At 45.4% G+C, this 137,465-nt stretch overlaps 1 protein-coding gene and 1 pseudogene across 2 annotated transcripts in view; both read right to left on the bottom strand.

The window, feature by feature from the left end:
* Positions 1-34,947: 34,947 nt before the first annotated feature.
* On the bottom strand, positions 34,948-80,548 carry LOC146179256 (calcium-activated chloride channel regulator 3A-1-like). Its single transcript, XM_084578931.1, has 13 exons — positions 80,383-80,548; positions 65,274-65,443; positions 63,285-63,582; positions 58,492-58,598; positions 57,037-57,210; positions 52,073-52,200; positions 49,447-49,561; positions 46,519-46,746; positions 41,256-41,558; positions 40,310-40,528; positions 39,821-40,094; positions 39,155-39,331; positions 34,948-35,330 (listed from the first exon to the last, which is right to left on the bottom strand). The coding sequence occupies exons 2-13, from the start codon at positions 65,427-65,429 to the stop codon at positions 34,963-34,965; spliced, it is 2,547 nt and encodes an 848-aa protein (XP_084435057.1). The 5' UTR covers positions 65,430-65,443; positions 80,383-80,548; the 3' UTR covers positions 34,948-34,962.
* A 39,861-nt stretch (positions 80,549-120,409) lies between these two features.
* Positions 120,410-137,465, bottom strand: part of LOC146179254 (calcium-activated chloride channel regulator 3A-1-like) — a 108,784-nt pseudogene continuing 91,728 nt past the window's right edge. Inside the window, exons 10-17 of the transcript XR_014700715.1 lie at positions 135,093-135,207; positions 132,144-132,371; positions 130,302-130,604; positions 129,357-129,577; positions 128,874-129,144; positions 127,607-127,783; positions 123,474-123,761; positions 120,410-121,746 (exon numbers count right to left, since the gene is read on the bottom strand). The product of XR_014700715.1 is annotated as a calcium-activated chloride channel regulator 3A-1-like (transcript). The remainder of the gene's footprint in view (positions 121,747-123,473; positions 123,762-127,606; positions 127,784-128,873; positions 129,145-129,356; positions 129,578-130,301; positions 130,605-132,143; positions 132,372-135,092; positions 135,208-137,465) is intronic.

Here is a 137,465-nt window from a genome sequence, read left to right as displayed (position 1 = left end):
CTAGAGCCTTTGTTGTGTATGCGTGGATTTCAGAGTTTCATATGTAAATAGCGTATGTAAATAGCACTCGAGTGATTTTTGTTGATTTTGTTCTCGTGAAAAGCAATGTGTCAAGACCAGGCAATAAAGAAAAAAATGCATGGCGCAGTTGGTAAAGCCCTGGGCTGGGAATCCAACAGATGGAGGTTCAATTCCCGGTGGAGACAAGGTTTATTAATTTATTTTGAACTCTGGCTCTCGAAAGCGTGAAGCCTCTGCTGACAACCTTTTGTCGACAGCGATAAGGCATAATCTATATAGCTATATAGATTATGCCTTGCCTCTTGCGTTTTTCAAGATAGGAAATCACTATGATAAAAATTCCGTTAGGTCGCTATGTGTTTACTAATCACTTTAATAGTGTGTTCACAAGGCATGGTGAATACAAATCGCAGATTTTTTCTACTTTACATACGGATTTGGTTTGACACTTGGTCGCGAACGAGTTACTTAACCTTACCACTTAAATGACTCTAAGGCCCGTTGGTGTTCTGAATACATTTTTGAAGCGCTAAGATAAGCAGTTAAATAGCCCAATACTTGACTGACATGTATAACTTGTCCTTGAAGATAAGTAGTTTACCGTCTGATGGGCGTAAGGCTCGAGTTTACCCGATTGCCAAGAAAGGGGACTGTGAACTATAGACCAATAATCGCCCTCTTTATTTTACCGACAATTGCTGTAACTTGTTAACGCATACTATTTTTGTGACGTGGTAACGGTTCTAGAAGACCACAAGATTTTGTTGGATGACCGGGATGAGTGAGTAGGGAAGTGTCCACTGTTACCCGTCTTGTATCCGCTGGGGCGTCAGAATAGACAAAAGGGCTATTTTTTTACTTGAGTAATTCCTTAAGGTGCCTCACGGAAATTTATTTAAACTGTACACATTGTGCCTTCCTTCTCTTATAGTTAAGTGAATCAGCGCCTACATTTCAGATAAGCAGCAATTTGTATCGATCCGCTATTGCTGTTCAGACAGGTTACAGGTACTTCAGGATTTCCCCACGGCAGTGTCTTGGGGTCCCAATTGCTTCAAAGCTATGTGAACGACTTTCTTTAACGTTGAAAAGAATGTATCTGTGAAGCTTTTTCCGACGACTGTGTTGTGTTCAAAGAAATAATGATCTATTGGGATTACTTTTTACTACAAGTAGCAATCGGAGATAGGTGTGCGTGCTGAGTATGCATATCAACCAAGAAAGCACCGCATCGTTACGAATCACACGAAAAAAAGGCCTAAGTTAGATAGTTAAAAACTTGACATTATTTATATTTTAGAAGTAGCGAGCTATAAATACCTCGGTGTAACCCTCACTCACACACTTACTTGCACCTTGCGGTGGCGCAGTGGTTACAGCGCTCGACTAGTGTTCCCAAGGATGCAGGATGGAATCCCGGCCTCGGCGGCCGCTTTTCGATGCAGGTGAAAAGCAAGGAGCCCGTGTGCTGTGCGATGTCAGAGCATGTTAAAGAACCCCAGGTGGTCGTAATTTTTGGAGCCCTCCCCTACGGCGTCTCTCATAGCCTGAGTCGCTTTGGGACGGTAAACCCCACAAACCAAACCAAAGCAAAGCATATCTCGGACATGTCTGGAGTTCCGACATACCGCTGACTCGCTATGACAAATTTCACCCTCCACTTCTAGTTACGACTTCTGTCTCTGCCTCACCTTCTACTAATTCAGATCGGGCGGAGAATTCGCCCCGTTCACGTCTGCACATAGCGACTATGGTAGTCTCTTCAATTTCTTCTCTTCTGTCGACTGGTTCCTTTTAAGTGACATTAATGATGCGACGGACAAGTCAGTCGCTTTACTGAAATAGTTCTTGATGGCAGGCTTCAGTACCTCTGCATACTCCTACTCGTAGCAAGCTTTTGTTTCTGGTTTTCCGGAAAACTAAGAACGCCTCTTGCGTTCTCTTTGCAAACGCTTGCACTAGCTGGATCACGATTCTTATCTTGCGTCTTTAGAGAGGAGTGTCCCAAATCGTCCTAGTCAGTTCTGGCGGTACTTCGCAAGCGTTCCATTAAATTGGATTCGAGTATCAACTAGTTGACTCATAGGGTTGGAAATTCGGGATGTCTGAACAGTTTTGTCCAACATTTTCCTCCGTATACAAACCCCCACATTGCGATTCCGTATGCCTCCCACCTCGTCCACCACCTAATTCCGTTCTCTTTGACGAGAAGTTGATAACTGCGAGTCCTAAGCGTCTGAAACCATCTTTGTCTCCTGGACCTGATGGTATTCAAGCCGCCATAATAGAAGCCTTCAGTAGTATCTTTGTACCAGCATTGCTTCTATATTTAATAACTGTTTTAAAAAATTCTAATTTTCTCATATGTGGAAAATAGCACGCGGGTGTTCTGTCTTCAAGTCAGGAAACAAATGTGATGTTTTCAATTATCGTCCGATTTCTCTTCCACGTGCAACCTCTAAGGTTTTCGAATTAGCTTTGCACAATGTACTTTCCTTCCATCTCAAACATATAATGCCGAATCAACATGGCTTCATGTCGGGTCGCTCTACTTCTACCAACCTAGTCACGTTTATGACATATGCCTCTGCAGCAGTCCTTCAGAGAGGTCAGGTTGACACTGTGTACTGTGATTTGAGCAAAGCTTTCGACATTGTTACTCACTCATTACTTCTTGAAAAGCTTCTACTTTCTAGCCTCGAAGTATCAATCGTAACCCTTCTACGTAGCTATCTCCTTGATTGCTCCTTTTTGTCAGTGTCAATGACAATACCTGCTTCATTTACCGTGTAACTAGTGGAGTTCCTCAAGGTTCTGTATTAGGCACGTTTCTATTCTCCGCTTTTATTAATGACGTTTCCTCTGTGATAAAAAACTCCTCGTTTCTTCTTTATGCTGATGATGTCAAAATATTCAAGGTCTTACGTTTTTTTTTAAGATTGCTTGTCGTTTCAATCGGACATATCTGATTTCCCTAATTGGTGAGCGAATAAAGTACTTACCCTCAATTGCCAAACTAGGGTTGTCTCATTTACTAGTAAAACGCACAGCTTTCTCTACCATTATTCATTGCAATCTGTGCTGTTGGACAGGGTTGATTAAATTAATGACCTTGGTGTATTGTTTGGCCGCACCCTAAGCTTCTCATCTCATACTAAACGTATTGCTCTGCGGGCTATGAGGACACTCGGATTCGTCTGCAGACTTTCGAGAGAGTTCCGTACTCCACTTCCAGTCTTAAAGCTGTACCTTTCCATATGCTTGCCGCTTTTGGAGTATGCGTCGGTTGTTTGGAATGGCACTTGCAAATCGAACTGTGACAAGGTTGGCAGAGCACAGCCAAAACAATTACAGATATTTAAATATCGCTTTCCTTACTCAACTTCCACCTCTCGCTCCACCAGGAGTACCCCACTGAATCTTTCTTCTCTTACGTGCCGTCGTGTCAGAGTAGATATAATTTTTCTGTATTGTCTCAATTTGTCTCATGGCCACATTATGTGCCCTCAGCTGATAGAGTACATCCTACTGCACGGTCCACGAAAGGTTACGAGGGCATTAAAACCGTTTCGAGTTTTTCCGTTTTCGCATTCCCATTTCCCTATAGACAGAAGACAGATGTTGTTTAACTCTTTTTGTCTTCACCTTGACATTCCGAAACTTGTTCGCTTCATTTATATTGGATGTTCGTATCGTTGTATTCTAAACAGTACTTTACCACATATAACTTCCACTTTCTAGCCTAAAATATTATATTTACTTCACTTCTGCTTTTTCTCCTGTTCAATGCTGTCTGTATCTTGAACTACTTTTTATCCGTTTCTTATTTATTTTTAACTTTAAATTTGATATCTGAATCTTACTGCCCTGCGTTCAATTGCATTTCTTTATTGTATTTCCCTGTATTTATAGCCTGTGTTCTAGGTACCACTCACTTGTTGCACTTGGAACAGTAGTTTTTTTTTTCTGTGTATTTCTATATTGCTATAGTCAATGACTGTTCTTTGTTATTTTTCTCTGTCTATCGTTCATTTTTTGTGTGTGATGCGCTCTGCAATTCTTACACCGTGTCTACAAAACATCCCACTGACTGATTTCATTCTCTCCGTGCCTCTTTTTGTCTCAATGTCATTTCATGTGCTATTTCTTTCTTCTTGTGTCTTCTATCGGCGGGTGTAAAACTTGCGTGTGCATTTTTTTATTTGTGCTGCAGCACAAAAGCCACATGGTTGTTCCTGCGCGCATTAAATAAAGATTGTTTGATTGATTCATTATTTGGTTCATTGATTATTATTACTACTACTATTATTATTATTATTATTATTATTATTATTATTATTATTATTATTATTATTATTATTATTATTATTATTATTATTATTATTATTATTGTTATTATTATTATATTGATTGATTGATTGATTATTATTATTATTATTATTATTATTATTATTACACGACATATAGTGATTCAGATGGACAAGTCAGTCGCTTTAGAGAAATAGTTCTTGATGGTATGCGTCGGTACATACCTTTGCATACTCCTACGCGTAGGAAGTTCCCTTCCTGGTTTTCTAGGGAACTAATACCGACGTTAAAACTCAAGGAACGTGCCCATCGTAAAGCGAAACGCCCTGGGTTTCTCAATTGGGCAGATGAGTTTCGCCGTATGCGTTCTCTTTGCAAGCGCTTATACAAGCGGCACTGCGACTCCTCTCTTGAGTCTTTAGAGAGGAGTGCCTCAAATCGTCCTAGCAAGTTCTGGCGTTACGTTCGCAAGCGTTCCATTAAATCAGATTTAAGCATCAGCTTAGTTGACTCTCAGGGTTCGGAAATTCGGGATGTTGCCGACAGTTTTGCCCAACATTTTTCCTCCGTTTACAAACATCCACATTGTGATTCCGTTTGCCTCCCATCTGGAGCACTAATTCCATTCTCTTTGACAAGGAGTTGATAACTGAGAGTCTTAAGCGTCTGAGACCATCTTTGTCTCCTGGACCTGATGGCATTCCAGCCGCATAATAAAAGCCTTCAGTTATATCTTCGTACCAGTACTGACTGCCATATTTAAGAACTGTTTAAAAAATGCTGCCTTACCTCGCGTGTGCAAAATGGCACGCGTGTTTCCTGTCTTCAAGTCTGGAAACAAATCTGATGTTTCCAATTATCGTCCGATTTCTCTTCTATGTACAACCTCTAAGCTTTTCGAATTAGCTTTGCACAACGTACTTTCCTTCCATCTCAAACATATCATAGTACCGAATCAGCATGGCTTCATGTCGGGTCGGTCTACTTCTACCAACCTAGACACGTTTATGACGTATCCCTCTGCAGCAGTCCTTCAGAGGGGTCAGGTTGACACTGTGTACTGTGATATGAGCAAAGCTTTCAACTTCGTTACTCACTCACTACTTCTTGAAAAACTTCTACTCTCTGGCGTTGAAGTCTCGCTCGTAGCCCCCCTACGCAACTATCTCCTTGATCGCTTCTGCTTTGTCAGTGTCAATGGACAGACTTCTTTCGTTTACCCTGCAACGAGTGGAGTTCCTCAAGGTTCAGTACTAGGCCCGCTTCTCTTCTCCGCTTTTATTAATGATGTTTCCTCGGCGATAGACAACTCCTCGTTTCTTATTTATGCTGATGAGATAAAAATATTCAAGGTAATACATTCTTTTCAAGATTGCTTGTTGTTGCAATCGGACATATCTGCTTTTTCTGATCAGTGTGTCAAGAATCTACTTGCCCTCAATTCTTCCAAAACTAGGGTTGTGTCCTTTACTCGTAAAACACATAGCTTTCTCTACCATTATTCTGTGAATTCTGTGCTGTTGGACAGGGTTGATGAAATTAACGACCTTGGTGTACTTTTTGACCGCACCCTCAGCTTCTCCTCTCACACTAAACGCATTGGTCGGCGGGCATGCGCACACTCGGATTCGTTTGCAGACTTTCGAGAGAGTTCCATACTCCACTTCCGTTCCTAAAACTGTACCTGTCCATATGCTTACCGGTCTTGGAGTATGCGTCGGTTGTTTGGAATGGCACTTGCAAATCGAACTTGGACAAGGTTGACAGAGTACAAAAAAAAATTTTACGGATATTTCATTATCGCTTTCCTTGCGCAACTTCCCCCTCTCGCTCCACCAGGAGCGCCCAACTGAATCTTCCTTCTCTTCACTGCCGTTGTATCAGACTTGATATCATATTTTTGTGCAAACTCCTTCATGGCCACATTATGTGCCCTCAGCTCTTAGACTACGTCCTACTGCGCGTTCCGCGAAAGAGCATGAGGGAATTCAGACCATTTCAGGTTTCTCCTCTTCATTCCCACTCCCCTCTGGACAGGATGCAGTGGTTATTTAACTCTTTTTGTCCTCACCTTGGCATCTTCCAAAACTCGCTCTGTTGATTCACATTGGATGTTCGTAGCGTTGTATTCTAAATAGTACTTTATCACAAATAACTCCCATTTCTAGCATTAATATTGTATTTACTTCACTTTTTGCTTTTTCTCGTGTTCAATGCTGTCTGTATCTTGAACTACTTTTTTATCCGTTTCTTACTTATATTTCAACTTTAAACTTTATATTCGAATCTTACTGTCCCTTGTTTAATTTTACTTCTTTATTGTATTATTCTGTATTTCTAGCCTGTGTTTTAAGTTCCACGCACTTGTTGCGCCTGGAATAGTTGTTTATTTTATGTATATTTCTATATTACTATAATCATTGTCAGTTATTTGTTGTTTTTTTCTCTTCTATCTACCGTTCTTTTTTTTTTCTTTCCTGGTGTGCTCAAACATTCTCTCACTGTGTATATAAGTGATGCTATTCATTGATTGCTTACTTTCCGTGATACTTTCCGTCTCAGTTTCATTTCATGTAATATTTATTTCTTTTTTTGTGTTCTTTCTGTGTGTGTAAACATGTTTGTGCTTTTTCATTTTTTTATTATTTGTGCTGCAGCACAAAGACCACACGGTTGTTCCTGCGCACATTAAATAAATATTATTATTATTATTATTATTATTATTATTATTATTATTATTATTATTATTATTATTATTATTATTATTATTATTATTATTATTATTATTATTATTATTATTATTATTATTATTATTATTATTATTGTTATTATTATTAATATTACTATTATTATCGATTATCATCATCACTAATTATCATTATTATTTTTACACAGCCTACTAATGCTTTCGTAAATGTTTGACAGGAAGGAAAGTTGCGGTATGCGTCACACTTTGTGGACATCTGCACCGCGCCTAAGAAAAAAGTCATACTTCTACACGGAGCTCACCCTCGTTGCCTCACTTTCTGCGCCCACTTCTTGCGGCCGTATTTCAGCCTCGCCATCATAGCCTATTAAGATTTTCTCCTCAAAACATATTGTTCTAAGGAAAGAGATTCTACGGGTCACCTAAAAATAAGCACGACGTTAGCTCTGACCACGTACCAGGGTGGATAGACAGTATTTCTTCACCTCCCTTGCTGTCCCGAAACTTCTTACCTGTGCTTGAAAAGATGGCGATGGCGCATGTTTCAGACACTCGCAATACCTCACCGCCATCAAGCGATTGCGACTGCAACGACGGCACTGCACAGTCAGCCGACTTTGCTCTCGGTCACCCATGCCTGCTCCCTTCTGGCAGATACGACCCATTGATATTTCGCTTTGCAAAGACTACACTTGGTTTGAGCTTGCAGGATTTCTAGCGCATCGAATAATTTTTCGTCTTTCACTCTACTGGCATAACGGCATAACGTGCTCTATTTTAACGGCACGTACCTGGATTCATATCCACTCAAATAACCTAACCTAATGAAGGTATCTATATATATATATATATTTAGTACCCACTAAAGTAGCAGGTAAGACAGCGGCCGTTGTAGCTCAGTTCAGTTGAAAGAGCACCGGACGCGGTATTCGGAGGCCGTGGGTTCGGTTCCCACTATCGGCATGTAGTTTTTCCTTCTACTTTGTGTTTAATTATCTTTCCCCTAAACAGATTACATTACTAATTTATGTGATTACCGAAAAAAAAAAGAAAAAAAGCGCAATGTCCAATGCTTTCCTTGGCCTCTCCGACTGTTGGCTTCTCTATTTTCACACACACACACACACACACACACACACACGCACACACACACACACACACACACACACACAAACACACACACACATATATATATATATATATATATATATATATATATATATATATATATATATATATATATATATATATATATATATGATACACGTTAGACAAACAGTAACCTTTAATCCGACATTTCGGACGGGGTCCTGCCTTTGTCAAGGAATGTGACATTCCTTGACAAAGGCAGGACCCCGTCCGAAACGTCTGATTAAAGGTTACTGTTTTTCTACCGTGTGTTTATTCCCTCCTACACATTGTTACTTTTACTCCTATGCTAGATACTACCATTCCAAATTTTTCTAAGCATTATACCTGTCCCTCCTTCAACACCTGACGGTTTTCACAGATTAACTACTTGGTTTCGGAGCCAGCCTCTCACTCTCACCTTTCTTGGTCGTTACAAAGCTGTAGCCACGGGCGGGAGTCCCCGGATGGAGGCCTGCACGGTGCAAAACAGCAACAGAGCATAAAGACTCTCTCAGGTTCAAGATGATGAAAGAGAGTAGAATCCATTTATGCGCCACTGGCGCACGTTTGCTTGCAAACCCGAGCGTTTGCCAGCAAAATAAAGAAAACAGCCCACAAACCAAATTATGGCATCAATCAACCTTCAGCCAGTGCGCTAGTGAATGCAAGATATTGCTTGTAGTTTGTTTATTAAAGTGCTACGCTCATTAAAGGCTTTGTGAGTAGAAAAACGCTTGATAATAATGTTGTGCTTAAATAGATGAGGGTGTTTCGTTTCCTTAGACATGATGGGATCAGCTCGAGGGTTTAACTTCTGTGTGTGCTATATGCTCGATAAAAGTGTTTACTTGATTGATTTTGATTTACTTAAATCAAAATGCCTGTCATTGCTTAGGATAACCTACTTGGGTATAAAGGTTATTTCTGTTATTTTCATAGCCTCACCAGTAGGAGGCTAATCACCATGAGAAAAGAGTCGTGGTTATGTACTCTCTCCCACCTGACACCTACCAGGATTCACACACCGAAGAAACACCTATTATGGCTGACCAGCGACTAAATGGACAGCCGTAAATCTGATATTTCCTCTTCCACGGAAGAAGTGGGTGAGCAGACATGGATAAATCGTAACACTCGCTGAATAGTGAAAATGCAGCATCCTATCCCGAAGTGAGACACCTGCTGGATGTCTGATATGAAAGAAGCATGCTAAAAAGGAGTGTAAATCAACATGAAAGAACAGCAGTCAAAGAAAGTACAATTCGCTTTGGCAAATATAATTCATAATTATGATTTCGCACCCTGTTCGAACGGTTGCGCCTTTACACACACAGCAAAAGTTTATTGGTCGCGCATACTTTTTGACCAGAATCACAGTCATCACTTGCAATTTTTTTCCTGAATTTAAAAGTTTGCGTTTCACTTTTTAAACACTAGCTGGGGAAGGCTAAACTGCAAAGGCCCATTTCCATCAGACCGAACGTGACTAATTATTTTCCTAATCTCGTAATATTCATCTCGTGCTTTCCTGAAATACGTAGGATAGTGCCCCTAAATGAATAACAAATATCCTTAACAAGATAAATGGGACCTTGTTTGTAAGAATATCGACCAAACACACATTTTGTATTGGAATAAGGAGGAACTTGGGGCGCTAGCAACAGTAGCAGAGAGCCAAAATAGAACACGCCCGCTATATGCGCGTGGCATCTCTGCAGGTACACCGCTATCGAGGCATAGCCATATTTGTGCTACAGCTGTAATGAAGTGTTAGCAGCTCTGCTCTAACCTTAAGTACATATCTCCATGGAGGAAGAAATTAATTCGTCTGGCCAGATGACATTCATCCTCTGTCCTGGCCGAGCCTGCTCCTGTTTTGTGGCCCTGTGCGTATTTTGTCCAGACCTTGTCCCGTGACATCTGGTGGATGTGCCGGGTGATGTCCTCTGGCTGTGATTTAGACGGGGATCCAGAATGGCGTACGGGTGCTGAGTAAGTTATGCCTAGAACGGGGTCGAGTACTTCGGTTGAAGCGGTGTTAGTGCCTCCTGCATTTCTTCCTGAATTAAATATGAAAGTGATAAAACATATCCAGTGGTGCTGTCGAGGAGACCTTTTGAAGCTCATCGCGTACGATGGCCCGTATATTTTCCCGGAGCAAGGTATGGATACAAGCATGAACGACAGCGACAGCCATCGGAATGGCCGGGCGCTAGTACTGCTTGCATGAAATCTGGAGCGTCTTCACTGCGATTGTGGGCTTGAACACAAATTTCGCTATCATTTTGTAGTATTTGCACTAAGCCAATTAATATCTGTTCTTTAATACCGCTCTTTAGATTAGGGTATTGTTTCTCCTCGGACATGTTGGTATCAGCCCGACGGAATGGCGTTGTCATGTTAACGATGTAAACGAGGACGCTCTCGGTAGAGAGTTGATCGATTGCCGGTATGAGCGGTTCAGCTCATTCACTTGAGAGGGGTACGTGATGAAAGCTTGCAGGAACTGGTCTTTCAAGAAACAGCACATTGTTATGTGTTATCGTGATTTTGAAACTGGAGGTAAGCTGCACTTTCTAGCAAAAGAAAAACAAAATGCTGCAGCTCGTGGTCTTCGGCCCGGAAGTGTACTGGGCTACGCACTGCAATGTCTTCATCCAGTTCTCCTGGTCTTCTCCTTGGCAGCATTGAAAAGTCAGCAGCTACCGCGGCTAATACAACACGAATACTGGCGAAGAGACAGCAGCCTAGACGATTATGGGAGTTTTAGTGGTCACTGAAGATGGGGATGTGGCTGGAGTAGATGGCGATGTCTTTCCAGTACGATAAAAAATTCTACAAGCTCAAACACCGGCTGAAAACACTGAGGCTGTTGCCCCCCCCCCCCCCCCTATTTTCTTCAGCACCTGCCTTATTAGTCACGGACAAGTTCTGGACAAAACTCACAGAAGACTATAAAGTGGTGGCGACGGGCTTGATGAGGCCAACAGCTGAACATCTGCTTCCTAGACGCAGTGCTTCAATTTCTTCCATCGTGGAACTCAAGATCAGCGTAGAGAAAAGACAGGAAATGCAGCGTATATGCTTGACTGTAAACAGTCCTTCACCACGCCTCCTTTTCCCTTTTCCAGTCTAAAACGATCGAAGGCGCCTTGATCAGAGACTTCAGCTCCAGTGCCAACGAAATGTGAGAAGGTCCATGAACTGCATCTGCGAAACAGCCGATTATTATGCATGGAGGCCAAGAGCAGTCACCGAAGATTTCGCTTCCAAAGACAGTGAAGAGGAAGATCATAAGCACCAGGCAGCAAGGCGTCAGCAGAAATACCATTGGTATCGAGGTGCCCGCCCTGGAGGGTGAAAAGAGACCGCACGTCTAGAACGCCTTGTATCGACGACCTTAGCGCTATCACGTTTAGATGGCTTCGGTTAACATTGTCTGTTCCTGAAAATAATTGAATTTGTCGTAGTGGTGACCGCAGAAAACTCTCACCGTTTCTACCAGAATGTGTAAACATAACGTCTCACCGGCACAGAGCATGAATTAATTCGTACCGGAGGCCCTGAACACGTTACTGGTGTTTTGAGTTACTCTGAGCTCGAATGCATACAAGGACCGCGAGGCTGCTAACTCTGAAAGTACATTTCAGACGATTCGGCTAACAGCAACACTAGGAACGCTGACTTCGCAGCTGCGAACAAAGAAGCATTATCTTGGAGAAAATGTTTCTAGCGCATTAATCAACTCATCCCTTTAAACAAGCGTTCATTCATGCACTATACTTACCAGTGCCGTTTTTCTAAAAAGAAAAAAAAACGAAAAGTACGAAGTATGATCAGAAACACGCACATATTTTGATTCGCTAGACATGTTGACTTATCATTTCGGAGAAAGAAATAAAATTTCTAGTGATATTTAAGGCTGTACTTCCTCTCGACAGCTGCAACGCTACTGTGATTTGCTGAATGTTTTTATAGTAAATTAATGCGCGTATTTTCAAGGTTTTCCTGACGATGTGCACATGGTTACATCAGTATGATTAGCATTGCAGCATATCGAGCGCCTGTATTTCACAGTGCAAACCAGGTAACCCTAAAAATTTGTGTGGCACTTTGGACCACTAAAGTGAGATAAGGCGAAAGCCTTATCTATAGGCTGTGTGGTGCCGCGTTCGAGGAAGCTCCAAATGAAAGGTGCCACACGGACGCCTGAATCGGTATGACTAGATAGCGTAGTCTACCAGCCAACATATAAAGCCCCGCTTAACCAAGCCGTATGAGCGTGTCTGCGTGGCCTAGGGACAACGTGAATGCAATGGCCTTGGTAGGCTGATTTTGATATCATCCTCCCATGTGAAAGGAGAGGCCGCCTGCCAAACGATAATGCCCTGTGATAGGTCGAGACCTCTATGACGTCATCCCAACCTCGGCCAGTCAGAGCACCACAAAAGCGGGACACTTTTGCGGACGGCAACGATGAGCCATTAAAGGCTTTCGCCTTAAAATGACCGTCGAAAGCTCTCTCCTATCTTACTTTCGTTCTCTACCCTATCGTCAAGCCTTCGCGCCTGCCTTTACGCTGGTGGGGGTGGAGGGGGATGTAACAACTGAATCGTTCTGCACGATCTAAAAGTATTATGTATATTTTTACGGCTTACACAAGGGTGCAATCGAGGGAAGCAGTGTCGGAAACGTATATTTTTATTTGAGAAGCTTCCATAGAATGTTGATGTTAATACTTTCTCGTGCCTGCCAATCGCTTAAGAAATTTTCTGCATGTATCCTAACCACATTTAAGCAATAGTTATCCAGACAATGTCACAAACATGCCATCTACTGTATCTCTGAAATAAAAACAATAAATTAATAAATAAATTAATCAATCAAGCTTGAACGCAAGCAGCATCAGAGATCATTAACTAAAACCACGCCATCTGGGAAGTGCCACATAGCCACTAAACAGTGAAAATTGTTTCTGTTGCGAAGCATGCTATGAGCCTTGCATTGAAATGTAGGAGGCGCTTATATGGGTGGCCACATAACTGCTTTATTTTCATTATCGAAATGCCGGCCAACGATGCTGAATAAAATGTATTTTGCTACCTTAGAACAATAAGGTACTTAAAGGGCTGTGAAAACCAACTTTACCGAGTTCTTGGATTTATTCATTAAATACAGCTTAATTCATATTGTGCAACTGATTGAGAGATGTTTATGAAAATATTGGCACAGCACTTATATATTTAGCTAAATGGGACGATTTTGTGGAGAAACCTCTACATAAAACATTACAAAATTCATTGCCAAATTTTTTAACTAATATCTGACCACAAAACCTTGATAATATTCTGCCGTTAGGCTTACCTCTTGCATATAATCACCTTCTAGCATACCGTCCGCAACTCTTGCCGCTGGCTCTTACGCCATAGGTTGGCAAGTATGGTTTCATAAGCCGCTTCTAAAGCTGACACCAACAACATTACTACTTGCGGGAACAGTAGTAAAAAGTATTACCATTTTTACTTAGTTTGGTTTGGCAAAACTTTATTTCCCACAGTAGGGGTCCTGGAGGACACTCGCATCGCAGGCGATACGCGCGGTACTAATAAGCTGAAGTGTCGTTGCCTGCACCCTTCTCCCGTTTTCCCCTTTTACTTCTAAATCTACTCTGCTTTTTATTACCGTCCCCATAGGGGAAGCTCTAACAAAGCAAAGCTTCGAGGTCATACAATGCCAATCCTAACTTCAATACAAGATCGAAGATGGCGCCGCCTAACTGAGAATGCTAGTGTTGCTCTAGAATATTTAGGAACACTTTGGAATTCGACAGAATATGCTTGAGGCCAGTTGGGTCGACATTATGCTAACGGAAATGTTGGTATTATGTTGAGTAGCAGCCGTCCTTTCCTCGCCTTTTTTTGACCTGTTATTTTGCTTCGTTTCTGTGAAAAACTGTGGAACACCTTCCTTCTTATATGGCACGCCGTCCCGATCTGAGCCAGGCGGCGTTCTAAGCAGATATAATGGCAATGCTGGTTCTTGCGCCGTCAAGTGGACACGGTGGTATAGTGCAGCCCGGTACACTGTCTCTATGGTAACTACAACAGTTCGAGGACAGGTGCTTATAGTCGCACTTGTATGGTGCACGTTCCAGCTTTCTGTCATGTAAACAATATAGACAACTTAGCTGTGGCCAAATGGGACTCACAGAGACTGATGAAGACGACAATTCCCAACAGCATAAACACGATCAGAGCCCTGAATGCGATCGTCAGGGTGAGAAATGTCCCGGCGCTCTTGTCGCTGAAAGCACGGGCAAGAGGGTGCAATTTAAAGTGCATAATACAGGCGGAAGTGAGGTGCATGATAAATACAATCGTTAAGAATACAAAAATTATCGAAAAATCAATCAAATACCCTGTTTGAGGCGTTACTAATCCAGCCCGGTCAATGAGGCGCAGCATGTATCGATTCCCTGTTCAGACTGCAAGCACACGGGTTATTTTGGGCAGGCGCCAACGAAATGTGTTTGACCTTGAGTGGGGTGTCCCAACTCATGAACGTAATTACGCTGAGTAACGAGGTACTACGTTCGAGGCTGTTCCCTGAGGGATGAATAAGGCAAGTTCTAGCGCCATTTTTTTTTATTTTCGCCGGCTACCAATTCAGCCTCGTCGGCTTCACTTTTTTTTAATTAGCCGATATGCTCAGCCGGAATAACCTGAACCTGTTTCTAATATGAACAGCGCGCTTGCAGCCAAGAATTGAAACTGGCATTTAGCTATTAAAGGGTCCAATAAAATTGCCCTTCCGTGAAAAGTGAACCTACTGTTGCATGATAATACAAATAACTTTATTATTCCCCAAGATCTAAGCCATCATCAGCAAGACACAACGAGCAAAAAGGCTGAACTATTCATAAGATTACATTACGTCAAGCCGCCAGTACCTTGTTGTAACCGAATATATCTCAACGCCATCGTTTTATCAGAGATTAATTTTCTTTAATGCAAGCATTTTCACTTTGGTAATCACGTCACTTTGCCGCAACCGTATGCGTTTTTTGTCGCATATCTACATAGAACAGTAATGTTCAGATCAGATAATTTTCTCTTTCCAAAATATGTTAAGTGTGGAATTTAGATAAAATAATTTTGGAAGTTTTTAGAAAACGTTAGGAACGAAGTTTTCTCATTTTTTTCCTAGCTTGCCCGCTATTTAAGCTGGCTCTAGAAAAAATGGCCAGGAATCTAGATTTTTGAAAAGGAAAATGTGAACTCTCAGGTTCCGGCAATGAAACATCACTCTGCAAAGCAGCTGTCCATGTTGTCACAAAAATAGCTCATTCCACTGTTATGAAAGCAAGTAATTTCTGACTCAGTCACTTCCAAACCTAACGGAAGGAAACTGAACAACCGGTACTTTGGAACTATTGCAGGATGGAACAGTCATGTGATATTTGTTCTTGCGAAACGCAAACTCAGACATCGCTTGAGTGACAAAGAGTTTACTTTATTGCTTGTCCGAGATGACAGAAAAAACATAAATAAGGAAGCACGAATTCTGAGCATAACAAGCAACACACTGGGCTTAATATGTTGGTGCTGCCGTTGGCCTGTGACAGATGCCGTAGCAGAGGGTGTCTACAAACTGATTTCGGCCGTCTAAAGATATTTAACGTCATGCGGCAATAACGCGATGAAAATGCAAGAATTATTAATGTAGTCGAATAGGCATAAAAAGGAATTCAACCTACACGAAATCCAATATGGAGGGATATAAATTTCATCTTTATAACTCTTTTAAAAAGACCCCGCCGGGGTGGCGCAGTGGTTACGGCGCTCGACTACTGTTCCCAAGGACGCGGGATCGAATCCCGGCCTCAGCGGCAGCTTTTCGCTGGCGGCGAAAAGCAAGGCGCCCGTGCGATGTCAGTGCACGTTAAAGAACACCAGGTGGTCGAAATTTCATTCTTCATTTGTTTAGTTTATTCGTCATTTTTCGTTTTTATTTATCATTTGAACTTCATTTTTGTTATGCGATCCCTCCAAAACACTCCGACGTCATTACGATAGACGAGGATATTAGGGACAGGTTTGACTGAAGCCGGCGCATGGGGTAGTGAAAAGTAGTGTTTGACGGTTCTAAAGGAAATTTAATTTGACTAAGCCAGCCCTTGACAGGTTTATTATATCAATGTGCTGCGAGCGTGTTGTGCGTTCTGTTCTTGGTACAATGTGACTATTGTGCCTTGTATTGCTTTGCCAAATTCAGACAATAAAAAAGGGGCGGCGTAGAGTGGTGATAGCGCGTTGGGCTGAGAGGCGGATAAATGGGGGTTGGAGCGCGGACAAGAGTTTTCGTTTTATTGTTGAGTTTATAAATGCGCCCTGAGGTGACAACTGTTCAAAACCACTGGTGACAGGCCCTGTACACGCTACTCTAAAATATAATACAGGCACTGCAGCAGGCTGCAGTGCCTGTGCTGCAAGGTAGGCTGCAGCAGTATGTGGATCGGGAGCTTCCGGACGTGCAAGCTGGGTTTCGCAAGGGCAGAGGAACTAGAGACCAAATTGCCAACCTTCGCTGGATCATGGAAAAAGCAAGAGAGTTCCAGAAACCCATTTACTTCTGCTTTATTGATTCTGCGAAAGCTTTTGACTGCGTAGATCACAGCATATTGTGGCAAGCTCTCCAAGAGATGGGAGTTCCAATTCACCTCATCTGTCTCCTCAGGAACCTTTATGAAGGGCAAGAGGTCACAGTCAGAACTGGGCATGGTCTTACTGATTGGTTTCCGATTGAGAAAGGGGTGAGGCAAGGCTGCATACTGTCGCCCTGCCTATTTAACCTATATGCAGAGTGCATCATGAGGAAGGCTGGTCTGGACGAGTCTTCAGCTGGAGTGAAGATTGCTGGAAAACGTATCAACAACCTTAGATATGCGGATGATACCACTTTAATGGCAGAAAGTGAAGTGGAACTCAAGAGACTTCTGATGCGCGTACAAGAAGAGAGTGAGAAGTTTGGGCTTAAACTGAACATTAAAAAGACGAAGATCATGGCGTCTTGCCCTATCAAGTCCTGGAGCATCAATGGACAAGAAGTGGAAGCTGTGACAGATTTTCTGTTCTTGGGCGCCAAGATTACCTCGGAAGGAGACTGCAGCCATGAAATTAGGAGACGCCTGCTTCTGGGAAAGAGAGCAATGGTTAGCCTTGACCACCTAGTAAAGAGCAGAGACATTAGTCTGCCAACCAAGATCCGTATAACCCGTGCTATGGTCTTTCCAGTTGTGATGTATGGATGCGAGAGTTGGACTGTGAAAAAGGCTGACCGCCGAAGAATTGACGCGTTTGAATTGTGGTGCTGGCGAAGACTCTTAAGAGTTCCTTGGACTGCCAGAAGATCAAATCATTCGATATTGTCGACCATAAACCCTGACTGCTCATTGGAGGGTCAAATTCTAAAGTTAAAGCTCAGCTACTTTGGTCATCTGATGAGAAGAGAGGAGTCGCTGGAGAAAGATTTGATGTTGGGAAAGGTTGAGGGTCGCCGGAGAAGGGGCAGGCAGCGAACGCGATGGTTAGATAGCATTCTCGAGGCATTGCAGATGAAGCTATGTGATGTTAAGAAGATAGTGAGAGACCGGAAAGCGTGGCGTGACATGGTCCATAGGGTCACGAAGACTCGGACACGACTGAACGCCTGAACTGAACTGAACTGGCCAGTTCATGCACCGCTGAGTTTAGAGGCATCAACGCACTCAGTTTCTTTCATTAACTGAGATATATAAATACTCATAGCAAAACAAAGTTACAATTCGTGAAAGAATTATTAGGTGTGCAATTTGGTCAATACATTTGTGCGGATGAAAGTGGATAAATTGATCTGATATTCACTACCAAAAATATGCATCCATATTTTAGCACTTTAGCACGTGACCGCAACGTGCGCAATCGTAGCAGGAAACATATTAAGTCTCGTATTCACTTACTGGCTTGCAATTATCTCATAGTTTTAAAACTTATGTAGCGCTCTGGTTCTTAGCCAGTAGAGCTTCCTTCGTCGTTGGTTTGTATTCTGCATAGAATAATAGGCAATTTACGAATGAGAGAATTTTGACTGGTGATAACAGTAAAACGCAATAAAACAGCAATATAAACATTATTGAGAGGGGTTAATGGTATGTAATGTATTGACATTGATTTCATTACCATGACAACCATTGAGAGCAATTATACGTCGGCAGGAGGCTATACAACTTTCCTAGAAACTGCGCTGTTCAAAAAAAAAGAAAAAACCTTTCCTGCTCAGGGGATCAACCCAGCAATCCGCCTGTCTCAACAAGTCCTTATAAAAGCTGTGGTAGCTGAGACCTCTCGCAAGGAGGTGTTTGGGCGAGTGTGAATCGATCAACATTTAAAACAAAGGCACGATCACTCAGGGCAGCACAGAAAGGAAATGCACAACGAGCAGGAATTTGAAATACTTCATGTTCGCTTTGTGTACTCCGACAGAAAAACCTTTTCTCTCGACAAGGGGCACAGATGTGAACACCAAGAGTAAATATCCACCTTCTAATGGTTTCAATACCTTTTTTACTATAAATATATCAGTTATTTGAACGCATAAACAGCACTCCCACAGGGGAGGAGCTAGCCTTAGTGTCGTGCTGAAGAGCTCTCGTATATCGGTAAATAACAAAGGCATTAGAAGCGGCAATATATCAAGCATCATTCTGCGTTTGATTCTTTTGTGTTGCGACCCTACATCCGCATCTTCAGATGTCAACTGTATCTCAGACATCATCACCTTTACTATTTATGTCTCGCGAACGAAGAAAGAGGATGTGGTAGTATCCAGCAGCTTACGAGAACGACGCGAACGCCTTCACAACACGCAGCTGTACCATCAGCAACAATCACACCATACATCAAAACTGAATTTTCAATACTATTTTCCGTTGCATTCATTTTTTGTAAGCAATGCGAAATACTGAGATACACAAAATATATCCAAATACAGTATCAAAACTGCCCGTGCCTCCTGTGCAGACGTTTTTTTGTACACGTCTGTTATAGACTTCTGCTCCGCTACCGCTTCACTCCATCACTTACCAATGAGCCAGTGGTGCATCACCCTATATAAACACTAGTAAATCTACACCTATTTTGAATATCGTATGGCACCAATAGACAGGACGCGAATGATTCCCTCCAAAGATGTTGAGGAAGTTGCGGGCTTGGCTTAGAATGTTTCATGGCCGGCGCTGAAACATCTTGTGCATAAATATCAAGAGATTTTTATACCGTTGACGGATATGTCGATGCCGGAGATGCCTGCATAGAAAATAGGTATAAGAGATATGACCCTTGTTGCGTGACCGACATTCCGCAGGCGTGAAGAAAGGAAGAAATTTGTCACTTACCCATCGTGACGTGTGGGCTGCAAGAGACAGGTGCGTGGGAGCTCAGAAGCGCTCGAGATGAAAGGCACGAGTCAGAATTAAAGTACGCAGGTGCTTTTCAACCGCCCAGGAGCTAAAAATACACCGGCCTCCATTGAGGCTCTCTTCTTCTTTCCTCTTGACGCGCCTGCAAGAGCACAATGACACTTTTTTTTTGCGTTGTTTATTACCTCAAGGCATAAAAATGCTATGAAGGATGAACGGTGTGGTTAAATAAATGAATAAAGGTTGATTGATGCAATGAAGTCCAGGAGTGACCGATGATCAGTCCAAGCTGCAGATGACTGCAGATTATGAAGGGAGAGGCCAGCTGCCACCAGATGCCGGATCCGCGTTGGCTTGAGTGCTGGACATTCCCACAGAACGTGATGGATGACAGCTTCTGCATTTCTGGATTTTCAGATGGGGCACCCAGGGTCGGTATACCAGCGTTGTATTTGAGACCACTTTCTGATCACTGCCAAGGTTAGGGGCACCCCATCACTAATCCTCCGAAGCGCCACCTCCTCTGCACTGGTTATACCGCGGGGGAGGCTTACCGTACACGGATGTATCAAAGCACGTGTGCGGCGTTGGAGGTGTTCTTTTTTTTTTGTTAAAGATAGGGTAGCATTTATCCAATTTTATTAGGTTCGGCGATGTCGATGTTGAGGGTGAAGGGCAGGTCGTAGAATCTGCCTAGCTTTGAGTGGCTAAAAAGGCCACGCGGAGTCCATTCAATACAAGTTGGCGGTGGTATGCATCCGCTAGACTGTGTATGTTTTGGAAGATTTCTGTGCTACCACTAACACGTCTAAGTAGCTTTGTAACCTGCAGGGCATCAGTGCGTATGACAATATCGGGCCGTGGAAGGCATGGAAATGGCGGTCACAGAGCGAATCGCCTCTTGCACTGCAAGCAGTTCCACACACAAAAAAAGATGGAGGTTCCGGTAATTGAAATTTTTATGTCCTGTTCAGGGCAGTGAACTTCAGTTGTCACTTGACAGGCTTGGATGCTCGCGTCGACGTAAATTATAATGGATCCTTGTGGCAAGCGGGCATCTTGTTCCATAATTCGCTTGCAAACTGACGACGGCGTTTCCTGTGTTCTAAGCCGTCGTAAATCAGTTGGCTTGTTATCGCTCAACTGTACAAAACTCCAAGGAGGAAGCACTGGGGTGGCGGTGATAGAAGTGAATGGGACGAAGAAAAAGCCCTCAGAGCGCACGTTGCGTGAGAGAGGATGCCCTTAAGCCTGCGTGCATCACGACGTTGCCGCACCAGTTCATCTATTGTGTTTAGCTGCGAGTTTTCTTGGAGTACCACGATTAGTGGGATGCGAGGGAGGCAGGTGATGACCCGCATTGCCTCTCAGTTTATAGCTTCAAGATGATCCCATTGTGCCCTTGTCAAATGCTGGAATTCGGCTTGATAAAACTGCCCGCACCAACTGTCTTGCAACATCTGAGCGAGCGCCACCCGAGGTGCTCGCGAACCTCGTACGTAATGTAGTTAAGACCAGGCGCTGTCTTTCGATTGGCTTCATCTATAGCGGCAATGAATTCGGGCGTGGAGATTTGGCTCGCGATTCCCTCAGCGTTGGCAGCGGATGGCAGCTTATCGACATGGACTGGCGTGCCCCACAAATTAGTTCTTGTAACTGGTGCAAGCACCACGTCGTACTTGGGGAAAAACTTGAGCGCTGCTTGTCTTGCGAATTCATCCAGAGACAAGTTTGCTGAAAAAACATGCTGTCCCTTACGGAAATCCCATATCTGCTCCAGATATGGAACATATGCTGCCAGATACAAATATATAAGGCAGCAAATAAGACCTTATCTGGGCCAGATAAGGTCATATATGCGCAATATGTTGCCCTTATATGGCTCAGATTTGGCCATATCATGAAACATATAATCCATATCTGAACGGGTAACGGGACCTTATATGGCTTGATCAGGGGCATATAAGGTATCCTCGCGACCTTATGTGGCCTGATAAAGGGCATATATGGCATCGTCATGACCTTATATAGACAGATCAGGGCCATATGCCTGGCATCAACAGGACTTTATATAACCTCATCGGGGCCTTAATTATATGCAGGCGCCATAGTGATTGTATATTAGCAATATATGGCTTTCGTCTACCTTCTGCAAATATTCAATATTGGCATCATGTGGTCGAGCTTCAATTTTTCTACACTCAACATGGCCTGCATGCTTAGTGTTAATTGTATCCAATTTAGAAAATAGCTACGACTCCTAATATTTCAAATATGCAGATTTCGCTGCACTGTAATTATTACACCATGTGTTCCTTAATGCAGGAGGGCGCTGGGTTATGGCTACATGCTCCTCTTTCCGTCTACTAACTCGCATTTTCATTTAAAATGCGGCGGCACTCCGGTGCACAAACGCACAGTCGGTTAAGTTGAGCGATTCAAAATATCAAGAAAATGATGGCAGTTCAGTATACGGCCCCCTCCGAGCTGTCTAGACGGTGACTCACCCTCAGAGACAGCTGCCGGTGGCTGCGTGGAGGGCCGCACTGGCTAGACAGTGACTCCTCCTCTCCCGCGCTCCCCTCTTCCCTCTTAAACAGTGGCGGCCGCTGCGTCGCTGGCTCGCATTTCATCTCTCCTCTTCGCTGCCACGCTCTATACCGCGTAGGCCGCGAGCTCTCTGTTTTGTGTGTGCTTGCTTCTTTCCCCTCCCCCTTTCAACTCCGTGCGCCTAAGCACTTGTCTCGTTCCTTTCGCGGTGGCAGACATCGGAGTTCGGTGCGGCTGGCGGGCGTGCTGCATGTTGTGTATGCTGGTGTGTGTGTGCCAGCGCCTGTTCGCTATTAGCTGTGTGCATGTAACAAAAATGCGACAGCAAACCTACAAGAGCTTCAGTCTGACTGTCGGCACAGAGGAAATTACTGTGTCCCACTGCGGGTGGAAGCTGCCTCCCCAGCCTTGGCAGCGAACCTGATGGTCGATTGAGCTTTTCGAGGCTTCTGCCCTGGGTGGCCCGGCCAAATCTTCACCACTGCGTCGGATCGCACCCTCATCGTGCCGCCTCATCTTCATGCCCGATCACCAAAACCGTGAGCGTGAGACTTCTTGTCGGGAACTAGCACTTGTCAGCCACAGGATATTGTTTGCTTTATTATTTTGATGGAAAAATTTTCAATCAGTAAATAGGATGGTAATTGCCAGTATGCGATATTTTTCCGTACATTTCGTTGCTAATTTGTCTTTCGCTCCAGCAATTTTAACAAATTTCAGTGGGTGGATAGGGTCCTTCGTTGTTTATTAATATTATTATTTGCACTACCTAAGTAGTTTCATGCTTGATTTGGTTTAGCGGCAGAGCTGTCGCTGTCATGACAAATGCCATCGGACATGCTTTTTTCTTTTTTTTTCTCTCTTAATTTTAAAAGCAACCCCGATTTAGGCGCGTTCGCTCATTTTGCACTGCAGTCTCTGCTTAAGGTAACACCGGTACTTCCTGACAGCCTATATATACTTTGCTAAGGTTTAGGTATTATCAGCAGTCCCAGCAGTGTGTGTTTTATCGCCCTGCGGTTTAGCGGTACCTTTTCCGGGTATCGACAAACCTTTAAATTCCCTTTCAATAGTCTAGTTCGATTATTAGCCGTTTATTTTATTTAGCTTCGCAAGTAAACCAGCTCAAACTAAAAGCATTTACTGGTTAAAGCTCTGTGTGTAAAAGAGTAGAATAAAAATGTAATATCTAATTTAATAGGTTAATGTCTTTCACTTTAGCTTCTCGTGTAGACATTATTCTGTTCAGATATCCCAGATGTTTGTTATAGTATCGCGCCTAAATGAGTAGAATCTCAATATTTACTAACGGACGAGCATGTCTTTGACCCTCGGTATACACACGTAATTCAGGCCCGTCTTTGAGCGATTCCATATAGGCAGGGAAAAAAGAAAACCTGTGGTTTCAAAGCTATTTTCCTGTAAGGTTTGAAATAAAATGGGAAATTCAGGTTTCCCTTGGCAAACTTGGTTGAGCGTGCGTTTAGGTGGAATACTGAAATTGTCTTGTGTGTGTTGTAATAAAGTGTTATGTTGATATGCAGATATGTAGATCTATAGTTCAAAACCTACATGTCATGCGGGCTAGACCATTAAATCAGGAATTGGGTAGATAAGGCATATCTGACCAGATATGCCTTATCTGGTACTCGAAATCAGGAATTGGGCAGATCAGGCATATACAACCAGATATGCCTTATCTGGTACTCGAAATCAGGAATTGGGCAGATATGCCTTATCTGGCCTAGATCTGTCTTAATATGCCATATCTGCCCAATTCCTGATATACCTGATCTGGATTTTTTTTTATAAGTCCAGATATGGCATTTCCGTAAGGGGTGTCCGCTGCGTCAAGACGACGACCACCATGCTCCATGGCACAGAAAGTTCGTCAGAGGTAAGCATTCGATGAATGTGTAACACTTGGCTTTTGCCGGGGTTTGCACATGTGTAATGCAAAATGTGCTGCAACATCCGGTTTGACTTCATCGCTCGTGTCAGCGACATATAAACGCATATTTTCCTCATAAATGCCCCAGAACACAATATAAGTTCAAAAACATATCTTGAAGGCAATGGTTACATTAAAATGCATGAGTTCAGCCGCTGCTCGGCATAGGGTCCTCTGAGCTGCCTCACATCACATGACAGCAATTATTGCAAATATTTCAAATATTGTCAAAACGAATAAAAGCGCATTTAATTGCCGCCGTTCCCGTCGCTTTTGAGGCTCATTGGATCAACACTACTTATCTCAGTATTCAAAACATGTGTTCGAACCCTCTGAGTGAAATTTTATTTGTTTTGTTTGATCTTCACAACACTAAAATAAATTGCATCATTCCTGGCGTCTGTTCCCCTTTAGGTTGCGTTATATGATGTTTTGGATTCCTAATAGCTGCTAAACCAGCTGTGAAAATTGCCAGGAGGTAACGGCACGAAACGGTTACACTATACAACTACCTTCACCCTCCTTTCCTGCCATCAGCGAGTGTATGTTACCTTTAGGTTGCGGTCAGAGACAAGGCTCAGCAACAATCACCGTTTATCTCGCTGGGAGACTACCAGTGAGGAGGAGAAAGAATTTGCGGGACCCTACTAAACTTTCCTTTGCTACACAATTCTTGGCCGATCCCCCTCTGTGGGTATGTGCCACAACTACGCAGCGAAGAATCTCAAGCCAGAGCATAAAGCTCAGCTTCTCGCACAGTGCAACATATTTTTAAAGAATCTGGAATGTAGGCAGGAGCTGCGTGCAGCGAAAGTTTCGTACGTGTGAAAGTTGAATATGGTATTGCACTTGCTTTCTGAAAGTACCTTGGCCTCGCTATAGAGGAAAGCACCGGAGCAAATGCGCTGGGGCAGGCGTGAACGTTTCGGAATGGTTCAAAATGGCAGCACCACTACCCTTCGGCGGAAAATGGGTTCTTTTGCTTGGTCAATCTCGTCGTAGACGGCTTCGATTTCTCATCATGCGCTGTCAAAGCAAGTAAGAATCATTGTCAAACTTACTAAGCAACGAAAAGGCCAACGACGCGCAAACATTGTGCGCGGTTGCAGAGCAAACGGGCCTCCAGTTCATTCACGAGAATATTTGAAATGGTTCAAATAAACGCGCAGAGCACTGCATATACACTATAGGCGTAGTTTTTTTTTACTAATGGGACCGGGAAATTTAGCAAGGATCTCCCGCTACTATCCCAATCATCTTTGTTTCAACTGAAAGGTTTATTTCATTCTTATATATATATATATATATATATATATATATATAAGAATGAAATAAACCTTTCAGATATATATATATATATTGTAACGTCTCGGTAGACCACGAATTAGAACCTAGCGATAGATGGTTTGAATGGTCGACCAGAACAAGTCTTCCGTTCAAGCTTCTTTCACTTCCAGGCTCGCGCTTGTCGTCCCAGATGTCATCTTTTGCGTCGACTTCTGTATGCGTCATTTGTCCCCCTCCTTAGGAAGCATCGTCTCGATGAGGTCAGTCCGAGTTGTACGGCTTAATACGCACAACGTGGACGACGTCTGCTTGTTGCTGGCGTCGCTTTGATGTCGACACCTTGTCTGGCACCACCTCATAAGTGACGTCAGTTAAACGTCGCTGAACAAAATAGGGCCCGAAGTATCGCCGCAATAGTTTTTCGGGGAGTCCACGGCGGCGAATAGGAGTCCAGACCCACACTTTTTCGCCAGGTTAGTACATGACATGTCGGTGTCTCTGATTTTAGCGTCGTGCATCATGCTCTTGCTGAGTTTTGATCCGCACGCGCGCTAGTTATCGAGCTTCCTCTGCATGTTGAGCGAATTGCTCGGAGTCCTGATCGAGATCATCGGTGTCAGCATTCGGGAGCAACATTGCATCCAGCATAGTTGTTACTGGTCGCCCGTGAAGGAGGCTGAATGGTGTCATACGAGTGGTGTCTTGGCGTGCCGTATTGTAGGCAAACGTGACGTAATGAAGAATTTCGTCCCAATTCTTGTGGTTCACGTCGACGTACATACAAAGCATGTCTGCGATGGTTTTATTGAGACGTTCCGTCAACCCATTGGTTTGGGGTGATAGGCTGTAGTTTTACGATGACTGGTGCCACTGAGGCGGAGAACGGTCTCCAAAAGTTCGGCCGTAAATGCAGTTCCTCGGTCTGTTATAATGAGTGCTGGAGCGCATGCCTCAGGACAATGTTCCCAACGAAGAACCGAGCTGCTTCAGCGGCGGTACCCCTTGGCAGAGCCTTGGTCTCCGCGTAGCGGGTTAGATAATCGGTGGCGACAATTATCCATTTATTCCCGGCTGTGGGCGTCGAAAATGGTCCCAGGAGGTCCATTCCGATTTGTTTAAAAGGTTTCGTTGGCACTTGAAGAGGGTGGAGTAGGCCAGCTGGTTTTACAGGGGGTGATTTACGGCGCTGGCAGTCTATGCACGTACGTACATAGTGTTTCACTGTCGCCGGCAGTTTTGGCCAGTAGTATCCATGCTGTACTCTAGCCAAAGTGCGGGTGTAGCCTAGGTGACCGGCTGTTGGCTCGTCGTGACACGCTTGCAAAACTTCACTGCGGAGAGCTGATGGGACGACGAGTAAATGACTGTTTCCCCCTGGGCGGAAGTTCTTGTAAAGGACGTTGTTGCGAATAAAGAACGAAGGCATTACTCGGCCGAAAATCTTAGGCACAACCGTAGTTCGTTTTTCCAAGAAATCAATAAGAGGGAGCAATTGCTGGTCCTCTCGCTGCTGTTGGGAAAGCGTTGCGTCATCTATGACACCTAAAATTGCAGTGCCTTCATCGTTCATAGTGGAAGGTTCGACCGGCGCTCGGGAAAGGCAATCAGCATCCGTGTGCTTCCTTCCAGATTTGTAAATAATGGCCATGTCAAATTCTTGTAATCGAAGGCTCCAACGCGCGAGTCTTCCTGAAGGGTCCTTTAGGTTCGTCAGCCAACAGAGAGAGTGATGGTCGCTAACGACTTCAAAGGGGCGAGCGTACAAATAAGAGCGGAACTTCATAACCGCCCATACCACTGCAAGGCATTCTTTTTCGGTTGTAGAGCAGTTCGCTTCCGCTTTAGATAGGGTCCTACGGACGTAAGCAATTACTTTTTCCACACCAGCCTGGCGCTGCACCAGCACAGCACCTAAGCCCACGTTGCTGGCATCCGTATGAAGCAGTGTAGGGGCGTCGTCATCAAAGTGTGCCAGAACAGGTGGCGTCTGTAAACGCCTCCGCAGCTCATTAAAAGCTTGTTGCTGTTCTTCACCCCAGCTAAAGACAGCGTTGTCACGCGTCAAAGAAGTTAATGGCCAGGCATTTCGTGAGAAGCCAGCAATAAACCGACGGTAATAGGCGCAAAGGCCCAGGAAGCGCCGCAATGTCTTTTTGTCCGTAGGTGTTGGGAACTTGGCGACTGCGGAGAGCTTTTCAGGATCAGGCCGCACACCTTCTTGGCTAACGACGTGGCCTAAGAACTGCAGCTCCTCGTAACCGAAGTGGCACTTCTCGGGTTTTAGGGTGAGGCCTGCAGATCGTATGGCCTGAAATACAGCTAGCAAACGGCGTAGATGCTCTTCAAATGTGGCCGAAAACACAATCACGTCGTCAAGATACACCAGGCATGTTTGCCACCTAAGTCCCGAGAGCACAGTGTCCATCAGCCTCTGAAATGTTGCTGGTGCGGAGCACAAACCGAACGGAAGCACCTTGAACTCATACAATCCGTTGGGAGTGACGAATGCTGTCTTCTCCCGATCCCTCTCATCTACTTCTATCTGCCAATATCCCCTTTTCAAGTCCATTGATGAGAAGTAACGTGCATTTCGTAGGCGATCAAGGGAATCGTCGATGCGAGGAAGAGGGTACACGTCTTTTTTAGTCACTTGGTTTAGCTTGCGGTAGTCTATGCAAAATCGTAAGCTGCCGTCCTTCTTTTTAACAAGCACCACGGGGGAAGCCCAGGGGCTCTGTGACGGCTGGATAACGTCGTCTCTAAGCATTTCGGCCACCTGGCGCTGTATGGCTTCACGTTCTTTCGGAGCCACACGGTAAGGATTTTGTCGAATCGGGCGAATCGAGTCATCCGTAATGATTCGATGTTTTGTCAAGGGCGTTTGGCCGACCCGCGATTCGGAATCAAAGCAGTCTCGAAATTGATCTATGAGATCCAAAAGGCGGTCCCGTTCTGGAGAAGACAAATTTGGACTCACATCGACGATGGTTACGGGCGTCTTGCACATTGGCCCTTCCTTTTGCAGTGAGAAGCAGTGCTGTGCATTTAGGATGCTGTCGATGCTGTCGCCGGTATGCGCCACGTCGCACTTCACTTGAACAAGAGAGCATGATCGCGGAGGTAATGTCACCGTCTCCTTGGCGACGCGTAAGGGCATCAGCGGTACTTCCGCATAACCAAGGTCTCCATGATTCTTGGTAAGGGCAACGACACTATCTCGAATGCTGATTACAGCCCCATGAAGGCGCAGAATGTCCATGCCCAAGATGAGGTCTTTGCAACAGTCAGGGAGAATAACGAAACTGCCAACAAACACCGCGTTTCCAATTCCTATCCGGGCAGTGCACTTCCTGTCGGTGCCAGTAGCTGACCCCCAGCACTTCTAATTACTGGCCCAGTCCATTCGGTTCTTACTTTACGCAGCGTATCAGCCAGTTTCTGACTAATAATTGAAAAATCCGCTCCGGTATCCACTAGAGCATGTACCTCCAGCCCGTCAATAGAAACGGCGAGGTCAGCACTAACAATTTCATCCAGGTTGCCCGTCTTTTTCGGCATTTGCGGCGGATGTGCAGCAAGGTCGGCGCTGTCAGCTTCGTCGTCGGGGCTGCTCATCTGGTGCGGTATTTTCGACGGTAATGTAGGCGGCATTTTCGGCGGTAGTGCGGCGATGTCAATGTTAATGTTAACAGCGGCGTCAGAAGCACAGGTTGTCGGCGGTTGCGGCGGTGGTGAAAGGTTTTGCATTTTTCTACTGGTTGCAACCTCCCCTCGCGAGGTTGCGGCGGTTAGTTTCCCCGGTGAGGGCTCGGGGACCGCTGTCCGCTAACGTCAGCAATGTTACGGCGCATCGGCGAAGGATAACGCTGTGGTGATGGGGAGGAGCGGCGGCGGAAGCCCCGGGATTTGTTTTCCCTGCTGACCGGAGGGTCGTCCTCGATTTGGGCAGTGCCGGCATTGAAGTGTTGGTGAGCAGAAGCAGGCGGAAAGGCTTGCCCCTCTTCGCGGTAGCGGCAGTACCGATACACGTGGCCAGGTTGTCCGTAGTAGAAACAGAGTGGCCGGCTATCATAACTGCGCCACCTGTCAGTTCGGCGTGGTTGAAAGCGACTGGAAGGCGCCCACTGAGGTCGCCTTCCCTCAGAGTCGCGTCTCCTGACGGCTCGATGAGCTCGGTGGGGCGTGGTCTGGAGGCGGGCGACGAAGGACTGCTGCATAGCTATCATGTTGCGGCTCGTGGTAAGTTGCAGGAACGTCGGCCGTGAAGCTGACCGGTTGTGGAGCATGGTATGGCTCCGAAATAGCTGCCGCGTTGTCGACGGGGTGAGACTGGTTACATGGTGCAGACGGAGATAAGGCATACCGAATTTCATTCCTGACGGTTTCCACGAGGGCCTGTGATGACTGAGCCTTCGTAGCCGTAATTCGCTGGAGCTCCTTAAGGACAATTTCTCTAATGAGGTCTCGAAGAGCGGTCCTATCGGTTGCATTCAGTGCCGCCGCAGTCGTCGAAGCACAGTTAACGGGTCGGTTATACTGGCGGCACCGATCTTGTAGGGCTCGCTCTATAGCAGTAGCGTCCTTAACGAACTCACGGTTTTAAGGGGGCTGCGTACCAAGCCGGCAAACACCTCTTCTTTGAAGCCATGCATGAGATGCCGTAGCTTCTTTGGCTCACTCATATCAGGGTCGGAACGGCGAAAAAGGCGAGCCATGTCTTCCGCAAACATAGCCACGCTCTCATTTGGCTTCTGCATGCGCACTTCAAGCAGGCGCAGCGCATTGTCCCGTCGGTCAGTTCTCGCGAAAGTGTCGACCAGCTGGCAGCGGAAGTCATCCATGTGGATAAACTGACCTCGTGGTTTTCAAACCACGTTCTAGCATTATCCTGAAGGGCAAAATAAACGTTACAAAGCTTCTGGTCTGCGCTCCACTGGTTGATCTTTGCCACTCGCTCAAACTGGTCGAGCCAGTCCTCCACATAGTCAAACGCTTCCCCGCGAAAGCACTCTGGCACCTTGGTGTTCTGTAGAGTCACCGGCGTAGGGTTGGTATGTGCCATGGCTTGGGAGGTCTGAGGAACTTGGGCGTTTGAGGAGTCGTTCGGCAGATGACTGTACTCCGGCGCTAGGCCTAGAAGGCGGCGGCTAGCACGATGGACAGGCGTGTCGATGTTTGGGATCCGCTGGACCTGACGGTGTTCGCTGTCGCTGTGCTCGCCGCTGATCTGCCCAGTCCTGCTGATCTGCTCAATAAACCCCCATCTTACAATATATATATATATATATACATTTTGTGTGTGTGTGTGTGTGTGTGTGTGTGTGTGTGTGTGTGTGTGTGTGTGTGTGTGTGTGTGTGTGTGTGTGTGTGTGTGTGTGTGTGTGTGTGTGTGTGTGTGTGTGTGTGTGTGTGTGTGTGTGTGTGTGTGTGTGTGTGTGTGTGTGTGTGTGTGTGTGTGTGTGTGTGTGTGTGTGTGTGTGTGTGTGTGTGTGTGTGTGTGTGTGTGTGTGTGTGTGTGTGTGTGTGTGTGTGTGTGTGTGTGTGTGTGTGTGTGTGTGTGTGTGTGCGTGCGTGCGTGCGTGCGTGCGTGCGGAAACAGCTAGCGCGGTCGATGGAGGTGAGATGACTGGACCATGTGCGCTGCTTCCTGTTATTCCTCCATTTGTTTACATGTTGAAGTACAAAGTTAATGTGCTTATCGACGGCTTGTCCGCAATGGCTTTAGTAGACACAGACGATACCGTTTCTATCATGAGTTTAGCGTTTAGGAATCTTTTATTGCACAAAGTAACGTTCATTTCCGACAGAATTGCTGACTTTTATGTTATGAGATGTTGCATCCTAGCTGTGCATGAGTTGCTGTAAAACTTGTTCCAGGGGCAAGGAATTCCGGCGGAATTCGCTTTGAAGCCTCGATCTACAGGCGACGCAATCTTGCTAATTGACTTCCTGAGTACGTGCGGTGCTATACAATTGATTGCTGGACGAGAGGGCTAATTGTTAAGAATTCTCATCCTCGCAAACCTTTGTAAGAGTCAACAAATTGCGAAGAAGTTGTGTGTGTGCCGATGCAGTGGTACCGCCCCATTCTGCAATACACGTCGAGGAATCCTTCTCCTGCACCACTAACGTCTCATTTGACAGCTGAAGAAAGATGTATTGATTTTCTTACCGTGAGATCAGGGCTCTCGCGGTATGTGGACTATAAATTGCTTGCCAGAACCCTTTGGTTTTCCGGCGAACTCGAAACTAGCCTCATGGAACGCAGCTGTTCTATACCTATGTGGATCTAGTCACTCATCCCCCTCACGACCGCGTTAATCACACTCCTGCTGACCAGAAGCTTCCGCTGATCACTATCCTGCTGACTAAAAGCTCCTTCCAATGATAATCAACAGTGTTGTCGTGTTGCAATCTTGTTGCGTGATCAGCACATCGTTGAGCACATCAAGACGGCCGACCTTGATCACTCTCTTGTGTCAGGATGCCTACGTAATAATTTTGCAAGGTCTTGCGCTAATAATAGTATGAACACCGCTTCTGCTCATTGCATGAACGCTAAGCCGAATATCAGGAATATAAGTTCTGCAGCGAAATCAATTTACGCGTTTTCTTTGTGCAGTCTAGTCTTTCCTGGACTTTTTTCGGTGCTAATCGCTTCCGTTCCTTCTTGAATTTAGGCTTATTTCAGACATTTGCATCCTACGGTCTCAACATAGCCCTTTTCACAAAACTTTCATATCCTGCACGGTGTTATTCTAAGCGCAAAGTATCGAGTCTATTCCGTTTTTCAGCTGCTACTTGGGTTCTTCCGTGTTTACTTATTGTCCTCCCATTTGCGAACCAAGGTGCTCAAAATAAAAGTGGTAAACTAACGTCATAAATACACAAACATAATTTACTGCCTCTTTGTTTTCTGGATGTGTGGCACCACCCCTTCTCCGAAGAATTTTCGCGCCGAATTTGAGAACATCGAGCTATTTAGAGCAACTGAAAGCAACTGAAATGAACTCATTAAATTTAATCCCCTTTGCTACCTCAATCAGATAAAGTGTTCAGTTGGCGCTACTTACGTTTTCCTACTATTTGCTATATTAGCAATATTTTTTGAAGACATTATAATTTTATTCGGCGAAGAACCCACTCTCAGAAACAAATCTCGACAAAGCCACAACTTATTGACGTACTGCAACAAAGGCGCAAATGCCTTCAGATCCGCTTCAGAAATTCCCAGTTCTTTTCGTACCACCTTGTTCACAGCGACGCAGTCGTCCGTTGCACGTCCAAAGATTGGTTAACGTAGGAGTCATCCATTCTTTTGTTTGAGTTTCTCTTGATTAGGACTGCAACCACAATAGCAACTACGATAACGCCAGTGATACTGCCTATCACGATCCACATCCGTACAGGCAGAAACGCACCCGACTCTTGGTTACCCTGGGCACCATGCGCAGATGTAGAGGCTTCCACAGTAGTGGAAAAAGGCATTTTGGTCGTACTTTCTGTGGTGGTCGACACTGGTGTGCTTGCCACCGTAGTGACGACCTCTGTTGGCGTTCCGTCTGTCATTTCCTCTGTTGTCGTAGCGGCTGTGCTTGTGGCCAGAGAAGTCGTCACTGAACGAGGTACGTAACCCGTCGCAACGACGTTCGATATGCCAGACTTCAACCCGCCACTGTTGGCGACCCGGCATGCCAGACAGGCTCTCCATTCAATAGCTCCATCTGGCCGAGTCCTGGCGAATGCTCGTGGCAGAGAAAGAGTCACTTTGTGCACGGCCCCGGACGGGAGGGGGTCAAGGTTGCCTTGGGCGATGTCACTCTTCTTGATCTCTGCTTGATTCTCGAAGTCCGAATACAACTTTTTGAAGGAACTGCTAGCTCTGATTTCTATTAGAGAAGCTGAAAAAGAATGCAGTTGAAAGGTGTGTAAAAAAAAAAGTGATTTGATGACAAATCAGGACGACCTTACAAGAAAGAGTGGCACCTTGTGAATATCGAGTCTTCGCGAGCCCCCGTTTGAATCAGTATGCGTGCAAAGGTTTGTCTTATATATTTACCTGTGTAGCACAGCCTTCTCACTGTCATGTTAGCCATGACAATCGCGATAGGTAAGGCTTAGTATAGTGACTGGCATGGTCTATATGTCTACTAACTCAGTCTTTGCAGCTAAAGAGTAATGCCATTTTGAGCTACGTTTTCAATGTAATCCCTCTGATTATGTTCTAGTGACTGTGATTGATGCAATATCACCAGCTTTAAATCTTCATTTTAACTCTAGCGTACGCGTAGTAATAGGCGTTATAGCACACCCTCCTAACTTTGCCGATTGTTATTTAGCAATGCTTCGGGGTTACATTATTTCACGTGTGTCTCCATTCTCTGTTATGATTTTATTTTGAAACATATTGTTAATTAGCCCATACAATAAGCATAAATAATATATACATGCTGCATAAGCTGACAGGACGTTACGGTGCGGCACTTAAAACAATATCTCGCGTTTCTCGCTGAGCGCAACGAGCTCTTGGTCATTTGATGGGGCTGTACCCTCTCCATATCCTACTACTAGCTAACAAAGAAAATAAAGTTTATCCTCCTTTCTAAGCAATAAAATGATAACCCCTCCCCTTCCTTTCCAGGTTATTGAATGAGAAAGATTTATACAATGGCAGTGCCTATTGCCGCGGAAGTTTTATCCTCCTGTCTAGAAGTTAATTTAAGCATTGATCGGCCCCAATGTATTTTGCATGACAAGTTCCCATTCCCAGCATTTGCAAGCGAATTTCCTAAACGTTTTCGAATTCTAATGTAGCGTGTAGTTGCGTGTACCTTTTTGAAGAAATACTTATATCGCTAATGCCTCGCTTGTTTCTGTGTATGTGATTCAGCTGGAACAATCCATCATCTCCGCATAAGCAATCTTCGTTCGTAATTGCTGCCTCAGCAAATTCTTTAGCTAACAGTATTGAAACAGAACAATAACACTTGCCGGGGGCTAGTTGGTGCACGTTACTTTGATAAAATGTGTCCCCAAAACGGACAACACTCAAAAAGAAAAGAAGAGACAGACAGGACAGGCGGCACCAAAACAGACAACACTTAGACAGAACGGGCGCCCCTCCTGTCTGTCTCTTTCTGAGTGTTGTCTGTTTTTGTGTCACATCTTTTCAGTAAAACAGAAATATTAATTCTTATTTGATATCACGTATGTTTGCTTTAGCCTCGCCGCTGCTTCCCGCATGGTTTTACCTTTTTTTTCTCTCTCTGCGTCTGATTTGTTTCATTCTTTTATTTCTTTATTTCTTTGATGACTTTATTTCTTTAATAAAAGCTAGGCTATGCTCTTGATGTTCATTTTTAGAGCCCTGGTTCCGCATACACAGGGGTCTTATAATGAATGAGAAATTAGTTTTATGTGTACTTCTCCTGCAATAATACATGGCATCTGGCACGAAAAACTCAAGCTGTTAAACAGAAAACTAAAATTATTCACGGCAATGAACCCTGTACGTTTCTTCCATCAATTCTTCACATATTGATTTTTTTTTATTTAAAGGTGTCTCATAAAAATTGCTTCTAATATCATTTCCGGACTTCGCATCCATTCAAGCTGTGTCCCTTGATGCTTACCGTTCCCGGACATCAAGTGGGCTCCAGGCCACGTCCATGTGAGCGATACCAAAAGAGTGCCGTTATCTCCTGGCAGTACTGAGACCACTTTAAGGTCCCAGATGTTCGCTGGAGGCACCTGCTCTTCCAGAATTTCTTTCGTCACTAGGAAATATCCACATGACGCCACCGTCTGGAAGGTGCCGCTGTCTTGCCCATCAGTAGAAGCTCCGTTATTCTCCTCGACCGTTCTGTTGACAATAATGAAGTCGTCCAAAGGGTACCCAAAAGGAACATCGAGGACTGGATCTGCGCACAGTGGTTCCCAGAAATCAGTACCCTGGAAAAAGCTCGTTTCATTTCGTTTGTGCACTTCAACATCCCAAAGTGACACAGGATATGCGGGTGCCGTAGTGTAGGGCTACGGAGTAATGTCGACCACCTGGGATTCTTAAACTTTCACTGACATCACGCAGTACAGGAGAACCTTGCTTTTCGTCTCCACCAAAGAGAGGCCGACGCGGTTGGGATTTGATTCCGCTTCATCGGCTTACGCTTAGCCACCACTAAGCAATTTTTATAACCTTCTTGCCCAGCATGACGGGGCTCGTGACATAAGAGGCACCCGACACTGAATAATCACAAAACGGTCACCTTCCGCAAAGTTTAGTCGACAAGCTTTTCAAGCTCAACCCCTGTATGCTACAAAAACTTAGCTGGCATGCTGACTGTTCAAACAGTGCAGATCAGGTTAGATACAGGAAAGGTTTCCCATAAATGCATGCTAGGCCTGTCATCACCGCCTTATTTTCACCATATTGCTGCGTTTATTCCCAATTGCCTGTCTTTATTGTGACTGAGCTACTGTAACCTGTTTCTGGTTTCCTTCAGCTCATATGTCGCGTGACGCTAGCGTGAAGCAAGGCAAGCAGACATTTTATTCAGTGTATGTGTGGGGACATTCAGATAGCGAAAGCTTAAACGTGTTTGCCCTTACAGTATAAAATGTTTTATTCGAGAGCCACTTTCAATGCTAACTGTGGAACATTGCCTCTTTTCACAAGAATAAAAACAGGGGTAAGGTTGCGAAGGGAGGGAGGGGGGTCAGGACTTATGGATGGATTGAAACTAGCCACACTGTGGATGGAGTGAAACTAGGCTCTTTAGGCATGTTTTGAATGCTTTAGGAAGATTTACGCTGTTCGACTTTTTGAATTAGAAGAGACATCAAGTTTCGCCTTAGAGTAAACACAATATATCTACAACACTGTCTTTACATTCCACGATTTTTCATATTTTCTGCTTAAGCTAGTTTTAGGGGAAAGCAAGGTGTCACTTCTCAGTAGACACCTTTACGCACTTGGGTCAAGTTTATTAGAAACCAGCTAAACGAAATTAAAAGTCGCAGCACGAAGTAAGGCTTCCGCTCTAAAATTATTGTAAAGTGAAACATTCAATTTCAAAGGCGCACATATAATAATACGATGATAAAGAAAACGCATTTAATTACGCCGCTAAAGGCTTTCCGTGAACCCCAGATCATAGAAACAGGAATGGGCAGTAGCAAGGGTTGTAAAACATATGCTTTAGCGTAAGGGGCAATTAGGTCTTGTTAACGCTCACGTTTCTAAAAATCCTTCTGCTATATTCATTATCATCATGGTTAGCCTAACCACATCTGCTGTAACACGCAGGATACTTCCGTATATTTAGCTCCCTGCTCCTGTGGAGCCGGCAGAAACTGCTACTCAAGTATTCCCTTTGAATCCACTTTGTTACGTTCTACGAACATTGGTTTGTTACGCTTAACGACCATCCCTAGTTCCCGGTTAGATTAAAGCCCCATCTTCTTTACAGGCACAGGAAGCTGCAATTATCTTGGCAATCTCCTCAAGCACCGTCACACTAATCTTTATTGATTCAAAAACAGCAATCCGCAATTTCGCTTGAAGGAAGACTCACACTTTCTATGGGTAACTGCTCATTCGGGCTACCCTGGAAATGATGCAGCCCAAAATGCAGCTCAAGCCCATGTCCAGCAGGCCAGCTACAGACCCAGGCAATACACGCGAATGCCCCGAAAATTATAACTCTTCTCTCCACAACAGAGAGCAACGGCTTCAGTACCTCCCCCAATTCTCTGTCTAAACATAAGCAGGTGACCTGGCGCAAGCTCCAGTCTCACACATCTCCATCTCCATCTCACATCACTCGTATCCACATCGGCCTTTTCTTTCATGTAGGCACGCTCTGCGGGACACCTAAAGACCAACCGAAATTCAGCCTACCCTGTACATTTGATCCAAGCTCCAGTCACCCTCAGAATGGCAACTAACGCACATGGAGCGATGGGAGATCGGGGTGCCCAGCTCGGACCCGGCTGCACAAAAGTAGCTGGTGAACTGGGGTATAAGAGTCGCTGAGAGCCACGACCTCTTGGCCTCCCTACGCGATATCGTGCTGACCCATCAGTACAGACTGTAACTCCAGGCTAAAAAATCAATAAATATTTTTCCCACCACCACCACCGCTTACATTTCCTTCTCGTTAATTGCTACCTAAGGCTACCTTGCTCTTTCTAATTTCAACTCGCATGCCGTTAGCTATCGTTTGCTCTGTGACCAACTCCGCTATCGCATTTTCTCTAACCGTTACAAATATAGTTTATCTATACAAAGATTGCTATTCTGTCCCCAAATTATAATCATCCCAGTGCGTTAGACTCCGCATCTATGCCCAACAACTGAGTACCACGTAAGCGCTAAACCAGTCGGGCGTCTTTTGACGTTTGAGTGATACCAAGCTAGTTGTCATGGCAACTGTAATGCTAGTCGCCTCGTTGGTTGCCACAGCAACTGTGAGGCCGCCCGTTGTATAGAGCCGTTGTGCCGCAGACTTTAATGCGAAAACACTGCCTCACATGGCGAAAGCCAACAGAAAATGGCCTGCCCTGCATATGTCAACCTCGGACAAAAACGACAAATGCCGAAGCAGGACGGATTAGAAAACAGCAATGTCTCGACGGAGTGAGTACGAAACGTAGCCAACGGGAAACCTAAAGCCCCGCGTGCAGGTACACTGTCGCGGTGTACATTGCACGTCGTCACCTCTATAAACTTTCACACGTGCGCAACAACTTTCGCCCGTCCCCCTCTTTTAAGTACGCTAAAGCCTTACCATTCTACAATATCTCCTTCAGGAATACTAAAGGCTCCTAAACAAAAACGTATACAGAATTGAACCGTTTATATAATGCAACACTTTATTGGGATTAATTACACCAAACGAGCACCTTCAGTTTTACGATGTTATGCTGTCTGGCATATTTCGGGGCCGGACTTAAAACCTTACTACCCCGCCGGGGTGGCGCATTGGTTATAGCGCTCGGTGGAGGCGAAAAGCAAGGCACCCGTGTGCTGTGCGATGTCAGTGCACGTTAAAGAACCCCAGGTGGTCGAAATTTCCGACGTCCTCCACAACGGCGTCTCTCATAGCCTGAGTCGCTTTGGGACGTTAAACCCCACAAACCAAACCAAACCAAACTTAAAACCTTACTGCCCAAAATGAACTACCCTATTCGTATAAAAGTATATAGTTCGCTAAGTAGCTTATCATGATCTACGTTGCTTTATATCAGTGATTTTTCGATACTTGCCTAGATTGTTTGTAATGGACCAAAAACCTCATCATGGCACGTGCACAGTTTTCGCAGTGACAAGCCGAGCATTGGGCTTCACAAGCTGCTCCATCTGACGGATGGCGAGGCAATCGACATAACGCCTCCGTGGTTGGGCGCGTAGCGAGCATGCTTGAAAGGGAATGTTCATTTGCTCGCCACATTATTGCTACAAATAAGGGCAGCTTGTAAAATCGGCGCTCGGCACGTCTCGACGAAAACTGCGCACGAAGGTGCGAGTGGTTTTTCGACTCTAGAAAGTCTAGCCAGGTAGCTAGATTGCCAAATCACCTGATAAATAACGTCCTCTGTGCTATGTCACATTGTGAACGATATCTGGGCTCGAACAGGACATTAGATTTCGCTCAGAATTTTCCTTAATTCCGGCCCCAAGATATCTGCTCGGTAGAACTTTACGGCATATGGTATTTTTTCAAAAATGGAATGATGAACTCACCCGGAGTATCCGAGAGTAGAGGGGTGATGGCATAGGTGCTGCCCGAGCCGGGCTTTGGGTCCACAAGTCGGGTGGTCTTGTGGCTGGACACATGTGCAGTGACGGCGTGCCTGCCTTTCCCAACGAAGGCAGCGAAATATCCACTGTAGGTGCCATCATTTGCTTGTACGTCCGGATCTGTGGCGGCAGCATGCAAGGGCGCAAGAATGGTTTGAATGAAAGTAAAATGAACGACATGAAGGTCTACGAGGTTTCAAGTACGCAAAACAGCGCATTATGTAAACATGAAAAACTGCTTATTGCAACGATCGCACGTCTTGTTGTTGATTTTTTTAATATCTCTGCATTTTACTCAATTTGAGTTCGATCTCTTTTCCTTAGCCTCTGCTCTTCTGCCTCTTAGGGGAGAACCGGTAAGATTCAGCTCGCTTCTCCTGGGGGATATACTAGTGAGCAAGTCACGACATAAACTTTCCTGCCAGAGCGCTGCATCCTACTCTTATTCTTCAGGTTATTTCACTCGCATGGTTTGGATCAGCTTCAACTATCTGCCCTAAGTCGAAATACTCGATGTACTCCTCTTACATAAACCAGGCATCACCTCCTTTACTTCTAGAACACATCCCCAAGACGGGGAAAGCCGGACAAAAGAAAACACATTCGTACCTCGGCCTTTGTCATTGAGTGGAACGTTAACCTTGGGCGCTTGATTGGGTCTGGTGACCTCTGCAGTGACGTCAGCGTTCAAGACGATCTTCTTTCCCTTTCTCACCTCGGTAAGAATGATTGCATCCTTTGGTTTTCCTACTTCTGTAATAGCCATTTGGCAGGTTGCCCGAATAGGCTCGTTATTTGGGTCCTTGGCTTGAGACCTCACTTGGATGTTGACCTCTACTTCGTCACGACTTGAAGTTTCCAAGTGAAGAGTCCACTTCCCTGCCTTTGAAACACCCAATAAGTCTCATTAGTTTATTTATTAAATCAATCAACCGCGATGATCTGTTTTAAGGAATCAATAATTCAATAGGAAAATTTAGCACATTATCAATTTATCAGTCTAGTAGCGTAGCCGTTAATTAGAGACACAAATTCGGTACAGTTTTGCATTAAATGATGATTTAGACAAAAAAATATTAGATTAAAACAATTTCGAACCTCTGCAAGGCTTGGTATTAATATAGTCATTATAGAGCCTTTCTCCTCCACACGGCAATCTTGGCACTTTTTTCCGTTGGGATGGATGAGCCATGCTCTGATGGAAGCACTCTCAGGTTGCACGCGTTGAATGAGGACGACAGTGTTGCTGCCCAAACTGTCTTCCAATACGAAAGTATCATTTAGACTGCCTACAAAACGTCTTGAGGTATCCATGACCTGGAAGTGAAAGGACAAATATAAACATCACTGTTTCGGGACCAACGTAAGTTGAGCGCCGGCTCTCAGATATTGCCTCTGTGTTCAAGAGTGGCTACTCCGAATGAAAAGGCGGTGTTAAAGGTGTCTATTTGTAACCGGAAGCTCAAGCATCATCCTATTTATATCTACGTGTCAGTACCTGCGCCATCATTGAATAAGATCAAAGAAGTGGGGCAGCGGGCAACTGTTTTCCTTTCTACAAAAAGCAATATGGAAAAGCGACGATGTAACGTGACCGCGATGACACGGAGGTTACGCATTCCTCGGTTGGTTACGTCAAGCTTTAGCTTCAGTTTTGTAGGTAATAGCTGACGGGACGATATATATAGAGCAATTTTATTTGGCCCTGTTAGCTTTAACAACAGACAAATTCCATGCTGTCAAAACTTTCTGCGTTCAATATTTGTTACCTTCCACTCGTGATAAGTGCCAGACAGCGTAGCAGGTATGTATAACCGTCATCATCATTTACACTGTTAGGCATAAATTCCGAATAGTGTTCTTTCAGAATCGTTATGTCGCCTAAACTAGGGCTTGATGATTTGCCTCATCGACAGGTGCGAACCATGAGAAAGTATATAGAGACAGTTATCATTCCTTTCTTTTTCCTTTGATGCAATACCTGGTCATATACCTTCAATCATGCCCTCTATATGCGCGTCACGAAACTAGTATGAGTACCTACCATTGTGTACCTTCCAGAAGCTTCGTCCGTCTGGCTAGTCGAAGCTTCCACAAATGCAGTTTCAATTTTAAGCGCCGTATTTCTTTGCAGATCCTCGAAGAAGAACGCTTTTCCCTTGGTAGCAACAGCTAATTTCTCAAGTTTGTTGTCTGCCGTGGTCCCTAAAGCCATAGTGCTTACTTCAACCTTGGTTGCCACGACTTTCGGCGTAACGTTGGCCAGATTGGGAGCAATATTTTCTTCGCCGTCGCTCATCAGCAGGATTATGGCGCCTTCCGGAGTCTCATCAGGTGTGGTTAGTACCTGCAATTATAGAGTGGATACGTTTTTACTCTTTGGTTTGGTTTGGTTTTGGGGGGTGTAACGTCCCAAAGCGACTCAGGCTATGAGAGACGCCGTAGTAGAGGACTCCGGAAATTTCGACCGCCTGGGGTTCTTTAACGTGCACTGACATCGCTAAGGCTCCTTTCACAGAATGAGTGAACAGGCATACGTTTATGTGTTTTGCACGCCTCAGCCGATATTCAAAAAATGTCGAGGAGGAAACAAATTTGTCTAAACAAAAGTAAAAAGATTATTTAGAGTGTGCACAAATTTCAGCGTCCCAACAGGCGCAAATGTGTTAGTGCGGGTAATAATTATTAGTAATGCGACAAATGGACAGATTGAACATTGATATCTTGGGTATCAGCGAGCTCAAGTGGACCGGAATAGGAGAATTTAACTTCGGCGACCATTATGTCTTTTATTGTGGGCACGAATCCAAGAGAAGGAATGGGGTCGCTCTCATAGTAAACAGAAGAATGGGCAAAGCAGTGCTAGGGTACAACCCCAAAAACGACCGAATGATTTCACTTCGGATCCAAGGTCACCCTTTCAACATAACAGTTATCCAAGTCTATGCACCGACCACTACTGCTGAAGAAGCTGACGTTGAGAGATTTTATGCGGACCTACAATGCCTTTTAGACCGCACCCCATTATCGGACGTCGCGTTTCTCATAGGAGACTGGAATGCTAAGGTCAGGAGTGAAGAAATATTCGGAATTATAGGCAAGTTCGGTTTGGGCGAGCCAAATGAAGCTGGGCAGAGGCTAGTAGAGTTTCTTCAAGAAAACAACCAGACCATAGCGAGTACTCATTTTCAACAGCACAATAGGCGCCTGTACACATAGACTTCACCGGACGGTCTGTACAGGAATCAGATCGATTATATTCTTTGCCGGCAGAAATGGAGAAGCGCTATACAAGACGTAAAAGCAAGGCCTGGGGCCGATTGTGGCACCGATCATCAGCTTATATTTGCCAAAATTAAGCTTCGATTGAGGAAAACGCAGAAAACTAGAAGGCCTTTCAGGTATGATCTGGATAAAATTCCATTAGATTATGCTGTGGAAGTGAGGAGTCGATTTCAAGAATTAGATCTAGAAGACAGAGAGCCCGAAGAGATGTGGACTGATGTTCGTGATATAATACAAGAAGTTGCTACTAAGATAGTTCCAAAGCAAAAGAAATGCAAGAAAGCAAACTGGTTATCTGAAGAGGCTTTGCAAATAGCTGAGGAAAGGCGGATGGCAAAAGTTATGGGGGAAAGAGAAAGATACAAGGTTCTCAATGCGGATTTTCAGAAAAGAGCAAGGAGAGATAAGAATGCCTTCCTGAACATACAGTGCCATCAGTTGAGGACAACAGCCAATAAAGGAACACAAGAGCTCTGTATAAGACGATCAAATATATCAAAGGAAGCTTCTGTGCTAAGCTGGGCGTGATAACGGACAAACGAGGCAAGGACCTCTCTGAAACCTCAGAGATAAAGAAGAGGTGGCAGGAATGCACAGAAGAACTGTACAAGAAGGACCCGAATGTGCAAACCCAACGTAAGACGGTTGTGATTACTGAACTCGAGCCGGGCATCCTGAAGAGTGAAGTTGAATGGGCCTTAGCCAGCCTTGCTAAGGACACAGGTAGCGGAATTGATGGCATTCCAGCTGAGTTGCTTCAAACCCTCAACCATGACGCAGTTAACATTCTGCATACATTATGTCAGAAGATTTGCACAACCGTGCAGTGGCCACAGGATTGGAGGAGGTCAGTTTACAACCCCATTCCAAAGAAAGGCAGTGCCAAAGATTGTTCCAACTACCGCACGATCGCGCATATTTCGCATGCTCGCAAGGTGATGTTGAAAATCCTCCAAGGTAGGCTGCAACAGTATGTGGATCGGGAGCTTCCGGGCGTGAAGGATGGGTTTCGCAAGGGCAGAGGTACTAGAGACCAAATTGCCAACCTTCGCTGGATCATGAAAAATGCAAGAGAGTTCCAGAAACCCATCTACTTCTGCTTTATTGATTATGCGAAAGCGTTTGACTGCGTAGATCACAGCAGATTGTGGCAAGCTCTCCAAGAGATGGGAGTTCCAATTCACCTCATCAGCTACTCAGGAACCTGTATGAAGGGCAAGAGGCGTTCAATATTTGTTACCTTCCACTCGTGATAAGTGCCAGACAGCGTAGCAGGTATGTATAACCGTCATCATCATTTACACTGTTAGGCATAAATTCCGAATAGTGTTCTTTCAGAATCGTTATGTCGCCTAAACTAGGGCTTGATGATTTGCCTCATCGACAGGTGCGAACCATGAGAAAGTATATAGAGACAGTTATCATTCCTTTATTTTTCCTTGGATGCAATACCTGGTCATATACCTTCAATCATGCCCTCTATATGCGCGTCACGAAACTAGTATGGGCATGGTCTTACTGATTGGTTTCCGATTGAGAAAGGAGTGAGGCAAGGCTGCATACTGTTGCCCCTCCTATTTAACCTATATGCAGAGTGCATCATGAGTAAGGCCGGTCTGGACGAGTCTTCAGCTGGAGTGAAGATTGCTGGAAAACGTTTCAACAACCTTAGATATGCGGATGATACCACTTTAATGGCAGAAAGCGAAGTGGAACTCAAGAGAATTCTGATGCGCGTACAAGAAGAGAGTGAGAAGTTTGGGCTTAAACTGAACATTAAAAAGACAAAGATCATGGCGTCTTGCCCTTTCAAGTCCTGGAGCATCAATGGACAAGAAGTGGAAGCTGTGACAGATTTTCTGTTCTTGGGCTCCAAGATTACCTCGGATGGAGACCGCAGCCATGAAATTAGGAGACGCCTGCTTCTGGGAAAGAGAGCAATGGTTAGCCTTGACCGCCTAGTAAAGAGCAGAGACATAAGTCTGCCAACCAAGATCCGTATAACTCGTGCTATGGTCTCTCCAGTTGTGATGTATGGATGCGAGAGTTGGACTGTGAAAAAGGCTGACCGCCGAAGAATTGACGCGTTTGAATTGTGGTGCTGGCGAAGACTCTTGACAGTTCCTTGGACTGCCAGAAGATCAAATCAGTAGATATTGTCGACCATAAACCCCGACTGCTCATTGGAGGGTCAAATTCTAAAGTTAAAGCTCAGCTACTTTGGTCATCTGATGAGAAGAGAGGAGTCGCTGGAGAAAGATTTGATGTTGGGAAAAGTTGAGGGTCGCCGGAGAAGGGTTAGGCAGCGAACGCGATGGTTAAATGGCATCCTCGAGGCACTGCATATGAAGTTATGTGATGTTAGGAAGATAGTGAGAGACCGGAAAGCGTGTCGTGACATGGTCCATAGAATCACGAAGAGTCGGACACGACTGAACGACTGAACTGAACTGAATGCGAAGTTTTAAAGTAATCCTAAAAAAAGTGCCGAGTGATAACGGTGGCGAGGGGGCAGAATGAAGGTAACTAAGTTTTCCAAAGAGAGGGGTTATCGGCTTTGCATTTGTCTTGAAAAACAGTAGACTAGCCTGTGGCGACAGGAACAAGCCTTCTGCGCTAATGTCGCAGATAAAGGCTGCAGGTCGACTGCGCTCGCATTAAGGATGAAAATGGCAACGTGTTTTCCAGATAATACGTGTCAAGCATTGACATTGATTTTATTATTTTAGATCGTTTTTGACAGAGAGAAGATTAATCACGGAATGGCAAAGAACAAGAAACAAACGTCTAGTATTCATTACAATACAGATATTACTTCTTGGCCAAGGGCCAGAAGCATAGGGATTATCCCACTTGATAGAAATTGCGCCAAAGCTTTCATCGCATGGGGTACAGAGCGAACGGCCTAGTAGCTACGCTTTTCACTTGCAAGCTACCCTGCAAAGCAGTCATGCAATGCGTGCTATTCTTATTGGCTCATGTGTTTTGCAGCTTTCGTAGTGCTGCAAAAAGCTTGTGAAACAAAGTATAGTTTTCGGTATCCTTGTCTTTGATTTAAAGGTCTGGCAGATGGGCATTTACTAAAAAAGCTGATTGCCAAAATCAAGAAAACAAACAAATGTTTACAAAAAAATTCTATATTACAGGAAGAACTAGTATGGGGCCATTCACAAGCAACATCGCCTGATTGTGATGGCAAAGGGGGAGGGGGGACGGAGTATGAGGTTTCTTGTCACCTCTTGATGGGTGTTTAGGTTTCTTGATGAAAAATATGTTTCAAGAACCCTGCTCTGCACTAAACCTCTAGCAGTAGTGGTTTACGATTCGGGACCACTTTCAAGCAGTGCAGTGGGCTACATGTAAAGCCTATATGTGTGCATGCGTGCGTGTATGTGTGTGTGCGTGTGTGCATGTGTGTGTGCGTGTGTGCATGTGTGCATGTGTGCGTGTGTGTGCGCGCGTGTGTGCATGTGTGTGTGTGTGTGTGTGTGTGTGTGTGTGTGTGTGTGTGTGTGTGTGTGTGTGTGTGTGTGTGTGTGTGTGTGTGTGTGTGTGTGTGTGTGTGTGTGTGTGTGTGTGTGTGTGTGTGTGTGTGTGTGTGTGTGTGTGTGTGTGTGTGTGTGTGTGTGTGTGTGTGTGTGTGTGTGTGTGTGTGTGTGTGTGTGTGTGTGTGTGTGTGTGTGTGTGTGTGTGTGTGTGTGTGTGTGTGTGTGTGTGTGTGTGTGTGTGTGTGTGTGTGTGTGTGTGTGTGTGTGTGTGTGTGTGTGTGTGTGTGTGTGTGTGTGTGTGTGTGTGTGTGTGTGTGTGTGTGTGTGTGTGTGTGTGTGTGTGTGTGTGTGTGTGTGTGTGTGTGTGTGTGTGTGTGTGTGTGTGTGTGTGTGTGTGTGTGGACAATCGTAAACTGTGATGGCTATTATGATGGCCCCTTCAACGACGAGGCCATACATATCACCCATAGTGCAGCTGTCCCCACCTTCGCAGAAAAGAGTAGCGCTACTTAAAAATTCTTAAAAAATTCTTGCCTCTAAAGCTCTTTCCAGGCCACAGCCAATGCAGGTGCTGCCTCCTGCGTTGAGCCTTTCAACGGCGTCCAAACATCCTTTCCTGGTGTTGACATTCACAGGCATCAGTGTGTGGTGTACTGCGGCGCTTGTTTCGGATGTGACAATAGCCAGACGCAATGACCCGTCCGGTATGTCATCAATGTAGCGTGCAGCAGCCTCCTGCAGAAACTCCATCCGGTTGTCGTCCTAGAGTAAGAAACGAAAGTTAAAATAAATGTCTTAATTGCAGTGTTGGTAAACTGTCATCTTACCGATCACTGTAGTGTGGATACAAGATTGCGTTTGTTCCATGGACAACACGCAGATATGCATTTGGCTTAGAAAGGCTAGATCCCGAAAAATTCAAGGTACATCCCCTCAGTACTGAAAAAGTGGACTGGGGTTTAAAACTCCAAATCAACTTTGTTTCCAACCTACAAGTTGGAGGTTCCCCAGCCAAAAAGCTTTCACAAACAGCTTGACTGGGCCTGAGGGCCTACAGGCAGCACCGCGCTGTAGATAAACAATTATACACACAGCAGAAATCAGAAATGAACAAATAGCAAATGCAGTGCTTACACTTCCTGAAGAGTTATGCAACAATATTTGAATATATTATATTTAATTTCAATAAAATTAAAAACCCAATAGATGCTAGCACATTATGACGTGAACAAAAGTTAATCGATTAAAAACCAATCAGTTGTCCGTCGGTCGAGTAGTGGTGCCAGTTCTTATTGGTCAGTGCTTTTATTTGGATCGCAGTAATATTCATTACCTCATCAGAACATTTGTTAATTCGTGTCTATATGTGTAAAGTCAATGTGAGTTTTAAGTTTATAATAAAGTGATGGTATGCTGTAGTCAATAGTGAACCAGCCATAATTTGTTCTTGTATGTGGCACTGGCTTTAGTTCCTTACGTAAGCTGTAAGCATGCAAGGGGCGGTGTGTATAATTTGGAATGTTATTTTTTGGATATTGAGAGACAGTTTGTAATCGTATAATTCAGTTGCTTTAAGCATATTATGTTTAGTAAACAAGGGATCAGTAAATAGCTGACTAGGATTTCCGTAAAACGTTCTCAAGAATTCGTGACACCATTATTTTGTGGTCGCTCGAGTTTAATTTAATTATGGATGGTTGTATCTCCCCAAACTAAAATGCAATATGGTTGGTTGGTTTGTGGGGTTTAACGTCCCAAAGCGACTCAGGCTATGAGAGACGCCTCGCTGGAAGTAATTCTTTAAGCTTGTAGAGAAAGCCAACTGCTTTACTTAGTTCTATGGCCAGCCTGCTAACATGGTTTTTCCACAACATGGTTTCTTCCAACCAGACGCCTAAAAATATTTCTGATGTCGCAAGCTGCAAAGCTGTATCTTGAAAATTTAGGACTAGCTCAGTGTCACAGGCTATGTTATGTCTGGTTTTATGCGGCCACTCTTCAAGTTTGATCAAATAATTATTTAGGACAGCGTTCAATTGGGTTACGGTTTGTGCGGAGAAAAAAAAAATGTTTATGTCAACAGCCTACATGACCTGTTTCGGTGAAAGAGGCAAATTGCGCATGTCATTATAAACAGAATGAACAACAAAGGTCCGAAGATAGAACCATGAGGTACACCATGTTTTACCGTTGTAATCGAACACGACGTTTTCACACTGTTTTCTGTCTGCGAGATAACGTTTGATAAGATCAAGAGCAACACCACCCGAGGCGATGGTGCTCTTAGCAGCACCCGAGGCTCTGAGCTATCGACCACACAAGAAACAGTGAAGAGCCTTTGAGCATCACGTCGTAAGGAGCCATACTTCACGAAACCTCAACTATAAGCTGGAGTTAACGGTGCACCACAAATTTGCCTCGCGCATTTGACTATACTGATACGTCGGCACGTTGATGCCCAAACCTGTAAGTGTATAGATACCCTTCATACGAAATCATAAGTTTTGCGACACACAAGTTTATCTTCCTTAGCCCACAGATGTATACGTTTATCGATTGATGCAAACTGGAATAATATATTTTGGCTATTGATTAAATCGATTGAAATTTTAATATTTCATTCCCAATGTATTGATAAAACGGACAATAATTTTACGACATCAGCGTATTCAGCCAGCGTACATATAGGGGGGAGAGTTAGAATATAACGAGAATGATTAATAGGTGACAAAGACAGCGCATCTAGATATAGTAAGCAATATAATGAACGTAATATATAGAGAAAATAAAGACAAAACTGTGACATGGAATTAGATATAGGTTTCTTCTAGCTCGAATTGCCACGAAAGCCTTGACTTCAGCTTGATATGCAACGCTTAGCACGAAAAAAAAAATAAAAAATGCTGCTCATCTGGGGGGCTACGTGAATCCCAAAGAAAAAAAAAAAGCACTTAGGAGCAGCGTATCAGGCTAGAGAAAATAAGTGAGGTTAGAAAATTTATAATGAAGGTCACGACAAAGAAGAGAGATAGAGAAATGAATGGTGGGAGCAGCCTAAAAGGGGGCGAATGAGAGCGAAAAACAAAGAATTCGTGCATCGTTCGTTCGTTACAACTGTCGGTTGCGTACAAAAAGCTTAACTATAAATGAGTAGCAGAGACGTTAGAGAATTGTGAAATGGTTAGGTGTGATATCTCTGAAATCATTAAAGATCTGCAATGTAGGCACAATCTTTCTAAATCCAACTGCCGCTCGGCAAGTATTTATTATCAGTGTCACAGAGTGAAGTGGAGACTTGCCTCCGATAGACATATAAGCTTTGAAATTTTAGCTATATATTTATTTCGACAGACTGTGCTTTATAATGCCCGCCCATTAAAGTCGCGCTTGATAGACATGAAGAAATTACACAACTAGGATCCGATAGGAGTTAATTTCTACGTTTAAAATTACGACGCTTACATCCATGCTGTCTGAGACGTCGAGTACAAGCACGACACGCTGAGGCAGGCCTTCCTTCTGCTGAGTCTCGTCGAAGGTCACGTGGATGCTCTTAGTCATGTCCGGCTCGGGTATCCTGCAGTCGTCGACGGAGGCAACGTGGTTTAGACAGTTTTCCACGTTCTTCAAATTTTCGGCTGATAATGACATCCTTACCTGCATTCTCGTCCAATATAGATACTGAAACCCATGCTCTTTAGCTCATATATAATAATATTTTATATCACAGTATATCTCATTTCGTCCCAATGCTAACAAAATGGATTTCTCGTGAATTCGTTCAAGCAAAACGTCTTGTTAAAAGGGTTCAACAGAGCATCAAGTCGAAACGAGCGCCAACTAATAAAACAACTGAGCTAGCAAACGCTATTTCAGTTTTTACACAAAACGCGAAAAAGCCAAACAACACTACTTTCAATTTAAGCTTCCTGATTTCCTTACCAATAACCCGCAACTGTTCTGGAAACATTTCAGCAGCGATAAAAGTCATGCCTCTCTTCTATCTGCCGGGGAAAGGGCTAAAAGGCAAATGCGCGTAATGATTTCTTCCACTCGATATTTATTGTGGATAACTGTTACACCCAATATAGAACTATACGACATTTCAAAAATAATCCCCTCATCATCCCCGACGCTAGCATTTTTATCCTCCTACTTGGGCTTGACAATAAGAACGCAACTGGTTTTGACGAAATTCTACGAAATTACAAATGCATTTTTAACACAATATGCCGAACCATGTAGAAGGTTCCTAGGCCTAATCTATCGTAAATCCCTTAGTATTTCTAGACTGTCAGATGACTGGATAATGACCAAGGTATTACTGATTCATAAATCAGACTGCACTTCCTTAGTTTAATTAGAATCAAGTATTAGGCCGACATCACTGTCGAGCACTGAATATATAGTTTCAAAGAATATAACTGTGTTCTCATAACGCCATAACTTATCACATCGGCATGGGTTTTGCCACGGCTTGTCAACAGTTACTCAATTAACAGAAATAGTACATGACCTTGCTTTAATTATTCATAATTGCACCCAAATTACAAATAGTTACACAATTTCGCTAAAGCTTTAGACCGCGTGTGTCATTCTAGACCTATCGCAAAATTTCGAGGTTTCGTTAGTGATGGGGAAATATTGGCTTGGATAGATTTTCTACAGCAACGATCACAATTCTTTTACACCACGTCAAATTCAAATCAGTACTAGTCACATCCGTAATTTCTCTAGGCTGTGTTCTTGGACCCTTTTTACTCCTTATCGTTATTAGTGATATTACTGACAATGTCAACTGTGAGATGAAACTTTTTCTGGCGATTGCATGATATACAGTGAAAGAAGAAGCCTCGAAGAGCGTGTCATTCTCAAGAGGAAACAAAATACTGATTGGTGCGATAACTGAAGGTGTCATCAAAACAAAGAAGTAACCAGGGAAAAAGAGCCTTCTTATTTTGTTAATAAAATGAATGACACTTCGCTTACCTTTGTAAGCGAGCACGCATATCTAGGTGTCACATTCTCCAACGATCTTAAATGGGGTGAAAACATCAGTAATATCGCTTCAACTGCATTACGCAAGTTATGGTTTCTTATAACATGTCTTCGACTTTTCCTTGCACAAACTAAACCTTCTATCTTATAGGATATTTATTAGGTCTCTACTAGGATATTCTAATACTGTTTGGTTTCTCCAGTCTCTAAGTAATAGTTCATGGCTTGAAAGAATACAGCGTAAAGCACGAAAATTCATTCACAATAGGTACAACCGAACGGATTCACCAACCGAACTAGCTGTAATATCTGGACTCGAAACAATATGAACAAGAGCGAAATTGTCGAGATTAAAATACTTCTATCAGTTACTGCATAACGCCATTAGCATCGACTTCTCACAGTATATTTTGTTATCACATAAGCGAGACTTAAGAAACCAGCACGCCTGTACGCCAACCGAATATTAATGTCACAGTCACATATTTCTTCCCGCTAACAACAAGCGAATGAAATCGCCTGCATGCATCTGTTGCTAACGTGATTCATTTTCAAGTTTTTGTTCCAAACTACATTAAATGGTTTGAACAGAAATGATCCGGTGACGAATTTCGCTTCCTTTTTTTCTCGTTCATTTCACTAAGTCGACGGCATGTTATCCCATGGTTTTCCTTCTTGAACTTTTTTTTTGTGATGTGTATCGTCTGTGCGGAGTTAGCACGACATTTTTAGTTTTTCTGTACTGCATTAATTGCCTAATACAGTATTTCTCTAGAGCTGCTTTGGCTACTTTCATCCCATTTTGTTAGATATTATAAATGTAAAGACCTTGTGCTATGGTTTAAACTTGAGATCGGCAGCACAGGAAATAAATAGATAAAAATAAAGAAATATATTCTCTGATAGATATGTTCATGCCAAAGTCACTGCCTAATGGCTAAGTGATTACTGTCTGTGCACCGCGACCTACGACTCCCAGTAAGGGAGCTCGACTTCGAAACATTTTAATTGCGAATGCCGTTCCTCTAGCGGCCGGACACATCCACTACCACATTGCTTGATTTAAAGACAAAAAAAAGAGACAACGTACTTCTTGAAGTCTTCATTGGCGCGGATCACCTCCCAAGTGGACTTGCCCTGGCAAAGCCTGTTCTGCTTGTTGGGAGCGAAGCGGTTGTGCCTGCGGGTTCCTGTGCTGGAGTCGCAAAACTGGCTGATCTGGAATAAGGATCGCAGTCAGGTAAAATATGCTAACGCGAGGAGGTTTTGCCAGTGTTCATCACTGTACGACTATTGATATCTGCAACCAGTCGGCTAGATGCCTGAATGCTGAACCCTGGTGCTTCGCGACGGACATTTTGGGACCGCACGTTTTTTCTCAATACTCACAAATAATATTATGCTGGAACTTTGGCGGCTTTGTCTACTGCGAAGGACAAATTAGACACAGGCTAACTCCTCAAAAAGAAGCTTTCTGAGCAAATACTTTCCACCGACTCATCTGCCTTACCCATTCTATAAACATGTCCATCCGTCAACGTCCGTCTGCCCGTCCGTACGTCAACGTCAACGTCCGTCCGTCCCTCTTTTAGAATCCAGGAATAAATCCAAAACGGCACCTCCCACATTCCTGCAATTAAATGCGTCTTGTGCCAGCTGCTGTCTTTCATCCGCCCAGCCATTTTCTGCCTCCCTGCTGCTATGTTTGCCTTCCCTTGGAACCTATAATAGTTGGTTATCGCTGATTACCATTCGTTATCCTCCCTTTGCATTATATGTCCAACCAATTTCGTCTTCGCAATTTTGACTAGGACCTCATTAATCGCGTGTGCTGCTTCATGAGCTCTGCTCTACCCCTTCCTTTTAATGCTACACTCATTATAATATTTTCAGAGTTCGCTGCGTTTTCCTCAAAATAATAACCACTGTATTCCTTATGGTTTACCATCCTTCCCTCAAGATAAGCATCGGTAAAGTACGGGTAGGGTCAAATTCTAAAGTTAAAGCTCAGCTACTTTGGTCATCTGATGAGAAGAGAGGAGTCGCTGGAGAAAGATTTGATGTTGGGAAAGGTTGAGGGTCGCCGGAGAAGGGGTAGGCAGCGAACGCGATGGTTAGATGGCATTCTCGAGGCATTGCAGATGAAGCTATGTGATGTTAAGAAGATAGTGCGAGACCGGAAAGTGTGGCGTGACATGGTCCATAGGGTCACGAAGAGTCGGACACGACTGAACGCCTGAACTGAACTGAAAGTACGGGTATTACACTTGCCTTTTGGAAATAAAGAATTCGTTTAGTTGAATACCCCAATTCCACTTTTGTATTAAGTGTTTTACTGTCCTCAGGCTGATGTAAGGTCACTACTTGCCCATAAGTACTGTTCGCGTCCAATCATAAATTGCTATTCCTTTCCTGGATTGTTGAACGTTATTGTACTGTGCTTATTCCTTTTGAACCGAGCCATTTCGCTTTGCTTGTAATTTTTCTCGGTCATGTTTCGCGGTTCGCTCTTTGCGTTGCTTAGCAAAGCGATGTCACGAGCGAATGAGCGGTTACTTAGGTACGGTACATAGAGGTCTATTTCTAGCTATTCTTAGTGCTCTCCTCTGAATACCTCATGTGAGCAAGCAAGGAATAGTACCGGTCAGATGGCGGCATCTTGCTTGGCACACGTTTTCGGATGCAGCATGAAATTGCCGGCCCTTGCTCTTCCCCAAGGTTATTTATACTTAGATTGCGCGTAGACACTTTTTTTCTGGCCAGTACGGTTGCGCTACTCCATCTTACAGGAGCTGTGCTGCGTGCGGACAGTATCGTTAAATTACTCTATTAAGGCGAATGCCTAAGCTATGTTGTGTCTGCAAAATTTGTAGCACGTGCAGCTATTTGGATCCTCTTGTTTCAGACTGGCAGATGGACATATTGTGGGCTGATCAGTATCTACAAGAAACTGTATTTGGACCTGCATAGGCTACTTTTGAACCGGCGTGCCTAAGAATCTTATGAGCCTGCTATTGCGTTATTGAGCACCAAATGCTGTTAGCTGTCGTTGACAATGACCTTGTGATCATGCTGAACCAAATCCGGGAGTCATCATCCGGGCACCGAAGCGGTCACATTCAAGCACCGAACGAAAGTGAACTGGTCGCGTTTTCCTCCCTCGTACAGCTAAATAAATTTATTTTTCAGTTTCTTCTTAATGCTTTATGAGATGTCGTCCAAGCTGTTTATTTAAAACGCGCTGAATTTTAGTTTGTCATTACTGCCAACTCAGAAAAAGAGGCACAATAATTTATTATAGAAAGAGACCACAACACAGGCGCGTATTATCAGATAGCTGTCAATAAAAACAGAAGAAACAAAAATTTCTTTTTCATATACAAGGCATGACGGAGCTTTAAAACTCAAGCACATGACCTAACTCACACGACCCATCCGCCAGCTAGCCACACAATCTGTTATTCTGATATTTCTAATAACGCCATGATAAAGGAAGGTACTACATGCACCAAACACTTCATTTTCCTCTGTTGCATGTGAGGAGCTTTTGAGGGAGTGCCACTCAATGGTAAGAGGAGCACTCGAGGAGGGGAGGGGCGCTGCGCGGGCGGACAATGGCTTCGGCGTCGTCTCCAAGTGTGGCACCACAGTCTCATGTCCGTAACCATTTAGTGCTTGCATCTACTCTCCTTTACTGGAGAGGCAGTAATTTATTCATACATGGGTCTGTATTGGTCAGAATGAATAGTCTACAGTGTTTGGTGAAGTATAAATTGAGTGTGGGCCACTTGGTTCAAATGTCTTCCTAACACGCGAGCCTAGGAAAGAACTGAGGAACACTTAAGCTACTCCTTATTTTAGTGTTTTCACGCGAAAACTTTAGTAGTTCCCGTAAGCGGTTCCTCTTGCGCGTTTAGCCATTTGTGCACACTCACCCTTCATAGACATGCACTTGCATTGCACTCCGATCGAAGCATACCACTGATAATTAAAGAGGTCGGTTCAAATATACCTCTGTGTCATATCTTGTAGCATGCTCAATACCTGAAGCTTTCAGGACCACGGATAAAAATTTAAGTCAATCCGTCAAATCTATCGCATTTTCTTTCATTTTGTTCATTCTTGCAAGATGGTGCTGGATTTCTTAATTGTTGCTTCTGTAATCACGTACGTACTCATTCTTGTGCAGTTTATGTGAGACTTCCCACTGCCCGAACACCATAGTACGACAATTTTCCCGAATATCGCATAACAATTGCGGGACAACCGTTATTCCTATGGGGAGTTCCTAGTCCTAGACCTGTAGTCCTAGAGAGAGGTGGTGCCATACGATTCGTTGTTGCTTATAGTATACATCTGCTAGTCATGTTGGAGGCCATCTTAATATAGAGATTTGAAGCGACTAAAGTTTATGCCTTCGAAAGTCTCTGATTGTAACGTAATCGATTGGGATTGTGAGTGATTGTGATGTTGTCGTTCGTAGTAGAGTTTCGTGTTATGGCATACAATATGCCTTTGCCTACATCATACATCTAATCATATCAGAGGATAGCTAGAGACATGGGTTGAAACTGACAACATATATAAGTGCTACCGTATGTCAAGCCAAACTTTCAGTGTGAAGAATGACAAATCACGTCCTTTACTCAAGGCCCACGGAAAACAGAATACCAGAAAAAAATTCCTATGCTTCCCAAGAACATCACTTAAAAGCATTTAACCTGTGGAAAGTTCCTAGCGATACGCATAAGCAGCGTTACTCAGAAAATCTGACGTCGTCATTGTCCTCAGTATTATGAGCAATCACCTGCAAGGCGCTGCAAGTGTTAGCTGGCAGCTGGCATGACTAAGCACTGATTCTTGGAAGCTTTGTGCTCCTAAACGACGCCACATTATATCAGAAATTTTAGAGCAGCTGCCAACTCGGGGTGCTCAGTTCGAAGTTTAAAGTTGAAATAAAAATAAACTTGCTCTCCTCTTTGATGTCAAGTATATGCCCGCTAACGACGGAGCTCAATCGCGTCATACGTTTAAAGAAGGAGCTTAAATGTCCCGTATTTTTTCCATAGCCAAAATTTCATCTAAATTGATGAAAGTACTCCTGAGCCCGCCACAATAACAAAGCCTAAGAAAAGGAGACTTCACGTTATCAGCGATTGATGAGAAGGTTACCTTCCATATAAAATATTAAACAGGAAATCCTTTAATGTGAGCCACGAATTCGCAGCACACCTAACTTGTGGGTAAAGTGTCTTCACAGGACAGTTGCTACGTGAGGGTAACATCCCAATTATCCGAAAAAGTTTAGATGGAATTTTTCGCCATCCATTGGCAAACGCTGATGCTCAGGCAGACACTTTGCATCTCGAAGCGCTAGCACAGCGTAGAACAGGATATGATGATGGCAGCAACAAGGGGACAATAGAGTGAGCTGTGGGAGATAGTGGCTTATCTGTTGTGGCCAAAAATACAAAGCTGGTCGGCTCCCCTTCGAAAAAAGTCACTTGGACAAAGTTACTTGGCGCTCCCGAGAGAAAACAGGGCTAACTGCCGGAAATCCGAACCAAAGACTGTCAACGTGATCCTTCTCCGCAACCTTACAGTTTAAATCTGTAGGAACCGGTGTCATGAATAGGTAATGGAATTGGAAATGGCCGTCGCATGCAGTCTCTGTAACAACTATCCTTCATAGATGAAAGCTATAAGGATTAATGAATCGGTAAGTTCCCTCTACTGCTCTAACCTTTTCATTTCACTTCCTCAATGCAGGCCCCTCCTTGAAAAAGGAAAACGTCATGCTGACGTTCGAAGACTGGCTGCCCACTTGAAATTACGCGCAGACTTCCTACATTCAAACAAAATCTGACTGGTGGTCACGTGTCTATAAAAGATAGTTATGTACACCTTTCCCGTAATCCGATTACCCAATCAAATACCCATTAACTAATTGGCATCCTTTTAAATAATTAAACGACGATAGATGTATCAGGAGGACGGCCACAATGTCTCTGGCCAATGCGTCGTGGCTGCAGATGCAAGTCAAGATATACTTGCATTGTTCTGGTACGGCATGAACATGATGGATGACTCGACGAGGGTCTTTCTTGGCATCATGATCTCCACCGTACAGTTCTTGGAGAGCTGGCAATTCGTGTACATCATGCATTTTTCACCACTTTTGGTCGTGGCCCGGAAGCGAATCTCCTGAGAGCACGAATTCAGCCTCACCTTGGAGTATGAAGGAAAAGAAAAAAAAAGAATAATAAGATGTTTCAACTGAGCGCCTTCGATTTCAAGACGATGTGTCGACTGCAAACTATTGAATCACTCGACTGCAGAAGCAGGGCTGCTATTTTCACAATAAAGGTTAAACTTTTAAGCTATACGCTGCTTGTTACAGAAGGTAGAGAACAGCGTTGGAAAAGCAGAGAACAGCGTTGGAAAACGGGTCAAGACAGCACACGACAGACAGCTCCGCTATTGCGGTAGCAATTTTTCAAAGACCTCTCGATTTTAAGACTTTGTAGAATACGGGGCTAATACGAAGGTGGTGAAAAACACGTGACTGACTCATCGCTAATGTGCTCTATTCTGCAACGAAATATGGTAGAAACTTGTGATATAAGTCTGGAACAGATTACACTTACTCAGGTGCCTGAGATTACGCTGACGTCGCCCGCATTAAGAACTTGCATGAGTAGCAGAATAGTCATAGCCACTGCGCCGTGGGCGTGCACTGTAGGCTTTACAACTTATACTCATGTACATTTCTGATCTTGGTTTAAAATATTTTGTCGCAAACCTTTCCGCTTCATTGTGCTCTTAGTTTTGATTAGATATTAAGGCACTTTATAGCGATATTTGGCTTTCAGAGCTGTGTCTGCATTAACCGGAAAACAACAAAAAGGTCATCTCTCCGCTTCAGCGTATTCTTAGTTCTGACGCGACATTTGGAAGGTTTATTGATGATCTTATGCTTTTTGGGCTGTATCATCACCCAGAATCATCTGGGAGAAGGCGGTTATATCAAAAAGGTAATCTTCGAGATAGACTAGTGTTCTTTCCAAACTCAAGTTTTAATGAAAGGTTCTTTATTTCAGGTAGCAAATTGTTTGCGACGCAAAATATTTACACTCGTCTTATTGCGCAACCAGCGTTTTATTTGTTAATGCGGTATATTTGAACATATCAGCTGACGTGGTTTGTTACAAGTGTAGTTTTATTGTGTGTTCAAGGTTTTCACTCCGAAATATATGAAATCAGTGCCTCTAAGACTGTCATCAGCAGAAGAACGCTAGCACACTGCTTCTGCGTGATAATGACCTGCTTCTAGGTTGATAACTGAGGCTGTTGATTGTTTATATCGGAAAAACACACCTTAATCAAGATCGTACCAGGTTTGCCGCTCCCCTTTTGTATGCCGTCTTTCAGAAGGTCTTGTAAGTGTATGTTTTCGCAACATTTTTATCACAGACTTGCTTTCGTCTCCACGTTTTTAACGGCACTCACCTTGTTACCGTCGCAATAGGTGAGGGGAAATGTGTCGTCGTCCTGGCTTCCGTACTCGTCGAACACGCCATACCGGTAGTGGGCCCATTCGTGCACAAATACGTAGGCTGTAAGGATGAAATGGCGATGAAAAATGGTGCAATTAGCATGTAACTTACCACAGTTGGTAGAACCTCCAATTAGTGTCATTTCCCTCTAAGGAATTTCATTTTTATCCTTTAAGTTTTATATAACTGTCTTATGTGGCAAACTGCATTATTAAATAAATGACAACAAGCTGCTGGGCAGCGAGCTAGAGCAGTTAGGCTTATCGCCAGTGTCAGTATGACTGTTTTCAAAGTGCAGTAATCAAATAGAAAAACATTTATTAGTGACAGAATATGGCTAGCCCCCCTGGATTCTCCTGGCTCGCAGAATTAAGGGGAATGGGGATGGAGCCGTTTCAGATGGTGGCGCCTGGAGGTCTTGTGTCCCGGCTGCCTCTTCCTCCAAGCAGATGGTTAGAAGCTGGAGCTAAGGGTCCCAACTACGCAGCAAGGTATTCCAGGTTGCTCTACTATTTATTTTGTGCGCTTCCTCGTTAGAGTGTGAACATTCTAAAATTATGTGATCGAGGGTCCCTCTCTCATCACAGTTTTTGCATTTATCATCCTGTGGGGCTTCGCAGCCCCTTTCAGTGCTTTAAACTCCGCGCGCATTTTCCTATTTGTATTGCTTTTGCGCGGGCAGCGCTAGTGCGCATGAGTGAACAGCCAATCTTGAGGGCGGGTTGTTAGCGGCGAAAAGACGAGAGTAGATAAGGGAGTCGAAATTAAGGCGCGGGGCCTTTTGCCCTGGCGGGGAGGCCAAAGCGGGGAGGCCATCGAGCGTCACGAGCCATCCGGGCATGCACGGATGACGGAAAGAAGACCGGAGGCACGAAGATGGAAGGAGTGCCTGTAGAAATGGCCTAGGCTTATTTGCGTGAGCTGTTGACACGAGAGAAGCAATGTCGCTTGGGCCGCAGCTAGTGCTTTGGCGCCATCGCTCGCCCTGTTCGCGCCGCAGTGTGTTTTGTTTGCCGCGGTGAAGCCCTGACCCTCGTTCGGTTTTATCCTTGGCAATGTATTGTCGTGCTGGTCGACATCATGTCTCCAGCGCAGTGGCGTTTCTTTTGTTTGTACCTTTTATTAAATGCTTTTGCATTTGTCCGGAAATAAACCAGTGTTTACAAGAGAGACTGGAACTAATTGTCACTAACTGGCGAGGCCATGGCTCGCGGACTCCTGTTCTGAAGGCGAGGCCTTCAATACCTAACCTGAAAACCGGGTGCGGCCACGTGTAGGTTTGCAATCGTCTCCAGGGGCGGGGGGAGGGCAGTCTGCGTTTCAATCTATAATGCTGCATATTCTTTCCATATTTTAGCAGGCGTTCTCCGCTCCCTCGGTCGCCAAAGTATGTCCTCGTTTCTTTGTTCCCGGTGATGGCTGCGTGAGCCGATGTCCAAATTATCTGAACTTTCCTGGTCAACGTTCTCTGGTCTAACATTTGGGCCGCAGCGGGAGAGATTCTCCCCTTACTAAAATTTTCGATAGACGTTTTGCGGTCACTTATTACTTGTTGTGCTTACGTTCATAAGCTAGCCAACGCTATCGCAACTTCGGCAGCTTCAAAGCTCTGCTCGCGCAGGATGGCGGCCGCCATGGCGTAACATCGGCCTTTGACGACAGCTGCCACCATGATGCCACCGCAACCTCCGGTGGCATCCACCTAGGCTATCGCACCTTCCGACATTTCTCCGATTATAATTCCTAGAGCCTTGGCTTTGTTTTGCCTTCTGCCTTTGTTGTGTTCCGCCGGATGCATGTCTTTTGACACGAGGGGAATTCCAACTTTGTACAGGATAACTCCTCCTGTCTCTGTTGCCCAGAGTATTTCGATTTGAGAGGTTCGCATGGCCTCAGCTAGTTCTGTAAATGATCTGCGCACTCCTAGAGCTAGCATCGCTTTCGTGGGTATGCATATGGATAGTCTTAGCACTTTTGCTGATGCATTTCCTCATTAGGGAATATAGTTTTGCTCTTTCCGCAATTTTTAAATTACGGTACGGTGTGGCGTAGCTTTTCCGGCTTACGACAGCTTTTCTTAAGCTACGTCTTCAGTTTTCTCTTTTAATCCTCAATCTTTATAGGCCACTAGCCTGATTAGACTCTGCATCATGTGACGCTCCGGCCTCTTGATATTCTCGACATTGCGACAATGCGACTGGATTATCAGGCCTAGGATTCTGATTTGCTCAACCTTTCTTACGTGTGTACCGTCCACATTAATGTTTCTATCCGAGGTTGCATTGTCCCTTAGGTGCTTCGAACTATATATAAAGAGTTCGGAATTTTTGTGGTTGTAAAAGAACGGCTGATTGGGCAAGTTGGTGAACCATGATATGCGTACGCAACAAAGACGAGACAAAGAGGAGATGTTGACAACGACGGCTCAGATGATTGGCAGGCCAACGACGGTGGTTGGCCTGCCAATCCTCTCTTGGCCGCAAAGTAAAAATTTCGTCAGTGGCGATTTGAAGCAGATTTAGTCGAGCGGCTGCCCCGGTTGACCAATAGCGTGTTATCGTAGGCGTACATATTAAATTACAGTCCCTCAAGCTTTGCTACTTTGCCGAGGAGTTCTATCATGGTCACGTTGAAAACTAGAAGGAACAGCAGAGACGCCTGTGATGTGCCCTGGCTTCCTAGTTCAATCGTGGGGGGAGATTCTGAAGGTTGAAATCTCAAGCGAGCAGTTCTGCCCGTCAAGAAATTCCTGGTGTACGTGTGTGTTTTGGTACATACGTCTAACTTGTTCAGTCCTTCTAGCATTGCCTCATGTTTCACATTATCATGAAATTTTGTGAGATCTAGGTCCAAGTTTGTCTGTGCGTCCTTTGATTTTGAGTCTATTATATTTATGTCGCGTTTAATTTGGAGCATGTCGTCCTGCGTACAAAGGTGAGGTCTGAAGCCGCTCATCTCATTTGGCCACAGTCTATTCCGCCCCATGAACCCTATTAGTCCGGTCTGGAAAGCGGGTTCACTCAATCTCCCTACGTAGGAGGTTAGGAAGGTAGTCCTAAATTTGCCAGTTGGGGAGGCTTCCCGGATTCTGGTATTAGAATGATTTTTGCTGTTTTGCACTGCTGTGGCAGCTCGCTTTTTTCCCAGCATTCCTGCATACACTCCGTTATGTGCCTAATGGAGTCGCCGTCTAGGTTTCTTCACGTTTTGTTCTTTACCCCGTCTGGTCCCGAATTCGTTTTGAGTCTCACGGTACCTGCCCTCATCTCAACCTCCGCATGTTTGCTGTTTCGCTGTTCATTTTGTTGTAATCGGGGAGGGATGTAGGCGAGGTAACTCCCACGTATGTTTCTATTACGTTTTCATGAAGTCCTCGTCGTCTTCATCGTACGCGCGCCTAGTATTTGCTAGCCTTATGTCACATGGCGTCTTATACTTTTCATGCCTAACAGGTTGCGAAAGATGTTCCATGTTTTAGAGAGAATCGTATTTCTCTCCACTTCATCGCCCTTATTATGTGAGTTTTGCTCACATAGTTTGCAAGTGTAGCTGAGGGTTCGACAGAATCGTGTCTGTCGAGGGGCAGACATAGTGGCCGAATAAAACGTACACTCGTCAAATACCGAAAAAAAAAATGCTTTAAACATAACGTTTCGGAACACCTACGGGTCTCTTGATCACAATGAAAGAATGTGTGAAATGGGCTGCCTTTCATATATGAGGCGACCCATTTTAGTTTCTTTTTTTTTAATATTACACCTTACATTACAGGCCCGGGAAGAGCTTCTATATAAAATTACAATTAAACTGAAGTGAATTTTACTATAATCCTGGAGAGCAATTTTAGCACAACCTCTTAGTGCACTGGTCGTGCCAATCGAGTTGGAGCAATGAATAATTAACGTGCCAAGAAAAAGATCTGGAAGTAATTTAAATCTTCTCGCTCTTAAATGGGATTAAAAACAAACAAACGTATAGACTACACTGTTTCAAGATATAACTATTTTAGTTAAAAGCTGTCGTCAAAGTATTCTGCAAACCCGTTAATTGCGCTGGGTCGTCTCAGCAACAGGCTTGCTCTGCAACACTCTTCTTGAAAGCAAGGTAGAAACCAAGTTGTCGACTCCTATCAATATGTACAAGACATTGCTTATTTTGTTTTGTTTTTCATTGTAAACTTCACCAAGGAAGATTTGCTTCGTTAGTATCGGAAGCTAGTGTATGTGATGGCTTGGCTAACTTCTCCCCTTTCAGTTTTTTTTTTTTTCGGTCTCCAGCTTCTGCTGATTGACGCTTTCATAGCCTATATAAGCTTTCACTGTTTTCACGAATCACCAGCGATGAAAATGTGTGCGTGGGTACTAACAATCTGGCAGCGGACGACTCAAGGTGATCGTTTATTAGCTGGCAGCTTAAAAATGGTGCCGTTCGTTTGTCCAATAATCAAAATGCGGTCCGTATTCCGAGTCTGCGTCGTTATCGAAAGTGCCTCTATGTCCCTGACATGGAATCATGTTATTGATGGAAATGCCAGAACCTGAAGTCGCCACCAGTTCCAGTTTTGTGGCGGCAACGTCCGACTTCGACATTTCCACCAATGAGATTTATTCAATTTAAGTGAGATACCGATAACGACGCAAACTCAGAATACGGACCCTGCCTCCGTTTCGTAAGAAAGGCACAATGCAACCTCACCGGCTTTAAAAAAAAAATGCTTTTGGCTTCTTTGGCTAAACACAAGCGTACCTGGATTAATGTACTTCGCCATGGTCGATGCCTTCAGTTCCGCGATGAATGCAGGAGGAATCTGTATAAAATCTCCCGGCAGGCCGCAGGGCCGCGTCTGTTTCGTGAACGGCCGGTCTTCGTGAGCTGACGCTGGAAGCTCAAAGCGGACGTCGCTCTTTTTGTAGGAATTCCCAGACACGAGTCTCGCACTGCTTCTCTTGGGCCACGTGTGCGGGAAGTGGATGGTCACGTGTTTGAAGAACACGCGTCCGTTCGTTGCCCGGTGCAGGAATTCGGACGAAGACTGAAGCAGGACCTATAGGTGGCGATACACCATTTCTGCCATTCACTCAGGCATGCCTATATTATATATTACCCGCAGAAGTTGCTCCTACACGTAAGCATTCCTACGGACACATTGAGAATTTCGTCGTGTTAGCTTAATACAGCTGACGGAGCGCGAAAAGGTAGGCAAAAGGTAGAGACGAAGAACTGTCATTTTATTTCGGTCATAATCAGCATGCTAATAGCGGGCCGCAGTAATGTCGGCACTACCAAAAATGAAAAAAAAAATAATTTTAACTACTTCTTACTGCGGAAAATATCCGTTTGACGTCTAAGATGTTTCGCATAACTGCATGGCTGGTCAAACAAGACCAGGAACGTCATTCGACAAAAACTATGAACACAACGACGCAGTTTCCCAACTATTCTTACTCCAGCAAGCATATTGGGAAACTGCGTAGGCAGTTTTTTTTTTTTTTAATGTATCCATTAAAACTGACTGAAGCCTTTGGAGTTGTAATGAGCCCTGCATAATAATCGTTTGCAGATTTAGCTGCCAGCAAGTAAGATGTCACATTCCGAAGCGTGCTGTTCTGCACATAAATATAAAGACACTGTTGTTTTTAGTCCTAAGTAGTAAAGATTCTACTTCATTCTAATATAAACTATCCATATATGTGTTCTTACTTTAAATATTATATTCGCCTTTACGAGCGTTCTGCCTTGCTGAGCTCTTTCGATTGATTTTATTCAACTTTTTGTTTTGTTTCCATATCGTGCTGCAGTAACGTATGTATTCCATAACACTTTTGAATATCATGGTCGAATTTTTAATGAACTTCTGAAATTTGCTGTTTGCTCCTGCTATGTTGCGTACGGGTTTCCTTGGCCTTTGTAAAGCTGTTTGTGTACAGCTTTTAGCCCAGGCGGCAATTTACTTGTTAGAAAATATGATTTGATTTGATTTGATATACCTCCACCATCTCTATCTTCTACCCATGTTTCTTAGATGTCTATATCTGGATAAGCATATGCGAGTCTCTCATTCACAACCCTGTGAGCACCTTTGCCTGCCGCGACTTCAACCATGTAAGCCTTACAGCCCTGGGCGTCGCATCGTGCAGTGTCCTTAACAGCCTCATTTGCGATCTATTTATCCTTTTCCAGCTTTTAAAATACAATCGCCAGGATAGCAATTCCTAAGAAGTTGGAGATGGTCGAGCTGAAAACACTTTAAGCCTCCCCTGCCAATCAAAAACATGTTCCTAGAAGTAGGCACGTAGCCACATAGGAAGGCATCTCCCAATTATTTTAAGAAACTTTTTGCGTTTCTGCTAAAATCTATCAAAATAAAGCAACGTGACGCAAGAATGTTTAATTCCGACGGTTATTTAGAACGCAAGCTGCAATGAACGCGCTCTAAAGAGAATCAACAATGAAGACCAGTTTACCGCACGCCGTTACTTCTGCGTCCTATATTCATCACGATGGCGAAGCTTCTAATGGTTACATGCACGAAGGTTGTCGGAAAAAAAGCACAGCTGATGTAGTGCTGTACACCTTATGTTTCTTTCACGTCATTCTGCACTGAGTTCGAAACATTTGCAATAACAGACAGAAAAGGACAGGTAATACTACCCAGAAACATTGGTACGAACACTGGGCGTGATACGCCGTGCCGATGCAGCGAAATGAAAAGTGAATGTTAGTTTCATTTCATACCTTAATGTTATCGACGATAGTCTCATTGTAGGCGACGTCTTTATGGATAGCGATCAACAGGTCTTTGTAGCCGCCGTCTGCCGGGTCGATCTCCAGCGAAGCCACATTTATCAGCAGGAAGCAGAACACAGCTGCTACTGGCAACCGGCCATCCATTATCTCTTTGTACGCTGAGAAAGGGTACACATAAAGCATGAATACCTTGGCGATGTGCGTACCAGCGAGAATAGTGTATGTGGCGGCAGTCGAAAGTTTTGTTGAGCATGTCTTTTAAGCATTTCGTTGCATGATCATAGTGAGATTGTAGTGAAGAAACAAACATGAGCTCTAACTTTCGACAAAGTTTATTAGTGCGAGAGCGCTTATTCGAATGGTCGGGGCCTATCAAAATCGTATAACGCGTATGCCGTCGCTCTGATTAGATAAGCTTTTCGTGAGGTCAGAAACACGCGATCTCGCGCGTGTAATTCAAACTCAGTCCGCTGTACCGGCTCCAACAAGGAGTTTCTCCTACGAGTCTTTAAAGCTCGCCAGACAACAGGGACCGATGGACCTTCTCAGTCATCACACACCAAGATCCAATATTGGGAGTCTGTTGGCAATATCCGGCCCTACACACGCACATTGCCAACAATGTGTGTGTGTAGTGTGCATTCCGTTGGCAAAGTTCGGCCCTACGCACACATACCGCATTACACGCAAAATGCAATATTGGACATATGGTTCGTGCCGCCTGATATATATGACCGACCACTGCTTGACTCTTAACTCTTGTAGTAATTTTACGCAAAGAAACTATCGGCATAGATTCACACTGGCGCGAGTCAGGGTACTCGGTTTCAGTAGTCGAGCGTCTTAGCCACTTAGCCACCATGGCCTTTGTTTTTTCACTAATTAAACCAGTTTAAAATATTGTTAAACTTCCTCTATTTCATGCTGTGGCCCTCATATGACACCATAAATAGGGATGCATTTAGGGCCACCGCTATCAAGAGCGCCGCTGTACCACAGCCAGTCGGCAAGGGCTGTGGATACACCATCGCTATTTCACGCGCCGGCCACCAGATGGCACAACATGTAATGCTGGAACTGCAGCGCGCAAGGTTAATAACTACAGAAAATTTAGGCAGCCACGCTTTAACCCGACTTTCGAATCTTAGCCAATATTCTCAGCGTCTTTAAGTGTTCCTCATATGACACCGTCAATACATGTAACATACACCTTCTACAGACGAGCCCTAAGTCCGCGTGCTCCATTGCTGTTCGCTTTTCGAACCTTACGCAATGTGACGAGTTTCTTTGGAGCCGAAAATAGGACGGATGTTTTCGCACGTTGCCCAGTTCATTTAGATACTGAGTTCTTTTACACTTTGCAATTGAATCAATTGAGCTGGTTTTGGCGGACACATATGCAAGCTCAAGGCATACAAACTTGGCACACTCCCTACTGTTAGAATTTGTAGCGCGACCATCTTAAATGAAATTTTCACAAGAGCCGAAGCAGAAAGAATCAGTGGGCTTGTGGTAGACCATTCACCTTGCATATCATAGGCGTCAATGATGCGATACCTAAGACCATGCACCGGGCGCACATTGCTTTTCGAATGAATACTGAGATATGAGAACTTCTTTAATTTAAATCTTAACCTTATAGAGCTAAAATGTTTCTTTCTACAGAGAATCCGACCTTGTCGGTGCTGTGGGCGGAAAAATATGGGCATTGCTCTAGCAGGAGGGAGTTTGCACTCGGGTGGCTTATCACAGACTGATGACGTCACGAGACCGGATGGCATGAAAGGAGTTGCCAAATCGAACTCCGCTTTTGAGATAGGTCGGTGCGATGGGAATTGACTCCATGAGACCCTTGGATCATGTGTCAAGCATGCTATTTTTAGGCCATGCAGCCACTTCGTTACCGCTTGGTTCAAGCCGGACGTTTTTGTTTACGTCGCTTGGCCTTCCATATATAGAGGCAGCCTAAGACTGTATGGTAACGATTATTTGTGAAATAGTTGAGATGTATACAAAGAATCAGAAAGAAAGTGAGCAAAAATGCACATACGCGAACAAGGATCCTAAAAAGGAGACACAGACGGTAGCGAAGAAAGCTAACACGCTATATATAACCTTAAAAGCTGAGCTGAAGGGTTTCTCTGCATTTTTCTCGTTCGCGTTCTCGAAAAGATGCGTAATTATCGTCACCATCGTTATAATTTTAGGTCATGTGATTCAAGTGAGCCTGATAGCTATCACTTTTTACATTACATCAGGAGCGCATGAGAAATATGGTTGGGCTCATGTGGGCTTTAAAACATAATGAGACTGGCCTCAAAGGGAAGGCGGCAACTATTTTTGCCAGGTCTCATTAAAAGAGGGCATCAAGTAAGGCTTTTTAGCTAGGTGTATGGTGGGCGTATGTTGCTCGCTTCATAAACTTTGTACTCTCCTACAGCCCTCGCATGAGAAAGCTAAAATTTTATTCATTAACTCCTTATTAATTTTCGATTTGGAGCGCCTGACCACAACCCCCCCCCCCCCCCCCCCCCCCCCCGAGTTGAGTTTAAGATTGGGTGCAGCTATGTCGCCAGTGGCCGTTGGGAAAGTGGCAAAAACAATTCCAGCAAAACGCGAATGAAGGAGTTGAATAAATAGAAATGTTCTAATCACCCTGATGTAAAAATATTTCAGGACTGAAAAGTTCGCTTAATGCAATGGCGTAGGCTGTTTCGCGGAAGCCATTCTGTCTCCATTTTGTCACCCGGTATTATAAGGGCCATTTTCGCGCTGCCTACCGCAGCTCATGTAACGCTACATCTCTGGTTAAGAAACGTGAACTTCCCTAAAAAAAAATATTCCCGGTTCGTCAAGAAACAACGAGGGTATTCGAGCTCCGCCCTTAAATGCTTGACGGCACAGACTCAACTTACGGATCCAGGTTGGCGTACATGAATTTTGTTATGTGCTAAATCCCTAAAAAATCCACATGTCCATGGAATTACATAAAACGTTTGGATGTGCGAACTGATTTCGATGAACAATTCCTAAAACGCACTGCGTCCCCAGAACGGGATTTAGCTACCCTGGTGTAGCATTTTGGCATAGCCTCCTATGAATATTCCAATATATGAAAGAACCCAACAAACGTCATACCTGCAGAGCTTTTGAAGGTAATCAATAATGCAAAGTGTCCGATATAAGGAAGTTTATATGGAAGACATCAAGCATGCTCTTAAGAATGGTGGAAGTCTTAAAGCGGTGAAGAATAAATTAGGCATAGGCGAAATTCAGATTTAAGCGCTAAGGTACAAGGCGGTAATTCTGGTGCATAATATGGACAAGACAATCAAAATACTCGAGGAATTATATACTGACCTATACAGCAGCAGAAGTAGGCAAGACAATAATTAGATTGACAGTAGCGAAGAGCAGCACTCAGACGTTCCGCCAGGAACGAAGGAGGAGTTAGAAAGCTTTAGAAGTTACGAAAAGGCAAAAAGCAGCTTCGGAGGATCAGCTCACTGCAGATGTGTTGACGGCGGAGAATACGCAATGCCTGATGACATAGACGGTACCAGAAGTTTGGAAGAGCGGTAACATTATCTTAATACAAAGAAATGGGACGCTGAGCACTCGAAAAATTAGACCAATGAGCTTAATATCCGCTAAGTAAAGGGTATTCACTAATTTAATCTCTAATATAATCAGGGCAACCTCAGACTTCAATCAATCGAAAGATCGAGCAGGTTCTCAGAGAGGGAACTCTACCATCAGTCATATCCATACTATCAACCGGGTGTAAAAAATGCTTGGAATATAAGCTGCATCTATACATAGCGTTCATTGGTTGCGAAAAAATAGTCGTGCTCAAAATCGCAACAGCCAAGCAGGCATTCCGAAACCATGGCGTAGAGTATGTGAAAGTACTGGAAAATATCTATAGGGGCTGCGCAGCAAACGCAGTTCCGCATAAAGAAAGTAATAAAATTCCAATAAAGAAAGGTGTTAGGCAAGGAGACATGATATTCCCAGTACTGTTCACAGCTTGCTCAGAGAAAGTATTGAGAGACTTCGAACGGGATCAAATTGAGATAAGGGTTGATGGAGAATACCTCAGTAATCTGCGATTCGCCGATGATACTGCCTTGCTATAGCTACATTAGGGGACAAAGTGGAATTAATTATTGACAATCTAGACAGTGTTATGACCGTGCATCATCCGCACTTGCGCGCTCTATTGTTCGCCTGTGGGCATGGATATGTGCTCTTGGTGCAAGGGCGCTAAGTGAGCCTGTTTCCATGAATCCTTGAACAGAGTGTGTGCTTGCCAATCGCGAATGTGGTCATCGAGAGCCCTTTCGGCGAGTTAACAACCGAGGCTGCCATTTCAGGAAAGCTTCCTAAGTGCTATCCGTATTTGTTTTCCTACAAATCGGGCATGCTACTGCGAAAGAGGTTCATCCTTTTCGGAGACAGTTGTGTAAGCCTTAACACGTTCAAAGGCGCGAGAACTAGCTACACTGCTCATTCCAGAAAAATCCACAGCGGAGGAAACGGCAGTTAAAACAGTGGTCGATGCGGAAGATAGCGGGTCAGAAAACTTTGAGAGCGAGGCATCTCAGATAAGTCAACTTGAAAGTGACCTTGATGAGACGCAGAATGAGGACGTTCTTGAGAGTAACCTCTTGCCGCCAGTGTCTAGTAATCTCACGAGACTTTTAAGTGGAACCCCACAGGACTTAGCTATGGAGCAAGCCAATAATCTCAAGATACAGGAGATAAGGGAGCGCCACCGCGCCACTAAGACAGCAAAGAATATTTCTTTCGAGATGAGAATGGGAGTGCTGTATCGCTTATTCAAGGATAAGCGCGGAGTAGAGCGGGACCAATTAGTCGTTCCCCAAAAGTACCGCGAAGACTTACTGCGACTTTCCCATGGCAGCTCGTGGTCATGTCACCTTGGAATAAGGAAAACAAAGCAGAGGCTGTTGCAAGAATACTATTGGCCTGGATGTTTTAAGGATACGGAAAATTTTGTACGGTCATGCGACACGTGCCAGCGGGTTGGAAAGGCGCAAGATAAGTGGAAAGCTCCGATGGTGTTAGTACCAATCATTACCGAGCCATTTCACCGGTTAGTAATAGATGTAGTTGGGCCACTTCCTGTGACAGAGTCAGGGTACCGTTATATCCTCACTATGGTATGCCCAGCCACAAAGTTTCCAGAGGCTGTACCGCTGCGCGAGGTGACCTCCGAGAGTGTAGTGGATTCGCTGCTGTCAGTGTTTGCACGAGTTGTATTCCCTTCCGAGGTCCAAAGTTATCAGGGTAGCGTTTTCACAAGTGTCCTCACCACCTCATTTCTCGAGCGATGCGGCATTAAGGTAGTTCACAGCTCGATCCACCATCCGCAGAGCAACAGCGTAGAAAGATGGCATTCTGTTCTCAAACGCGTCCTGAGGGGACTGCTATGAAAACAAGCGCGAATGGGATACCTGCCTGGCAAGGGCGACCGTGGACTACTTGGGTCACAATGTAGGTCAAGGTTTCAGGAAACCCAGCGAGATTAAGATTTCTGCGGCAGCAGACTACCCGCGGCCGAGCACGAAGACGGAAATCCGGGCATTCCTGGGGCTGACGGGATACTACAATCACTACATCCCTAACTATTCAGCTTTGGCTAGCCCTCTTACCGACGCTCTCCGCAAGACAGAACCGACAAATGTAGTCTGGGACGACAAAAAGAAGCCTCCTTCGTAAACCTGAATGCTGTGCTGATTAGCCGTCCGGTATTGCGAGCTCCAGACTATGACCGAGAATTCACGGTCCAGTGTGATGCAAGTGATCGAGGGCTAGGTGCTGTTCTCTGCCAGAGAGATGACGACGGTAATGAGCACCCCGTGCTCTACCTGAGCAGAAAACTGAGTTCTAGAGAGACGGCTTATTGCGCGTCAGAGAAAGAGTGCGCTTGCATTGTATGGGCCATTCAAAAATTGCAGTGCTATCTTGGAGGGGCCAAATTCACCATAGAGATGGACCATTGTCCCCAGGCTGGCTGCAAACTGCGACATCGAAGAACAGTCGCCTTCTGAGGTGGAGCTTGATTTTACAGCAGTACAATTTTGTAATAAGATACAAAAAGGGGAAGTTAAATGGGAATGCGGACGCGCTTAGCCGCTGTTTCTAAGCGGTCTGAGGTGTTCCTCGCCATGTATCCAAATTGATAATCAGGTTGTTTTTTTTTTTCGTGCGCTTGTATATGTGTGACTATGTAAAGCAGCACGTTTGGTTTTCTAGGCATACGTGGGTACAACGATGGCAGTTTTCTTTCCACCTGCTCTCTTCAGGCGGGAGCCAAGTGCTCGCTTAGACATGTGGTTGAATTTCAGAGACAGCTCAAGCAATTTGGCCTACGACAATCAAGACAACCCGACAAGCAACAGCGAGCTTCAAGCGTTCATGTGCAGGCCATTAAGTCATCTCTTCAGGCAGCAGCTGCGACTGCTGCCCTCCCCGACTCTTCCGGCTGGGGAGGAGGCTGTTATGACCGTGCATCGTCCGCACTTGCGCGCTCTATTGTTCGCCTGTGGGCATAGATATGTGCTGTGGATATGTGCTGTTGGTGCAAGAGCGCTAAGTGAGCCTGTTTCCATGAATCCTTTTGTGTGAGCCTGTTTGCTTTGTCGAGACCCTGCAAATTCCAAATTGGCCCTGCCAAGGGAACCTCTAGAAAATACAAAGAAATGTCGCCCTGTGGGAAATAGCCGGAAGTGCTTTCGTTCAATTGTTCACCCTTCCCATCGAGAAGCGCTATGGTCAAGTGAGGAATGCCTATTGTCCAAAGGAGACGACGTCCGCTGACGTATAAGACATGAAAGAAGCAAGGTGATTACGGCCATTAGAGGATTTCCCGGGAATGCAGGAAAGATTTGCAATTGCCGGAAAGGGACAATACTGGGAGCAGTATGCGGCGCGCACGTGCACTTGGGTTTCTGAGAAGGAAATCCACTTGCCGGAACCAGCATATCGGATCTTTGTTGAAGAATAGAAATGTACCTCCTCGCCGTTCCCAAGCTCTACCCGCCAAAAAGTGACCACGCCCAACGAAACAATGCCGGACCAGTCAGTGCATCAGACCATCAGTGCAGTGATGTGTTCGATTGGATGCCGATATCTGAGGCTCGTGCCCTGGAAGTGGTTCATCAGCATCTTCAGAGAGGGGCTCGACATAAGGGGTTTTAAGGACATTGCAGAGCACGAAATGAGACTCTGAGCCCTGGGTAAACGGCTCATCCAGACGCTTCTCGTTATGAACTCTTAACGCTTGCAATTTGCTGATATACCCCTCTTTTTCATGTAAATAAGTCTTTCTCAATGTGCCATTAAACCTGCTTGTATGTATTTTACCAACTTCGAAGATTCAATCCTTCATCAACCCGGATTCTCTGCACGCTACCAAGTGAAGGCCGGGTCGACTTAGCCGCAGCGTCACGACAACTGGTGACCAGCGTTGGGATCTGAATTCACAAGCCACAACATCTGGTGATTGGAGGTGGATCAGAATCTACAAGCCACAACATCTGGTGATCGGAGGTGGATCAGAATCTACAAGCCACAACATCTGGTGATCGGAGGTGGAATCGCAAGCAACAAGCAAGAGTAACAATCGGCCAACAAGAAAGCAGCTCGGAACATCGATCGCATGTGTGGGTGAGTGCTTGGCTTTTCTTCTGATGTGACCAGGTTCTAGAACAGGGTTAGATTTTAGAACTGGTAAAGAGTGTGGAAACGGCTTTAGGTTCGGTAGTTTGCACAGTTGGTTTGGAAGTAGCCGACACTCGGAGCGATCATGAACCTACAAAAGTTGCAGAAACCGGAATTGTTTCTATTGTGTGAGGAATTGGGAATTGATACAAGTGGTTTCGCACGAAAACCCTTGATTTTAAAGGCAATCAATGATTTGGGAGCCAATGATGAGGAGCTCAGTGAAGCATGGAACCTCATCGGACAAAAAAAGGAGGAGCAGCTCAGACAGCAGAAAGAGCGGGAAAAAGAGGAAAAGAGGCGTGAGCGTGAAATTGAGGGAGAAGCAAAAAGGCTGGAGCAAGAAATTGAGCTCCGGAAATTAGAACTAGAGTTGAGCAAGCGGTAGGGCAATTGTCCCCAGCTAGCGGTACCTCTTCTCAACAAGGAGGCAGATTTCAAGATGTCAAAGTATATGCAGCCATATGTGATATCAGGGGATATCGGTCTGTATCTGGCTAACTTTGAGCGAACCTGCGAAAAGCTGTCCTTCCAGCGAGACACTTGCTCTCAGAGATTATTGACGGTTCTGCCCAGCGAGGCAGTGGAGGTTGTCGCGCGGCTAAGCAAGGAGGACGCGGACAACTACGAGAAGGTCAAAGCTTGCCTTCTGGGAAAGTATAGGCTTAGAGCCGGGGCGTTCAGACAACGTTTTCGGAACGCTACTAAGTCCAGGGACGAGAGTTACCCTGAATTCCTGTACAATTTAAGAGTCAATTTGGGCGAGTGGCTAAAGAGCACAGTATCCTACAGTGGTAGGGACGCTGTAGTCGAGCGAATTCTTTTGGAGCAGTTTTATAACTGCCTCCCAGAAAATGAGAGAAATTGGTTACAGGACCGAGGCGACATTAAGTCGGCAACTGAAGCTGCCGAACTCATTGAGGAGTACGCTTCGCGCCGACAATTCAGCAACCCAGCAGTGGATAGGCCCCGCAATCCCAAGTTGAGTGTGAATAACCGTCAGAAAAGGCACCTCGCGAGATTTGCAAACGAAGAAAGGAAGGCTTCTTCAGGCAAACGCCCTAGAAAGGACGGCAGTGAGAAAAGTGGGGCAGTGACCAACGCGCAGAACACAAAGAACAAGCTTGGGGCTAGGAAGCCGCTCACATGCTTTAGGGTCACATTGCCGTCAACTGCCGGAAAGAAAAGATTGCTTTCTCGTATGTCAGTGACTGCGATGAAAATATGCAGCTTTTGGAACCCTACCTGCATGACCTAGTAGTTAACGGGAAGCCTTGCAAGGTACTGCGCGATTAGGCCGCAACGACGGATGTTGTCCATCCGTGGTATGTGTCGCCTTCCGACTATACAGGACTGTGTGCATGGATCCGCCAGGTAGTGGAGGAACAGAGTGTGTGCTTGCCAATCGCGAATGTGGTCATCTAGAGCCCTTTCGGCGAGTTAACAACCGAGGCTGCCATTTCAGGAAAGCTTCCTAAGTGCTATCCGTATTTGTTTTAAACAAATCGGGCATGCTACTGCGAAAGAGGGGCATCCTTTTCGGAGACAGTTGTGCAAGCCTTAACACGTTCAAAGGCGCGAGAACTAGCTACACTGCTCATTCCAGAAAAATCCACAGCGGAGGAAACGGCAGTTAAAACAGTGGTCGATGCGGAAGATAGCGGGGCAGAAAACTTTGAGAGCGAGGCATCTCAGATAAGTCAACTTGAAAGTGACCTTGATGAGACGCAGAATGAGGACGTTCTTGAGAGTAACCTCTTGCCGCGAGTGTCTAGTAATCTCACGAGACTTTTAAGTGGAACCCCACAGGACTTAGCTATGGAGCAAGCCAATGATCTCAAGATACAGGAGATAAGGGAGCGCCACCGCGCCACTAAGACAGCAAAGAATATTTATTTCGAGATGAGAAAGGGAGGGCTGTATCGCTTATTCAAGGATAAGCGCGGAGTAGAGCGGGACCAATTAGTCGTTCCCCAAAAGTACCGCGAAGACTTACTGTGACTTTCCCATGGCAGTTCGTGGTCATGTCACCTTGGAATAAGGAAAACAAAGCAGAGGCTGTTGCAAGAATACTATTGGCCTGGATGTTTTAAGGATACGGAAAATTTTGTACGGTCATGCGACACGTGCCAGCGGGTTGGAAAGGCGCAAGATACGTTGAAACTCCGATGGTGTTAGTACCAATCATTACCGAGCCGTTCATCGGTTAGTAATAGATGTAGTTGGGCCACTTCCTGTGACAGAGTCAGGATACCGTTATATCCTCACTATGTTATGCCCAGCCACAAAGTTTCCAGAGGCTGTACCGCTGCGCGAGGTGACGTCCGAGAGTGTAGTGGATTCGCTGCTGTCAGTGTTTGCACGAGTTGTATTCCCTTCCGAGGTCCAAAGTGATCAGGGTAGCGTTATCACAAGTGTCCTCACCACCTCATTTCTCGAGCGATGCGGCATTAAGGCAGTTCACAGCTCGATCCACCATCCGCAGAGCAACAGCGTAGAAAGATGGCATTCTGTTCTCAAACGCGTCCTGAGGGGACTGCTATGAAAACAAGCGCGAATGGGATACCTGCCTTGCAAGGGCGACCGTGGACTACTTGGGTCACAATGTAGGTCACGGTTTCAGGAAACCCAGCGAGATTAAGATTTCTGCGGTAGCAGACTACCCGCGGCCGAGCACGAAGACGGAAATCCGGGCATTCCTGGGGCTGACGGGATACTACAATCACTACATCCCTAACTATTCAGCTTTGGCTAGCCCTCTGACCGACGCTCTCCGCAAGACACAGAACCGACAAATGTAGTCTGGGACGAACAAAAAGAAGCCTCCTTCGTAAACCTGAAGGCTGCGCTGATTAGCCGTCCGGTATTGCGAGCTCCAGACTATGACCGAGAATTCACGGTCCAGTGTGATGCAAGTGATCGAGGGCTAGGTGCTGTTCTCTGCCAGAGAGATGACGACGGTAATGAGCACCCCGTGCTCTACCTGAGCAGAAAACTGAGTTCTAGAGAGACGGCTTATTGCGCGTCAGAGAAAGAGTGCGCTTGCATTGTATGGGCCATTGAAAAATTGCAGTGCTATCTTGGAGGGTGCCAAATTCACCGTAGAGATGGACCATTGTCCCCAGGCTGGCTGCAAACTGCGACATCGAAGAACAGTCGCCTTCTGAGGTGGAGCTTGATTTTACAGCAGTACAATTTTGAAATAAGATACAAAAAGGGGAAGTTAAATGGGAATGCGGACGCGCTTAGCCGCTGTTTCTAAGCGGTCCGAGGTGTTTCTCACCATGTATCCAAATTGATAATCAGGTTGTTGTTTTTTTTTTCGTGCGCTTGTATATGTGTGACTATGTAAAGCAGCACGTTTGGTTTTCTAGGCATACGTGGGTCCTGAACGTCTTGAGTGTGGGCTTTTCTCGGACAACGATGGCAGTTTTCTTTCCACCTGCTCTCTTCAGACGGGAGCCAAGTGCTCGCTTAGACATGTGGTTGAGTTTCAGAGACAGCTCAAGCAATTTGGCCTACTACAATCAAGACAACCCGACAAGCAACAGCGAGCTTCAAGCGTTCATGTGCAGGCCATTAAGACGTCTCTTCAGGCAGCAGCTGCGACTGCTGCCCTCCGCGACTCTTCTGGCTGGGGAGGAGGCTGTTATGACCGGGCATCGTCCGCACTTGCGCGCTCTATTGTTCGCCTGTGGGCATAGATATGTGCTGTGGATATGTGCTGTTGGTGCAAGAGCGCTAAGTGAGCCTGTTTCCACGAATCCTTTTGTGTGAGCCTGTTTGCTTTGTCGAGACCCTGCAAATTCCAAATTGGCCCTGCCAAGGGAACCTCCAGAAAATACAAAGAAATGTCGCCCTGTGGGAAATAGCCGGAAGTGCTTTCGTTCAATTGTTCACCCTTCCCATCGAGAAGCGCTATGGTCAAGTGAGGAATGCCTATTGTCCAAAGGAGACGACGTCCGCTGACGTATAAGACATGAAAGGAGCAAGGTGATTACGGCCATTAGAGGATTTCCCGGGAATGCAGGAAAGATTTGAAATTGCCGGAAAGGGACAATACTGGGAGCAGTATGCGGCGCGCACGTGCACTTGGGTTTCTGAGAAGGAAATCCACTTGCCGGAACCAGCATATCGGATCTTTGCTGAAAAATAGAAATGTACCTCCTCGCCGTTCCCAAGCTCTACCCGCCAACAAGTGACCACGCCCAACGAAACAATGCCGGACCAGTCAGTGCATCAGACCATCAGTGCAGTGATGTGTTCGATTGGATGACGATATCTGAGGGTCGTGCCCTGGAACTGGTTCGTCAGCATCTTCAGAGAGGGGCTCGACATAAGGGGTTTTAAGGACATTGCAGAGCACGAAATGAGGCTCTGAGCCCTGGGTAAACGGCTCATCCAGACGCTTCTCTTTATGAACTCTTAACGCTTGCAATTTGCTGATATACCTCTCTTTTTCATGTAAATAAGTCTTTCTCAATGTGCCATTAAACATGCTTGTATATATTTTACCAACTTCGAAGATTCAATCCTTCATCAACCCGGATTTTCTACACGCTACCAAGTGAAGGCCGGGTCGACTTAGCCCCAGCTTCACGACAACAGCAAAAAAAAAAAAGGTAGGCCCAAATATTATGCTCGTAATGTTTAACGGCCTCAGAAAGGAACAGATATTTACAATAGATAGAAGCACCGCAAGTGGTAGGAGGATGACTTCTTAGGACAGATAGTAAGCGCAGATTTATACCACGAAAAGATTATAACTAAGGGAATAAGATTGGAGCGGAGCGCATCTGGCAGGTACTCGCAGATTATGACCAGCAGCTTATCGGCACCGCTCAAAAGGATAGTGTATAAAACTTGAACCTTACCGGTGCTTATCAATGGGCTGTAACTTGGAGTGTAACGAAATAAAGGTTCTACTTATTTGAGGACAACGCAAATATCTACGGGACTTAAAAATGGCATGCGAGTAACGTTAAGCTATGTGAAGCGTATAGACTGTTTCAGAGAAATAACTCGACCTAACGACATTCCAGCCAAATCAAAGAGTTGACAGGGGTAGGAAATGTATTGCGAAGAGATTTTACCCATGGCCGCTAAGGGCAACGAAATAGATTCAAAGGGAAGGAGAGGTCTAGCAAAGGGCGAAACAAAGTTAAATGGACGGATGAGGTTAAGTTTACAGGGTTCAATAGGATGCAGCTATAGCACAGGACCGGGTCAATTGGAGGAATATGAGAGAGGCCTCCGCCCTGTTGTGGTAATAGTCCAGCAGATGATAATGATGACATTTCTAATCCTTTAACTTGTGCTTCCATTACGTCCCGCATACTTATTCGCTTAGAGCCGTAAGCCACGACAATCTGTGACGGACTATCGACGTAGGCACAAAGTCCCGCTTTAACCAAGCCATATGAATGTGATTGCGTGGCCTAAGGGTATGCGATGTCTTTCTCGAGGTCCAGACGTCCGAAGTTCGACTCTATGCACTCCTTCCATGTTATGTTGTCTCCCAACATCGCAAAACCAGCCAACAATGCGTTACCAGTCGTATCAATTTCCAACTACCACTTGTCAGAGTGATTAATCGCTTAGTACTCCGCCAACGCTCACGCCTGATTTTCGAAAGATTGTAGAGTAGTTTGACGAGGTCGGTTAGATAAATTTGGCTAAACAGGAGTCGAATCAAATGAAACAGGTTTGTTTAATCCTTCCAGCTGTCATTCAGCATCTAGATGACGCTAAAATAAAGTTTTGGTTTAGTTCGGTTTCGCTTCTGGACAAAAGTACGGCTTGCAGTTCTGATTAAGCGTTCAGCTCTGATTAAAGTTCAGCACCTGGTCAGACACAAATATTTCTGAAATGATTTCGATTAACAGGAACTTTAGGACCTCTAGGGTCGCGAACACGTTACCCAAACAGGAGTATTTCGCAAGAAAGAGGGGCAGTTGCATTTTATTTTAGTTACAACTAACACAGGGAGATTGAAATGAAATTGAAATACTATTTCATGAATCAAGGAAATGGATCACTTCTGATTGAAGCTGTCTCGAAATAACGTGACGGCAGCCATGTTTTTTTTTTCCCGGCGCGTGCCTGCTTTCTCCCACTGTCTGGAAATCATTAAAAGCGTCTCAACATTCAAAGTGTATTTAATCTAAAGCGTATGTTTCATTCGAGGGGTATACAGAGATGGGTGCCAGAATTGGAGCATTCACTTGTATAACACTTCGTACGCAAAAATAATGAAAATTTTCGTCTTTCGAACTTTATAAAAGTTCATTTTGTAATATATACCTTTCAAACTCTGGTGCAGAAAAAATCAGCTTGCTCTGTGCGCATTCCTCGATGCCGTGCTTTTTAATCGTGACTCGGAAGGGGTTACTGCTGATCCTTGCTATATGACAGTCAGATGACCCTTGATAACATTGTATTCTATGCAACCTCCGTGATAAATCAGCATAAATGACGACTATCGAATATCTACGCACTCATTCGTATTCACGCCCATGGTACCCATACTTGCGTACAAGCAAACAGTTGCCATGACGTGAAAATGGTTTTAAAACGCAGTATCGTTTGCCAGCAAACACGTCACACATGTGCAGAGAAAGAAAACGAGGACTCAGCCGAATCTTTCCTAAAAAATGTGCCGATCGGCTGAGAGAACGCAATACTTCCTTCCGTATACATATTCAACCGGATAGTGTCATGTTTCAGCAGCTCGGCCTTTTCTCATTAACATCGGTCATACCGACTCAGCTCTATACGCCATTGCGCGGAAGTTGTATCGGTGGAGAATTGCAAAATCATTTCCATAAGGGAACCTACCCTTCGAGCCTCTAGCTAATTGCGTTATTCATAGCATTACTCATGTTAGCCTTATTTAAAACTCCATATTCCGGCATTAAAACAAAATAATATTTAGTTGTCGAAACCTATGGCCTATACTGAAAAAAGAGAAACAGGCTCTCTGGCCAAATGGCACATATTATGTTGAGGCATGAAAAGGAAAGAAAAATAAAGAGCCTCTGCCCGTGCCACATAGTAAGTAGATAAACCTGAAAGGGCATTTTTTATCAAGTTGTTTTGTGGTTTTGGGGGCTCACCTGATTCCTGAAGGTGAAAATCAGAGCGCCAGATGACAGATAGTGAGGTTCGTTTCTTTAAATCTTCTGGCCACCTTATTCTGTGGCTTATTCAGAGACAGCAATCTAAATAGATGATCAGACCGACCTATCTAACGATGATACGACGAATAATTTTATGTATACACATGGACGGGACGAGAGTAGGACAAGTAAGTAGGACGAAGACTAAACACTAAATTGTCTATAGTCACCAGTTCGTTGGGTGGAGAAGCCGGTGCAGACGCTCCGGGTGGTCAGAATTTTGCAGGGTCGGTCCAGTAAGGCCTCGGTAAGCCCAGCGGAAGGCTAGGCCACCGGACGGGGCCCAGTAGAGGCAAGAGGCCTCGGGTTGCCTTTCCACAGCCGATGCGTCAGGCCTCCCCGATGAGCCTGGGCTCAGCACGGCGCCGAACGCTCGTGCCAGTGAAGAGCTGGCGCTCTGGCACTCCCGAGCCCGACCACCGTTCCGAGCTTAATGGACAACAGGAGAACAGGACAGGATACGGCCGGCAGGCCCCAGGTCTGGATCCCCGGGTCAGGCCTGGCAGAAGACCCGCCGCTCCGAGCTCCTTGGACAGCCGATCGGCTCCCCTGCTCGCCTGTTCTCTCCTGCTCGTGCCTCGCGCTCCTCGAGCCAACCTCCACGTTTTCCTCTTCTTCTTTTTCCAAACGTGGTTTTCTTTCTTCGTCTTTTATCAAATTATCACATGTTCTTCACACAGATCTGCGCGCCTTCGACGCGATTTTTCGAATATCTTATGTAAAAATCTAATGCCTTTGATATCGAACTCATTTTCATATTCATATGAAAATGAGTTCAGTTTTATATTCAGTCCATCATTCGCAGCATCAACTTGCGACGACTTTTAAATAGCTTAACATAATGTACTTGTGAGAATTTTATATTTGCGCACTAAATGTTTACAAGGATATAATTATGGTTGATCTGCAAAGCAATTCGCAGCGTAGCGGAAGCGACGAGCTCTCTTCAAAAGCATGCACAACTGCGCTGCTCACACGCGGTCACGGGCGAATCTGGCTAGTTGGGAAATCGATCCCGCTGAGTTCGCAACTTTAACTTTACAGCAAATCTCTTGTGAGACTGCATTTAGTAACAGGTCCACTCGTTTTCGAGTAAAGCATTGCTTTAGCTGAATTCTTCACTTCAACGTCGGGTAATCTTTCTCCATACGTCTTAATTTGTTGTTAATAATTATTTTTTTATATTTGACAGTAGTCATTCATACGTACTTTCTACCCTTCTATCCGGTGACATATATGTGGGTGGCCTCTTCTGTAGGAATCAGCTATCTCCAAATAACCCCAATCGGAAAAAATGAGTCACAGAATTTCTGCTTCAGCATCACTCATTGCACCCTGCGGTTGTTCACGTTAAGGCTGGTTTACTGCCAACCATGGCCATACCAAATAATTCCTGCCGCTCGTGTTCTGTTACTGTTCCAAAAGACAGCCGACTATATCCAGCCGCATACGCTTAATTCTAGTTTTCATGCAATTGCGAAAGGCAACACTAACATATATTATGGTGAGGCTCCCCCCCCCAAAAAATATAAAATAATATGCCTTTACAGTAACAGTCGGCTTTTTTCTGCGGATGCTGTACTCAAGTAAGCTTGCTTGTAGCGACGTGTCCTCTGGCTTCCGGATTGATCTTGCCAGCGCAGATAAATAATTTTCACCAAGCGAAGCAATGTGACTGCCGAACTTATTACGGAGCGTAGCAGTAGCATATCCTGTGCACATTACAAGCCATGACTCAGAACCGTTCGCACTTAGACGCGGAGAAAACGAAATGACTAGAAAATTTTGCGAGAGAGGTAGCGTACCTTTACGCTGAGGAAATGACGGAGGATGCCGCTAAAAGTGTTCCACTCACATATGCTCTTGGAAAAACGGCATTCGAAATCTTGGCTGACATAACTAGCACCTGTGTTCAAAGAGCTATAGTGGCGAAGTGAGAAACCTGAAAACATAATTTAGGTAAGACGAAGCAATTTATTATAAGGAAATGTTTGAAGTTGTACAACCAGTCAGCAAAAAGAACGGTCCGTGCTTTTTTTCTATAGAGTGAACGTTACTGAGTGCAAAAGTGGGGCATTTTGTCCGGTGCATAAATTTGACCTTCAGCTTACCCCAAGGTCAACCACAACTTCAGACCCCTAGCAACTGCCAGCGTTGCTTCGCCACTCATGGATGGTGAATCCACCTTAAGCTTCTTCCCTGCAATAAAGTTTTTCAGACAGACAGATAAGAATATAATCTATGATAAACAGAAACTGGAAAGACTTGGGAAGCAGCATAGAACCGGAGCTTCGCTTCCTGATTGTTTAAAATCCATGTTGGCCGCAAAAGTCAAGGAAGCGCGGAATAACTTTTTTAAACAGGCTTGAAGCATTCATGAGCTCGGACAAAAAATCCTAGAGAGCCCTTTGGACCACTAAAACGCGATCAGGTGAAAGCCAATATAGCGTGGTGGATCGCCGCCCTCCACTACGGCATTTCTATCTTCCTTTCTTCTTTCATTCCCACCTTTCTTCCTGCCTTTACGGCGTGGTACATGTGTCCGCGGAGAATTGTGACCGATACTGTGCACTTGCTATCCTGCAAGTCAAATTAAAACACCGCTGATTCGTGCTTTCCTAACGCCTCCTAAACATCTGGGTCTGCTTCTGTTTGCTGTGTGGTTCGGCGTTCGAGGAAGCGGCAAATGAAAGGCGCCGCACGGACACCTGGATCTGACGTCCGGCAGCGTCAGCTTCGTATATGCATGAATCGCCTGGTGACGCCATGACTTGTCGTAACGGTACATCGCGCGCCCCTTGTCGAACACAACCAGGGCTTGAATCCCGGTCTCGGCGGCTGCGTTTCGATGGGGGCGAAACGGAGTGGCGTCCGTGTGCTGTGCGATGTCAGTGCACGTTAAAGAACCCCAGGTGGTCAAAATTTTCGGAGTCCTCCACTACGGCGTCTCTCATAGCCTGAGTCGCTTTGGGACGTTAAACCCCACAAACCAACCAACCCTTTCATTGAACGCATCAAAGTTCGCCGTTCTATAACTCGTTTACAGGAGAGGAAAGGCGCAGTATCTCTCACTCGCCGAATCCCACTATCATTTGTCCCGCAGCGCTGGTGCAGTGGTAAGACGCCCGACTACTGTGCCGGAGTTCCCGAGTTGAATCCCGACCGCGGCGGCTGCGTTTCGATGGAGGCGAAACTAAGTGGCGTCCGTGTGCTGTGCGACGTAAGCGCACGTTAAAGATCCCCAGGTGGTCGAAAGTACTCCGTAGCCCTCCGCTACGGCTCCCCTTTCTCTCTTTCCACTTTCACTCCCACCTTCCTCCCTTCCCTTACGGAGCGGTTCAGATGTCCGCAGCGCGTGTGACAGATCTGCGCCTTTCCTTTCCTGTGAACCAATTATTATTATTATTATCCTCACGGTAGACAAGGGAAATTATGAAGAGCGTTTCACGATCGTAGGCGTGGCCGTGAAACGCTCTTCATAATTCCCAAAGTGTACGTTTCTTAATTTCCACCGAACAAGACCATGAACTCTTTGAAATGATTTTCCTCATTAGACTGCACAGCCTGTGGAAAACGCGTATGTTGGTTCGGAATGTTGATCCTCTCGTTTCCCCCAGTACTCACTTCGGCCAGATGGCGCACCAGCTTAGAGACACGATAGGTGGTGGTGGTTTGTGGGGTTTAAAGTCCCGAAGCGACTCAGGCTATGAGAGACGCCATAGTGGACTCCGGAAATTTCGACCACCTGGGGTTCTTTAACGTGCACTGACATCGCACAGCACACGGGCGCCTTGCTCTTCGCCTCCACCGAAAAGCGGCCTATGAACCGGACTGGCTGCCATTGTTGATGTGTTGTCTTTCGTTGTCACCGTTTTAGTGAAGTCGCGCTAATTGTATGGTATTGTGTTGTATGTTTCAATTGAACTTTTCGCCTACAGGCTGATTACTTTGTAATTAATGTATATAGCTTTTTCCGGCATTTAAAGGCATGTAATAAATACTATGCGGAAAAAAAAAGAGGCAATCTAGAAATCTACAGCAGAACTTCCCGAGTGGCTCTCAAGGCTAGAGCCTTTGTTGTGTATGCGTGGATTTCAGCGTTTCGTATGTAAATAGCGTATGTAAATAGCATTTAAGTGATTTTTGTTGATTTCGTTCTCGTGAAAAGCAATGTGGCACTTCCGGCCGCCGTAGCGAACGGACGTGTTATGTTGGGCTCCGTTGGAGCGGGTACAGCGGTCATGTCTGGCCGCGGAAACAGGTTTTTTGTTTCGGACAGTGATTATCAGGTTGTACTGCCAAGTTTGCCTACAGGGCGATTTGTTGAAAATACTGTTTTTTTGCACGGTGACATCAGGGCCCGCCCATACCGGGTGGAATACTTTCGTGATGCGCTTGCTCCGCTTTCACTCATGCCGGATGTTATCGCACTGGGGGCGTACCGCATGAACCACGTCTGGGCCGTGACCTTCAAGGACGTGCTGACTTGATGAAGAGGATACTTCGCTTTGAAGACCTGCAGGTTAAAGGTGCTCGGTGTCTCGTCATCGATCCTGCTAACCGAGACGTCCGAATGAAGGTATACTGGTTGCTGCACAGTGTATCAGACGAAGACTTGCGGCTCGCCTTTGCTGCTTTCGGGAAGGTGACAGATGTTGCAAAGGAGAAGTGGAGAGCACAGGGCGTGTCGGATAAGGGTTCAACAACAAGACTTGTGACACTCAAGTTGAATCCAGGTGTCAAGCTCGACGACCTTCCGCATCAGGTGAGCGTCAGTGGCGAATTGGCTCTAGTGGTAGTGCCTGGCACGGCCCCGCTTTGCCTGCGCTGCCAAGGTTCAGGTCACATACGGCGTGAGTGCCGCATTCCGCGATGCAGCTCTTGCCGTCGGTTCGGACACGAAGAGAGTCAGTGCACTCGCACATACGCAAGCGTCACCGGTCCCGGCAAAAGCGATGAAGCGTCCGAGCTGTACAGGGTCGTCCACTCTAAGTGCGAACACGGCTCCGCGTGGCCGCGCTCCGCGGAGCGCCAGCGGATCCGGTGCGTTCGCGCACCGAAGCAAAGCCGCGCAGGCAAGCAGGGGCCCGGGGGAGAAGCTTCGTGTCGTCTGCTACAGCGCTGGCGCGCACCTCGCTTGCATTGCTGGAAAGCAGACGACACGAAGCTCCTCCCCCGGGCCCCTGTGCGCCTGCGCGGCTTTGCTTCGATGCGCGAACGCGCCGGATCCGCTGGCGCTCCGCGGAGCACGGCCACGCGGAGCCGTGTTCGCACTTGAGTGGACGACCCTGTACATGGATGAGGCGGACGCTGAGGAGACTTCGAAAGCAGGAAAAGGACCAGCGGTCAAGGAAGTATTGCAGCCTAATCTTCAAGTCCTTGCGCCACAGAAGCCTAGTGTTCACGCTAGCCCACCGAGCAAACCAATAGTTAGATAACGCGACGAACGACGACGAATCGAACATCGAGGGCGCCGAAGCAACCGCAATGGACGTTACTCAGGGAGCAGCTGGCGTCGGTGCCGGTATACTTCCTGGAAAGCGGACGCGTGACCAGAAAGATACCGAGCGTGAGCAACTGGACGGCAGTGGCAGCGGGGAGCCGTCACCAAAAACAACCGGGAGGAGACGGCCGCCCGTCAAACCGCGGTCGAACCCGAACGTCCCGTCCGAGCCAAGGAAGGCGGTGAAACCGCCTCCATAATCCTTTGGACTGTGTGGCCAGGTGGACTCAGTAAAGACGGTGCTGGCTGTGATCTGTACGGCGCCTGCGAAAGACTGGATTGGGGAATGCTGCATGGAGGCTTTATGCACTGTGAGTTTAGTGTTTTGTTACCCGCTACGAACTCTTATTAGCGGGGCTTTTGTTACTAAGCATGGCGGTTAATCTCGATGTAACACTTCGTCTAGCATCTTTAAATGTCCGGGGTTTGGGAGCAAGAAGACGACAAAGCCAGCTGCGACGCCTATTTCTTGAAAATGACCTTGACCTAATCGCTATCCAAGAAACTAAGATTGAAAGCGAAGAGCTAACTGATCGTATGGCGTCGTCCTTTTATTCTTTGTATGACGTATGCGTCTGCCATTCCGTCGGCGCGTCGGGTGGCTGCGTTTTATTTATTCGTAAAAGTTTAGGCATCAACGTTGCTTCCGTTGTGGCTTCCCAATGCGGTCGCCTTCTTGTTGTTGACTTTTCGTTTTCGAATTATAGTTATCGTGTTGTCTGTGTTTATGCTCCGAACGCGGTGAGCGAGCGCAAAACATTTTTTGAAAGTCTCGAAATGCATCTTAGGTGCGACAAGGTAGTAATATTGATAGGAGACTTCAACTGTGTTTGTTTCGCTCAGGACCGCGCAAAAAATTTGTCAGTGAGGGATAAGAGTGCTCAGCTGCTTCACTCTTTAATTATTGAATGTAATCTCGAAGACGTTGGCTATTTGTTCTCTTACGAGGCACACCCTAAATACACGCATTTTCAAAGGGATAGCCACGTCAGATTAGATCGAATTTATGTCTCTGTTGAACTGCTTCATTGTGCACAGAGTATGACGTTAAGCCCGTAAGCTTCAGTGACCATTGCTTAGTAATTGGAACATTTGGCAGGAAACAGCGGAGGTCACGATTTAACTGGCACCTGTGGAAATTTAACGTGAACCTTTTAGAGGACGACAGTTTTGTAAGAGAGACAACGAAAGAACTCGATAAATTACTTTCGACGCAGGCCGAAAGCTATATAGTTAAGTGGGAGGAGCTAAAGCAGAGAGTAAAGCTTTTAGCTATCAAAACTGCAAGCGCAATTCGATATGACGAAAAAAGAAAAGAGAAAGAAATGCACGAGGAGCTCGAGTTTTTGCTTAGCATGGATAGCATCCAGCCGGGAAGATATGCACAAGAAATAAAAGCCTTGAAACGACAACTTGAAAACATTGACACTGAAAAGTATAAGGCAGCAGTGATAAGAGCAAGGTCTGAAAAATTTTGGGCGGGGGAGACGCCAACTAAGCGAGCGCTGTCAGATGACAAACGGCACGCGTATCAAAAGGAAATACGGCAAATTGACAACCGAGGTGCTGTAACTAGTGGCCCTGCTACTATCAAAAATACCTTTCTAGAACACTACAATGAATTGCTTGGCCGTAAACACGAAGTCAAAAATGGCTTTCAGGGGGAATTTTTGCGCCAAATGCCAAAACTCGATGATGATGTTAAAACGCGTCTAGAACGACCCATAAGTTTGACAGAAATAGAAAGTGCGATAGACGAGCTTCCAATGGGAAAGTCGCCAGGACCTGACGGGCTTGGCGCTGCTTTCTACAAAGCATTTAAAGATTACACAGCCCAGATTTTGCTTAAAGTGCTAGACGAGTCATACGAGCGTAAGCAGGTTCCACCTTCGTTTTCTACCTCGCACATTGTTTTGATTCCGAAGTATGATGAGCCAGGAAAACGCCTGTTGGTGGGTTCTTATCGGCCGATAAGCCTCACCAACGTGGATTACAAAATATACATGAAAGTGCTGGCGAAAAGGCTTCAAAGTGTAATACCGAGTCTGGTTGGGCCACACCAGACGTGCGGCATTAAAGGTCGAAGCATCGCAACTAATGTGCACGTGGTACGAACTGTTTTGGAGTGTTGTGACGCGATTGGATCTTGAGTGGCAATGATACAGCTGGATCTCGCCAAAGCATTCGATCGCGTTTCGCACGATGCCCTTGTTCGAAGTATTAGCACACTCAAACATTGGGCGAGTGATTGAGGAAGGTGTTCGAATGGTGTATGCGAACTTCACGACACGGATAATTGTAAATGGAGAGCTCACTGACAGCATTCGTGTGCTGTCGTCAGTGAGGCAAGGCTGCCCCCTGTCACCGTGGATAATGTCACCCTGTCACCGCGGCCTACCTCGAGCCTCTCTGCCGGTCTATCACAAACAATGAACGTATAACTGGTTTTATGCTACAGTCAGCACAGGTCAAAATGCTGGCATATGCAGATGGCATCGCTGTATTCTGTTCAAGCAGAGAAAGCATTCAAGAAGTTACTGTCCTTGTTTAAAAATTCTGCCGACAGATAGGCTGTGAAGTAAATTGGGGAAAAAAGTGCCGGTTTCTGGCATGGAGACTGGGATGTTACGCCTGAATACTTTTCTCGTTTGCAATGGTCAAAATTGCCCACCCAGTATTTAGGCGTGCCGCTTGAATCGTACCAAGATCTCATCCCTTTCTGGGCTGGCCAAGCAGAGAGGGCGAGAGAGAAAGCTGATTCATGGCAGGGCAAGCCGTTGTCAATGTTCTCACGCGCTTATGTGTGCAATGTTTTCCTTGTGGCAAAGATATAGTACGTAATGAATGTGCTTTCAGCGACGTGTGTTAGCATTCAAAAAATTCATCGTGTCTTTGCCGTTTTCATGTGGGCATCAACATGGGAAAAGTGCAGCAGAACCAACCTCTTTCTTCCTGTTAAGGCGGGGGGCTTGGGCCTTGTGCATCTCTTTTTGCGACAGGTTGTCTCGCGTTTTTTTTTGTCCTTCGTGATCAAAACGACAAATTCTTGAGGACGGTCATGCAAGTACGACTGTGTAAAATGCTTCCAAAATACGTTGTCTGTTCTGGTGAGAATATGAGTGGCGCTTTAAAAGGGTACATGCGCGAAGTTGTCTTGTCTTTCAGAATGTTGCATGCGCATTTTTCAATGGAATACTTGAGCAAAGTGTGTAAGAAGAAGCTGTACAAAGATCTTCTGGATGTGACGATACCGTTGCGGATTTACCGTGCACCACACCGTGGAGGCCCCGGACAGGATGTCTTAAAGCGTGTGAAAAAGATGCCAGTTAGGCCTTCAGTTAAAACGTTCTTCTTTAAGCTACATTCCAACACATTACTTGTTAAAACCTGGTCACATGAAAGAGGCTTATTCGTTCCCTTAACAACAGACTGTCTCCTTTGCAAAAAACCAGAGACAATCGAGCACGTCTTTCTGGATTGCTGGGAACCAGTCTTTCACTGGGATGTTCTCCAGAGAACACTAAAGAAAGACCTTCCGTTAGACCCGTATGGCATACGGTTCCTTCCAGTCGAGAGTGAGGGTATTCCTTTGGATTTAGTCATGGTCTTGGGCCTCCACAGCCTGTGGAAAACAAGAATGCAAGTGGAACATGCAGATGTCAACACGCGTTCTGTACGCGAGAACTTTATCGAGAGTGTGCTGCTCCTTAGAGAAACGTACCGGGTGCTTTCTGATCCACCTGACTGGATCAGTGTGCTCGATGAACTGGTAGCAAGAAATTTTAAACCTTTCGTGACAGCCGAAGTCTGGTTGTTGCGAGTTTTACCATTATTGTTGATCTTTTTTGAATTGATGTGAAATCAAAACAGGCAATAAAGAAAAAAAAAAGTCAAGACCAGGCAATAAGGAAAAATAGGCATGGCGCAGTTGGCAAAGCCCTGGGCTGGGAATCCAACGAATGGAGGTTCAATTCCCGATGGAGACAAGGTTTATTAATTTATTTTGAACTCTGGCTCTCGAAAGCGTGACGCCTCCGCTGACAACCTTCTGCTGACAACCTTTTGTCGACAGCGATAAGGCATTAAAGTCTTTGGCCTCTTGCGTTTTTCAAGATAACAAAATCACTATGATAAAAATTCGTGATGCATCTGGAAAAGAAGCACGTTAGGTCGCTATGTGTTTACTAATCACTTTAATAGTGTGTTCAAAAGGCATGGTGAATACAAATCGCAGTTTTTTTCTACTTTACATACGGATTTGGTTTGACACTTGGTCGCGAACGAGTTACTTAACATTACCACTTAAATGACTCTAAGGCCCGTTGGTGTTCTGAATACATTTTTGAAGCGCTAAGCTAAGCAGGTAAATAGCCCAATACTTGACTGACATGTATAACCTGTCCTTGACTATAAGTAGTTTACCGTCAGATGGGCATAAGGCTCGAGTTTTCCTGATTGCCAAGAAAGGGGACTGTGAACTATAGACCAATAATCGCGTTTTTTATTTTACCGACAATTGCTGTAACTTGTTAATGCATACTATATTGTGACGTGGTAACGGTTCTAGAAGACCACAAGATTTTTTCGGATGACCGGCATGAGTGAGTAGGGAAATGTCCACTGTTACCCGTCTTGTATCCGCTGGGGCGTCAGAATTAACAAAAGGGCGGTTTTTTTACTTAAGTAATATTCCTTAAGGTGCCTCACGGAATAAACTTTACACATTGGGCCTTCCTTCTCTTATAGTTAAGTGAATCAGCGCCTACATCTCAGATAAGCAGCAATTTGTATCGATCCGCTATTGCTGTTCAGACATGTTACAGGTACTTCAGGATTTCCCCACGGCAGTGTCTTGGGGTCCCAATTGCTTCAAAGCTATGTGAACGACCTTCTTTAACGTTGAAAAGAATGTATCTGTGAAGCTTTTTCCGACGACTGTGTTGTGTTCAAAGAAATAATGAGCTATTGTGATTACATTTGACTACAAGAAACCGTAGTAGCAATCGGAGACAGGTGTGTGCTGAGTATGCATATCAACCAAGAAAGCACCGCATTGTTACGAATCACACGAAAAAAGGCCTAGGTTACATAGTTAAACACATGACATTATTTATATTTTAGAAGTAGCGAGCTATAAATACCTCGGTGTAACCCTCACTCACACACTTACTTGCACCTTGCGGTGGCGCAGTGGTTACGGCGCTCGACTACTCTTGCCAAGGATGCGGGATCGAATCCCGGCCTCGGCGGCCGCTTTTCGGTGCAGGCGAAAAGCAAGGCGCCCGTGTGCTGTGCGATGTCAGTGCACGTTAAAGAACCCCAGGTGGTCGAAATTTTTGGAGCCCTCCCCTACGGCGTCTCTCATAGCCTGAGTCGCTTTGGGACGTTAAACCCCAAAAACCAAACCAAAGCAAAGCATATCTCGGACATGTCTCGAGTTCCGACATATCGCTGACTTGCTATAACAAATTTCACCCTCCACTTCTAGTTACGACTTCTGTCTCTGTCTCACCTTCTACTAATTCAGATCGGGCGGAGAATTCGCCCCGTTCACGTCTGCACATGGCGACTATGGTAGTCTCTTCAATTTCTTCTCTTCCGTCAACTGGTCCCTTTTAAATGACATTAGTGATGCGACGGACAAGTCAGTCGCTTTACTGAAATAGTTCTTGATGGTAGGCTTCAGTAAATACCTCTGCATACTCCTACTCGTAGCAAGTTTTTTCTTTTCTGGTTTTCCGGAAAACTAAGAACGCCACTTGCGTTCTCCTTGCAAACGCTTGCAATAGCGGGATCACGATTCTTATCTTGCGTCTTTAGAGAGGAGTGCCCCAAATTGTCCTAGTCAGTTCTGGCGGTACTCGCAATCGTTCCATTAAATTGGATTCGAGTATCAACTTAGTTGACTCATAGGGTTGGAAATTCGGGATGTCCGGACAGTTTTCCCCAACATTTTTCCTCCGTATACAAACCCCCACATTGCGATTCCGTATGCCTCCCACCTCGTGCACCACCTAATTCCGTTCTGATGGTATTCAAGCCGCCATAATAAAAGCCTTCAGTAGTATCTTTGTACCAGCATTGCTTCTATATTTAATAACTGTTTTAAAAAAATGCTATATTTTCTCATAAGTGGAAAATAGCACGCGGGTTTTCTGTCTTCAAGTCAGGAAACAAATCTGGTGTTTTCAATTATCGTCCGATTTCTCTTCTACGTGCAACCTCTAAGCTTTTCGAATTAGCTTTGCACAATGTACTTTCCTTCCATCTCAAACATATCATAGTACCGAATCAACATGGCTTCATGTCAGGTCGCTCTACTTCTACCAACCTAGTCACGTTTATGACATATGCCTCTGCAGCAGTCCTTCAGAGAGGTCAGGTTGACACTGTGTACTGTGATTTGAGCAAAGCTTTCGACTTTGTTACTCACTCATTACTTCTTGAAAAGCTTCTACTTTCTGGCGTCGAAGTATCAATCGTAACCCTTCTACGTAGCTATCTCCTTGATTGCTCCTTTTTGTCAGTGTCAATGGACAATACCTGCTTCATTTACCGTGCAACTAGTGGAGTTCCTCAAGGTTCTGTATTAGACACGTTTCTATTCTCCGCTTTTATTAATGATGTTTCCTCTGTGATAAAAAACTCCTCGTTTCTTCTTTATGCTGATGATGTCAAAATATTCAAGGTCTTACATTTTTTTTTTAAGATTGCTTGTCTTTACAATCGGACATACCTGATTTCCCTAATTGGTGAGCGAATAAAGTACTTACCCTCAATTGCCAAAGTAGGGTTGTCTCATTTTTTAGTAAAACACACAGCTTTCTCTACCATTATTCATTGCAATCTGTGCTGTTGGACAGGGTTGATGAAATTAATGACCTTGGTGTATTTTTTGACCGCACCCTAAGCTTCTGATCTCATACTAAACTTATTGCTCTGCGGGCTATGAGGACACTCGGATTCGTCTGCAGACTTTCGAGAGAGTTCCGTACTCCACTTCCGGTCTTAAAGCTGTACCTTTCCATATGCTTGCCGCTATTGGAGTATGCGTCGGTTGTTTGGAATGGCACTTGCAAATCGAACTGTGACAAGGTTGACAGAGCACAGCAAAAAAATTTACAGATATTTCAATATTGCTTTCCTTACGCAACTTCCACCTCTCGCTCCACCAGGAGTACCCCACTGAATCTTTCTTCTCTTACGTGCCGTCATGTCGGAGTAGATATAATTTTTCTGTATTGTCTCAATTTGTCTCATGGCCACATTATGTGCCCTCAGCTGATAGAGTACATCCTACTGCACGGTCCACGAAAGGTTGCGAGGGCATTAAACCGTTTCGAGGTTTTCCGTTTTCGCATTCCCATTTCCCTATAGACAGAAGACAGATGTCTGCTGCCTTTCCTCGCGTGTGGCAAATGGCACGCGTGTTTCCTGTCTTCAAGTCTGGAAACAAATCTGATGTTTCCAATTATCGTCCGATTTCTATTCTATGTACAACCTCTAAGCTTTTCGAATTAGCTTTGCACAACGTACTTTCCTTCCCTCTCAAACATATCATAGTACCGAATCAGCATGGCTTCATGTCGGGTTGCTCTACTTCTACCAACCTAGTCACGTTTATGACGTATGCCTCTGCAGCAGTCCTTCAGAGGGGTCAGGTTGACACTGTGTACAGTGATATGAGCAAAGCTTTCCACGTTGTTACTCACTCACTACTTCTTGAAAAACTTCTACTCTCTGGCGTTGAAGTCTCACTCGTAGCCCTCCTACGCAAGTATCTCCTTGATCGCTTCTGCTTTGTCAGTGTCAATGGACAGACTTCTTTCGTTTACCCTGCAACGAGTGGAGTTCCTCAAGGTTCAGTACTGGGCCCGCTTCTCTTCTCCGTTTTTATTAATGATGTTTCCTCGGCGATAAAGAACTCCTCGTTTCTTCTTTATGCTGATGATATAAAAATATTCAAGGTAATACATTCTTTTCAAGATTGCTTGTTGTTGCAATCGGACATATCTGCTTTTTCTGATTGGTGTGTGAAGAATCTACTTACCCTCTATTCTTCCAAAACTAGGGTTGCGTCCTTTACTCGTAAAACACATAGCTTTCTCTACCATTATTCTGTGAATTCTGTGCTGTTGGACAGGGTTGATGAAATTAATGACCTTGGTGTACTTTTTGACCGCACCCTCAGCTTCTCCTCTCACACTAAACGCATTGCTCAGCGGGCTATGCGCACACTCGGATTCGTTTGCAGACTTTCGAGAGAGTTCCATACTCCACTTCCGTTCCTAAAACTGTACCTGTCCATATGCTTGCCGGTCTTGGAGTATGCGTCGGTTGTTTGGAATGGCACTTGCAAATCGAGCTTGGACAAGGTTGACAGAGTACAAAAAAATTTTTACGGATATTTCATTGTCGCTTTCCTTGCGCAACTTCCCCTCTCGCTCCACCAGGAGCGCCCAACTGAATCTTCCTTCTCTTCACTGCCGTCGTATCAGACTTGATATCATATTTCTGTACAAACTCCTTCATGGCCACATTATGTGCCCTCAGCTCTTAGACTACGTCCTACTGCGCGTTCCGCGAAAGAGCATGAGGGAATTCAGACCATTTCAGGTTTCTCCTCTTCATTCCCACTCCCCTCTGGACAGGATGCAGTGGTTATTTAACTCTTTTTGTCCTCACCTTGACATCTTCCAAAACTCGCTCTGTTCATTTACATTGGATGTTCGTAGCGTTGTATTTTAAATAGTACTTTATCTCATATAACTCCCACTTTCTAGCCTTAATATTGTATTTACTTCACTTTTTGCTTTTTCTCATCTTGAACTACTTTTTTATCCGTCTCTTACTTATATTTAAACTTTAAACTTTATATTCGAATCTTAGTGTCCCTTGTTTAATTTTACTTCTTAATTGTATTATTCTGTATTTCTAGACTGTATTTTAAGTATCATGCACTTGTTGCGCCTGGAATAGTTGTTTATTTTATGTATATTTCTATATTACTATAATCATTGTCAGTTATTTGTTGTTGTTTTTTTCTCTTCTATCTACCGTTCTTTTTTTTTTCTTTCCTGGTGTGCTCAAACATTCTCTCACTTTGTATATAAGTGATGCTACTCATTGATTGCTTACTTTCCGTGATACTTTTTGTCTCAGTTTCATTTCATGTATTATTTATTTATTTTTTTGTGTTCTCTCTGTGTGTGTAAACATGCTTGTGCTTTTTCATTTTTGTTTCTTTTTTTTGTTATTTGTGCTGCAGCACAAAGACCAAACGGTTGTTCCTGCGCACATTAAATAAAGATTGATTATTATTATTATTATTATTATTATTATTATTATTATTATTATTATTATTATTATTATTATTATTATTATTATTATTATTAATATTATTACTATTATTATTATTATTATTATTATTATTATTATTATTATTATTATTATTATTATTATTATTATTATTATTATTATTATTATTATTATTATTATTATTATTATTATTATTATCATTATTATTATTATTATTATTATTATCACTAATTATCATTATTATTTTTACACAGCCTACTAATGCTTTCGTAAATGTTTGACAGGAAGGAAAGTCGCGGTATACGTCACACTTTGTGGACATCTGCACCGCGCCTAAGAAAAAAGTCATACTTCTACACGGAGCTCACCCTCGTTGCCTCACGTTCTGCGCCCACTTCTTGCGGCCCTATTTCAGCCTCGCCATCATAGCCTATTACGATTTTCTCCTTATAACATACAGTTCTAAGGCAAGAGATTCTACGGGTCACCTAAAAATAAGCGCGGCGTTAGCTCTGACCACGTACCAGGGTGGATAGACAGTATTTCTTCCCCTCCCTTGCTGTCCCGAAACTTCATATCTGTTATTAAAAAGATGACGATGGCGCATGTTTCAGACACTCGCAATACCTCACCGCCATCAAGGGATTGCGACTGCAACGACACGCACTGCGCAGTCAGCCGACTTTGCTCTCGGTTACCCATGCCTTCTCCCTTCTGGCAAATACGACACATTGATATTTCGCTTTGCAAAGACTACACTTGGTTCGAGCTTGCAGGATTTCTAGCGCATCGAAATATTTAACGTGCTCTGTTTTAACGGCACGTACCTGGATTCATATTCCCTCAAATAACTTAACCTAATGAAGATATATATATATATATATATATATATATATATATATATATATATATATATATATGTATATATATATATATGTATATATAGCAGGTATATATAGCAGGTATATATATAAAGTAGCAGGTGGAAAAGTAGCAGGTAGAAAGTAGCAGGGAAAGTAGCACGAAAGTAGCAGGTGGTGGGACAGCGGCCGTTGTAGCTCAGTTCAGTTGAAAGAGCACCGGACGCGGTATTCGGAGGCCGTGGGTTCGGTTCCCACTATCGGCATGTAGTTTTTCCTTCTACTTTGTGTTTAATTATCTTTCCCCTAAACAGATTACATTACTAATTTATCTGATTACCGAAATAAAAAAGAAAAAAGCGCAATGTCCAATGCTTTCCTTGGCCTCTCCGACTGTTGGCTTCTCTATTTTCACACACACACACACACACACACACACACACACACACACACACACACACACACACACACACACACACACACACACACACACACACACACACACACACACACACACACACACACACACACACACACACACACACACACACACACGCACACGCACACGCACAGGCACAGGCACAGGCACAGGCACAGGCACAGGCACACGCACACGCACAGGCACGCACACACACACACACACACACACACACACACACATATATATATATATATATATATATATATGATACACGGTAGACAAACAGTAACCTTTAATCAGACGTTTCGGATGGGGTCCTGCCTTTGTCAAGGAATGTGACATTCCTTGACAAAGGCAGGACCCCGTCCGAAACGTCGGATTAAATGTTACTGTTTTTCTACCGTGTGTCATCTCCTTTACGTTTATGCCCTCCTACACATTGTTACTTTTGCTGCTATGCTAGAGACTACCATTCCAAATTTTTCTAAGCATCATACCTGTCCCTCCTTCAACACCTGACGGTTTTGAAAGCTTAACTACTTGGTTTCGGAGCCAGCCTCTCACTCTCACCTTTCTTGGTCGTTACAAAGCTGTAGCCACGGGCGGGAGTCCCCGGATGGGGGCCTGCACAGTGCAAAACAGCAACAGAGCATAAAGGCTCTCTCAGGTTCAAGATTATGAAAGAGAGTAGAATGCATTTATGCGCCACTGGCGCACGTTTGCTTGCAAACCCGAGCGTTTGCCAGCAAAATAAAGAAAACATCCGACAAACCAAATTATGGCATCAATCAACCTTCAGCCAATGCGCTAGTGAATGCAAGATATTGCTTGTAGTTTGTTTATTAAAGTGCTACGCTCATTAAAGGCTTTGTCGGTAGAAAAACGCTTGATAATAATGTTGTGCTTAAATAGATGAGGGTGTTTTGTCTCCTTAGACATGATGGGATCAGCTCGAGGGAATAACTTCTGTGTGTGCTATATGCTCGATAAAAGTGTTTACTTGATTGATTCTGATTTACTTAAATCAAATTGCCTGTCAACGCTTAGGATAACCTACTTGGGTATAAAGGTTATTTCTGTTATTTTCATAGCCTCACCAGTAGGAGGCTAATCACCATGAGAAAAGAGTCGTGGTTATGTACTCTCTCCCACCTGACACCTACCACGATTCGCACACCGAAGAAACACCTATTATGACTGACCAGCGACTAAATGGACAGCCGTAAATCTGATATTTCCTCTTCCACGGAAGAAGTGGGTGAGCAGACATGAATAAATCGTAACACTCGCTGAATAGTGAAAATGCAGCATCCTATCCCGAAGTGAGACACCTGCTGGATGTCTGATATGTAAGAAGCATGCTCAAAAGGAGTGTAAATCAATATGAAAGAAGAGCAGTCAAAGAAAGTACAATTCGCTTTAGCAAATATAATTCATAATTATGATTTCGCACCCGGTTCAAACGGTTGCGCTTTTACACACACAGCAAAGGTTTATTGGTCGCGCATACTTTTTGGCCAGAATCAGTCATCACTTGCAATTTGTTTCCTGAATTTAAAAGTTTGCGTTTCACTTTTTAAACAGTAGTTAGGGAGGGCTAAACTGCAAAGGCCCATTTCCATCAGACCGAACGTGACTAATTATTTTCCTAATCTCGTAATATTCATCTCGTGCTTTCCTGAAATGCGTAGGATAGTGCCCCTAAATGAATAACAAATATCCTTAACAAGATAAATGGGACCTTGTTTGTAAGAATATCGACCAAACACACATATTTTGTATTGGAATAAGGTGGAACTTGGGGCGCTAGCAACAGTAGCAGAGAGCCAAAATAAAACATGCCCGCTTATGCGCGTGGCATCTCTGCAGGTACACCGCTATCGAGGCATTGCCATATTTGTGCTACAGATGTAATGAAGTGTTATCAGCTCTGCTCTAACCTCAAGTACATATCTCCACGGAGGAAGAAATTAATTCGTCTGGCCAGATGACATTCATCCTCTGTCCTAGCCGAGCCTGCTCCTGTTTTGTGGCCCTGTGCGTATTTTGTCCAGGCCTTGTCCCGTGACATCTGGTGGATGTGCCGGGTGATGTCCTCTGGCTGTGATTTAGACGGGGATCCAGAATGGCGTACGGGTGCTGAGTAAGTTATGCCTAGAACGGGGTCGAGTACTTCGGTTCAAGCGGTGTCAGTGCCTCCTGCATTTCTTCCTGAATTAAATATGAAAGTGATAAAACATATCCAGTGGTGCTGTCGAGGAGACCTTTTGAAGCACATCGCGTACGATGGCCCGTATATTTTCCCGGAGCAAGGTATGTATACAAGCATGAACAACAGCGACAGCCATTGGAATGGCCGGGCGCTAGTACTGCTTGCATAAAAATCTGGAGCATCTTCACTGCGATTCTGGGCTTGAACACAAATTTCGCTATCATTTTGTAGTCTTCGCACTAAGCCAATTAATATCTGTTGTTTAATACCCGTCTTTAGATTAGGCTATTGTTTTTCCTCGGACATGTTAGAATCAGCCCGACGGAATAGGTTTGTCATGTTAACGATGTAAACAAGGACGCTCTCGGTAGAGAGTTGATCGATTGCCGGTATGAGCGGCTCAGCTCATTCACTTGAGAGGGGTACGTGATGAAAGCTTGCAGGAACTGGTCTTTCAAGAAACAGCACATTGTTATTGTGTTATCGTGATTTTGAAACTGGATGTAAGCTGCCCTTTCTAGCAAAAGAAAAACAAATTGCTGCAGCACGTCGTCTTCGGCCCGGAAGTGTACTGGGCTACGCACTGCAATGTCTCCATCCAGTTCTCCTGGTCTTCTCCTGAGCAGCATTGAAAAGTCAGCAGCTACCGCGGCTAATACAACACGAATACTGGCGAAGAGATAGCAGCCTAGACGATTATGGGTGTTTTAGTGGTCACTGAAGATGGGGATGTGGCTGGAGTAGATGGCAATGTCTTTCCAGTGCGATAAAAAATTGTAGAAGCTCGAACACCGGCTGAAAACACCGAGGCCGTCGCCCCCCCCCCCCCCTATTTTCTTCTGCACCTGCCTTATTAGTCACGGACAAGTTCTAGACAAAACTCACAAAAGACTATAGAGTGGTGGCGACGGGCTTGATGAGGCCAACAGCTGAACATCAGCTTCCTAGACGCAGTACTTCAATTTCTTCCCTCGTGGAACTCAAGATCAGCGTAGAGAAAAGACAGGAAATGCAGTGTATATGCTTGACTGCAAACAGTCCTTCACCACTCCTCCTTTTCCCTTTTCCAGTCCAAAACGATCGAAGGCGCCTTGATCAGAGACTTCAGCTCTAGTGCCAACGAAATGTGAGAAGGTCCATAAACTGCATCTGCGAAACAGCCGATTATTATGCATGGAGGCCAAGAGCACTCATCGAAGACTTCGCTTCCAAAGACAGTGAAGAGGAAGATCATAAGCACCAGGCAGCAAGGCGTCAGCAGAAATACCATTGTTATCGAGGTGCCCGCCCTGGAGGGTGAAAAGAGACCGCACGTCTAGAGCCCTGCATACATGGACTCGACAGAGTCGGTTCGAGTAAGCCTGTCTAGTTAAAAACCAGTTGTCGGGTTCATGTATACCCAGTCGGGCCGAGTAAAATAGCCGCGGAGCGGGTCGCGTTAACTCGCTTGCAGGGGGTAGGTTAACTCGCTTGACCCGCTTGTCTAAAAGCATGTAGACGCTGTCGAGTCAGCGGGTCGAGTTATGGCGAACTCTGGGATTAAAAAGCAACCGGAGCGGCGAGGATCGTCGGCGAAGTTGAATGCTTTTTAGCCCTCATCAACGATAAAAAAGAATAATCGAAGCTCTCAATAGTAAAAGGCAACCGAATCAAATACGAGTAAGAAACTTGCACAATAACTACAAATCTCGACGCTACGCGCCGCTGCGATACTACTCGCTTGAAATCGAGTTCGTGTAGACACCAATCGGGTCGAGTAATGGTGACCTCACTTACTCGACGCTTACTCGACCCGGTGCTGTCGAGCCCATGTATACAAGACATAGAACGGCTTGTATCGACGACCTTAGCGCTATCACGTTCAGATGGCTTCGGTTAACAATGTTCCTGAAAATAATTGAATTTGTCGTAGTAGTCACCGCTGAAAACTCTCACCGTTTCTACCAGAATGTGTAAACATAACGTCTCACCGGCAGAGAGCATGAAATAATTCGTACGCGAGGCCCTGAACACATTACTGTTGTTTTGAGTTACTCTGAGCGCGAATGCATACAAGGGCCGCGAAGCTGCTAACTCTGAAAATACATTTCAGACGATTCGGCTAACAGCGACACTAGGAACGATGACTTCGCAGCTGCGAACAAAGAAGCATTATCTTGGGGAAAATGTTTCTAGCGCCTTAATCAACTCATCCCTTTAAACAAGCGTTCATTCATGCACTATACTTACCGGTGCCGCTTTGCTAAAAAAAAAAGCGAAAAGTACGAAGTATGATCAGAAGCACCCACATATTGTGATTCGCTAGACTTGTTGACTTCTCATTTCGGAGAAAGAAATAAAATTTCTAGTGATATTTAAGGCTGTACTTCCTCTCGACCGCTGCAACGCTACTGTGATTCGCAAAATGTTTTTATAGTAAATTAATGCGTGTATTTTCAAGGTTTTCCTGACGATGTGCACATGGTTACATTAGTATGATTAGCATTGCAGCATATCGAGCGCCTGTATTTCACAGTGCAAACGAGGTAACCTTAAAAATTTGTGTGGCACTTTGGGCCACTAAAGTGAGATAAGGCGAAAGCCTTATCTATAGGCTGTGTGGTGCCGCGTTCGAGGAAGCTCCAAATGAAAGGTGGCACATGGACGCCTGAATCGGTATGACTAGATAGCGTAGGCTACCAGCCAACATATAAAGCCCCGCTTAACCAAGCCGTATGAAGGTGTCTGCGTGGCCTAGGGATAACGTGAATGCAATGGCCTTGGTAGGCTGATTTTGATATCATCCTCCCATGTGAAAGGAGAGGCCGCCTGCCAAACGATAATGCCCTGTGATAGGTCGAGACCTCTATGACGTCATCCAAACCTCAGCCAGTCAGAGCACCACAAAAGCGGGACACTTTTGCGGACGGCAACGATGAGCCATTAAAGGCTTTCGCCTTAAAATGACCGTCGAAAGCTCTCTCCTATCTTACTTTCGTTCTCTACCCTATCGTCAAGCCTTCGCGCCTGCCTTTACGCTGGTGGGGGTGGAGGGAGATGTAACAACTGAATCGTTCTGCACGATCTAAAAGTATTATGTATATTTTTATGGCTTACACAAGGGTGTAATCGAGGGAAGCAATGTCTGAAACGTATATTTTTATTTGAGAAGCTTCTATAGAATGTTGATGTTAATACTTTCTCGTGCCTGCAAATCGCTTAAGAAATTTTCTGCATGCATCCTAACTACATTTAAGCTATAGCTATCCAGACACTGTCACAAACATGCCATCTACTGTATCTCTGAAATAAAAACAATAAATAAATAAATTCATTAATTAATCAATGAAGCTTGAACGCAAGCAGCATCAGAGATCATTAACTAAAACCACACCATCTGGGAAGCGCCACATAGCCACTAAACAGTGAAAATTGTTTCTATTGCGAAGCATGCTATGAGCCTAGCATTGAAATGTAAGAGGCGCCTAAATGCGGGGCCGCATAATTGCTTTATTTTCATTATCGAAATGCCGGCCAACGATGCTGAATAAAATGTATTTTGCTACCTTCGAACAATAAGGTACTTAAAGGGCTGTGAAAACCAACTTTACCGAGTTCTTGAATTTAATCACTAAAGGCCGCTTAATTCATATTGTGCAACTGATTGAGATGTTTATGAAAATATTGGCACAGCACTTATATATTTAGCTAAATGGGACGATTTTGTGGAGAAACCTCTACATAAAACATTACAAAAATTCATTGCCAAATTTTTAAACTAATATCTGACCACAAAACCTTGATAATATTCTGCCGTTAGGCTTACCTCTTGCATATAATCACCTTCTAGCATACCGTCTGCAACTCTTGCCGCTGGCTCTTACGCCATAGGTTGGCAAGTATGGTTTCATAAGCCGCTTCTAAAGCTGACAGCAACAACATTACTACTTCTGGGTACGTAGCAAAAGGTATTACCATTTTTACTTAGTGCATCGCAGGCGATACGCGCGGTGCTAATAAGCCGAAAAGTGTCGTTGCCTTCACCCTTCTCCCCTTTTCCACTTTTACTTCTAAATCTACTCTGCTTTTTATTACCGTCCCCATAGGGGAAGCAGCTAACAAAGTAAAGCGTCGAGGTCATACAATGCCAATCCTAACTTCAATACATGATCGAAGATGGCGCCGCCCAACTGAGAATGCTAGTGTTGCTCTAGAATATTTAGGAACACTGTGGAATTCAACAGAATCTGCTTGAGGCCAGTTGGATCGACATTATGCTAACGGAAATGTTGGTATTATGTTGAGTAGCAGCCGTCCTTTCCTCGCCTTTTTTGTCCTGTTATTTTGCTTCGTTTCTGTGAAAAACTGTGGAACACCTTCCGTATATGGCACGCCGTCCCGATCTGAGCCAGGCGGCGTTCTAAGCAGATATAATGGCAATGCTGGTTCTTGCGCTGTCGAGTGGACACGGTGGTATAGTGCAGCCCGGTACACTGTCTCTATGGCAACTACAACAGTTCGAGGACAGGTGCTTATAGTCGTACTTGTATGGTGCACGTTCCAGCTTTCTGTCATGTAAACAATATGGACTACTTAGCTGTGGCAAAATGAGACTCACAGAGACTGACGAGGACGACAATTCCCAACAGCATAAACACGATCAGAGCCCAGAATGCGATCGTCAGGGTAAGAAATGTCCCGGTGCTCTTGTTGCTGAAAGGACGGGCAAGAGGGTGCAACTTAAAGTGCGTAATACAGGCGGAAGTGAGGTGCATGATAAATACAATCGTTAAGAATCCAAAAATTATCGAAAATCAAATACCCTGTTTGAGGCGTTACTAATCCAGCCCGGTCAAAGAGGCGCAGCATGTATCGATTCCCTGTTCAGACTGCAAGCACACGGGTTATTTTGGGCAGGCGCCAACGAAATGTGTTTGACCTTGAGTGGGGTGTCCCAACTCATGAACGTAATTACGCTGAGTAACGAGGTACTACGTTCGAGGCTGTTCCCTGAGGGATGAATAAGGCAAGTTCTAGCGCCATTTTTCGTTATTTTCACCGACTACCAATTCAGCCTCGTCGGCTTCACTTTTCTTTAATTAGCCGATATGCTCAGCCGGAATAAGCTGAAACTGTTTCTAATACGAACAGCGCGCTTACAGCAAAGAATTGAAACTTGCATTTAGCTTTTAAAGGGTCCAATAAAATTGCCCTTCCGTGAAAAGTGAACCTACTGTTGCATGACAATACAAATAACTTTAATATGCCCCAAGATCTAAGCCATCATCAGCAAGGCACAACGAGCAAAAAGGCTGAACTATTCAAATCATTGCATTATCTCAAGCCGCCAGTACCTTGTTGTAACCGAATATATCTCAACGCCATCGTTTTATCAGAGATTAATTTTCTTTAATGCAAGCATTTTCACTTAGGTAATCACGTCACATTGCTGCAACCGTATGCGTTTTTTGTCGCATAGCTACATAGAACAGTAATGTTCAGATCAGATCACTTTCTCTTTCCAAAATATTTTAAGTGTGGAATTTAGACAAAATAATTATGGAAGATTTTAGAAAACTTTAGGAACAGAGTTTTCTAATTTTTTTCCTAGCTCGCCCGCTATTTAAGCTGGCTCTAGAAAAAATGGCCAGGAATCTAGATTTTTGAAAAGGAAAATGTTAACTCTCAGGTTCCGGCAATGAAACATCACTCTGCAAAGTCAGCTGTCCATGTTGTCACAAAATTATCTCATTCCACTGTTATGAATGCAAGTAATTTCTGACTCAGTCACTTCCAAACCTAATTGAAGCAAACTGTGAACAACCGGTACTTTGTAACTATTGCAGGATGTAACAGTCATGTGATATTTGTTCTTGCGAAACGCAAACTGAGACATCGCTTGAGTGACAAAGAGTTTTCTTTATTGCTTGTCCGAGACGACAGAAAAAACAAATAAGGATGCAAGAATTTTTTTTTTAAGTCGATATTTATTGCCTCAGGGCATCAGTAGGCTATGAGATGAAGGATGAATAAATGATTAAATGACTGGAAAAAGGTTGGCTGATTTGATGAAGTCCAGAAGTGAGCAATGATGAGGTCCCTGCGTCCAAGTGACGTATGAGGCAGGATTGGTTGCTGAAAGGCCAGCTATGCTCAGGTGCCGGATTCGTGTTGGCTTGAGTGCTGGGCAGTCCCACAGCAAGTGGTGGATGTCGGCCTCGACATCTTCGTTGTTACAGATCGGGCATCCTGGGCGAGGATATAAGTGTTGGAAGCATGACCACGTCCTAGTTACAGCTGGTGTAAGGGCAACACCGAACCGGATCCTCCTAAGCGCAACCTCCTCTGCACGGGTGAGACCGCGCGGAAGGGATATCGCACACGGAGGGATAAGTGCACGTGTGCGGCGCCGGAGGTGCTCCTTTCTTGACAAAAGGAGGGTAGCGTCGTCGACTTCGAGAAGCTGTGGGATTGATGCGCCTTGGTTCACGAGGCAGGTTGCAAAATCAGCTTGACTTTGGGAAGGCAGCAGATCCCGTGGGACCCACTCAATGGGTATTGATTGTGGGATGCGCGCCGCAAGCTGGTGGATGTCCTGGCAAATTTTAGGGCAGCGGCTGACACGTCGGAGCAGACGTACTGCTTGAAGTGCGTCAGTGCGGATTACAACGTGGGCTGTAGGGAGCATGGTTATAGAAGTCACGGAGCAGAGTGCCTCCTGAATTGCCACAAGCTCAGCGCAGAAAGATGTAAGTGGTTCCAAAAGCTGAAACGTAGTTGTCTGATTCAGGCTGGGTCTCCGTGGACAGTAGATTGCTGTTTTGGCTTCACAGCCTTGCAGGCTTCCATCTACGTACACTACTATGGAATCTTGAAGCAGGTTAGTATCTTGGTCTTCAAATCTTTGGCGTAGCAACGATGCAGAGTTGGCAGACGTCCGTCTGCGGATGTCAGTTGGCTTGTTGTCTCCTAACTGTATAAATTTCCAGGGAGGGAGAACTGGAGCAGGTGGCTGAAGAATAATGTGTGACGTTGCATACGCCCTCAGTGCTTGCGTGGAATGTGACAAAGTGGTCTTGAGTCTGCGAGCATCACGGCGCTGCTGCACCAGTTCATCGATGGTGTTGAGCTGCGCATTCTCCTGTAACGCTACGACCGGTGTGATTCGTGGAAGGCATGTTATGGTCCTCATAGCTTCCCGATTTACGGCTTCAAGGCGATCCCATTGTGCCCTTGTAAGATGCTGGAACTGGGACTGGTAAACAATACGGGGCTGCAGAACCGCCCTCACTAACTGGCGTGGAACAGACGAGCCAGTGCCACCCGTTTTAGGTGCAATTCTTCTTATTAAACTTATAGTTTCAAGTGCTTGCTTTTTTGCCTGAGAGAGCCAAGCAGTCGCTGATCCTGATTGGTGAATTGTTAAGCCCAGAATTTTCAGGCTCGAACTTTCTTGTATTGGGGTGCCTGATAGCGAGAGACAAATTGGATTTGAGGCAAGTTTACGGCGTCCCCAGCGGTTGACGACTGACGTGTATGAAGTTTTACACACAGAAAGTTGAAGGCCAATGGAGGATGCGTAATCAGAGGTTACGTCTAATGCTGACTGAAGGGCGGCCTCTTGAGTGAGAAGATCATGGTGAGTGCTCCATACCGTGATATCATCTGCGTACTGCAAAAACTTGATTTCAGGGATATCATGTAAGCGCCACGCCAATGGGATGAAAGTAATATTGAACAACGTCGGAGACAATACTGATCCCTGGGGCACGCCACGTAGTGAAATGAATGAACCAACTGTGTCACCGCTGAGGCGTATTGCAAATTTTCTTCCGTCCAAAAATGATGCGACAAAAGTGCGTACTCTCGGAGGGAGATGAAGCATGTCAATGGCATTCAGGATTGCAGCATGACTGATGTCATATGCCTTTTTAACATCCATTGCTAATATGGTACGTACATTGCGGCTGCGGGTAGATGATAGAACTGCTGATGCCAAGACAGCCAACCCATCCTCTGTACCTATGTATGGACGAAATCCAATTTGAGCAGGGTGATAAAAACCGTGCTGTTCAAGCCACCAAGAAAGTCGTGTGGCTAGCATTTTCTCTGCGAGCTTGCAAAGCGTTGATGTTAAGGAGATTGGTCGTAAGTTGGCGAGGTCCGTTGGAGGCTTCCCAGGTTTGGGAAGCAAGAATTTTGAGCATAACAAGCAACGCACTGGGCTTAATATGTTGCTGCTGCCGTTGGCCTGTGACAGATGTCGTAGCGGAGGGTGTCTACAAACTGATTTCAGCCATCTAAAGATATTTAACGTCATGCGGCAATAACGCGATGAAAATGCAAGAATTATTAATATAGTCGAATACGCATAAAAAATAATTCAACCTACACAAAATCCAATCTGGAGGGATATAAATTTCATCTATATAACTCTTTCAAAAACACCCCGCCGGGGTGGCGCAGTGGTTACGGCGCTCGACTACTGTTCCCAAAGACGCAGGAACGAATCCCGGCCTCAACGGCAGCTTTTCGCTGGCGGCGAAAAGCAAGGCGCCCTTGTACTGTGCGATGTCAGTGCACGTTAAAGAACTCCAGGTGGTCGAAATTTCCGGAGTCCTCCACTAAGGCGTCTCTCATAGCCTGAGTTGCTTTGGGACGTTAAACCCCAAAAACTAACCAAACCAGCCAATCTTTCAAAAACAACACTACGATTTAGCTGGCAAACAGTTCTGTAGTTACCTCTGATCCTCCGCCGCCACCGCCTCTAGATTGCAAAAGAAAGATAGACGTGAACACAACCTTGTGTTTTCTTCACAACAATTATTCAAACTAGAGAAAAACCAAAGCATTTTTCAAATCCCAGAAAAGTTAGCATGCTGTCTTCAGTAAGAGCACTGCTGTGGTAGCAGGAGGTGGAGTCAGCTGCTCTTTGTTTATTTTACTAATGCTATCAAAGTAAGACTCATTCTGTCTATCAAAGCCTTCACCTGTGCTCTGGTTTTCATCTTGCCCATAGGCAAAATTTCTTATCCGATTCAAAAAAAAAAAACTGAAGGAGAAACCACTGTCTAGGTGGGGTCCTACGCCAGAAGGTTGAACTGAAATCCTCACGAATCAGTCACAGTAACCGCTTCGAAAGTCACTATGAAGGAAGCCATACATAATCTATAAAAGTTCTACATAGCTCCTTGCTCGTTTCACACATGGCTAGCACACCATCGCGAAAACGAATTGGTTTATCATGCCGTACTGGCTGCCATTTTGATATATTAAAAATTATAGAACGTAGAACAAAATTATAGAGCCTTGAAAATTATAGAACATTGCAGAACCTGCAGTGGGCTAATGCGAAGACCCGAGCGTTGGTGCTGCAGTTGTGACACTAGCCTCGTCATCATTCTTCATTTGTTTAGTTTATTCGTCATTTTTCGTTTTGTAGGGCTCGTGGCGCGCCGCGCATTCGAAGGCCGCGCCACTTCCCGGTGCTCCCTGCGCGCGGCCCGTTTCTCTTTCCCCGCTCGTTCGGGGATAACCGGTCCCGCGCGAGGGGGCTATAAAAGAAGGCACGCGCCGCCGTCTCGCCCTCTCTTGGTCCCTGGCTCCTCGTTCCTGCTTCGCTCCTGGCGCTCTCCACGGAAGCGATCCGCAGCCACCCGGACGACGACCTAGAGCACCGACTTCGACGATCCCTGTGAGATTAAAGATGTTTATCATACGGCCCACTGTGTGTTTGTCGTGCGCATCCCTCGGGCAGAGAAATCGTCCACATGGGTGCTAATTCAGCCCCACGTTGGGCGCCAGTTGTGGGCGATTTCTCTGCCCGAGGGATGCGCACGACAAACACACACCAGCCTCTCGCCGTCGGCGGGAGAATTTCGTGGTAGCCACGGCGGAAAATGGGAAATGTACTCCCACGCCGCGTCACCGGGCGACCGCCCCGGGGACGCAGAGGCTTTTGTCCCCCTCGCTGTAGAGCGCAATGAATGTTGTCGCGCTCGAGCCCTTTTATGCTAGTGCGGTTAGTTGGTCAAAGCTACTCGGCACTCGTTGACACGGGCTCAACTCTGTCACTGGTCGGTGATGATGTTTTCGAGGCCTGCCGTAGATGTAACATCCGTGTCAGGCCAGCCGAAACCCCTTTGAGCTTAGCAGCAGGGACAACAAAAGCGGAGGGAGCAGTATGTCTGGTTCTGCGTTTTGACGGCAGGAAGCGGAGGCATCGCTTCGTCTATCTGCCCGGCTTAGCCATACCAGTTATTCTGGGAAGAGATTTTCTTTCGAGCGAATACATTGTGCTTGACATGGGGGAGAACGGCTATCGCTACAGCCCCTTCACCCCCCTCATTCCCTTTGTTAGTGCATCCAAACAGGAATGCGTCGCTCAGCGAGCGAGCGTCCACGCTTTTGTGGCAGAGGGCTCCCCCGCGACACTGAATGGTAGCCCATTAGAAGCAATTATCGCGTCCTTCTCAGGAACCGGTAGTCAGCGCCGAAGGCTCGTGGACACTTTACTCCCGTTTTCAGATTGCTTCACAGAGAAACCAGGCAGAACCGACTTGCTTCAGCACGAGATCGAAACGGGTGATGCGCGCCCTTTCAGGTGTAACCCGCGGCCGTTAAGCGCGCATAAGAGACAGCTTCTCGACAGCGCCCTTGACGAGATGATAGATACCGGCGCGGTGAGACCCTCACAAAGTCCCTCGGCGTCCCCAGGGGTTCTAGCGCCGAAGAAAGATGGTTCGGTCAGGCTGTGTGTTGATTATCGAAAGCTCAACTCACTGACGCCTACGGTTGCGTACCCTTTCCAGTCGATCGAGGCTGTAATATACGCGTTAGGGAACGCAAGGTTCTTCACAGTCCTGGATGCAAGCAGAGGGTACCTACAGATTGAGGTGGCGGAAGGTGACATTCAGAAAACCGCATTCACCTGTCACCGCGGGCTCTTCGAATTTACTCGATTCCCGTTTGGTTTGTCTAATGCACCGAGAACGTTCATGCGATTGATGGACATCGTGCTGGGCGACGCAAGGTTCAACTACGCGATGGCGTACCTCGACGACGTCGTGATATTCTCACAGTCGTTCGAAGAGCATCTCATTCACCTGAATTCCGTTCTTGAAAGAATGAGACGTGCGGGTATAACGATCAAGCCAAAGAAAGTGCAGGTGGCATCAAAGAGAGTGAACCTCTTGGGATTTGTGGTTGATGATGGCACTTTGAGACCGAACAATGACAAACTGCAGGCAATTCTGAACTACCCCTGCCCGACGGACGTGAAAAGCTTTCAGAGGTTTTTGGGAATGGTTGCCTTCTACAGACAATTCATCTCTAGTTGTTCAGAGCTCGCTAGGCCGTTGAACCAGCTGTTGCGAAAAGGCTCGAAGTGGGTCCGGGGCAAGGAACAGAACGACGCTTTTGTTGCCTTGGCTCGCGCGATAGCGAACACCGCTAGTTTGCGCCTCACCGACCTGGACAAGCCGTTTGTCTTGCAGACAGATGCTAGTGATGCCGGTGTAGGAGCTGTTTTGTTGCAGGAACACGAGGGCAAGCTGCGCCCTGTCGCGTTCGCTAGCCGCACGCTCACATCGGCGGAGCGGAATTACTCCGTGACCGAAAAGGAATGCCTGGCGATAATGTTCGCATTGTCGATGTTCGACATGTACCTAGACGGAGCGGTTTTCACCGTGCAGACAGATCACCAGGCACTTTCGTGGTTAAAGAGGCTGAAAAACCCCGCAGGCAGACTCGCGAGATGGGCGCTGACGTTGCAACGTTACGCGTACGCCATTGAGTACCGCCGGGGCAGCATGAATAAGGTGGCCGATGCGTTATCGCGCGCACCGTTGAAGGCTGCCAGAAGCGCAGAAGAGGCGCAGACTAGCATTGCTGAAAGCGGCGTCGCCGCTAGTGGAGAGGAGGAGAGGGCAGACGCGAGTGTCGCGCCCTGCGTAGTTAAAGAGAGAAAGGAGGCGGACAGAGTTGCCGCGCTGTGCTGCGAGAGAGAGAAGGCGCAGCAGCTGGTGGCGGCGACTACTCGCCTGCCAAGAAGCGAGGCAGAGAGAAATCTGTCTTGGGGAGTAGCGGTCAGTAGGGAAGAGCTAATTGAGGCCCAGAAAGCAGACGGTCTATGCTAACGGGTGCTGACAGAGCTTGCGAGTAGTGCAGCTTGCACCGAGAACGCTGAGGGCAAGTACGACGCGTATCTGCTGGGCGATGATGGCTTACTGCTCCCCTACATCCCCCAACTTGACGAGGAAGAGGCGATTGCATCCCCCTTCCGAGTCGTGTTCCGAGGAAGTTGCGGAAACGATTCCTCCAGTACTTCCATGACTCAGCGCTGGCAGGCCATGGCAGCGGCAGTAACACTTATGACAAGTTATGCCGTGTCGCGACCTGGCCAGGTATGAGAAAGGATGTGCTGGGTTACGCCCGTACATGTCCTGTTTGCCAGGTAGCCAAGCCCCGGGTGGGGAAACCCGCTGGCATGATGAAGCCGGTAGTTAGCAACTATCCGTGGCAAGTGGTCGCGTGCGATATCATGGGACCCCTCCCTCGCTCCGCGCGCGGACACCAATATATCCTGGTAATAACGGACCACTATTCCAAGTGGGTTGAGGTTTTCCCCCTTAGGAAGCTTGTGTCAGAACGGATTTGGGAGAAACTGTTGGAGACATTCACTCGTTTCGGTTTCCCTTCCGACCTGATTACAGACAATGCCTCGTATTTCACAAGCAAAGTCTTTGTCGATTCCTGTCGGGCGCTTCAAATCCGCCACAGGAAAACGAGTCCCTACCACGCTCAGAGCAACATAACCGAGAGAGTGAATCGGAATGTTATGAGTATGCTGGTCGCGACGACCGAGCAGCACAGAGATTGGGACGCACGGCTGTCCGAACTGGCTTTCGCCACTAGAACAACCGTGAACAGGTCGGTGGGTATGACACCTGCTTACTTGAATTTTGGGAAAGAGATCGCTTTTCCGCTAGAGAACGCCCTACTTGACGCGGCGGGGCCCGCGCCCCCTCCGCTTACACAGTACGCGGCAAAGCTCCGCGAGCGCCTTGAGGCAGCGCAGCGCGCGGCTCGTGAAAACCTCGATGTCGCGCGCATGGAGCAAGCGGATCAGTACACAAAAGGTCGTCGTCACGTCGTTTTCAACACGGGCGACTTGGTACTGAAAAGAACGCACCCGCTTAGTAACGCAGCGCGTGCTTTCGCCGCGTCGCTAGCGCACAAGTGGGTTGGACCGTTCGAAGTTACGGCACGGACTACGCCACTCACCTACCAGCTGCGGTTGTTGGCCAGCGGTGAAACCGCTGGTCCGGTGCACGTCGCAGACTTGAAAGCTTACCACCTTCGCAAGGACGATAACTGCGAAGTGTGGGAAGCTCAAAGCGATGCAGCGATGTCTCCCAAAGTAAGGCGTACAGGTAGCAACCCGGTTCGCAACCGACGCTATAACCTAAGGCCAAGGTAGTGCACTACTTTGTCTAACGTCTTTGCTTCTTTCAGAATGCATTCTGATAAGAGTTTGCAGCAGCCAGATGAACTACCGTCGCTGAGGCGGGAAACCGCACCCAGCGCATGGTTCATGGAGGGGCCACTTTAAGAGGGGGTACCCCCCTAGTTTGTAGTGGTTTGTGGCTCATCATTGTGACCAGCGCGGCCATGCTGGCCGTCTTCAACGAGTTGGATTGGAGCCCAGTGCCCAGGCCTGGAGTACGGGCCTTAGGAAGCTAGGTGTGCCCGTGGCGGAAAGGCCTGCTGCAATGTGCATCCAGCACGGCGCCACGTGGAAAGGGGTCAACGATGTAGAGCAGCAGCTCAGGGCCGCTGCCAGTCGTATCCGTGGCCGAGCCCAGCTGCGCTGTGACCCCGTGGATGTGGCCGCTGCCGGAGAGGGACCAGCCGGAACAGTTACGCCATGCCTGCTGCCTCTCCCGTTCCACGGACCAGCTGAGATGGCATGGCATCCCGCCAGAGCCTGGCGACAAGGCTTCATATTTTACGCCGACCCGGGCTCGGACATGGACATGGCCCGGCTGTTGGCGGAGCCCGGGTCGGACGCTGAGGGGGGGGGAGATGTAGGGCTCGTGGCGCGCCGCGCATTCGAAGGCCGCGCCACTTCCCGATGCTCCCTGCGCGCGGCCCGTTTCCCTTTCCCCGCTCGTTCGGGATAACCGGTCCCGCGCGAGGGGGCTATAAAAGAAGGCACGCGCCACCGTCTCGCCCTCTCTTGGTCCCTGGCTCCTCGTTCCTGCTTCGCTCCTGGCGCTCTCCACGGAAACGATCCGCAGCCACCCGGACGACGACCTAGAGCACCGACTTCGACGATCCCTGTGAGATTAAAGATGTTTATCATACGGCCCACTGTGTGTTTGTCGTGCGCATCCCTCGGGCAGAGAAATCGCCCACAGTTTTTATTTATCATTTGCACTTCTTTTTTGTTATGCGACCCCTCCAAAACACTCCGACGTCATTACGATAGACGAGGATATTAGGGACAGGTTTGACTGAAGCCGGCGTATGGGGTAGTGAAAAGTAGTGTTTGACGGTTCTAAAGGAATTTTAATTTGACTAAGCCAGCTCTTGACAGGTTTATTATATCAATGTGCTGCGAGCGTGTTGTGCGTTCTGTTCTTGGTAAAATGTGACTTTTGTGCCTTGTATTGCTTTGCCAAATTCAGACAATAAAAAAGGGGCGGCGTAGAGTAGTGGTTAGCGCTTTGGGCTGAGAGGCTGAAAGATGGAGGTTGGAGCGTGGACAAGATTTTTCGTTTTATTATTGAGTTTATAAATCCTCCCTGAGGTGACAATTGTTCAAAACCACTGGTGACGGGCCCTGTACAGACTACTCTAAAATATACTACAGGCACTGGCCGGTTCATGCACCGCCGAATTTAGAGGCATTAACGCACTCAGTTTCTTTCATTAAATGAGATATATAAATACTCATAGCAAAAAAAAGTGGCAATTCGTGAAAGAATAGGTGCGCAATTTGGTCAATACATTTGTGCGGATGAAAGTGTATAAATTGGTTTGATATTCACTACCAAAAATATGCATCCATATTTTAGCACTTTAGCACGTGACCGCAACGTGCGCAATCGTAGCGGGAAACATATTAAGTCTCGTATTCACTTACTGGCTTGCAATTATAGTTTTAAAACTTATGTAGCGCTGTGGTTCTTACCCAGTAGAGCTTCCTTCGTCGTTGGTTTGTATTCAGCATAGAATAATAGGCAATTTACGAATGAGAGAATACGCAATAAAACAGCAATAAAAACATTATTGAGAGGGGGTAATGGTATGTAATGTATTGACATTGATTTCATTATCATGACAACCATTGAGAGCAATTATACGTCGGCAGAAGGCTATACAGCTTTCCTAGAAACTGCGCTGTTAAATAGAAAACATTTCCTGCTCAGGGGTTCAACCCAGCAATCCGCCTGTCTCAACAAGTCTCTATGAAAGCTGAGGTAACTGAGACCTCTCGCAAGCAGGTGTTTGGGTGAGTGCGAATCGATCAACAGTTAAAACAAAGGCACGATCACTCAGGGAAGCACCGAAAGGAAATGCACAACGTGCACGAATTTGAAATACCTCATGTCCGCTTTGTGTACTCCGACAGAAAAACCTTTTCTCTCGACAAGGGGCAATGATATGAACACCAAGAGTAAATATCCACCTTCAAATATCCACCTGCTGCAAGAGACAGGTGCGTGGGAGCTCAGAAGCGCTTGAGATGAAAGGCACGAGTCAGAATTAAAGTACGCAGGTGCTTTTCAACCGCCCAGGAGCTAAAAATTCAGCGGCCTCCTTTAAGGCTCTCTTCTTTCTTCTTGACGCGCCTGCAAGCGCACATTGACACTTTTTTTTTGCGAAGTTTATTACCTCAAGGCATAAAAATGCTATGAAGAATGAACGGTGTGGTTAAATAAATGAATAAAGGTTGGTTGATGCAATGAAGTCCAGGTGTGACCGATGATGTGTCCAAGCTGCAGATGACTGCGGATTATCAAGGGAGAGGCCAGCTGCCACCAGATGCCGGATCCGCGTTGGCTTGAGTGCTGGACATTCCCACAGATTGTGATGGATGTCAGCTTCTGCATTTCTGGATTTGCAGATGGGGCACCCAGGGTTGGTATACCAGTGTTGTAATTGAGGCCACTTTCTGATCACTGCCGAGGTTAGGGGCACGCCAACTCTAATCCTCCGAAGCGCCACCTCCTCTGCACTGGTTATACCGCGGGGGAGGCTTACCGTACACGGATGTATCAGAGCACATGTGCGGCGTTGGAGGTGTTCCTTTTTTTGTTAAAGATAGAGTAGCATTTGTCCAATTTTATGAGGTTCGGCGATGTCGATGTTGAGTGTGAAGGGCAGGTCGTAGAATCTGCCTAGCTTTGAGAGGTTAAAAAGGCCACGCGGAGTCCATTCAATACGAGTTGGCGGTGGTATGCATCGGCTAGACTGTGTATGTTTTGGCAGATTTCTGTGCTACCACTAACACGTCTAAGTAGCTCTGTAACCTGCAGGGTATCAGTGCGTATGACAATATCGGGCCGTGGGAGGCATGAAAATGACGGTCACAGAGCGAATCGCCTCTTGCACTACAAGCAGTTAAACACACAAAAAAAGATGGAGGTTCCGGTAATTGAACTTTTGATGTCCTGTTCAGGGCTGTGAACTTCAGTTGTCACTTTACAGGCTTGGATGCTCGCGTCGACGTAAATTATAATGGATCCTTGTGGCAAGCGGGCATATTGTTCCATAATTCGCTTGCAAACTGACGACGGCGTTTCCTGTGTTCTAAGCCATCGTAAATCAGTTGGCTTGTTATCGCTCAACTGTACAAAACTCCAAGGAGGAAGCACTGGCAGTGGCGGTGATAGAAGTGAATGTGACGAAGAAAAAGCCCTCAGAGCGCACGTTGCGTGAGAGAGGATGCCCTTAAGCCTGCATGCATCACGTCGTTGCCGCACCAGTTCATCTATTGTGTTTAGCTGCGAGTTTTTTTGTGGTACCACGATCGGTGGGATGCGAGGGAGGCAGGTGATGACCAGCATTGCCTCTCAGTTTATAGCTTCAAGATGATCCCATTGTGCCCTTGTCAAATGCTGGATTTCGGCTTGATAAAACGGCCCGCACCAACTGTCTTGCAACATCTGAGCGAACGCCACCCGAGGTGCCCGCAAACCTCGTACGTAATGGAGTTCAGACCAGGCGCTGTCTTTCGATTGGCTTCATCTATAGCGGCAATTAATTCTGGCGTGGAGATTGGGCTCGCGATTCCCTCAGTGTTGGCAGCAGATGGCAGCTCATCGACATGGGCTGGCATGCCCCACAAATTAGTTCTTGTAACTGGTGCAAGCACCACGTCGTACTTGGGGAAAACCTTGAGCGCTGCTTGTCTTGCGAAGTCATCCAGAGACAAGTTTGCTGAGAAACATGCTGTGTCCGCGGCATCAAGACGACGACCACCATGCTCCATGGCACAGAAAGTTCGTCAGAGGTAAGCATTCGATGAATGTGTAACACTTGGATTTTGCCGGGGTTTGCACATCTGAAATGCAACATGTGCTGCAACATCCGGTTGGACTTCATCGCTCGTGTCAGCGACATTTAAACGCATATTTTCCTCATAAATGCCCCAGAACACGATATAAGTTCAAAAACATATCTTGAAGGCAATGGTTACATTAAAATACATGAGTTCAGCCGCTGCTCGGCATAGCGAATAGGCGCGATTCCGTTCCCTCAAGGGTCCTCTGAGCAGCCTCACATCACATAACAGCAATTATTGCAAATATTTCAAATATTGTCAAAACGAATAAAAGCGCATTTAATTGCCGCCGTTCCCGTCGCTTTTGAGGCTCACTGGATCAACACTACTTATCTCAGTATTCAAAACATGTGTTCGAACCCTCTGAGTGAAATTTTATTTATTTTGTTTTATCTTCACAACACTAAAATAAATTGCATCATTCCTGGGGTCTGTTCCCCTTTAGGTTGCGTTATACTGTAACGGCACGGAAACGGGTTTACACTATACAATTACCTTCACCGTCCTTTCCTGCCATCAGCGAGTGTATGTTACCTTTAGGTTGCGTTCAGAAACAAAGCTCAGCAACAATCACCGTTTATCTCGCTGGGAGACTACCAGTGAGGAGGAGAAAGAAGTTGAGGGACCCTACTAAAATTTTCTTTGCTACACAATTCTTGGCCGATCCCCCTCTGTGGGTATGTGCCACAACTACGCAGCGAGGAATCTCAAGCCAGAGCATAAAGCTCAGCTTCTCGCACAGTGCAACATAACTTTAAAGAGTCTGGAATGTAGGCAGGAGCTGCGTGCAGCGAAAGTTTCGTACGCGTGAAAGTTGAATATGGTATTGCACTTGCTTTCTGAAAGTACCTTGGCCTCGCTATAGAGGAAAGCACCGGAGCAAATGCGCTGGGGCAGGCGTGGACGTTTCGGAATGGTTCAAAATGGCAGCACCACTACCCTTCGGTGGAAAATGGGTTCTTTTGCTTCCTCAATCTCGTCGTAGACGGCTTCGATTTCTCATCATGCGCTGTCAAAGAAAGTAAGAATCATTGTCAAACTTACTAAGCAACGAAAAGGCCAACGACGCGCAAACATTGTGCGCGGTTGCACAGCAAACGGGCCTCCAGTTCATTCACGAGAATATTTCAAATGGTTCAGATAAACGCGCTGAGCACTGCATATACACTATAGGCGTAGTTTCGTTTGACTAATGGGACCGGGAAATTTAACAAGCATCTCACGCTACTCTGTCACTGAAAAAGAGTGCTTAGCGATTATTTGGGCTCTTACTGAATTCAGCCCTTACCTCTATGGCCGCCCTTTTGAAGTAGTGACGGACCACCATGCGCTTTGCTGGCTTTCCTAACGGAAAGACCCGTCCGGCAGACTGGCAAGATGGGCTCTTTGCCTTCAGGAATATGATGTCCGTGGTGTTTACCGCTCCGGCCGCAAGCATCACGACGTCGATGCACTTTCCCGCTGCCCCCTTACAGCTGAGGTCGCAAGCCTTTCCTCTTCCGACATTTCCCCACCATCGCTTCACATTAATGACATGCCGTTAGCGCAGCGACAAGATCCTTGGATACATTCTCTCCTAGATTTCATCTCCAATCCTGCAGATGCTTCTCCATCGCGTGCTCTCCGCCGCCATGCTTCCCACTTCGCCATTCGCGATAACCTCCTCTACCGCCGCAGCTACTGCGCAGATGGCCGGAAGTGGTTGCTAGTTATTCCCTGGCATCTACGTTCGCAAATCTGTGACTCTTTCCACGCTGACCTACACTCCGGTCATGCGGGTGTCTTCAAGACATACACTCGTCTCCGGCTGCGTTACTACTGGCGGGGCATGTAAACCTTCGTACTCAAGTACATTCGCTCATGCCTCACCTGTCAAAGTCGCAAGCCATCTCCTCAATGTTCCGCTGGAGAGTTTCTGCCGTTACCCAACCCACCACGCCCTTTCGACCGCGTCGGCATTGATTTGTACGGGCCGCTTCCCTACACTGCTGCCGGCAACCGCTGGGTTATTGTAGCCGTTGATCATCAGACCAGGTATGCAGAAACCGCCGCACTTCCATATGCCACAGCGAACGAAGTAGCTTCCTTCATTTTGCAGCGATTTGTTCTTCGCCACGGCGCACTTCTAGAGCTGCTCAGCGACAGAGGACGCGTTTTCTTGAGTGACGTTGTGAAAGCCTTGCTCACCAAATGCAACATTATTCATAGAACAACCTCCGCCTACCATCCCCAGACTAATGGCCTCACTGAGTATTTCAATCGTACCCTTGGCGACATTATCTCTATGTACGTATCCTCCAACCACTTAAATTGGGACCTCGTCCTTCCGTATGTCACTTACGCTTACAATATCGCAGCGCAGTCTACTACTGGCTTCTCCCCTTTTTTCTCCTCTACGGCCGTCACCCCTCTGCTACAATCGACACCATACTCCCGTATAAGCCAGACATATCAGAGTGTACTCCTGCGTCTCAAGCAGCCCAGCATGCTGACGACTGTCGACAAATTGCCCGCGCATTCACAGCTAACACCTAGTACCGCCAAAAATCCCACCATGACAACTTGGCACTCGACACCGGACTTCTGTGTGGCTGTGGATACCTTCCAATGCTCCTGGAATGTCTTCAAAATTTCTTGCTAAATACCATGGCCCATACCGAGTTCTGGAGCGCATCTCTCCGGTTAATTATGTGGTGGAACCTCTTACGCCGTCTCATGATCTACGCCGGCGCGGACGCGATATTGTTCACTTCCAGCGCCTTAAACCCTATTACGACCCTGCCGCCTTGCTCACGCCTAAGTCGCCAGGATGTCTCCTCTTCGTCCCGTGGGTAATTGTGAAGAGGAAGACGTACACGAGGAACATTCTAAGCAGTGACATCGTGATGGCTACGCGCGTTGGACCTGACGGTGTTCGCTGTTGCTGTGCTCGCCGCGTCCTGCTGATCTGCTCAATAAAGCCCCATCTTACAATATATATATACACATTTGTGTGTGTGTGTGTGTGTGTGTGTGTGTGTGTGTGTGTGTGTGTGTGTGTGTGTGTGTGTGTGTGTGTGTGTGTGTGTGTGTGTGTGTGTGTGTGTGTGTGCGTGTGCGTGCGTGCGTGCGGAGACAGCTAGCGCGGTCGATGGAGGTGAGATGACTGGACAATGTGCGCTGCTGCCTGTTATTCCTCCATTTGTTTACATATTCTAGTACAAAGTTAATGTGCTTATCGACGGCTTGTCCGTAATGGCTTTAGTAGACACAGACGATACCGTTTCTATCATGAGTTTAGCGTTTAGGAATCTTTTATTGCACAAAGTAACGTTCATTTCCGACAGAATTCCTGACTTTTACGTTATGAGATGTTGCATCCTAGCTGTGCATGAGTTGCTGTAAAACTTGTTCCAGGGGCAAGGAATTCCCTGTGCAGCCTCGATCTATATGCGACGCAATCTTGGGAACTGACTTCTTGAGTACGTGCGGTGCCATACAATTGATTGCTGGACGAGAGGGCTAATTGTTAAGAATTCTCATCCTTGCAAACCTTTGTAAGAGTCAACAAATTGTGAAGAAATTATGTGTGTGTGCCGATGCAGTGGTACCGCCCCGTTCTGCAGTACACGCCAAACCAAGCCTCCCGCGTGCCCCGCGAGCCCGTGCTCAAGAAAAGGGGAGAAAAGGAGAAAAAAAAACAGCGCTCGCTCCTTGGCCTCGGCGCGTGGGGGGTTCGACCGCCAGCGCGACTCCACGTGCGAGTCGCTTTTCACTGCGGCCTTACAGCCCCGTTCTACAGTACACGTCGAGGAGTCCTTCTCCTGCACCACTAACGTCTCATTTGACAGCTGAAGAAAAGTGTATTAATTTTCTTACCGTGAGAGCGGGCTGTCGCGGTTATGTGGACTATGAATTGCGTACCAGAACCCTTTGGATTTCCGGCAAACTCGAAACTAGCCTCATGGAACGCAGCTGCTCTATACCTATGTGGATCTAGTCACTCCTCCCCCTCACGACCGCGCTAACCACACTCCTGCTGACCAGAAGCTTCCGCTGATCACTATCCTGCTGACTAAAAGCTCCTTCCAATGATAATCAACAGTGTTGTGTTGCAAATCTTGTTGCGTGATCAGCACATCGTTGAGCACATCACGACGGCCGACCTTCATCACTCTTGTCTCAGGATGCCTACGTATTAATTTTGCAAGTATCGCGCTAATCATAGTATTAACACTGCTTCTGCTCATTGCGTGAACACTAAGCCGAATATCAGGAATATAAGTTCTGCAGCGAGATCCCCAATTTACGCGTTTTCTTTGTGCAGTCTAGTTTTTCTTGGGCTTCGAATATCAGGAATATAAGTTCTGCCGCGAGATACTGCTTTTACGTTTTTTCTTTGTGCATTCTAGTCTTTCCTGGACTTTTTCCGGTGCTAATCGCTTCCGTTCCTTCTTGAATTAAGGCTTATTTCAGACATTGCCAACCTACGGTCTCAACATAGCCCTTTTCACAAAACTTTCATATCCTGCACGGTGTTATTCTAAGCGCAGAGTATCGAGTCTATTCCGTTTTTCAGCTGCTACTTGGGTTCTTCCGTGTTTACTTATTGTCCTCCCGTTTGCGAACCAAGCTGCTCAAAATAAAAGAATGGTAAACTAACCTCATAAATACACAAACATAATTTACTGCCCCTTTTTGTTTTCTGGATGTGTGGCACCACCCCTTCTCCGAAGAATTGTCGCGCCGAATTTGAGAACATCGAGCTATTTAGAGCAACTGAAAGCAACTGAAATGAACTCATTAAATTCAATCCCCTTTGCTACCTCAATCAGATAATGTGTTCAGTTGGCGCTACTTACGTTTTCCTAATATTTGCTATATTAGCAATATTTTTTCAAAACATTATAATTTTATTCGGCGAAGAACCCACTCTCAGAAACAAATCTCGATAAAGCCACAACTTATTGACGTACTGCAACAAAGGCGCAAATGCCTTCAGATCCGCTTCAGAAATTCCCAGTTCTTTTCGTACCACCTTGTTCACAGCGACGAAGTCGTCCCTTGCACGTCCAAAGATCGGTTAACGTAGGAGTCATCCATTCTTTTGTTTGAGTTTATCTTGATTAGGACTGCAACCACAATAGCAACTACGATAACGCCAGTAATACTGCCTATCACGATCCACATCCGTACAGGCAGAAACGCACCCGACTCTTGGTTACCCTGGGTACCATGCGCAGATGTAGAGGCTTCCACAGTAGCGAAAGAAGGCATTTTGGTCGTACTTTCTGTGGTGGCCGACACTGCTGTGCTTGCCACCGTACTGATGACCTCTGTTGTCGTTCCGTCTGTCATTTCCTCTGTTGTCGTAGCGGCTGTGCTTGTGGCCAGAGAATTCGTCACTGAACGAGGTGTGTAAGCCACCCTAACGACGTTCGATGTGTCAGACTTCAACCCGCCACTGTTGGCGAACCGGCATGCCAGACAGGCTCTCCATTCAATAGCTCCATCTGGCCGAGTCCTGGCGAATGCTCGTGGCAGAGAAAGAGTCACTTTGTGCACGGCCTCGGACGGGAGAGGGTCAAGGTTGCCTTGGGCGATGTCACGCTTCTTGATCTCTGCTTGATTCTCGAAGTCCGAATCCAACTTGCCGGGGTCCTTGCTAGCTCTGATTTCTATTAGAGAAGCTGAAAAAGAATGCAGTTGAAAGGTGTGTAAACAAAAAGTGATTTGATGACAAATCAGGACGACCTTACACAAAAGAGTGGCACCTTGTGAATATCAAGTCTTCGCGAGCCTCCGTTTGAATCAGTGTGCGTGCAAAGGTTTGCCTTATATATTTACATGTGTAGCACAGCCTTCTGACTGTCAGGTCAGTCATGACAATCGCGATAGGTAATGCTTAGTATAGTGACTGGCATGGTCTATATGTCTACTAACTCAGTCTTTGCAGCTAAAGAGTAATGCCACTTTGAGCTACGTTTTCAATGTAATCCCTCTGATTATGTTCTAGTGACTGTGATTGATGCAACATCACCAGCTTTAAAGCTTCATTTTAACTCTAGCGTACGCGTAGTAATAGGCGTTATGGCACACTCTCCTAACTTTGCCGATTGTTATTTAGCAATGCTTCGGGGTTACATTGTTTCACGTTGTCTCCATTCTCTGTTATGATTTTATTTTGAAACATATTGTTAATTAGCCCATACAATAAGCATAAATAATATATACATGCTGCATAAGCTGACAGGACGTTAGGGTGCGGCACTTAAAACAATCTCTCGCGTTTCTCGCCGAGCGCCGCGAGCTCTTGGTCACTTGATTGGGCTGTACCCTCTCCATATCCTACTACTAGCTAACAAAGGAAATAAAGTTTATCCTCCTTTCTAAGCAATAAAAGGATAACCCCTCCCCTTCCTTCCTAAGTTATTGAATGAGAAAGATTTACACAGTGGCAGTGCCTATTGCCGCGGCAGTTTTATCCTCCTGTCTAGAAGTTAATTTTAAGCATTGATCGGCCCCAATGTATTTTGCATGACAAGTTCCCATTCCCAGCATTTGCAAGCGAATTTCCTAAACGTTTTCGAATTCTAATGTAGCGTGTAGTTGCGTGTACTTTTTTGAAGAAATACTTATATCGATAATGCCTAGCTTGTTTCTGTGTATGAGATTCTGCTGGAACAATCCATCATCTCCGCATAAGCAATCTTCGTTCGTAATTGCTACCTCAGCAAATTCTTTAGCTAACAGTATTGAAACAGAACAATAACACTTGCCGGGGGCTAGTTGGTGCATGTTCCTTTGATAAAATGTGTCGCCAAAATGGACAACACTCAAAAAGAAAAGAAGAGACAGACAGGACAGGCGGCACCAAAACAGACAACACTCAGACAGGACGGGTGCCCCTCCTGTCTGTCTCTTTCTGAGTGTTGTCTGTTTTTCTGTCACATCTTTTCAGTAAAACAGAAAGCTTAATTCTTATTTGATATCACGTATGTTTGCTTTAACCTCGCCGCTGCTTCCCGCATGGTTTTACCTTTTTTTTCTCTCCCTCCGTCAGATTCTTTTCATCCTTTTATTTCTTTCATTCTTTGATGACTTTATTTCTTTAATAAAAGCTAGGCTATGCTTTTGATGCTCATTTTTAGAGCCCTGGTTCCGCATACACAAGGGTCTTATAATGAATGAGAAATTAGTTTTATATGTACTTCTCCTGCAATACATGGCATCTGGCACGAAAAACTCAAGCTGTTAAACAGAAAACTAAAATTTTTAACAGCAATGAACCCTGTACGTTTCTTCCATCAATTCTTCACATATTGATTTTTTTTTAATTAAAGGTGTCTGATAAACATTGCTTCTAATATCATTTCCGGACTTCGTATCCGTTCAAGCTGTGTCCCTTGATGCTTACCGTTCCCGGACATCAAGTGGGCCCCAGGCCACGTCCATGTGAGCGTCACCAAAAGAGTGTCGTTATCTCCTGGCAGTACTGAGACAACTTTAAGGTCCCAGATTTTCGCTGGAGGCACCTGCTCTTCCAGAATTTCTTCCGTCACTAGGAAAGATCCACATGACGCCACCGTCTGGAAGGTGCCGCCATCTTGCCCATCAGTAGAAGTTCCGTTATTCTCCTCGGCCGTTGTGTTGACAATAATGAAGTCATCCATCGGGATCCCAAAACCATCATCGAGGTCTGGATCTGCGCACAGTGGTTCCCAGAAATCAGTACCCTGGAAAATGCTCGTTTCATTTCATTTGTGCACTTCAACATCCCAAAGTGACACAGGATATGCGGGTGCCGTAGTGTAGGGCTACGGAGTAATTTCGACCACCTGGGATTCTTTAACTTTCACTGACATCACGCAGTACAGGAGAACCTTGCTTTTCGTCTCCACCAACGAGCGGCCGACGCGGTTGGGATTTGATTCCGCTTCCTCAGCTTAGCCACCACTAAGCAATTTTTATAACCTTCTTGCCCAGCATGACGGGGCTCGTGACATAAGAGGCACCCGACACTGAATAATCACAAAACGGTCACCTTCCGCAAAGTTTAGCCGACAAGCTTTTCAAGCTCAACCCCTGTATGCTACAAAAACTTAGCTGGCATGCTGACTGTCCAAACAGTGCAGATCAGGTTAGATACAGGAAAGGTTTCCCATACATGTATGCTGGGCCTGTCATCGCCGCCTTATTTTCACCATATTGCTGCGTTTATTCCGAATTGCCTGTCTTTATTGTGACTGGGCTACTGTAACCTTTTTCTGTTTTTTTTTTTCAGCTCATATGTCGTGTGACGCTAGCGTGAAGCAAGGCAAGCAGAGATTTTATTCAGTGTATGTGTGGGGACATTCAGATAGCGAAAGCTTAAACGCGTTTTCCCTTACAGTATAAAATGTTTTATTCGAGAGCCACTTTCAATGCTAACTGTGGAGCATTGCCTCTTTTCACAAGAATGAAAACAGGGGTAAGGTTGCGAAGGGAGGGGGGGGGGTCAGGACTTATGGATGGAGTGAAACTAGCCACACTGTGGATGGAGTGAAACTATGCTCCTTAGGCATGTTTTGAATGCTTTAGGAAGATTTACGCTGTTCGACCTTTTGAATTAGAAGGGACATCAAGTTTCGCCTTAGCGTAAACACAATATATCTACAACACTGTCTTTACATTCCATGATTTTTCATATTTTCTGCTTAAGCTAGTTTTAGGGGAAAGCAAGGTGTCACTTATCAGTAGACACCTCTACGCACTTGGGTCAAGTTTATTAGAAACCAGCTAAACGAAATTAAAAGTCGCAGCACGAAGTAGGGCTTCCGCTCTAAAGGGATTGTAAAGTGAAACATTCAATTTCAAAGGCGCACATATAATATTACGATGATAAAGTAAACGCATTTAATTACGCCGCTAAAGGCTTTCCGTGAACCCCAGATCATTTAAACAGGAAGGGGCAGTAGCAAGGGTTGTAAAACATGCTTTCGCGTAAGGGACAACTAGGTCTTGTTAACGCTCACGTTTCTAAAAATCCTTCTGCTATATTCATTATCATCATGGTTATCCTAACCACATCTGCTGTAACACGCAGGATACTTCCGTATATTTAGCTGCACGCTCCTGTGGAGCCGGCAGAAACTGCTCCTCAAGTATTCCCTTTGAATCCACTTTGTTACGTTTTACGAACATTGGTTCCCGGTTAGATTAAAGCCCCATCTTCTTTACAGGCAGAGGAAGCTGCAGTTACCATGGCAATCTCCTCAAGCACCGTCACACTAATCTTTATTGATTCAAAAACAGCAATCCGCAATTTCGCTTGAAGGAAGACTCACACTTTCTATGGGTAACTGCTCATTCGGGCTACCCTGGAAATGAAGCAGCCCAAAATGCAGCTCAAGCGCACGTCCAGCAGGGCCAGCTACAGACCCAGGCAATACACGCGAATGCCCCGTTAATTATAACTCTTCTCTCCACAACAGAAAGCAACGGCTTCAGTACCTCCCCCAAATCTGTCTAAACACAAGCAGGTGACCTGGCGCAAGCTCCAGTCTCACACATCTCCATCTCCATTTCACCTCACTCGTATCCACATCGGCCTTTTCTTTCATGTAGGCACGCTCTGCGGGACACCTAAAGACCAACAGTAATTCAGCCTATCCTGTACATTTGATCCAAGCTCCAGTCACTTTCAGAATGGCAACTGACGGACATGGAGCGATGGGAGATCGGGGTGTCCAGGTCGGACCCGGCTGCACAAAAGCAGCTGGTGGACTGGGGTATAAGAGTCGCTGAGAGCCACGAGCTCTTGGCCTCCCTACGCAATATCGTGCTGACCCATCAGTACAGACTGTACTTCCAGGCTAAAAAATCAATAAATATTTTTCCCACCACCACCACCGCTTACATTTCCTTCTCGTTAATTGCTACCTAAGGCTATTTTGCTCTTTCTAATTTCAACTCGCATGCCGTTAGCTATCGTTTGCTCTGTGACCAACTCCGCTCTCGCATTTTCTCTAACCGTTACAAATATAGTTTATATTTGCTATTCTGTCCCCAAATTATAATCAGCCCAGTGCGTTAGACTCCGTATCTATGCCCAACAAGTGCATACCACGTAAGCGCTAATCCAGTCGGGCGTCTTTGGACGTTTGAGTGATACCAAGCTAGTTGCCATGGCAACTGTAATGCTAGTCGCCTCGTTGGTTGCCACAGCACCTGTGAGGCCGGCCGTTGTATAAAGCCGTTGTGCCGCAGACTTTAATGCCAAAACACTGCCTCACATGGCGAAAGCCAACAGAAAATGGCCTGCCTTGCATGTCTCAACCTCGGACAAAAACGACAAATGCCGAAGCAGGACGGATTAGAAAACAGCAATGTCTCGACGGAGTGAGTACGAAACGTCGTAGCCAACGTGAAACCTAAAGCCCCGCGTGCAGGTACACTCTCGCGGTGTACATTACACGTCGTCACCTCTATAAACTTTCACACGTGTGCAATAACTTTCGCCCGTCCCACTCTTTTAAGTACGCTAAAGCCTTACCATTCTACAATATCTCCTTCAGGAATACTGAAAGGCTCCTAAACAAAAACGTATACAGAATTCAACCGTTTATATAATGCAACACTTTATTGAGATTAATTACACCAAACGAGCACCTTCAGTTTTACGATGTTATGCTGTCTGGCATATTTCGGGGCCGGACTTAAAACCTTACTACCTTACTACCCCGCCGGGGTAGCGCATTGGTTATAGCGCTTGACTACTGTTCCCAAGGACGCGGGATCGAATTCCGGCCTCGGCGGCCGCTTTTCGTTGGAGGCGAAAAGCAAGGCACCCGTGTGCTGTGCGATGTCAGTGCACGTTAAAGAACCCCAGGTGGTCGAAATTTCCGACGTCCTCCACTACGGCGTCTCTCATAGCCTGAGTCGCTTTGGGAAGTTAAACCCCACAAACCAAACCAAATCAAACATAAAACCTTACTGCCCAAAATGAACTATCCTATTCGTATAAAAGTATATAGTTCGCTAAGTAGCTTATGATATACGTTGCTTTATATCAGTGAATTATCGATACTTGCCTAGACTATTTGTAATGAACCAAAAACCTCATCATGGCACGTGCACAGTTTTCGCAGTGACAAGCCGAGCATTGCGCTTCACGAGCTGCTCCATCTGACAGATGGCGAGGCAATCGACATAACGGCTCCGTGGTTGGGCGCGTAGCAAGCATGCTTGAAAGGGAATGTTCATTTGCTCGCCACATTATTGCAACAAATAAGGGCAGCTTGTAAAATCGGCGCTCTGCACGTCTCGACGAAAACTGCGCACGAAGCGGCGAGTGGTTTTTCGACTCTAGAAAGTCTAGCCAGGTAGCTAGATTGCCAAATCACCTGATAAATAACGTCCTCTGTGCTATGTCACATTGTGAACGATATCTGGGCTCGAACAGGATATTAGATTTCGCTCAGAATTTTCCTTAATTCCGGCCCCAAAATATCTGCTCGGTAGAACTTTACGGCATATGGTATTTTTTCAAAAATGGAATGATGAACTCACCCGAAGTATGCGAGAGTAGAGGGGTGATGGCATAGGTGCTGCCCGAGGCGGGCTTTGGGTACACAATTCGGACGGTCTTGTGGCTGGACGCATGTGCAGTGACGGCGTACCTGCCTTTCCCAACGAAGGCAGCGAAATATCCACTGTAGGTGCCATCATTTTCTCGTACGTCCGGAACTGTGGCGAGAGCATGCAGTGGCGCATGAATGGTTTGAATGAAAGTAAAATGAACGACATGAAGGCCTACGAGGTTACAAGTACGCAAACCAGCGCAATATGTAAACATGAAAAACTGCTTATTGCAACGATCGAACGTCTTGTTGTTGATTTTTTTAATATCTCTGCATTTTACTCAATTTGAGTTCGATCTCTTTTCCTTATCCTCTGCTCTTCTGCCTCTTAGGGGAGAACCGGTAAGATTCAGCTGGCTTCTCCTGGGGGATATACTAGTGAACAAGTCACGACATAAACTTTCCTGCCAGAGCGCTGCATCCTACTCTTATTCTTCAGGTTATTTCACTCGCATGGTTTGGATCAGCTTCAACTATCTGCCCTAAGTAGACGTATTCATTTGACAGTTGCAGCGAGTCGCTGCTTGTCAAACTTCTTGTTTCTTCCGAAACTGTTTAAAATTAATTTAGATTTCTGTGCATTATTTTAGACCTACTGCCCTGATTTGCCTGTTTGTGTCATCATTCACCCTTTGCGGTCTGCCCCCTCAGTTGCATAGCGAGACAATTACAGTAGTAAATCGTAGCTTACAGGGATATTCTCAATTAGTGCCTATAAATAAATATTCCCAATCCAGACTTTTGAACACGCCCTTTAAGCTGGCTGTGAATTTCAATGAACGGAACGACCACTGTACTGCACGTCGCTTACATGTTATGGGAATGTACGGAAACGAGATGAACTAAATTAACCGAGCAAAACAGATGTAAAAAGGGCCAAAAATATATGCGCCGATCCCTTTTATTTCCCTTATTCCCACATAGAGGCCGCGAGCATAATCTGTAAAATGTTTCAGGTGAACAAATTCGCCAGATATTTTGTGTTTATTAGACAGTATGGAGAGAAAAAAAAAACAGGACCTGCTCAGCTTGCGAGCGTTAGTGGTTATCATTGTTCTGTTTTAGAATTTTTGTTTTAATGAAAAGAGAAGGGTTTTTCGAAATACTCCCCTTACATAAACCAGGGATCACCTGCTTTGCTTCTAGAACACATCCCCAAGACGGGGAAAGCAGGACAAAAGATAACACATGCGTACCTCGGCCTTTGTCATTGAGTGGAAATTTAACCTTGGGCGCTCGATTGGGTCTGGTGACCTCTGCAGTGACGTCAGCGTTCAAGACGAGCTTCTTTCCCTTTCTCACCTCGGTAAAAATGATTGCTTCGTTTGCTTTCTCTACTATTATACTAGTAATTTTGCAGGTTGCCCGGATAGGCTCATTTGGGTCCTTGGCTTGAGACCTCACTTGGATGTTGGCGTCTACTTCGTCGCGACTTGATGTTTCCACGTGAAGAGTCCATTTCCCTGCCTTTGAATCAACCAATAAGTGTCATTAGTTCATTTATGCACTCTGTCAACCAATGATCTGTTTTAAAGAATCAATCATTAGAAATATTTATCACATTATCAATTTCTCATTCCAGTATTGTAGCCGTTAATTAGAGACACAAGCTCCGGCTAGAGTTTTGCATTATATGATGATTTAGACAAAAAAAATATATTAATAAATTAATTTCGAACCTCTGCCTGGCTTGGTATTAATATAGTCATTATAAAGCCTTTGTCCTCCACACGGCAATCTTGGCACATTTTTTTCCGTAGGGATCAATGAGCCATGCCCTGACGGAAGCACTCTCAGGCTGCACGCGTTGAATGAGGACGACAGTGTTGTTGCCCAAACTGTTGTCCAATACGAAATTCTCATTTAGACTGCCTGCGAAAAGACTTGAGGTGTCCATGACCTAGAAGGGAAAGGACAAATATAAATGTCACTATTTCAGGACCGCAGAAAGGTGAGCGCCAGCTCTCAGATATTACCTCTGTGTTCAAGAGTGGCTACTCCGAATGAAAAGGCGGTGTTAAAGGTGTCTATTCGTAACCGGAAGCTCAAGCATCATTTTATTTATATATACGTGTCAATACCGGCGCCATCATTTAAACTGTTTTCATCATTGAAACGGGCAACTGTTTTCCTGTCTACAAAAAGCAATAAGGAAAAGCGACAGTGTAACGTGATCGCGATAACATGGAGGTTACGCGTTCCTTGGTTGGTTACGTCAAGCTTTAGCTTCGGTTCTGTAGCGAATAGCTGACGGGACGAAATATATAGAGTCATTTCGTTCAGCCCTGTTACCTTTAACAAAAGACAATTCCACGCTGTCAAAACTTTCTGCTTCAATATTGCTGTTACCTTCCACTCGTGATGAGTGCCAGACAAAATAGCAGGTGTGTATAACCGTCGCCATCATTTACAGTGTTAGGCATAAATTCCAAAAAGTGTTCTTTCAGAATCGTTATGTCTCCTAAACTAGGGCTTGATGATTTGCCTCATCGACAGGTGCGAACCATGAGAAAGTATATAGAGACAGTTATCATTTCTTTCTTTTTCCTTTGATGCAATACCTGGTCATATACCTTCAATCATGCCCTCTATATGCGCGTCACGGAAATAGTATGAGTACCTACCATTATGTACCATTCAGAAGCTTCGTCCGCATGGCTAGTCGAAGCTTCCACAAATGCAGTTTCAATTTTAAGCGCCGTATTTCCTTGCAGATCCTCGAAGAAGAACGCTTTTCCCTTGGTAGCAACGGCTAATTTCTCAAGTTTGTTGTCTGCCGTGGTCCCTAAAGCCATAGTGCTTACTTCAACCTTGGTTGCCACGACTTTCGGCGTAACGTCGGCCAGATTGGGAGCAGTATTTTCTTCTCCGTCGCTCATCAGCAGGATTATGGCGCCTTCCGGAGTCTCATCAGGTGTGGTTAGTACCTGCAATTATAGAGTGGATACGTTTTTACTGTTTGCTTTGGTTTGGTTTTGGGGGGTGTAACGTCCCAAAGCGACTCAGGCTATGAGAGACGCCGTAGTGGAGGACTCCGGAAATTTCGACCGCCTGGGGTTCTTTAACGTGCACTGACATCGCTAAGGCTCCTTTCACAGAATGAGTGAACAGGCATACGTTTATGTGTTTTGCACGCCTCAGCCGATATTCACAAAATGTCGAGGAGGAAACAAATTTGTCTAAACAAAAGTAAAAAAATTATTTAGATTGTGCACCAATTTAAGCGTCCCAACAGGCGCAAATGTGTTAGTGAGGGTAATAATTATTAGTAATGCGAAGTTTTAAAGTAAGCCTAAAAAAAGTGCCGAGTGATAACGGTGGCGAGGGGGCAGAGTTATCGGTTGTGCCTTTGTCTTGAAAACCAGTCGACTAGCCTGTGGCGACAGGAACAAGCCTTCTGCGCTAATGTCGCAGATAAGGGCTGCAGGTCGACTGCGTTCGCATTAAGGATGAAAATGGCAACGTGTTTTCCAGATAATAAGTGTCAAGCATTGACATTGATTTTATTATTTTAGATCGTTTTTGACAGGGAGAAGATTAATCACGGAATGGTAAAGAACAAGAACCAAACGTCTAGTAATCATTACAATACAGATATTACTTCTTGGCCAAGGGCCACAAGCATAGGGATTACCCACTTGATCGAAATCGCGCCAAAGCTTTCATCGCATGGGGTACAGAGCGAATGGTCTAGTAGCTACGCTTTTCACTTGCAAGCTACCCTGCAAAGCAGTCATCCAATGCGTGCTATCCTTATTGGCTCATGTGTTTTGCAGCTTTCGTAGTGCTGCAAACAGCTTGTGAAACGAAGTATAGCTTTCGGTATCCTTGTCTTTGATTTAAAGGTCTGAGAGATGGGCATTTACTAAAAAAGCTGATTGCCAAAAGCAAGAAAACAAACAAATGTTTACAAAAAAAAAATTCTATATTACAGGAAGAACAAGTATGGGGCGATTCACAAGCAACATCGCCTGTTTGTGATGGCAAAGGGGGAGGGGGGGACGGGGTGTGGTTTCTTGTCACCTCTTGATGGGTGTTTAGGTTTCTTGATGAAAAATACGTTTCAAAAACCCTGCTCTGCACTAAACCTCTAGCAGTAGTGGTTTACGATTCGGGACCACTTTCAAGCAGTGCAGTGGGCTACACTTAAAGCCTTATTTGTGTGTGTGCGTGTGTGCGTGTGTGTGCGCGTGTGTGCGCGTGTGTGCGCGCGTGTGCGTGCGTGTGCGTGTGTGTGTGTGTGTGTGTGTGTGTGTGTGTGTGTGTGTGTGTGTGTGTGTGTGTGTGTGTGTGTGTGTGTGCGCGCGCGTGCGTGCGCGCGTGCGTGCGTGTGGACAACCGTTAACTGTGATGGCTATTATGATGGACCCTTCAACGACGAGGCCATACATATCACCCATAGTGCAGCTGTCCCCACCTTCGCAGAAAAGATTAGCGCTACTTAACAATTTTTCAAAAAGTCTTGCCTCTAAAGCTCTTTCCAGGCCACAGCCAATGCAGGTGCTGCCTCCTGCGTTGAGCCTTTCAACGGCGTCCAAAAATCCTTTCCTGGTGTTGACATTCACAGGCATCAGTGTGTGGTGTACCGCGGCGCTTGTTTCGAATGTGACAATAGCCAGACGCAATGACCCGTCCGGTATGTCATCAATGTAGCGTGCAGCAGCCTTCTACAGAAACTCCATCCGGTTGTCGTCCTAGAGTAAGAAACAGAAGTTAAAATAAATGTCTTAATTGCAGTGTTGGTAAACTGTCATCTTACCGATCACTGTAGTGTGGATACAAGATTGCGTTTGTTCCATGGACAACACGCAGATATGCATTTGGCTTAGAAAGGCTAGATCCCGAAAAATTCAAGGTACATCCCCTCAGTACTGAAAAAGTGGACTGGGGTTTAAAACTCCAAATCAACTTTGTTTCCAACCTGCAAGTTGGAGGTTTCCCAGGCAAAAAGCTATCACAAACAGCTTGGCTGGGCCTGAGGGCCTACAGGCAGCACCACGCTGTAGATATACAATTATACACACAGCAGAAATCAGACATGAACAAATAGCAAATGCAGTGCTTACACTTCCTGAAGAGTTATGCAACAATATTTCAATATATTATATTTAAATTCAATAAAATTAAAAACCCAATACACGCCAGCACATTATGACGTGAACAAACGTTAATCGAATAAAAACCAATCAGTTGTCCGTCAGTCGTGTAGTGGTCAGTGCTTTTTTTGGGATCGCAGTAATATTCATTACCTCATCAGAAAATTTGTTAATTCGTGTCTAAATGTGTAAAGCCAATGTGAGTTTTAAGTTTATTATGATGGTATGCGGTAATCAATAGTGAACCGGCCATAATTTGTTCGTGTATGGGGCACTACCTTTAGTTCCTTACGTAAGTTGTAAGCATGCAAGGGGCGGTGTGTATAATTTGGAATGTTATTTTTTGGATATTGAGAGACAGTTTGTAATCGTATATTCAGTCGCTTTAAGCATATTATGTTTAGTACACAAGGGATCAGTAAATAGCTGACTAGGATTTCCATAAAAAGTTCTCAAGAATTCGTGACACCTTTTTTTGTAGTCGCTCGAGTTTAATTTAAATATGGATGGTTGTATCTCCCCAAACTAAAATGCAATATGAAAGACGAGAGTAGAAATTAGCAACATATATTGCTTTTCTGAGCCTCGCTGGAAGTAATTCTTTCAGCTTGTAGAGACAGCCGACTGCTTTACTTAGTTCTACAGCCAGCCTGCTAACATTGGTTGTTCCACAACATGGTTTCTTCCAACCAGACGCCTAAAAATTTGTCCGATGTCGCAAACTGCAAAGCTGTACCTTGAAAATTTAGGACTAGCTCAGTGTCACAGGCTATGTTATGGGGCTTGAAAATAATGTACTTATTCTTTTTAACTTTCAAAGTTAATCCGGTTTTATGCGGCCACTCTTCAAGTTTGATCAAATAATCATTTAGGACAGCGTTCAATTGGGTTAGGGTTTGTTCGGAGAAAAAAAATATTTATGTCAACAGCCTACATGACCAGTGTCGGAGAAAGAGGCAAATTGCACATGTCATTATAAACAGAATGAACAACAAAGGTCAGAAGATAGAACCATGAGGTACACCATGTTTTACCGTTGTAATCGAACACGACGTTTTCACACTGTTTTCTGTCTGAGATATAACGCTTGATAAGATCAAGAGCAACACCACCCGAGGCGATGGTGCTCTTAGCAGCACCCGAGGCTGTGAGCTATCGACCACACAAGAAACAGTGAAGAGCATTTGAGCATGACGTCGTAAGGAGCCATACCTCACGAAAATCGGATGCTGTTTTCTATTGAGTGTGCTCTCGTCTTTCGAGCTGCGTGCCGTGACGGGATAGCTGGAGTTAACGGTGCACCACAAATTTGCCTCGCGCACTTGACTATACTGATATGTCGGCACGTTGATGCCCAAACCTGTAACTGTATAGATACCCTTCATACGAAATCATAAGTTTTGCGACACACAAGTTTATCTTCCTTAGCCCGCAGATGTATACGTTTATCAATTGATGCAAACTGGCATAATATATTTTGGCTATTGATTAAATCGATTGAAATTTTAATATTTCATTCCCAATGTATTGATAAAACGGACAATAATTTTACGACATCAGCGTATTCAGCCAGCGTACATATAGGGGGGAGAGTTATAATATACCGAGAATGATTAATAGGTGACAAAGACAGCGCATCTAGATATAGTAAGCAATATAATGAACGTAATATATAGAGAAAATAAAGACAAAACTGTGACATGGAATTAGATATAGATTTCTTCTAGCTCGAATTGCCACGAAAGCCTTGACTTCAGCTTGATGTGCAACGCTTAGCACGAAAAAAAAAACTGCTGCTCATCTGGGGGGCTACGGGAATCCCAAAGAAAAACAAGCACTTAGGAGCAGCGTATCAGGCTAGAGAAAATAAGTGAGGTTAGAAAATTTATAATGAAGGTCACGACAAAGAAGAGAGATAGAGAAATGAATGGTGGGAGCAGCCTAAAAGGGGGCGAATGAGAGCGAAAAACAAAGAATTGGTGCATCGTTCGTTCGTTACAACTGTCGGTAGCTTACAAAAAGCTTAAATATAAATGAGTAGCAGAGACGTTACAGAATTGTGAAATTGTTAGGTGTGATAGGCACAATTTTTCTAAATCCAACTGCTGCTCGGCAAGTATTTATTATCAATGTCACAGAGTGTAGTGGAGACTTGCCTCCGATAGACATAAAAGCTTTGAAATTATAGCTATATATTTATTTCGACAGACAGTGCTTTATAATGCCCGCCCATTAATGTCGCGCTTGATAGACATGAAGAAATTACACAACTAGGATGCGATAGGAGTTAATTTCTTAGTTTAAAATTACGACGCTTACATCCATGCTGCCTGAGACGTCGAGTACAAGCACGGCACGCTGAGGCAGGTCTTCTTTCTGCTGAGTCTCGTCGAAGGTCACATGGATGCTCTTAGTCATGTCCGGCTCGGGTACCCTGCAGTCGTCGACGAAGGCAACGTGGTTTAGACAGTTTTCCACGTTCTTCAAATTTTTGGCTGATAATGACATCCTTACCTGCATTCTCGTCCAATATAGATACAGAAACCCATGCTCTTTAGCTCATATATAATAATATTTTACATCACAGTATACCTCATTTCGTCCCAGTGCTAACAAAATGGATTTCTCGTGAATTCATTCAAGCAAAACGTCTTGCAAGTCGAAACGAGCACCAACTAATAAAACAACTGAGCTAGCAAACGCTATTTCAGTTTTTAAACAAAACGCGAAAAAGCCAAACAACACTACATTCATTTGAAGCTTCCTTATTTCCTTGTCAATAACCCGCAACTGTTCTGGGAACACTTTAGCAGCGATAAAAGCCATGCCTCTCTTCTATCTGCCGGGGAACGGGTTAAATTGCAAATGCACGTAATGATTTCTTTCACTCGGTATTTATTGTGAATAACTGTGTTGCACCAGATATAGAACTATACGACGTTTAAAAAATTAATCCCCTCATCATCCCCGACGCTGGCATTATTAACCTCCAACTTGGGCTGGACAATAAGAACGCAACTGGTTTAGACGAAATTCGACGAAATTACAAATGCATTTTTAACACAATATACCGAACCATGCAGAAGGTTCCTAGGCCTGATCTATCGTAAATCCCTTGTTATTTATAGACTGCCAGATGACTGGATGGGACGGAGCTGTGTTGTGTAAGTCTCCTCCCATAGCCAGGCTCATGTCTGGCGCGGGCCCGTAAATCCAAGCTTCTGGGTGGCTGGAGCGGGACTACAACACGGGTGAGCAGACACCCGAGAGCCCTCCGCGGAAGCGGAGAGGACTCAGCTGTGACCTGATGAAGAGGGACAGGTTAGCCTGGTGGCATTAATTAGTCATCGAGCAAACTAAGGCAGTTTTCCCGATGATGGGTGGATTGACTTTTGGTTGGTCACTGGGAGGGGCTGCGTCCTCCTGTAACCGAGAGGGGTGCAACCATTGGCGATGAAGCCCTGAGGGATAAGGCTGGGAGCAATGGCGCGCTCCTGTAATCGAGAGAGGCCACGCCGGTGAATGCTCAGACGGCCGACTGGAACCTCGGAGCCTTGTGCACTCTCAGGAAGTCTACCCCACTAAAGTGGGGTAGATTCTCGGGCTTAGGAACTGCTACTACGGGGCCCACCGAATGACAGCCTTTACCGATGATGTACCCTATTGATAAACGGGACTAGGGATAAGGCTGGGGAGCTCCCAACTCCCTGTAATCCAAGGTGGAAGCCGCTGGAGTTGGTGGTGACCACTCCTCGTAGCGGGAGATAAGAGTCTGTCCACCCGCCGGTGCAGTCCAGGGATGGGCTGTGCCGGCTAAGTCTCTATGTAGGGACGCCGCGGGGGAATCCCCGCTGACTAATGTCATCAGGGGTAGGGGCAACCCCGTGTTACCCAGCCCGCGAGGAGGCAAGGGGGCGCTGTCAGAGACTGTCTTCACTCCCCCTCCGGCGTATACCAGGGACGTCCTGGGAAACACTGAGGCCTGCGGGCGTCTCAGCAGGCTAAGAGAGTGAGGACGAAGCGAAAGCAGAACTGGTGCAAGCACCCTCTGAGAGTCTGTCAGTAGTACCGCTGTGAGACCAGAGGGGTGGGGGATGAAGCCTCCACTTGCGCTTCCGGTACGTAGGCGGTAGGTCCCAAAGAGTTTTGCAACGGGTCCGGCGTCCAATCCAAGACGCTTAACAAAATTTGGTAGAATCGGGCTCTCGCGTGGAGCGCAGCACGAAGAGAGTTACCGAAGTCAGGGGCACGAAGGCGTCTGGCAGGGGTGCACGTCATGGGAGTGCACCACGGGTGTTGCGATCCCGCCTGCCCGAGCACGTGGGTGCGACCCACAGCACGACCAACGCGGTGGCAGTAGTTGACAAGTCCGCCACGAGCGCTGGGAGAGCTGCAGGATTTGTTTTCAGCTCGACGATGACCAGACGTAAACTGGGACAAGAGCGGTCCCCGGCGTGGGTGTCCGCCATTTTGTGGGACTTAGCTCTTGGGAAGGGGCTCGGCCTGGGCGATCCCATGTAAGCCCTGCGGATACTTGTTGGCGAGCTAAACTCTTCTTCCCCTTCATGGATCACTGCCTTGTCGTGGCGGAGGGGCTTGCGAAACTCGATGAAGTCGTGAGCTCTGCTGTGTAGGGCCACCCAAGATAGACAGGTCACGGCAGAGAGTTCTGACAAAATGTGATTCACTGGA

Source organism: Amblyomma maculatum, chromosome 9, assembly GCF_055883805.1.
Source record: "Amblyomma maculatum isolate TAMU_Amacu chromosome 9, ASM5588380v1, whole genome shotgun sequence".
In the NCBI taxonomy this organism is placed as follows: Eukaryota; Metazoa; Arthropoda; class Arachnida; order Ixodida; family Ixodidae; genus Amblyomma; species Amblyomma maculatum.
This window is presented reverse-complemented; position numbering and strand designations above follow the sequence as displayed.

What these genes read in the sequence shown, in the direction of transcription:
- LOC146179256 (XM_084578931.1), bottom strand. Translation starts at nt 65,429, where the DNA reads ATGGATGGCCGGTTGCCAGTAGCAGCTGTGTTCTGCTTCCTGCTGATA. An exon ending in GGCGAAGTACATTAATCCAG is followed by an intron (nt 58,599 to 63,284) that starts GTACGCTTGTGT and finishes TCATCCTTACAG; the next exon opens with CCTACGTATTTGTGCACGAA. An exon ending in GCCTGGAAAGAGCTTTAGAG is followed by an intron (nt 41,559 to 46,518) that starts GCAAGAATTTTT and finishes CTATAATTGCAG; the next exon opens with GTACTAACCACACCTGATGA.